This window comes from Trachypithecus francoisi, unplaced genomic scaffold (assembly GCF_009764315.1).
Source record: "Trachypithecus francoisi isolate TF-2019V2 unplaced genomic scaffold, Tfra_2.0 Lachesis_group1, whole genome shotgun sequence".
Taxonomy (NCBI): Eukaryota; Metazoa; Chordata; class Mammalia; order Primates; family Cercopithecidae; genus Trachypithecus; species Trachypithecus francoisi.
In genome coordinates this window covers 67,903,498-68,047,676 of record NW_022681454.1, presented here as the reverse complement: position 1 = coordinate 68,047,676, position 144,179 = coordinate 67,903,498, and the positions used below count along the sequence as shown (strand labels likewise).

At 34.5% G+C, this 144,179-nt stretch overlaps 1 long non-coding RNA gene across 1 annotated transcript; it reads right to left on the bottom strand.

Annotated features, from left to right (window-relative positions):
* Window positions 1-30,207: 30,207 nt before the first annotated feature.
* On the bottom strand, window positions 30,208-118,816 carry LOC117085560. Its single transcript, XR_004438001.1, has 7 exons — window positions 118,719-118,816; window positions 87,543-87,680; window positions 55,231-55,312; window positions 54,541-54,634; window positions 52,846-53,069; window positions 42,550-42,619; window positions 30,208-33,577 (listed from the first exon to the last, which is right to left on the bottom strand). It is a non-coding gene; the product is annotated as an uncharacterized LOC117085560 (long non-coding RNA).
* Window positions 118,817-144,179: the final 25,363 nt, after the last annotated feature.

Below are 144,179 nucleotides of genomic sequence, written 5' to 3'. Positions count from 1 at the left end.
AGGGATGGGGGAGGAGGTGTAGAGCAGGAAAAATTCAGTTGAAAAAACTTTTGGGAAAAGAAAAACGCTGACCTTTTTGTTTGCATTCTTTCATCATCCTTTTAACTGATTTCCAAGGTTTTAGCAAACTCTTCCTTCCATTTGGTCCATTGAAGCAATCTTTGAAGTATGCATATTTGATCAGGGTAGTCCTCAGCTAAACAAACAAACAAACGAATAAAGAGTATTTCAATGGTTTTCTATGGCCAGTTAATGTAGGCCATAATAAAAGCCTACCTTGAAGATACCACAGGTTTGGTTCAGACAACTGCAATAAAGCAAATATCAGAATAAGTGAGTCATGGAAATTTTTTTATTTCTCAGTGCATATAAAAGCTATGTTTACATTATACTGCAGTCAATTAAACGTGCACTAACATAATGCCTAAAAACAACATATATAACTTTATTTAAAAGCATTGCTAAAAATTGCTAATAATGATCTGAGCATCCAGCAAGTTGCAATCTTTTTGCTGGTGGTGGGCATTGATGTTGATGTTGATGGCTTCTGACTACTCAGGGTGGTGGTTAGTGAAGGTTGGGATAATTGTGGCAATTTCTTAAAATGAGAAAACAATGAGGTTTGCCACTTCAATGGACTCTTCCTTGTGTAAAAGATCTATCTGTAACATGGAAGGCTGTTAGATAGCATTTTACTTACAATAGAACATTTAAAATTGAAGTCAATCTTTCAAACCCTGTTGCTTTACCAATAAAACTTATGAGATATTCTAAATTCCTTGTAGTCATTTCAACATTATTTACTGCACACTCTCCAGGAGCGGATTCCATCTCAAGAAATCACTTTCTTTGCTCATCCATAAGAAGCAATTTTTCATTCATTCAAGTGCTATCATGATGTTGCAGCAATTCGGTCACATCTTCAGGCTCCGCTTCCAATTCTAGCTTTCTTGCTATTTCTGTCACATGTGGAGTTAACCCCTCTACTAATGTCTTGAACCCCTCAAAATCATCCATAAAGATTAAAATCAACTTCTTTCTAAATCCTGTTAATGTTGATATTTTAACCTCCTTCTATAAGTCACAAAAGTTCTGAATGACATCTAGAATGGTGAATTCTTTCTAGGAAGTTTCAATTCACCTTGCCCAGATCTATCATAGAAATTACTGTCTGTGGCAGACATAGCCGTCGGAAACATCTTTCTTAAATGATTGGACTTGAAACTTAAAATTATCAAACCATGTACTACAAGATAAATATTGTTTTAGCAAGCATGGAAACAACATTAATTTCCTTGATCCTCTCCATCAGAGCTTTTGGGTAACCAGGTACATTTTGAATGTGCAACAATATTTTAAAAGAAATATATATTTTTTCTGATCAGTAGATCCTAGTAGTAGACTTAAAATATTCAGTAAACCATGATGATATACTTTCATCCAGGCCTTGTTGTTTTATTTATGGAGCACAGGCAGAGTAGATTTAGCATAATTTTTAAAAGCCCTAGGTTTTCGAAAATTGTAAATGAGAATAAGTTTCAACTTCAAGTCACTAGCTACATTAGTCCCTAACAAAAGAGTCAGCCTTTGCTTTGATACTTTGAAGCTAGCCATTGACTTCTACTCTCTAGCTATGAAAATGTTAGATGGCATTCTCTTCTGATAGAAGGCTGTGCCATCCATGCTGAAAGTCTATTTTTTAGTGTAGCCAGCTTCATTAATCATCCTAGCTAGGTCTTCTGTATAGTTTGCTGTAATTCTACATCAGCATTTGCTGCTGTGCCCTGGCACTTTCATGCTATAGATATGCCGTTTTTCCTTAAACCTTATGTACCAACCTCTGCTAGCTTCAAAATTTTCTTCAGCAGATTCTTCATCTCTCACACCCTTCACAGAATTGAAGAAAGTCAGGGCATCGCTCTGAATTAGGCTTTGGCTTACATGGATGTTGTGGCTAGTTTGATCTTCCTTCCAGACAATGAAAACTTTCTTCATATCAACAATAAGGGCATTCTACTTTATTTCCATTTATGTGTTCACTGGAGGAGCATTTTTAATTTCCTTCAAGAACGCTTCCTTTGGATTTATAACTTAGCTAGCTGTTTGGTAAAAGAGGTATAGCTTCCAATCTATCTCAGCTTTAGATATACCTTCCTCAGTAAGCTTGATCATTTCTAGCTTTTGATGTAAATGAGAGACATGTGACTCTTCCTTTCACTTGAACACTTAACAGGTCATTTTAGGGTTATTACTTGGCCTAATTTTAATATCATTGTGGGAATAATGACTTCCTTCAGAGAATAGGGATGTCTGAAGAGGAAAGAGCAATGAGGGAGTGGCCGCTCAGTAGAGCAGTCAGAATACGCACGGAATTTGTCGAAAGTTTGCCATTTTACACAGGTGTGGCTTGTGGTACTCCAGAACAATTGTAATTTTAAAATCAAAAATTACTGATGACAGATCATCACAACAGATATAACAATTACAAAAAATGTTTGAAATAATGTGAATATTATTACCAAAATGCAACAAGGACACATAAAGTGTGTTGGGAAAATGGCGCAAATAGAATTGCTGAATGCAGGTTGCCACAAATCTTAAATTTGTAACAAACACACAAACAAACAAACAAAAAAGACAATAAATAAAATGAGGCAAACCTGTATTCAGAATCCTTGTTCGACACAGTGGAACCCGGGGCAACCCTGCACTTTTGCGCTTGAGTTTCATCATCTGTACGGTGGGGCTGGAGGCAGGAGGGTTGGGTAAGCTGACTTCTAAGGTCTCTTCTGGTTCTGTCTCCAGTGACCACGGCCTCCTTGAGCTTCCTACATGGGATGCCTGCTGCAGAACTGTCCCTTAGTGAGCAGTGGTGAAGAGGACCTGAAAAACGGGACAATCCTCCTTGAGCAGGGAGGTGAAAGAACCCAGCAACGACAGGGATGGATGTCCTTGGAAGAATGGAAGGCCCCAGTGTGGTAGGGTGAGGCTTACATGAAAGCACCCCCAAATGCCACTCACTTTCCTCTTCCTTCCTAAAATAATAGAAACGGTGGCTATTTGTAAGCATCTGGTATTTGCCCAGCATTGTAGCATGGACTATAGCAGGAGGCCAGACATCCAGCTCCCCAGGGAGTAAGGGGTCCCATGGACACAGCCTGATGGGACCAGTCGTGCAGGCAGGTAGAGTTGTGTCTGAAAAGGAGTCCAAACACCAAATTCCAGTATTGGGATCTTCACGGTGGTCATTTGCAAGGCCCCAACTCTGCCGTGGGCTGTTCTAGTATTCCTTGTTCTATTGTTCCTAGCATTTTCTTAACACTGTTTGCTAAATGCTCTTCTTTGGGCCATATAAAACTGTTATTCTTCAGACTACATGCTTAAAATTTGTGTGTTATTTTTCATTCTGTCCTAAAGTCTAGAAATGCCTTTTCATATATTCACTATCTATACACCCACACATATGGATTAGCAAACTGTGCTTCTCTCCTTGAACCACCCAGGAATAATAAATATGTGGGCTTTTTGAAGGTAGAGACTGTGCCTCGTCAATGACTGTAGAGCTAAAAAGCATAAGAATCATTTCTTTTGAATAAGTAGGAAAAATATCACCAGTCTATTATAAGTACAATCAGCTAAACTCTTTCTTTATCCCACAAACGTCAGACAAACTTCTGTGATCACAATTACTGACATAATAATAGTTTTCCTTTCACTGGGAAAAGTCTTCTGCAGCTCAATGTTCATTTTGCCTTTTTGCCTGTTTACTGCTAAAAAGTATGATAGTCAAATTGTCTTCTCATTCAAATTCTTAATGTTATGGTTTAAAATCAGAGACAAAAACACAGAGCTGCTTATTTACATTTCTCTAATTTTTATACCTGACAAAAAAGAGAATAAATTATTCATAGACATCTGAAGAAACGTTACATAATTAAAAAAAAAATATTACATGGAGAGCTACTAAGGGTATTGAGTGAGTTAAGTGTTGGAATTGATGGCTCTGATCAGTCTCATTTTACAGAATCACTGGGGAGTGATTTGCACGTCTTGAATTTTTAGAATTTGCTTGATAAAATAACATGCAAATGGGGAGAATGAAAACACGAACAAATTTTAAGTGGCTACCTAGAGATCCAAGCCTTAAATTCTGCAAACACTCATTATTCCTGAGCTTGAGTATAAATCAGTGAATCAAGATAAAGCATGAGTGAAAATGAATAATACTGGGATAGCCACCAAAGTTTATTTTAGAATAAAAAAAAACACATAGACTGAACAGTTGTGTATAGTAGCACTGACAACATTAGAATTCCCTTCTTTTGATACTTCTAGATATACTTATTGTAGTTGGGTTTGGCTCCAGCACTCCTCTTCTTGTTTTTACTTTGAATTAGGTCCAGACTTTTTAGCTCCAGGGAAGCTAGGAGTAGTACTAAAATTGCTCTTTCACTTAGACACTGCTAATTGCAGCTACAATCTAGTCCATAGACTGGAAATTAATGATGGGAAAGACCTGCTAGATCATCTCTTCCATCTGATTCTGGCAATACAGGATTATTTTTTACATTGTGTCTTGGAATATTCTGCCTGGTTAATTTTAAGTGACTAAAATAATGGTGCTTTCACTGTTTCCCTTGGGAGACAATGATGTAGCCTAATAAACTTCACTCAGGACATCAATCTGAAGATCAGCCTAGGTTTTCTTTTTACTTCGTTTTGTGCCATTACTTCTAGTTATATACCCTTGGATCACCCTGAACAATTCATTTCCCTTATCCATTCAATACAGTAAATTTCCTGTCTACCATCCTAAAAGAACTCCAAGGATGGTTTCATTTGCATTTCTGGAAAAGGCTATGGTCTTGCTTAGTGGTGAAGCAAAATACAGCTATTCATTATTCCATGAATCACACTTGTCCAAAAGGAGGCAAAGGAAGGCTTTAAAAAATAAATAAAAACCCACACAAGAATGTAGCATTTGCATTATATCTGCACCTTTAATTAATCAGATATAAATGTATATTAAAACTTTTTCTGTGACTTTTAAATATATTACTTCTATTAGATTTTCCACTCCCCAAAATTTTATCATTAAAATTTATTTTTGGATTCTATGTTTCTCCTTCATCACAATGTTCACTTGTTCTCTAAATGTAAACCTGTTATTTTTATTCATTCATTTTAAATATACTAAAATACTTTAAATAACTATGTACATTGATTTCTTGTATCATTCAAATGAGCATACATCCGGTTTTGTATTATAAAATGATAAAGTAGTCAATCATGTACGATATCATTTAGATTTTTGACTGAAGAGAAAAGATTAGGTCTCTATAAATGATAGATAATGAAAGGAAACCATTATTGGTATAAATGATATGCAATAAAAGAAAAATGTTGCTGCTGTTATTACAAATTTATTAGGAGACTTGATAGATTCCTGGGGATTGGAAACACGCATATTTTAAAATTCTTGTAACAAATTATCCTTATGTGTATTTTATAGGGAACTGATTCTAAATGGAAGAGTTATGACCTAGTTACACATTATGTACATTGCAATAAGCAATAAGAGTAATAATCATTGTTATTTTTGCAAGATCAACTTATTTAAGATAATATAATTCATGAGAATAAACTACTTACCCATATTTAGTAAAGTAAATGATCTTTCTAACCAAAATGAGGCAATAGAAGTGATGTATTATAATAAGACTTCTCACAGGAATTCAGCTTAGAGAGTTTCAATATATTTCTGACAGATAAATTTTAAGTAAATTTAAAAAAAAAAAACTCGTATGTAATTCCTATTCTCAATTTATGTACCCACGGGACAAATTCAAGAGTAATTAACTTAAAACATAGAAGTTGCTAAATCTTCTGCAGATAAACACTTTCCTCTTTTTATTTCAAAATTTCCATGGGATGTCATTCTGACTCTTTAAGACTAGATCCAGTCATTTAATTAATTTAGAGCTAAGACAATCTTTGTTCCTTTTTAATATCTCTCCATATAGCATTTTCTTATTCAGGAGTCTTCCACTTTATATGCATTTTTATAAATTTTAATGACTTTAGGTGGGGGTCAAATTATTAATAGAACATCTAGATTGAACTGCTAAAACACATTTTTAAATAGGCAACTGCATACAGAATGAAGAAGTACCATATTCTCTTAGTTCTACATTTTTGGGATAAAAAGTCTGTGTTTTTCACGATAGGTTTCAACACAATTTCAATTTTTCTTTTGTTACTTTGAACACAAACTATATTTATCTCACTTAAAATATTTTGTCAAGATTAAACTAACATAAACTAAAACCTGTAGTATATTTTTAAAATACATAAGTGTGTTTTATGTAGCTTATGCAAAAAAAAAAAAAAAAAAAGACTTCTACTCTTGTCAGTAAGAAAAGGAAATAAAAGCACTCCCCCATCGTATGCACTTTATTTTATACTGAGAGTCTTAAGTTTCTTTTTTTTTTTTAAATGTACTCAAGGAATTCAGTTAACATTTACACATTTGTTTTTATAATATTACTAATAAGTTTAAATAGGAATGTTAATTTGCCATTTTAATAGAAAGTGAAACAGAAGTTTTCTGGCAGTGAAAGTCAAAGAAAGAAGGGGAAAAAGTAAGCAATTGGATGGATCAAATGACAAAGGAAGGAGGAAGAGTGATTAGTGTTATCTTTTCAGCAAGCGAAAAAGAACCTATGAAATGCCAAGTTACTGGGCCAAAGTTAAAGTTCATATAAGTTCATATACAGTTTTTTATATTATATAAAGTAAACGAGTTGTTAAATGCAAATATAACATTATTTTAGTAATTTATTTTCTCAAAAATCTTACATTTTCTCTGTTCAAAATTGCGTTTGTATAAATTTACAGATTTGAACAAATTTTTCTGAGTGTGATCCCTTTTGGGATGGTCTATTCTAGTCTCAGGCCTGTGACAATGAATGACTGTTCTGGGATGCCTGGTTAGCCACCAGGTTGTCATATTGATAAGGTCAAGATTAATCCAGTGTAACTGTCTGCATTATCCCAAGACCCCCTTATTCCTAACATTTAAAAATATATAGAGGGCAATGTCCAGCTGGCAGCATTTTGAAAATAACTGTGCAGCTAAAGTATTTTTGTATAACTCAGAAATTGTAAAATTACCAAGAGTACTTTTAAGCATTACTCTTGTAGTGAACAAAGCTGTTTCTCAAAGAGTAGTTTGTATATTTGATATTTGGAGATCATGGTAGTGAACGTATTAAATATATAATCAGAGAACAGAATTCAAATAGATTTGAATGATTCTGTACATGACTAAGAAGTGCCATACCTTAAAGATCCAAAGGATTTGAGCCAGTCTTTCAGCATATATTACATATATTTTATATCAACTGTTATTGTTGCCTAAAGAGATTAAAGATAACTATAGAATACAAGCGTAAACTCTTCTACAGTCCATCCAGGAAAAAAAAATAAATAAATGTTTTAAAGTGGTTTGTTGAATGCTTTTGATTCTATTTTTCTAGTTCTATTGCTGCCAAATACTGACTTCTATTTTTAGGTACTGTAAGAAACAAGACAAGAAACAAGGTCTTCAGAGACTCATTAGGACCATTAGAAAAATGCTTCTAGCAGCTCCTATCAAAACAGCAGAAATAAATAACCTTTGTTCCTGGGACGTGGATTCACCCTGCTTCTGCAGCCCCATTTCCGGATGATGTATTACAGTCATTATAGTCACCTCTGTAGGACACTGTGTACACAAAGTGTGAGAGCCTTACCTTCCAGTTCAGGGTATTTCCTGATATATGAACCTTTTGTCCTTGTCAGATTCTCCAAGGTGAAAAGAATAAACTTTAATTATGAACCACTTCTAGGTAACACAAATACAGGGAAAGAAAACATTTCATCTTACGTTTTCTTGCCTCAAAGTAAAAAAAAATAAAAGTATTGTGAGATAAAATAGATTCAAAAATAAAACACCTTAAAAAGCAGTATTACTTGTTTCATTTTTTACAAATTGCTATTTAATGGAGACATCCCATGAAATCAAAATGCCAAAATCTGCTATTTGCAGGAAGTTGCATTTCACAACAAAGAAAAATGTTCTAGATATTTATATCAGAAAGGACCAAGAGATTCATACCAATGGCAGAAAAAGCTGAAAGTATTTTACATTTATTTCCTTATACAATATAATAGTACATATTTGACTTAAGTAAGCTTACGAATGTTTAGTAATGAATGGGTATTACTGAACATTTTTTGAGGAATTCTAACAAATTCTAACTGAACTAAAGATGTACTTTAGATTACATTTTACTACTTATTTATAAAATATGGAATATGATTACCTTAAAAAAAAACTAGTTACAAACTAATTTTTGTTTTTGTTTGTTTTTGAGACAGAGTCTTGCTCTGTTGCCCAGGCTGAAGTGCCGTGGTGTGATCCCGGCTCACTGCAACCTACTCCTCCCAGGTTCAAGCAATTCTCCTGCTTCAGTCTCCAAGTAGCTGGGACTACAGGTGTGTGCTACCATGCTCGACTAATTTTTTTTTTTTTTTTTAATTTTAGTAAAGATGGGATTTCACCATGTCGGTCAGGCTGCTCTCAAACTCCTGACCTCAAGTGATCCGCCCACATCAGCCTCCCAAAGTGCTCCGAATACAGGCATGAGCCACTGCACCTGGCCCAAACTAAATTTTTATTGTAATTTATTTCAAACTTCCTATTATCATTGAAAAAAACTGTGACTGTATCAGTTCAGGTATCTCTGTCTCAACAGTAACCCTAAAGTAATATCGAGGGGCATTGTTGACAGATTTTGACTATTCTTGTTTATCTCTTTTTAAAAATTTTGCATAACTTGTTGGAATATATAATATTAATGTGATGCATTTTTTCCTCCAGATTATCACTGACTTGTCCATTATCAACTAAAGGCAGCGTTTTAAGTCAGGTTCCAGCGGGAATCTAAAAGAATGTTACATAATTCAATAAAGAGAATTTAAGAAAAGGATTTAAGTACAAACGTGCCTAGAATGCTCAAACAGTGGGTAGTAAGGAAATTCCAAGATTAACAAAAGCAAGAATCAGTCACCATCCTGAGGGATGGAAAGACAAAGGAAGAAAACACGAGGACCAGAGCCCGTGATTTGGACACATTCAGTAGAAGAAACCCTAGTGAATCTGCTGGTGGAAGCAGGGACTACATATGAAGCAGAAGCACTGTACAAGATGTCGCTAAACAGAAAGAAAGAGACGTAACTGCTCAGCTTTCTCCCTCAACCCTGCACTGTCCAATCTCTTGCCAGTAACTCTCAAGGGCAGAAGCCTTGTTCATTGGCAAGTAGGATAGAAAAACAGTATGTTCAAAGGTCAGTCTCAAATAAAGCAGGGAAACGTTCCATGTCCAGACAACCCTCTAAACTAAATCAGGTAAATATGTATACCATTTGATTGAATTATCATTATAAAGCAAAACTTAAACTTACTACAGCGAAAAAAAAAGGGGGTGGTTCCGTCAAAAGATAGAAATTTGAAACCTGCCTTATCATCAAATTCATCAATGTTAATAAAACATACATAAAAACATTCATATGTGATCACATACATATGAACATAAAAATGCGTGCATGTACACAAACACATACACACACAGCCACTTATCACTTAAGTCAATCTACTGCTTTATAAAACTTTTAAGAACAATTATATTTGCAAAATATCACTTGAGTTTGTTGCATTGCAGAACTTACTTTTTTCCTAAAAAAAAACAACTATTTTTTTTCTGGAAGCTTTTAACTTGTCAGGGTTGGCAAATGGAATCTCTAAATTGGTAGATAATTTGGACAAAATATTTATAAGTTGTTTTATAAGTTTAGGATTTTTTAAGTCCAAGTATTTATAATATTGGTAACAGTTTTGTTAACAGAAATTTTATTTAGAGATTCTAAAGATGTGCCTGTGATGGGATTGGCAGCATGTGAACTTAGTAATATAAATGATCAGCCCTTGATAATTTGTAGCAATTTGGGGGTAAAACAACAATGTTGACTTTTTTTCTTTTTTACTAATAAAATATTATTTGAAGTAAATTTTCTTTTTCCTTTTATCTGAGCCTACCCAATGTTTAGTTCCTGTATTTTTTGACCAAAATATTAGTCATTGTCCTTATAAGCGACTATGAGATTTTTATTATAAAGAAATCATCATGGTCGGGCATGGTGGCTCACGCCTGTAATCCCAACACTTTGGGAGGCCAAGGCTGGTGGATTGCCTGAGGTCAGGAGTTCGAGACCAGCCTGGTTAACACGATGGAACCCTGTCTCTACTAAAAATACAAAAAATTAGCTGGGCGTGGTGACAGGCACCTGTAATCCGAGCTACTCAGGAGGCTGAAGCATGAGAATCGGTTGAACTCAGGAGTCGGAGGTTGCAGCGAGCCAAGATCATGCGACTGCACTTCAACCTGGGCAATAAGAGTGAAACCCTATCTTGGAAAAAAAAAAAAATATGTGATCACTTGATCACTTGCTGCCCTCAACATTTTCAGAACTAACATTGCAAATTCTGCTTCTATAGCTTATTTTTCTGGAACCAATTATTAACCCATTTCAGGGTAAAATAATTTAGATTACTCAATGAAAGACAAGGCAACTAAGAATAATCACTTACTTACCAGCACTTGAAATAACTTTGTAAAGAGCTAATCTTTCGAAGTTTGCCACATGTGCTGAGCAGTTATAGAAACTGGTCTTTAATAGGGATAGACTTGAAAAATAAGTCAGTGTGGCTTAACTTGACTTAATCAAGCTTTATCATTTAAAACATTCCACATACTTCATGTACCTATACAATCATAAGATAATTGATTCTCATTTTCTTCAAAATATTTTTAGACTATTATGTAGTTTATTTTTTAATGCACATTTTATTTCATTAGTACTAATGGAATAAACAGCAAATGAAGTAAAAATATAAAAATGGGATTGGAAATTAAAACTGAAACCTGAATATAAGCATAGAATAAGAATAAGTAAAATATATTAAAATTATGTATTGGTCTATATAGCATTAGATTCCAAGATATATTTTATTGCTTATGGAACAATGGTTACATGAAATAATAATTAATGTTCATGCCCATATGCTCTAAACAAAAGTTGATATAAGACCAGATTGCTTAATAATGCACATAACAATGTCTTCTTAGCTTTAGGTTTTGCAAATACTTGCCGTCTCTTATATATTAGCAAACAAAGATCATGTTGCTTATTTTAATCTCCAGTCTCTTCTGCATGACATATTTTTAAATTCTTGTTTTAACGTGTTTGAGCGTATGTTTTATTTTATGACATAATACAGAAACAAATGATGTTTACAGAAGGCACATAAGCAATGTCTCTTGGTTGATCAGGACTGGGCATTTCATAAGAAGTCCTCATATAATAATATTAATCAGGCTTTAGTAGCTTTCTCCTCAATACCTACTCACTTCATTCTGTGGCCTTCATTCATTATTGTAATCATTTGAACACCTTAACACAATAACAGTGATATAATTCAACATTCCTTCTATTTAAAAGAAGGAAGAAGACAGAAGATTTTTACTAATTTTCAAAGATATATAAATTAAAAACCGAAAGAACAGAAATATGCAGATATTCAGGTTAATAATAACAATAATAATATAACTAGTATAGTTCCTCTGTTAATAGAAATTGCAGTGCTCTCCTTCCCTTCACACTGAAGATTATAATGGCACAAATCAAATAAAAGGAGCCTTTAAACCTGTCAAAAACAAAGACACGTTTTAATTTGTTGCCATTGTTGTCAAATCAGATTTGAATCCTTGACTGAGAAACTTTCTTCTCCAAGGTGTATAACCTCAACCTAATTCATTACCCACTTTTCTCTCTGAAAGACTTTTAAACTAAGTTCTATGCAAGAGTTCTGTAAGTTGAGAAAGGTTGCCACTTGCATTTTACTTTGAGAGTAAATATAAGTATTTGGATGAAGAGAAACTTGACATAATCTGTCCTAATCAAGCTTGCTTTAGTTTCAATAGCACAACAGGAGGCTATTGGAAATGCCCCCTCCCCATCTCTGTACAGAATAATTAAACTGAGATTGGTTTGAATTCTTTTATAATTATCTCTCTCACCATGCTGTTGGATTTGAGAAGTTAATTACAACCATGTTCATGCCTATAATGCAGAAATGATCTCTCCGCTACGTAGAGATCTGACAAGTCTTTAGAAGGATGTTAGATGACGGTGCCTAGCTATATATATTCCCTCTCCTTGACAGTAGCTGAATGTCTGTGAGGCATTTTTTTTGAGTGCTTTAAAAAGAATTTCAATCGTTTCTACTTGAGCACAGAGGAGAAACAGGTGAAACTATTTAAAACTCAGTTTTACAACAAAAACCTTTAACATAAGGTTAGAAATCTATGCAAATTGCCATAGGTGCTATTACAGAATGTGTAGCTATATTTGCTCTTTTGAATTATGAATATTTGGTCTACTCCAAAATGAAGAAAAATTTATTTTAACAACCTTCTTTTCCCTGTAAAGTTACCTTAAGATTTGCTGTAAGAAAATTTGGTTTCAAAAATGCATACACATATTTAAAACTCCTCTGAAATTACTATTGCAAAAATATAAGTGAAACAGAAGAAAATGATTGAATAGCACTTATAATATAAAGCTGTGTCATTTCAGGGCATAAAAGTAATAATTTTAATGTATTTTTTATTAAAAGGGTCACTACATTTTAATGTGCCAAAGTGAGTTTAGGTTTAAACAATGTTTTTGGATTTTGACAATGATTCATTTGGCATACTGTATTTCTATGTAGGAGTTTGTATAATTTATGTAGATTAGATAACATGCAGAAAGGATTAAGTTTAAAATATATCTTTCCAATAGATATCATTTAAATTAAAATACTACTACAGTGAAATTACCCATTTTTGAAGGCTCTGTTCTCTGTCTCTAGAAATTATATTTCTAATAACATAGTCCCCAAGACTGAAAATTTTTAATGCAACTGATGTTTTTTCAGATTCCTTATTTTGTTCACTTTCTTTCCCTTGAACTGTGGAAAGTCTACCTAATTTATAGCTGTGTAACTACATCAGAATTTTTCCATACATAAAGATAGAAATGTTAACATTTGACTCCCACTGGCAAAAAAAAAAAAAAATCTCAACTATCTAGAAGTATCTGGGGAAGGTAATTTTACACTTTTGACTTTGATCAGAGATCTTATGGTTATTTTGAAGTGCTCAGGATGACAATTTAATTTCGTCATGAATGGATGCATATAGAAAAGTAGGTAATCGCCACTTAAAATGCAATTTTTTTTTTTTTTTTTTTTTTTTTGAGACGGAGTCTCGCTCTGTCTCTCAGGCTGGAGTGCGGAGGCGCAATCTAGGCTCACTGCAAGCTCTGCCTCCCGGGTTCACGCCATTCTCCTGCCTCAGCCTCCCCAGCAGCTGGGACTACAGGCGCTCGCAACCACGCCCGGCTATTTTTTTTTTTTTTTTTTTTTTTTTTGTATTTTTTTAGTAGAGACGGGGTTTCATCGTGTTAGCCAGGATGGTCTCTATCTCCTGACCTCGTGATGCGCCCGCCTCAGCCTCCCAAAGTGCTGAGATTACAGGCGTGAGTCACCGCGCCGGCCAGCTAAAATGCAATTTTGACAATTGTGTTTAGGCCGTACATTAACTCCACTTTACCCAAACAATGTAACCCGATTTCTTTCAAAACTGATTCACTAATTATTTTTATTAATATTTGAATGATATCTCAAGATCACAAAGACCTACCAAATGAGCCACATTTTCCAAACTGTGATAACTAGCTGTCTAGAATATTTGAGAAATAAACTGCTTTATTTTTGCATAGACCTTAAAAGAATTAGGGTTCTAAATCTTAAAAAAAAAAAAAAAAAAAAAAAAAAAAAACGACAAAAAATACCTTCAAGGTAAATAGTTGTTATATAGTAGTAGAAATAGTCACAGTTGTGCTGCTGTAGTATCATAGTAGTTCCAAAAGGGAAAAATGATAAACACATAGCAAGCATTGCGCTATAGCATTTCTGAGAGACTGCCAGGCATATATCACCAACTCCATCTATTCAGAAACATAAATTGTATGTAAGACAGATGAGTTTTGCTCCAAGGATTGGCATTCTTAGGTTCTCTGCTCTATTTTCTGATAGAACCCCACCTCTGAATCATGTTTTCTTATCCTTAAGAAGTGGCCTATGTTTGCAGGTGAGTAGCATTCTTAGAAGTTTTGGAACACTGAAGATTATTTCCATTTTAACATCTTTGATTTTTAATTCCAATCTTGTGGTGCCCTTGACGCCACAAAACTCTTCAAAACTCAGATAATTTTTCATGCATCTTACTGAGATTCGCTTAATTAGACAAAAGTCAAACACACAGCAGACCTCAAGTCATGCTGCTCTCTACCTTTCCTGGACTTCAGGTGAGTTGCTGGACATCAAAATCTGTACGACTTTTTTCAGAAGTTCTTTGGTTTAGAAAACAGGGTGTAAAAAGCACTGGAGTATATCTTTCTGCTATATTAACAGAGTCTTGTAGCTTTATCCTCAATTTCTTCTCTGCCTTGAGGCAATTGCTTACTTTGGGAACATTTTGCCGGCTAGAGAAGCTTGAAAGGAGAAAAAATTTTGTTTTCCAATCTGGCAAGTCCCAGGGTAGAAATAGTTTCTCTAAATTTCCCATGAAACTGGACAATTATTTCTTTGATACATTTCTCTCCTGAATTTTATAATGAACGGTGAAAAGAATGAGATTCTGTCATTTGTAACACATGGTTAGAACTGGAGGGCATTATGTTAAGTGGAATATCCTAGGCAGAAAAAGATAAACTTCATGTGTTCTCACTCATTTGTGGGAGCTGAAAATTAAAATAACTGAACTCATAGAGAGTGGAGTAATAGTTATCAGAGGCTGGGAATGGTAGTGAAGGCCTGGGCGCAGGAAAGTAGGGATGATTTAATGAGAACCAAAAAAAATTTTGAAAAAATGAATAAGATCCAATATGACAACACAACAGGGTGGCTATAGTCAATAATAATTTAAGTGTACATTTTTAAATAAGCAAAGAGTTTAATTGGATTGTTCGTAACACGAAAAACAAATGCTTGAGGTGATGGATGTCCCATTTACCCTTATGTGACTATTACACATTGTATGCCTGTAATAAAATATTTCCTTTATCCCATAATATGTTCACCTAATATGTACCCACAAAAATTAAAAATAAAGAAGAGTGGAAATTATCTGTACAGTACCAATGGATAACTAAAACACCACTACATCCTGTGAGTTTCATTCACATGCTGCTTTAGACCAAATGGCTGTTTCCTTAAAATTCATCTGTTGAAACTTAATGACCAATGTGATGTTATCTGGCATTGGGACATTTGGGAGCTGATTAGGTCATGTGATGGGAGCCCTCATAAAATGGAATTAGTACTCTTATGAAAGAAACTCCACGGAACTCCCATGCCTTGCAGCATTAGAAAATTGCAAGACTAAATATGAGATTGCAAACTTTTTTTGTATTTATGACATTTTTCATATAATAATTATACATGTAGAGTAGCCATTTAGAATGTATTTACACTCAGTGGTGAGACAAATCTCGTTTTACATATGATGAGAATTAGCCATACTTTTGACTGAAAAAATAGCTAACCTATTGTATATATAGCTTTTGCCATGTGAAGACACATGATTTGTCTTATTGGTTAAATTTGTCTTATTGGTTAAAATAGTCCTTTGATAAAGTGATGGTAAAATCTCATATTTTCATATGTGGTTTATTCTTTGATTTCTTAAGATAAACATCTCAGTCATTTATTTTCAGTCTTCATTTTTAATAATAAAGTTTATATGGTAAAAATTTTTGGGGGGAGAAAATTTAGAAGTGTTTCAGCATTTTACAGTGAAATAATTTTATTATTTTCTACATAATTGACCATTTGAATTTTATATTTTTTATTTCTAAAGTTTAAGTTGCTAGCTTGGAATTGTAAGCATTATCCATTCTGGATTCCCTCTTGTTGTGCCATGGCCAACATGGGCCACAAAAGTGAATATATTACACCCTGCTCCCAGGGCCAGCTGCATAGGCATGCAACTTGTGTAATTGCAGAGTCCATGCTCAGAAAGACCTCATGCTTTACTTAATGCTCAGTTGTTACTGTCTTTAAATTCCTAATAATTTTTTTAAAGAGTACAAATTTTCATTTGAGAGTCCTAATACTTTAGTTTTCATTAGAAATTCGCCAATCTGCTTGAATTCCTCTTGTTCTCTGAACTAAATGATCTTTGTAACATGTTTAAAGGGAGACATAGTACCAGCCACAACTCCTACTTCCTCATTGAGTTGTCTCCTTGCTAGCAAAGATCTATGCATCCCATAAACACGACATAAAATAGTAATTGACAATCAACTGGTATAGGATAACAAAGAAGCATTCCACATTTTTTCTCAGTTTTTGTAAAAACACGCAAATATTCAAACACATTTCAGTTGTTCTATAGTTGCACTCATATTAGCTTCATTGGTTCTAAAAATCTTATAATTTCTGTATGCAAATTAATGTTATGTAAATGTTGTTGAGTCTCTGATGTAACCTAATTGACTTGCCATTTGACCTTTAAGGTTTGCTATCAATCCCAATATAGTTATAAGTGCTTGTGCAAAATAAATATTTTCATTATATCAATGTACTGTATATTAACTTACGTAGTTAATTATTTTGGTTTAAAAGTCACTTTTATTAGAATCCTCTGGCTGTTTCCACAGAGCCATCTAGATTAAAGAAAATATCATGATAAAATGTATGATGAACAGAAATTAGATATCAAGATAAATGACTCATATACCTTCATTTATTTGCTCTTTGTGATATTTGCTTTTTCTAAAAAAATGTATGCAGAAAAGTGACCTAAAAATACATAGAAATGCATTCTGGATGTCCACTATTTAGAGTATCAGCAAACCCTTAATATAAGACAAGAAATATGTTTCAATGAGATCTCAAAATTGCAAGTTATGTAGTAACTAATCTTTGAATTACTTGGTAATATCAAGTATAATTATCAAGTAATTTGTGGGAACATGTAATTCTCCTGTAATTATAGAGCTATTACAGATGCCCTACAAAATAGGACGCTAGTACAGCCTTACCAATCTAGAATCATTTAGCCTTCTTTTAACATTCACTGACTGTGATATTCATGAATGAAACATCTGACTTCTAAGTGAAAAGCTCCAGATGCATTATGTACAATAGCTATTCTTTCAATCAAAAGTATGGCTTATTCTCATCATATGTAAAAAGAGATTCCTCCCACCATTGATTATAAAAACCTTCTAAATGGCTACTCTGCATGTATAATTATTATATGAAAAATGCCATAAATATACAAAAAGATTTGCTATCTCATATTTAGCCTTTCCTTTTTCAGACAAACTCTGCTTTGTGTACAGTCTTACAATTTTCCTTTATCAAATAATATTTGGGACTGAGTAACCTGGTATATTTTGACAGATATATGCAAATAAATGAATATATTTTCAGAAAGTGCTTTTCATGAAACAGGCACTAATGTAACACGATTTTAAAGTTACAGCATTTGAAGGCTTTTTTTAAGTAAATATAAAGTTTATTCTCTAGGATTTATTTTATTTTTTTCTGCTACCTTTTCACTGACAATATAGCCTATTATAGTCCTTGGCATTTTATGGAGGAAACAGTTATAACCTCTCACTTCATGGGATCCAAGTCTCATCCTTTATTTCTATGACTGGGCATTAAAATGAAAGGACTGTGGTTACTGAGACTGGGAGCCACCAGCATCACCTACGAAGACTATAATGTCAGCTTATGTTCTTATTGTTTTAATTCTCAATTCTTTCTTCTTTGCCTAATAGGAATTTTATTTATTTTCCTGGGAGCTCAAATACAGATTTCAAAGATGATTCAGGTTATAGGATCTGCTGCACTGCCAGAAATAGAAGCTTTTATGTTGATCCTCTACAGTTAAATGGAATACAAAAACAAGTACATGGTATATAGTTTTTAAAAACTCTCAAACCCAATTGGTTTCCTGATCTATAATTATTAATTAAGCAGAATCTTCTAAAACTTTCATAATTTTAACCTAATAAAGAGCATTTGGTTAAGAAACAACTTGTTTTTCACATTTCTTTCAAAAACTAAATTTTATTTCAGAAACTCTGCTAGAGTTTTGTAAAGCTGATTCTAAAAATACGCAAGGAAATGGTATTATTTACCATGAAAAAGTACCATGTATGAATTTTCCCCACTTTGCTGGTACTTAATTAAATATAGACTACAAATCAACTATTTAGTTTACTACAATTTAATTAAAGACTTTTGAAAGTACCATTTATAAATTGTTCACCTCTTGAGCTATTTGTGCACCTTTTCAAAAGGTAAACAATTCATAAATGGTACTTTCAATAGTCTTTAATTAAATTGTAGTGACCTAAATAGTTGATTTGTAGTCTATATTTATTTAAATACCAGCAATCTCCGTTTTAAGCACTTTTAATGGATACTGTTCTATTTTAACTAAAATTGTGATTATTTTTGAATTTCAGTTTATATGATGTTCAATCAGTGAAGTAAACTGTAAGACTTGCTATTTTTCATAGTCAAAAATCATAAATATGGTATTTAGGGAATGGATAAAATAGTTACAAAGATGTTATTTATCCCTTTTCTTTTACAGGATTGAGGAAACTGAAGACAAATCATTTATTCAATAAAACAGGTCATGGTGGTGTTAAATGTCATGCATGCTTTCTAACCTCCCATCCATTTTTCTTTCTGCTCTATCAAGCTGCTTCGAATCCTCAGCCTAACTGTAGATTATTTAAGCTATTAGTAAGAGAAACAGAAGATTAAGAAGAAGAACAGAAACACTTTGGATAATATCAGCCAGCCATAAATAAAATATTATTATGATCATGTTCTATGTTTTTTAAAAATATTTACCACATATTTAGATTTCAGTAAAATGTATTTTACATAGAAAAGTTCCAGGATTGAATTACTTACCTTTCCACATTTAGGAAGAGTAAGACTACACATATCCAATATAGAAAATTAAATCAGATATTATCTATCCAAATTAATTATCTTTAGAAAAATAAATACAAACTAGGGATATAAAAATGATGGAAAAGAAAAGAGCTTAAAAGTCTTGAAATGCAAAATGTTAAGTATCTAATTGTCGTTATTTTAAAATAGAGTTTATTTTCAACTATAGTAAAATGTAAAATAATAAATTCTATTTAATATAATTTCTAGTATCAGAAAAATTTGTTTAAAATACATGTACAGGTTATTTATATTCTATTTTTTACTAGAGTTCACACATTTTTACATAAAGTTGATATCATGTTGTCACATTTTTAAAATTATTAGCCTAATAAAGTGAAGAGTGTGTTACACTGAAAATAAAGATGCCTGGATTCTAGCTTTAGTTCAGAAACTAAGCATGCATATGACTTTTGAGAAGCTATTTAACCTACTCTTTCTTTCATTTCTGCAAAACAACTCTTATGCCTACCCTATACCATTTGAAAAATGATAAAATTGTACTAAATGACCTATAAGGTCTTAGGTCTAATATGCTATGATTTTAATGCATGTGCTTGTAATACATTTCTACACAGCTAAGATACATTGGTATTCAGTGTGTTACAAGGTTCCCAATTCTTATTTATAAGATATGGAATCAGGGTAATGTACTGTGGCATGAAATACATAATAAATACATGAATGAATAATGCAGAGTCCTTGATCCTTAACCCATGCCAACATCGCTCATTAATTGAATGGCTAATTTTGAAGTAAGCAACAACTACAGTATCTGCTTCATTCCATTTAACTTTTAAATGAAGAGGCTCCTACTGTGAACTTAAAATATAATAATTTATATCTGAAACAAAGCACTCTGTCCACAACCCTCAATTCTTACTTTTTAATTTTGTACTTATATGTTCAGTTAGGGGTAATTTCTATTCAGTTCTTACTACCTATTTCCACCTATTACACAAACCAGTAACATTAAAAAAAGGGAATGCTTATTAGTGAAACATACAAATGTTCTCCCAAAGTAAAGAAGAAATACAGTAGAATAAATTTACTTAAACAATATAGTCTCTCAGTTTGAGTAGTTAAGAAACATACACTTTGATTTAAGAAAAAGCTTAATCAATAAAAGACATTGACAAATGTCTTAATACTGGGTATTTACAGATTATGCAATTTACTTTCTCAGTGAAGGCAGACTATGCAATTTAAATTCTTAGCTGAGCCTTATGAGTTATGGCTTTACCCTCTTTCTCCCTCTATTTCACCCACACAAATATACAATCTATAAAGCAAAGCCACATCATTTCACAGAGCAATGATTCACTGTATATTCCAAGATGAAACCACTGTGAGACTCTCTGGTTAGAGTTGAGCTTCTTTCAATATATTAAAGTATCAATTAAAGAGTAGAGTGACTATTTTGAAATTCCCACCAAAATATTCAGCCAGAAAAAATATCAATTGGAATAATTCATTTAAAAGTAACTAATAAAAATAACCTATTTTTAGATTTGTGTCTTTTTATTGTTTAGTCCTAGTAATTTTTATATAAGCTAAATATAAGTATTCTATCAGATCAGTATTTTATAATTCATCACAATCTGTAGTTTGACTACTTATTTTCTCACTGTTGTCTTTTTAAAATATGCTTTTTATGTTGAAATAGTTTTAGATTCACAGAAAATATCCAAAATTAGCACAAAGAGTTCCCATGTAACTTGAACCAAGTTTCTCCCATTATTAACATCTCATATTATGGCATATTTATTATAATTTATGAATCAATATTAATACATTATTATTAGCTAAAAACTATACTTTACTCACATTTTCTTAATTTTGACCTAATATCCTTTTTCTTGTCAAGGATCCCATTTAGGATTTCATACTGTAGTTAGTTATTATTTCTCTAAAACAAGGCTCCTCTTGACTGTGACAGTTCCTCAGACTTTTCTAGTGTTTGATGACCCTGATAGTTTTGAAGAGTACTGCTCATGGATTGTGTAGCATGCCCCTCAGTTGGGATTCGTCTGATAGTTTTCTCATGATTCATTGTGTTATGGCTTTTTGAAAGAAAATCTACAAAGGTAAAGTGCCATTTTATCTCATCATACCAAGGATACACATTGTCAACATGACTTATTATTGATGTTGACCTTGATCACCTGGCTCAGGTAGTCTTTGTCAGGTTTCTCCACTGTGTTCTTGTACTCTTTGAAAGGAAATGACTATGTCCATCCCACACTTTAGGCCTGAACTCTTATGATGGCAGTATACATACTTTATCCGGAATTTTTATATACTGGAGATTTGTCTCATCTCCCCAATTTATTTAGTGTTCAATTATTCATATCAGTATTATTCACGGATATTCATTTTATAATTTAGGTTTCAATCAAATACTACTAAATTTTGTTTCCAAATTATTATAGCTTTAGCCATTGGGAGCTCTTTAAATTGGTTACCCTGTCTCTTTGATATACTGGCATCATTGTGGGCTGTGTAGTTATTTATCGATGTATTTATCAGCTCATCCTTAGTTTCTGGCACTAAAAGATGCCCTAGGCTCATCTAGCACATTTCGCGCCCCAATCCTAAAAACAGTCATTTCTCCAAGGACTCCTATTTCCTTTTATTTAATAATGGCCCTAAAAGCCAAGATCTATGTGTTAGTTGAGTTGTGCTCATTGCTACTGGGTGTCATTGCTTGTAGGCCTCTTTAGCTGACAGAACAGAAGGAAATAGATGGGTGTATATTAACCCATGTTTATATACAGATCTCTAAATATTTATATGTAAACAATTCATAACTATGTTAAGATAAACATGGTCTCTTGCTGACATCTCCAAAACTAATTCACTACTAAATGGTTTATTCTAGCCTCCTTACCTTGTGTATCTATAACTTGCGACTCCAATAGTCAGAAAACTGGCTTCTACCACCCACCATCAATTTACTTATTTGTTCAACTATAGCATACATGCATAGTGGTATGTATATATATATATATATATAATATATATATATATATATATTTTTTTTTTTTTTTTTTTTTTTTTTTTTTTTTTTTTTGAGGCGGAGTCTCGCTCTGTCGCCCGGACTGGAGTGCAGTGGCCGGATCTCAGCTCACTGCAAGCTCCGCCTCCCGGGTTGACGCCATTCTCCTGCCTCAGCCTCCCGAGTAGCTGGGACTACAGGCGCCCGCCGCCTCGCCCGGCTAGTTTTTGTATTTTTTTTTTAGTAGAGACGGGGTTTCACCGTGTTCGCCAGGATGGTCTCGATCTCCTGACCTCGTGATCCGCCCGTCTCAGCCTCCCAAAGTGCTGGGATTACAGGCTTGAGCCACCGCGCCCGGCTTGTATGTATATTTTTAACTAGTACCAATGTGAGCAACAACTTTATTAACTAGAGTACAGGGCTTTTGTAAAGTCATTTTTTGTTTTCTGTTTCATTTTTATTTTTTCTTTAGTCTAACAGATTCTGTTTATTTCCAAAATTAAGTAGGTGGACGCTTTTTCCCCACTCCCTTCAGTTAGGTCATTTCATACATTTGTAATACAGTTAGATTTGTTTTGTAACATTCTTCATTCCATCCTGGAAATTCTAACCTACTAATTTTTTTAAATTGCATACATCAAGTTTCACTCTCTGATGTAAAGTTAAAGGGATTTTGACAAATGCAGTGTCAAGTATTAAGTGTCTACCACAGCGGTATCATACAGAATCATTTCACTACCCTAAAAAGAAATACCTGGTACTTCAGCTATTCAGCCCTTCCTTCTCCTTAACCCCTAGCAACCACTGACATGTTTACTGTCACTACAGTTTTGCCTTTTAGTAATGTCATGTAACTGGAATAATGCTGGTACGCAGCTTTTTAGACTGGCTTCTTCCACTTAGAAATACACACTTAATATTCATTCATGTCATTTCTTGGCTTGATAGCTCATTTCTTATCACTAAACAGCATTCAATTTCATGCATATATCATGTTTTGTTTATTCATTCATATATTGAAGGGTATCTTTGTTACTTTCAGTTTTGCCACTATAAACAAAGTTGTTATACATACTTATGTGAACATTTTTTTATGTGTGTGGATGTAAGTTTTTAAATTAGTCAGCTAAAAACCTAGATGTATAATTGCTAGATTATATGGTAATACTATGTGGAATTTACTAAGAAAACTGCAAAGTACCTTTCAAATTAATAATGCCATTCTCATTGCAAAGAATGAGAGTTCTTGTTGCTATGCATTCTTTTCAGCAATTGGTATTGACAGTTTTTTTTTAGTTTTTTATCCATCCTAACTCACGTTTACTGATATCTTGTTCTTTTAGCTTCCAATTGCCTAATGCTATACTTGCTACTTAGTTACAGAAGATTTGCATGTGTGTGTGAGTGTGTGTGCATGTGTGTGTTTGTAGATTTGTTGGACTTTCTATATTGATAATCATGCTGAATAAAGGCAATTTTATTTCTTTCTTCCCAATCTGTATACCTTTTATTACATTTTCCTGTCATACTCAACTAGTAAGTACTTCCAGTACTATGTTAAATATGCATGGTGGGAGTGAACGTACTTGCCTTCTTCCTAATATTAAGGCTAGTTTCTCGCCATTAAATATGACTGTATTAGTCTGTTCTCATGCTGCTAATAAAGACATACCCAAGACTGAGTAATTTATAAAGGAAAAGAGGTTTAATTGACTCACAGTTTCAAATGGCTGGGGAAGCCTCACCATAATGGCAGAAGGCGAAGGAGGTGCAAAGGCACGTTTTACATGGTACCAGGCAAGAGGGCATGTGCAGAGGAACAGCCCTTTTTAAAACCGTCAGATCTTGTGAGACTTATTCACTATCATGAGAACAGCACATGAAAATCCTGACCCCATGATTCAATTACCTCCCACTGGATCCCTCCCAGGACATGTGGGGATTATTACAATTCAAAGTGAGATTTGGGTGAGGATACAGAGCCAAACAATATTAATGATGTTAGCTGATTTTGTTTATTTATTTGTTTTGTAGCTTTTCTTTATCATGTTGATTCTTATCTCCACTTTTCTGAGAGTTTTTATCATGAATGGTGTTGTATTTTTCTAATGCTTTTTCTTCCTGCATTACTTGTTACACTCACATAATTTTTCTTCTGTAGCCTGTAATGTGGTGGATTATCCTGATAGATTTTCAAATAATGAACCATCCCCTCATTCCTGGAATAAATCCCACATAGTCACAGTGTTTAATTTTTTTGTATGCATTGTTGGATTTAATTTGCTAATATTTTGTTGCAGATTTTTAGCTGTATGATCATGAAAGATATTTCTCTACAGTTTTTCTTTCTTGTGATGTATTGATATGGTTTTGGTATTAGGATAATTCTGGAATCACAGAATAAGTTAGGAAGTTTTCTTTCTGTTACTCTTTCTAGTTTCTTAAAAAAATTTTGGAGAATTTGCATCATTTATTCCATAATTATATCCCTGGAAGAATTCACAAGTGAAACCATTTGGGCCTGGTACTTTCTTTTTTGAAAGGAACAACTTTAATATTCTTTAAAAAAAAAAAAAGGTACATCATTTCAGATTCTTAATCATTTTTGTTTGATCTCTATTCTAATTCCCCTTCAAGCTGCATTTTTTACAAACATTTCACTTTGACTTCGAGACACCTTTTCAGGTACAATACTTTTAAATTGCAAAAAAAAAAAAAAAATGATAAATTGCTAATCTTAAAAAAAAAACAGTAAGTGCACAATATCCTGAGTTTCCACATTTACTAAAAGTGTTGCGTACTAAGAACTGAAACTGTTGCTTTACACTGAGAAGTGATTTTATCATGATATAAACGTTATGCACATGTACCCTAGAACTTAAAGTATAATAAAAAATTAAAAAAAAAAAAAGAAAAAAAAAAAGAAAAAAAAAAAAAAAAAAAAAAAAAATGTATCTGGAGATTGAAGAAATGCAAATTAGGGATATTATTATAAAATGGAGATAATATAATGTTTCAAAATAAATTTTTCCTATTTTATTTGCTTTTCAGATACCATGTGTACAACAATAACAAATATTTTGAAACTCATAGTTATATTTATAAAGAATGCTATTCAAGTTATTGATAGAAAACTGACTCTACTACTGCCATTGACTATGGGAGCTATCCAATTCTCTATTTTATTTTTTAATTATTTACAAACTCCAATAAGAGTTTGTATTATTATTATTATCTGACTACATATTTAAATTTTAGAACATTTCCCAAGAATTTTTATGTAAGAATTTGCCCTGTTTATTTTGGAAAATATAATTTATATAATCAAATAGTATATACATTGTGGCTGCAAATGTGTAGCTTTAACAAATATCAAGGTACTCTCCTAAATTCCCTGGTTCCTTCTTCTATTAGGTTTGGCCATTATGAGTATTATCAATAAATTTTGAAGCAAAGTGAATCACATAACTTTAAATGTGGTTAATGTCCAGTATGTCTTCTCTGTTTACTCTTCCCTTCTTAAAGGGACCTTGAAGTTCAGCTATTGCAGTCATTGCCACAAGTTGCAAGACTCTGTCTAGATGACTTATTCTAATATATCCTATTATAGCCTAACCCAAACAAATATATTCATGCATTTATTTAAGTATGATTTTGCATATACAGTTAATTTTTTATTCTTCATAACACTAATGTTTTACAAAGTCATCAACAAACTCTGAATTAGCAGACATTGAAACACTGCTTCTAGGAGAAACGTGTATGTGTACACATGTTTGTCACATAGATTATAATCTTAAATCACAAAAAAATAGATAATCCTAATAGCTTCTATTTTATTTATCTTACAAAAGAGAAAAGTAAATTGAGAAGTGTTAGGTGACTTACTGAGACTACCCAACCACCAGATGATAAATTTCTATCTGGCCTTTCAACTGACTCCAGAGTGAAGCTGCTTGGATTGGGATGCACTGCCTCCTACCATCCTCTTATCATCGCTGAGTGAGAGGTAAAACAAGAAGGCAGAGCATCCACCCTTATGGAAGCAACACATCTGGCCACTCACATGTTTCCATTATCTGAGAGAATGACTGCAAAAGGTCAGTGAGCATGACCTTGGGGGTTAAGAATAACAATGAGTAGGTGAATTCATACACATGGAATCCACAAATAATGAGAGTCAAACATGTGCATCTTGATTTGACCAAAAATAAATGGATGTTTATTTTTTTAAAAATGTGTATGACCATGACTACCACTCATTTTTAAGTAAATATTTACTGATTTATTATATGAGTCAGACTCTATGCTAAATTTTATAGATATGGGATGAAGGAATGGCTTTTCCTCTCAGGAGCCCTTGACTGAATAAAGAGAAAGTCATACAAGAAGTAACCATGCAATGTCATAAGTACATGCTTCAGTTAAGATAATATTAGTTATAAAAGACTTAAAACTCAACTCAAATTAATTTTAACCATACTGGAATGTATTGCTTTATATCGTTAAACATATCTTGAAAAAGTTTACTTTGAAAGCATGGTTTGATCATATTTTTGTTTATATTTCTTGTGATTTCTGTACTTCTCCCTTCTGTTGTATCTTCACTCAATCCTAAAGATAGCTTGCTTTTTGGTAGCAAAGTTTCTAGGGCATCTGAGGTCTCACATCTACACTCCAAGCTGTCGAAAGTTTGGTGTATAGACATGAGACCTCAGATGCCCTCGAACATTTTTTTTTCTCTCATCCCTTGAATTGAAAGTGTTTTGAGCTGCAGTTTTCTTGTTCTTTTCCACACTGTCTTGTGCACTATAAACAATATGGCCTCCTTGCTTCCTCACCTTCATGCCCTACATTCAGAAAAACACCAAATTTAACTTGATTATCACTATGCCTCATACTGTCCCTGAAATGTCTCTTCAAGCAGTAAGCTGTTACCATCACAGCAATTACAGTGACCAGAGTATTGAGATGGTGCTGAATGAATTATGCAAATTAGGGTCCATCCTGGGAGATAAGGATGGTGGTATTCACAGCCAACACCTTAGTGAAACATATTGCATAAAGTTAGAGTGACATCAGCCACATGCAATCACAAAATCCCTCTATTATTATATTAGAAAACTAAGTATAAACGAATAAAATAGAGGAGTACAAATAATTGTTTTGAAAACTTTACATTGGTTATTTTTTAAATGTTGAGGTGGCAATAAGGATGTTACCTATAGGATGAATTCTATCAAATGGAGAAAGAAGAAAGGAATTGAATGTAGGAAGGAATTTTGGAGGGTCTTGTAAAATATAACACGATGTTTTGGGAAGTCAGGGACCCCAAATGGAGGGACTGGCTGAAGCCGCGGCAGAAGAACACAAATTGTGAAGATTTCATAGACATTTATTAGTTCCCCAAATTAATACTTTTATAATTTCTTACACCTGTCTTTACTGTAATCTCTGAACATAAATTGTGAAGATTTCATGGACACGTATCACTTCCCCAATGAATATCCTTGTGATTTCCTATGCCTGTCTTTACTTTAATATCTTAATCCCGTCATCTTCTTTGTAAGCTGAGGAGGACGAATGTTGCCTCAGGACCCTGTGATTGTACCAATTCCACAACTTGTTTGTAGAGCATGTGTGTTTGAATATGAAAGCTGGACATCTTTAAAAAAAAGAACAGGATAACAGCGATGTTCAGGGAACAAGAGAGGTAACTTTGAACTGGCCGCTGGTGAGCAAGATGGAAACAGAGCTATATTCCACCTCTTTCATAAGCAAATAGGAGAAACATCGCTGAATTCTTTTTTTCAGCAAGGAACATCCCTGAGAAAGAGAATGCACCCTGAAGGTAGGTCTATAGAAGGCCCCTTTTTAAGGCATTCCGTTTTTTATGGTTGAAGCCGATGGGATGAAATAAGCGCCCGTCGCCTGCAGCGCTCCTAGGCTTATCAGGTGGACAAAAATTCCCACCTAATAAATTGTGGTCAGACAGGTTACCTGCTGTCAAACCCTGTTTCCTGATAAGATGTTATCAATGACAATGCCTGCCTTAAACTTCATTAGCAATTTTAATTTCACCTTATCCGGTGGTCCTGTGATCTCGACCTGCCTCAATTTGCTTTGTGATATTGTATTACCTTGTGAAGTATGAAGTATGTGATCTCTGTGACCCACACCCTATTCGTGCACTCCCTACCCTTTTGAAAATCACTGATAAAAACTTGCTGGTTTTACCTCTCCGGGAACATCAGGGATCTTGCCGACATGTGATGTCTCCCCCCACACCCAGCTTTAAATTTCTCTCTCTTGTGCACTTTCCGTTTATTTCTTAACCCAGCCGAGAGACACAGGAAATAGAAAAGAACCCACGTTAAACATTGGGAGCGGGTTCTCCCGATAATATTATGTGAAAAAAATAATAAAACTTCTTACTTTAGACAGTTATCTATAAAGGTAGAAAAACATTGAAAAGATTTAGTGAAGACTGTTTTATTCTGTTATGGTTTTGACTTGTTCCTTACTAAGTTTAGAAATGATATTAAGAACTAGGCATGGTATTTCTGCGAAGTGCAATGAGTGTGTTAGGATGATCTAAAAGATAAAGTATGAGAATATGCCTACAATGTTGTCAAATTGAGCTCATTTAGCCATTTATCTTATTGCTTGCATGAAATAGAGATAGATTAAAAGGTGATAAGAACTAATGCATTTTAAAGAGCTATTATAAAAATTTAAACAGAAGGAATAGGGACAATACGAGGGCATAATCATGAAATATCTCCGAATTCCAGTAGACTATTTCTGGACAGTGAGAACATTGTAGACTGTAATAAACCTAATATAATGTTTTATTTCATTCTTCCTAGTTCATTTTCTTTATTAAGCTTGCAATCATACAGGCAACTAGTCCTTTTTTTAACAGTAGTAATGGATACATCTGGTATGTTATACAATCATAATCTTCCCCAAGATTGAAAAATATACTGTTGCTTTAAGACCAGCAAATTTTAAATATTAAGCAAGCAGTAGTGATGTTATGCCCAGACCGTTTGTTCCCCGAAAAAGACCACCAGAGTCCAGAGTCAAAGCCAAGCGGCAAGGATCTTTAATGCAAGTTCGAACTTGGTCCCTCCGTTCCACAACATACAGGAGGGCCCTGAACAATGCGTGCACTTGCCTTTTATAGCCTAATGTAAACAGGACTTGTAAAGTTGCAGAGGAACGAGGGAATTCTCTAGGTTACAGCATTACAATTGGTTAACATTTTAAGTTTATACATTTAGCAGTTTTTTTATTAGTTCCCGCGCTTTCACAAACGGCTGTGTTCTTATCGGGGATTTTCCAGGTGGTGTCCCTCTAAAGTTGAGATATATGGTAGTCTTTGAATTGAAAGATATATGGTAGGGAGACATATGGTGGGATGAGCCCAGGAAGTTGAGGGATATATGGAGGGGAGACATATGGTGGGATATGTTTATACTGGGCTCAGGAAGTTGAGAGATATATGGCAAGCACTAGTAATTAGAACAGAAAAAGAACAAGACAGGGACTTTCACATTGCTTGTCTATACAACATCTGAAATCTATAGATAACATTATCGGTTAGGTCTGACGTCAACTTTTAACTAGGCTCAAGGAGCCGCCCGGGCTGTCTGCCTGTAGGGTCAACTTCTAACTAGGCTCAAGGCGCCGCCCGGGCTGCCTGCCTGTAGATTTCATTTGGTCTCTTTCAGTGACAATTCTAAAGCCAAAGTAATGAAAACAGTAGAAATTGTCCATTTGCTGTTATATATGTTTCCTGGCTTTTCTCCAGACATTTTGAAGATGACTAACAGATCAATGGGAATTTTCAAAAGTAAAATTGTCAAAAAACTTTCTACAGGAAATTATCTTGAGTTTCAAAATCACAGTAAAAATAGTATACTTCAGTATACTATCATCAGTAATAGTAACTTCAGTTCCAAAATCACAGTAAAAATAGTATACTTGCTGTGATATTCCAATGTGTAAGTTTTTCAAATATTTTATTATGATAATTTTCAACATAAAAGTTGAAAGAATTTAACATTCAACACTCCTACATTCATCACCTATAATTAAGCCTTAACATTTAGATAGGCTTGTTTGATTTATACATCTATCCATTTCTGTCTCCCTGTTTCCATCCACTATTCTATTTTCCTTTTGAAACATTTCAAAGTAAGTTGCAGACATCAAGACAGGTAACCCTGAAAATATCAGCCTATATGTCTTTAACTAGGTTTTACAATTTGTCTAAAAATATTTTAGGGTAAAATTTACACACAATGAAATGCATCAATATCAATTGCATCATTTAATATAAGTTTTGACAAATGAGTACAACTATGTAAACCAAACCCCTGTCAAGGTACATAACATTACCATTAACCCACAAAGCTCCCTCATGCTCCTTCCCTGTCCATCAGAGCTCCACTCCAATCACCAGAAGCAACATCTTTTCTATCATAATTTGTTTTTCCTTATTTTAGATCTTTCTATACATGGGATCATACATAATATACTACTTTGTGCAAAGCTTGTTTAACTCAGCAAAATATTTTTGAGATTCAGCCATGATATTAGTTACAACATTCATTTTTTTAAATATATTTGTTTTTTAAATATTATTGTATTTTATAGCTATACCATGTTTTGATTTTTCATCTTCCTATTAACGAACACCTGGTTTGTGTGAAACTGCTAAAATCATTCTTGTAGAAATCTTTTTGTATGCCTTTCTTCATTTTGAGTGCATGTCTAGCAGTTGAATGGTTGGGTCATATAATGGATGTATATGAAGTTTTGTAAAAAATTTTAACAATTTTTTCCAAAGTGGTTGTGATATTTTCATTTTTACCAGCAACGTATGAAAATTTTGGTTGACCCTAAGCTTGCCAAAATTCGATGTTGTCAGTCTTTTTAATTTTAGCCATTCCTAGAGGGTGTGTAATGATATCACAACGTTGCTTTAATATACCATTCCCTACTTACTTATTGATGCTGAACAGTTTTTATGTGTTTATTGTCCACTTATATATCTTAATGTATAAAATGTGTGTTCAAACATTTTTGCCCATTTTAAAAGGTTGTTTGTCTTTATAATGTTTTGTTGTAGGAGTTGTATTTTGTGAATATTTTGATTCACTGATGATTTATTCTTGGTAAAGTCAAATATATCATTTTTTCCATATGTCATCATTTGTCCTGTATCTTATCTACCTATAAGAAATCTTTGCCTAGCTTTATGTCAAATAGACATTCTTCTGTATTTTATTCTGAAAATCTTTTGTATAAGCTTTTATGTTTCAGTCAATAATTCATTTTGAATTTTTTTTTAGTTATATTGTGATTTATGGATGGAGATTCATTTTTTCCATATAAATATAGTTATTTCAGTATCATTCATTAAAAATACGTTTTATTTATGGGTAGAGACTCCTCATGACCACTTTCAGCCTTGAAGATTCTCTAGACTCAGAAAGAGCTACTATCTCCATGTTTAGTGTGTTTTAACAACAAAAAGACACATGTTAAAATTAGCAAACTGTAAAGGTACATAGGACAAAGTCTATAAGACATTGAGGCATAGGCTTCTAGGTGTCCTCCCACAGTGGAGTCCCGTGGATGTGCTTTATTTTCCCAGCAATGATGTGTGGCAATACATGTGATGTATTTCTAGTCAAGAAGCTCAACCATGCCTTCGTCTTCGGAGGTTTTATTAGGAGTCAGTCACACAGGCATGCAGCACCTGTATAAGTGTCCTCAGCTATTGAGATTTTAGTTCTTCAGACACTTATCATAAATCGCATTGTTAACAAAAACTACCCATGTAAACTTGTACTGTGCAATATAAAGTCTCAGGCTTACAAAAACAGTTGTTCACAATAAAACACATCATTAGTGTAAACAGTTTGATCAATTTTTTACTGCATGGATGGAGGCATCAGACGTACAGAAGAACTCTTCTCAGGCAGAATATTCCAGAGCCTCAGAGCTCATTTTTGAGGAGCCAGCCAAGAGCCCATCCTGAAGAAAGATGCTTATGGGAAATATATAGTGTTTGAGCAACCCAGGCATGTGAAATGCTACTTCCCTGCACATTCATTAGATTGCTTTAATATATTCATAAAAAATTAAATAGCCCCCTCACATGTGTAAATCTATTTCTGGATTTCAAATTCTATTATATGGCATTATTCATTAATCTTTATACCATTGCCATATTATTTTTATTCCTATAGCTTTATAATATTCTTGAAAACATTTATAGTGAGCAGTTAAACCATGCTGTTCTTTTTCAGAATTGCTTTAAACTATGTTTTTTTTTTCAGAATTGCTTTGAATATGCTAGAACTTTCTACTTCCATATAAATTGAAATGACACCTTGTTACTGTCTTTGTGTCGTTATTTTTTGTAATTTCTATCTCTCTGCTGTGATTTCTTAATTTTTCATTCATTCCAAACATATTTTCCTTTACATCACTCAGCATAATTCCTTTAAAATCCTTGTTATGCTAATTCCAACATCTGAGTCATTTTGCTGTCAGTCTCCGTTGATTTTCATTTATCTTGAAAATAAAAACATTCTTCTTTATTCATGTTTTGAAATAATTTAGGATGCATGTTGAAAATTCTGAATATTATGTTTTGGAGATCATGAGTTCTGTAATCTTCTTCTGAATCTTTTATTTCTATTTAGTCTATAATGTAATTTACTTGGTTGAAATCACACCTCTGCAAAATCTATCTTTGTGTGGCAGCTGAAGTCTTGGTTCAGTTATTTTATCCTTAGGTGACTTGAGTAGAGTCAGACCCACAAAGTCATTATTCTAGAAACGTGGACACAGTTTATAATTCCAAGTTGGCGAACTTCTCTTTCTCTGGCTCTTTCCTGTGCAGTGTGTATTCTCACTTACTAGCAGCTATTGTTGTCCCAAACTCTCTCTTCTAGTATGTCTTTAAAATCAGAAAGACAATGCCCTTTCTATTGCAGTGTTGGCCACTATCCATGGCATAGTTTAGAACTGCCTTTAGTCTAACAGCTAGAGTAAACGAGAGACTCAGTCAGTGTCATTTTCCCTTTTCTATTGTAGACTACCCTCCAGAATATGCTTTTTAGGGTCATTTCCAGTGCCTTTGGAGGTTCTTTTTTTTTTTTTTTTTTTTTTTTTTGCTTTTTACATTTGTTCAAAGTTTATATTTATCTGTAGAAAAATATTCATATAGATGCTTATTTGGCCATTACCAGAAACAAAAATTCCTTTGGAATTGAGGATCACAGATGGCGAATAATCTGCTTCAACGGCTGACTTGTTCAGTAGAAATTTGTATAGATGTCTGGGGAGTGACATTGCATAATCTGTATTACTGAGATTTGAAATATATTCCAGTAAATTTTGTTTTGAAAAAGATTTTCTACATGCATATGATGTCCGATTCCACTCAAAAGTCTACTGACATCGTAGTATATGATTAACTTGCACAGACATGCATAAACACAAAGGGAAAAGAGAAGCAACATAAAACAGTTTACAATACAATTTTGCCAAATATGAAGCAGATGGTCAGAGAGAAACTAAGAAAAAGATGTCTGGAGTTGAAGATGTTAAGAAGAAAAATGAACTAAAGTAACTTAAAACTTTCAGACATTGGAGACCCCAGTAACTTTTTAAGTGTGAGAAAATGATAAAGCTGAAATAGAGGAATTACTTAAAAGTATTTAGAAAGCTAAGTTAGATAATTATCCATCCCTCCCTCACTCATCCAAGTATCCAGGCACTTACCCTCTTCTAAGAAAAATAGATGAAGCTTACTTTCCGGAGGAAAAAAATTAAACATAAGAGATTTCAAATAACAGTATATCAGGCACAATATATGTAATAAAAATGAGTCATATTGAAAGAAAATGTTGAATTAAGCAGAAGCCAACAGAATAAAAAAGAAGAATTCTATCGTCTTACTATGCTTAACTCTCAGAATGCTGGAAATTAGTTAAGCTAACAGACAGACTGAGATTGTCAAACCTTATCTAATATCAATATTTACCAAATATTTGAATAATATAAGAAATTAAAAAGTTCAGATAAGACAATAATATACCTGGAACATCAAAAGTAGCACCCCAATTCCTTGTCAAATTGGTCTATGACACCAATTCCAGAATAGGTAAGGCCACTATGTGAGATTCACCCACATAGAGGGAACATTAAAATATTATTTATGTTTACATGTTGCATCAAATATATTGTTCTAAAGACTGAACATAAAGGAAACAATATTGGAACACATTACATAAAAACTGATGCAATATCAATAAGGTGTCCAGAAATTAAGAACACAGGAAAAAGAGAGAAGGTAGTAATAAAATAAATAACACAAGAATTTCACCTCCTCCTCCAATACACACAAAAAATAAGATTACTAAGAAGTCCAAGAAAATTAATTTTAAATTACTTATTAATCAGGACATATTTTCATGGACTTTTAGAATACTAAAATTAATGAATAGAACTTAAAAGCTCCCCAGAAGATAATGGTAGTGTGACCAAACTTTTCTTATAAAGATCACAGGACGGTTATTTTACTTATTTTGCTTTTATGTTGTCCTTTTCATCTTCCTTGAATGATTGCTTGAAAGTAGTCATTTTGGCAGAGGGTAGTCACTGGTAATTGATTAACTTTATTCATATCCGAACCTCCAGAACTCCCTGCAAGATTGATAAACTTGTTTTTCAAAAAACGATGCTTCTTACATCATGCAGACCTCGTAGGTAATGTCTATAACTCTGAAATTAACTGATGAGATCTAGAATCTGAAGAATGCAATCAGCTTTGATCATTGGGACATCCCACCTCCCATATTTCTATCTTGCTCATAAAAGCCCTCCGTTATGTTGAAAGGAAGTCAAATTTGAGTAACTATCTCTCCCACTCTCTAACTTTTGCCAAATTGAATAAACCTTTCTCTGCTCCTAGGTGCTGATGTGTCAGTGATTGGTTTACTGTGCATTGGGTACACAGACCTACATTTGGAGTTTGATAACAGTAGGACAAATATAAAGGATCAGTGATAGAAACTAGAACCTTTATGACAAGTTGAAGACCGTGGAATGACTACTTAAAATTCTGATAAAAAAACCTATACACAATTCCATATCAATCAAGTAACTGAATAGAATAGTACTTTCAGATACTAAAATAAAAATTAACTATTTTTTCTGAAGAAGCACCATAACTACAGAATGTGATCTATAAAAAGGAAGGAATCAACCGAAAATGTTTAAAAATATAAAATCAGGTATTCAGAAATTTTGTATCTAATCATGGCAGTGATAAAGGAATTCCAAGGATGATCATGAGGAAAGTAATTAATAGTAAAGACGAAAATAAATAGCAACCTATCGTGCCAGCTTACAGGGCAGTCTTGGGCACCCTGGAGTCTCACACCATAGTTTCCATGCAGGTATACCATGCCTGACCGGTGAAGAGTGCCAGAAAGATGGCCTCTGTGGCATACACCAGCCTTCATGTTTCTTCCCCAAACTGCAACTTCCCCCAAGCCCACTGCAATTCCCCACATCACTTTGCTTAGCTAAAGCTGCTCAGGGAGCAGGGTATCCTCCAACACCTGGAGCAATCACTGCTGCTTGTGGGTCACAGAGAAGGCACATGGTCCTGTGCTGGCCAATACCCTGCTGCAAACCCAAACCACTTCCACTGTAACAGCACACAGAATCTCCACAACTGCTTTGCCTCCACCACCGTGGTTACTGCCCACATGGAGACAGGCACCCCTGCATCTGCTAGCATTTATCTGCAGCTGCTGCCCATTGGTCTTCCAGCACAGTTAACTCTAAATCTCAAGGAGCCAGAGAACAAAGTTGGTGCCCAGTACAAGTCCCCTAGAGTTAGAGCACACAGTCTAGGAGTTGGAAGCTGAAAACAGGTCCTCTAAAATCTTCCAGATTCAAAGCTAGGTGGCTGAACCCACCTTATACCACAATCAAACCCTCCAAGTCAACAAATAGGAAAAATAAAAGAAAAAAAATTAGAAAGTCAGCAACTGCAAAGATTGAAGGCAGATAAGCCAACAAAGATGAGAAAAAAAAAAAAAAAATCAGCACAAGAATGCTGTAAACTCAAAAAGCCAGGGTATCTTCTTTTCTCCAAATGACCACATCATCTCTCCTGCAAGAATTCAGAACTGGGCTGAGGCTGAGACGGCTGAAATAACAGAAGTAGAATTCACAATATGGGTAGAAAAGAAGTTCACTGAGCTACAGTAGTATGTTGTAACCTAGTGCAAGAGGCTAAATGTCATGATGAAACATTGCAAGAGCTGACAGACAAAAGAGCTAGTATGGAGAAGAACATAATTAACCTGAAAGAGCTGAAAAACACTACAAGGATTTCATAATGCAAACACAAGTATTAACAACAGAACAGACCAAGTGCTTGAAGGCCATCTTTTAAAAATAAGACAGGCATATGAGAATAGAGAAAAAAGAATGAAAAAGGATAAATGAAACCTCCAAGAAATGTGAGATGTAAAGAGACCAAATCTATGCCTGATGGGTGTACCTAAAAGAGATGGGGAGCATGGAACCAACTTGTGAAACATATTTCAGAATGTCATCCATGAGAATTTTCTCAAGTCAGCTAAAGAGACCAACATTCAAATTCAGGAAATGCAGAGAACTCCACTAAGATACTCTACAAGAAAGTCATCCCCAAAACACATAATCAACAGATTCTCCAAAGACAAAATAATAGAAAAAACGTTGAACATAACTAGAGAGAAAGGGCAGGTCACCTACAAAGGGAAGCCCATCAGACTAACAATGATCCCCTCAGCTAAAACCCTACAAACCAGAAGAGATTGAGATCCAATATTTAATACTGTTAAAGAAAAGAAATTCTAACCCAGAATTTTATATCTGGCCAAACTAAGTTTCATAAGTAAAGGAGAAATGAGATCCTATTCAAACAAGCGAATGCTGACGGAATTTGTTTCCACCAGACTTGCCTTAAAGAGCTCTTGAAAGAAGGACTAATTATGGAAATGAAAGACCATTGCCAGTGACTACAAAAGCACACTGAAATATACTATAAAGCAACCACATAAACAAGTCTGCAAAATAACCAACTAACATGATGACAGGATAAAATCCACACATATCAATACTAATCCTGAATGTAAATAGACTACCTGCTACAATTAAAAGACACAGAGTGGCAGACTGGATAGAGAACCAAGACCCATTGTTATGGTGTCTTCAAGAGACCCATCTCACAGGCAATAAAACACATAGGTTCAAAATAAAGGAATGGAGACAAATCTACAACACAAATGAAAAACAGATAAAAGCAGGGATTGCAATCCTAGTTTCTGACAAAATAGACCTCAAACCAATAAAAATTTTAAAAAGACAAAGAAGGGTAATACATTTATATAATGGTGAAAGATTCAATTTGGTGGGGTTTTTTTGTTTCATTTTGTTTTGTTTTTTTTTTTTTTACCTTTACATAGTGGTAAAGGGTTCAATTTACCAAGAAAACTTAACTAACTTAAATATATATGCACCCAACACAGGAGAACCCAGATTCATAAAGTAAGTTCCTAGAGATCTTTAAAGGTACTTAGACTCCAACACAATAATAGTGGGAGATTTTAACACTCCACTGACAATATTAGACAGATCATTGAGAAAGAAAAATAGCAAAGATATTTAGGACCTGAACTCAGCACTGGATCAACTGGACCTGTTGTTCATCCACAGAACTCATCACCCAAATACAAGAGAATATATATTTTTCTCATCACCACATGGCACATACTCAAAACTTGATCAAATAATTGGAGGGTAAACATTCCTCACCAAATGCAAAAAAAAAAAAAAAAAAAAAAAAACTGAAATCATAATAAAGTATCTCAGACTACACCACAATCAAATTCAAAATTAAGACTAAGAAATTCACTCAAAATTATATAATTACATGGAAATTGAATAAACTGGTCTGAATGACTTTTGAGTAAATAACAAAATTAAGACAGAAATAAAAACGTATTTTGAAACTAATGAGAACAACAATACAACATACCAGAAACTCTGGGACACAGTGAAAGCAGTGTTGAGGAAAAGTTATAGCACTAAAAGCCCCCATCAAAAGTTAGAAAGATCTCAAGTTAATAACATGAGATCACAACTAAAAGAACTAAAGAACCAAGAGCATACAAAGCCCAAAGTTAATTAGCAGAAGACAAGTAACAAGCAAAATTGGAACTAGACTGAAGGAGATAGACACACACAAAAAAATTCAAAAAATCAATGAATTCAGAGGCTGTGTTTTTTGTTTGTTTGATTGTTTTTTAATTAACAAAACAGAGCAACAGCTAGACTAATAAAGAAGAGAGAAGATTCAAATAAACACAGTCAGGAGTGACAAAGGGGATATATTACCACTGACCCTGTGGAGATACAAACATCCATCAGAGGATATTATGAATACCTCTATGCACATAAAATATAAAACCTAAAGGAATGTATCAATTCTTAGACTCGTACACCCTCCCAAGACTGAACTAGGAAGAAATTGAATCCCTGAACAGAGAAATAACAAGCTTTGAAATTGAGGCTGTAATAAATAGCCTACTTACCAAAAAAAAAAAAAAAAAAAACCCAGATTCACAGATGAACTCTACCAAAGAAGAGCTGATACTATTCCTACTGAAAGTATTCCAAAAAGTTGAGGAGAAAGGACTCCTCCCTAACTGATTCTATGGCCAACATCATCCTGATACCAAAACCTGGCAGAGATACAACAAAAAAGAAAACTTCATGCCATTATCCTTGATGAACACTGATGCAAAAATACTCAGCAAAATACTGACAAACCAAATCCATCAGCACATCTAAAAGCTTATCCACCATTATCAATTAGGCTTTATCCCTGGGATACAAGGCTAGTTCAACATACAAAATCAACAAATATGGTTTATCACATAAATAAAACTAAAGACAAAGCCACACAATTATCTCAATAGATGCAGAATAGCCTTTTGATAAAATTAAGCATGACTTCATGTTAAAAACTCTTAATAAAGAAGGTATTGAAGGAACATACCTCAAAATAAGAAGAGCTGTATGTGACAAACCCACAGCCAACATCATCCTGAATGGGGAAAAGCTAAAACATTCATTTTGAAAACCAGCACAAGACAAGGCTATTCACTCTCAATACTCCTATTCAAGAGAGTATTGGAAGTTTTGGTCAGGGCAATCAAGCAAGAGAAAGAAATAAAGGGTATTCTTATAGGAAGAGAGAAATTCAAACTATCCTTTGCAGATGACATGATTCTATATATGGAAAACCCTATAGTCTCAGCCCCAAAACTTCTTAAGCTGATCAACAGCTTAAGCAAAGTCTCAGGATACAAAATCAATGTGTAAAAATCACTAGCGTTTCTATACACAAACAACAGTGAAGCTGAGAACCAAATCAGAAATAAACTCTCATTCATAATTTCCACAAAAGGAATAAATACCTGGGAATACAGGTAACTAGAAAGGCAAAATATTTACACAAGAACTACAAACCACTGCTCAAAGAAATCAGAGATGACACAAACAAATGAAAAAATATCTTATGCTCATGGAAAGGATTAATCAATATAATTAAAACAGCCATACTGCCCAAAGTAATTCATAAATTCAATTCTGTACTTCTTAAACTACCATTGACATTCTTCACAGACTAGAAAAAACTATTTAAAAATTCATATGGAACCCAAAAGTAGCCTGAATAGCCAAGACAATCCTAAGCAAAAAGAACAAAGCCAGATGTGTCACGTTACCCAACTTCAAACTATACTGCAAGGCTGCAGTAACCAAAATAGCATGGTACTCATACAAAAAGACACATAGACCAATGGAACAGAATAGAGAACCCAGAATAAGACCACACACCTACAAATATCCGATCTTTGACAAACCTGACAAAAACAATCAATGGGGAACGGACTCCCTATTCAATAAATGGTGCTGGGATAACTGGCTAGCCATATGCAGAAGATGAAAACTAAACCCCTTTCTTACACCATACACAAAAATTAACTCAAGGTGGTTTAAGACTTAATGTAAAACCCAAAACTATTAGAACCCTGGAGGACAATCTAGTCAATGCCATTCAGGACAAAGTCATGGGCAAATATTTCACAATGAAGATGCCAGAAGCAATTGCAACAACAAAAGCAACAATTGGCAAATGGTGGGATCAAATTAAACTAAAGAGCTTCTGCACAGTAAAAGCAATTATCATCCATGTGAACAGATGACCTGCAGAATGGGAGAAAATTTTTGTCAACTATGCATCTGACAAAGGTCTAATATCCAGCATCTATAAGGAACATAAACAAATATACAAGAAAAGACAAATAACCCTATAAAAAGGTTGGTAAAGGACATGAACAGACACTTTTCAAAAGAAGACATACATTCAGCCAACAATCATATGAAAAAAAGCTCAACATCACTGATCATTTGAGAAATATAAATCAAAACCACAATGTGATACCATCTAACACCAGGCAGAATGGCTGTTGCTCAAAAGTCATAAAATAACAGATGCTGGCAAGGTTTAAAAGGAATTATACCCTGTTGATGGAAGGTATAAATCAAGTCAACCATTGTGGAAGACAGTGTGGCAATTCCTCAAAGACCTAAAGACAGAAATACCATTTGACACAGCAATCTCATTACTGAATATATACCCAAAGGAATATAAATTATTCTGCTATAAAGACACAGGTAGGCATATGTTCATTGCAACATTCTTCACAAAAGCAAAGACATGGAACTAATATAAATGCCCATCAATAATAGACTGGATAAGGAAAATGTGATACACATACACCATGGAATACTATACAGCCAAAAAATAAGAACAAGATCATGTCCTGTGCCTTTTCAGGAGCTTGGATGGAGCTGGAGGCCGTTATCCTTAGCAAACGAAGATGAGAGCAGAAAACCAAGTGCCACATGCTATCACTTATAAGTAGAAGCAAAATGATGACAACACAGGGACACATAGAGGAGAACAACATGCACTAGTGCCTATCGGAAGATGGAGGATGCAAGGAGGGAGATGATCAGAAAAAATAACTAATGATACTAGGTTTAATATCTAGGTGATAAAATAATCTGTACCACAAACCCACATGACACAAGTTTACCTGTGTAACAAAACTGCACGTGTCCCTGAACTTAAAGGTTAAATTTTTTTTTTTTTTTTTTTTTAATAGTAAGCATAGCAGTGCAGACTGGAATAAGATGATAAAACTCTTAAAGGGAGAAGAGGAACAACTCAGGAAATAACTTAAGAAAAGCAATTGAGTAAGGATAGTAATTTAGCAGGTGAAAATAGTAAGAAAGCAAAAAGCAAAATATCACATAATTTCAGGAGCAGCAAAACGTGGCAAAAGAATAAAGTGAAAGCATATTATACTATGTAGCTGTGTCTTGTCTAAATTAGTATTTACATACATATACATTTTATTAAAATTTCCTCATTGGTCAAAATATTGACTAAATCAAAATGCGGACATAGACAATCATGGTATTAGAATTTGGGAGGGGTGGTGTGTCTGTGTGTATATATGTGTGTGTGTATTGTGTGTGTTCCCTAATCCACTCATATCAAAGTTCACTTTTGTGGATTTATTTGAGTACACATGACTTTCTTCACAATTTCTTTATCAGCAAAGATTACAACAAATTCTAGTTACGTATTGATATGTGTATCACCCTCAGTAGATGTCAACCCTTTGAATAACAGAATTTGTCAATTATCCTTGTATATTCCATGTAAAGCAGATACTCTTTATTATAATCATTCTAAAGAATACTAAAGATGTGTGAATGAATGAACACATTAATTTTTTTATTATTTTTGCACTAACTAGTTTGTTCAAAACAAAATTGGAATCATATTATGAAACTTTATATCTGCACTAGATGTACGTAATTAATATTCACTCATAAATAGATTAGTGAATTTGTACATTCTTCAAAATAACAATGACTTGAGCAATTACAAAATTCTGGATTAAACTGACTTTGAAATTTTAAAAAAGTTGAAATATTTCTTCAATATTTTTATTTGAAAGAAGATTCTAATATAGTATTTCCCCTTCCTCCTTCACACAGAAATCTAGATTGGACAGAGAGATAATAGATAGATGATAGATAGATAGATAGATAGATAGATAGATGATATGCAGATGATATAAAAAAATTTCAAAGCAAATTTGAAAAAAACTTGAAAGCATATTACTTCTTACTTTTGTTCCAGGGCTCTACCTTTTGCAATGCATCCATATTCTGATCTCATTCTCTCATTTTTACTGAGAAAATGAATTGTTACATTGGAGACAGTCAATGAACTGTTCAGGAAGACATATGATTAATTTTTAAAATAAAGCTGCTAAAGCTAATACGACCAATCATTTCAATCATTGTCTATAAAGTAACTTTATACTTCCCTAAGTCATTAAAATTTTATCAAGGAAGAAAAATGGAATAGGCTCAATTAATAAAACTAATACCATTTAGAAGAAAATGCTATAAAATGAATTCTATCTGGTTTACTTATGGGATATTGTCACTAATTAGGTTCTCCAAAAATGGATGCTAAGGAGAGTGACGTGCAACATTTTTGATTGGACTGATATCCTTTGGGAGGAAGTAGAGCAAATAACTGAAAAATAAATAATAAAAACTAAAAAAACATAAACAAATTTGTATTATGAAAGAATTAATTTTAATTTATTTTTAAAATTTCAAAACATTTATGAAAATCTAATTTATGTTAGTGTTAAGGGTACATACATTAATCAATTAAAAATAAAGAAATTTTAAAAATCTGCTGAATAATGTACTGTTATTCTGCTCACATCAAGTATCAACATAATTGTGCTTATTATAATTAACACAACACTTAATTTATGTAGTATTAATAAATTATAAATCTATTTCAAATAGACTTTCCTGAATATATGTATCAAAAGTGAAACAAATAGTTTTACTTCATGTATGAAGATATTAATCACGTAAGTTCAACAGATATATACAATTATAACAATAAATATATGAAGAGCATCATTTTTTAAATAGCATAATTAAACCTCATGTAAAACAAGATCTTCAACCTTTCTTTTACTCTCATGGATAATTTCTTGTTAATAGTTAAGTAGCATACCAGAGACACCTTTAAACTCTTCTTTGTGTAAGTTACGTTTCAGTTGGCTTTATTCCTTCTATTCTGTTTTCTCTTCCTGAAATAATGTCTTCCTTTGCTCCTGGGTTATTTCCAACTGTGTTCTGCAGCTGTTGGTTCAATTCATGATAAACAATTGATTACACAGATCATAGAACAAGTTAATCAGTCTGGGACTTTGGTAATGAAAAACAAAGCTCCAGCAAGTTAATATATCACTTTTAAGCAGAGAAGGTATCTAAAACTAATTAAACACTGGTCTCAGTGACAGTGATTTAAGCTGTAGTCCTAAAACCTTTATACTCCTTAGAACCACAGTTTTCATCATGGTATTGTCAAATTACAATTTCATCTTTTGAATCGTTATAATTGAGTACTATGAAACAAACACTATGCTATAGAAGTGACCTTGAAATTAAAGTTTATAAGAAGTTAAAAACTGTCATGTAAGGATCCACATTACTTGACACCATATTTCCCTTTGCCCTAGAGTAACTGATTATTAACAAGTGATTTCCCATGGAAAGATAATTTATAAGAAATAGTCAACATAGTTGTAGAGGGAACAACTATTATACTAGTGACACTTTTATCATTGCTTTATTGAGTAGAGGTTTTTAAAATATTGGGTGACACAGATGAACATTAAACTCATAGTTTTCAATATGTATCTAATGTAATGGTCCAATAAGGATTTTGGGTTAATTCTGATATTAATTCAGCATCTCTAAGATGTCTGGTATAAAGGTGCTTCATATTAGAAGAAGGTAACATATAGTATAATAAATGTTGGTATTACATATGTAGTGAAATGATTGCTGTGGCAATAACAATAGTCTATAATCTGTACTGAAAACTGGAACCAACTTACAAAATAATGGTTATTGATGCATACTGAAGTAGAAAATGCCATGTGGTGCATGGAAGATCAATATAGATACCATGCAAATGTTGCAAATTCTTTGTTCATTTATGTTTGTGGTCAAAAATAAAGAACACCCAAGAATTGTAGTCAAGTATGAGTGCTTGTGCTTCACTAACTTTTCATTCGAAACTGTGTTAACATTTTATTTGCTAGAACCATTCTCATTAGCATTTAGAAAATAGCATGCTAAGACATATAATATAGTAGTGGCATCTCACATCTTAAGGACTCACGGCATATCATTAAAAAAATTATTGAATATCATCATCTTCAGGCATATATGCCTAAAATCAGTTAAATAATAAGAAATCTGTAAATCAACACCCAAACTTTTTTCAAATATTATGTGTGTTCTCATTGGGGTAAGAATTTCAGAGTTTTACCTGCCTACATTTGCAAAGTCTTTACATGATGTCATGCTGACTTCCACCTTTGGATATATTCTTGAAAGAAACATATTTCAAATTCCCCCAAAGTACATTTTATTTGCCATTTTCCTCATTTTCAAAAGTGAATAATTGCTTCGATACTCCTTAGGCAGATAACATCACAAACCTTATGAACCAAACCCTAGTTAATTAATCATACTTTTTTTTTTTTTTTTCCAGAAGGCAGCCGAGGGTACAGGTGCATTTTGGGGTACAGATTACTTACTCAGAAAAACAAGGCATGTTTTTATGTTAACTGGGTAAAAAGTAGCTTCACACCATATATTCCCTTCAAGAATTCATTGCAAGTTGTTTGTTTTATACATGGTCCACAGCTATTGTTTGCTTGTCCAGTAATGCACAAGAGGACTACTATTTGGCTTCTAGAAAAATGTATAATAAAACATATTCCAGAAAAAGCTACCTTAACTTTTAATTATGTCAGATTTTGCACATATTTATGGCTTTCTATTTTGTGTACTCTCTCACCAGTCATGATTGCAAATAAATGTATAAAATTTATTAGAAAATAATAATGAATTAGCTATTCTATCACTTGAAATTCTTTGTTCAAAAGTGTATTATAATGTTTGACTATGCATTGATATTGTAAGAGGACATTATCAGACAATTGGTGATATTTTAATATTGACATACATTAATATTTTATAAGTTTAAAATTTTCTGAATTTAGTAATTTGTGATTAAGTTAAAATAAGATATTTTTTTCTTTGAAACACATTTTTCTTGTTTTCTTTGAAAACACATTTATAGGTGTTTTGGAGTGACTTATGATATATGCTATTGCCATCCAATTTTCTAGCCAATATATAAATACAGCATAGTATACACAATAAACTATGTACATACCCTGTATCTGTATACTATATACTATGTACTATGTTCTCTCTCTATTTCTCTCTCTGTCTCTCTCAATACTGTGATATAATGCTGCCATTCACTATAGTATATATATATATGTATGTGTGTGTGTGTGTGTGTGTGTGTGTATGAAGGGGGGATTTGCAAATATAAGACAAATATTGCAAATTATGACCAATGGTGAATGAACATCTTTTACCAGATATAGATCATTTTGTTGGGATAAAGTACTTTAAAAAGACATATTTGTAATATTTTTAGGAATATTATGGATTCTTCTTATATGGTGCTGATTTTTGTATTTCTGTATGGACCAGTTTTATTTAATCAACGTATTTACTTGGCTCCTTATTTGAATGTTTTGTTGACATTAGACACGATATTACTGAAATCCCTGATCCTGAAGGGATTTGATGTTCTTTAGTAGTGATTGTATCTTTAACCTCTGCTAAGTAGAAGCCTACTAATTATAAAGTGGAGTCACGAACAATTTTATCAGATATTAATTGGCTTCAAAGACCAAAGCTGCTGCTGAGACTCTCCTTCATACTGGTGCCAGAGACTCCAGGCAGAACATGTTTCTGTAGCTTACACATGTGACACCATAAAAGTAATAATATCACAAGGACTGATGATGACACGAGATACATTTTTTTTTTAGTTTCAGCCAGGGGCAAACTGCCTGTTCCTTTCCATTCAAAAGAGCTTCGCTCCCTTATCTCCTCCCTCATAACCATCCTCAATGATAGTTATAGGAAGGTCAATTATTGCAGAGGTTTTTCTTTCAGCTCACTGCAAGTACTTTACCTTGGTTTCCATGTCAAAGACTGCAGCATCAGAAATAGAAAAAGTGTTAAGTCTGAAGCTCATATCCACCTTCACATCAGTCAATCCAGATCATTATTCAAAATTTAGTAGGCACCAAGAACACTTTAATTAACATAAAAAGTCAATGTCAGCTTATTGCTTAGAGAGTCTGAACTGATTCAGATCTACCACAGTTCTTGGCTTTGGAAAATATAGAGCTCCTTAATACTGTAAAATATGCATTCCCAATCCTACTCTCTGGGAGATATGTCAGGGTATTCCATTTACTCACAATATGCATAATTTATTGAGATATTTGAGTAATAATCACATTCTTCACAAGTGAATTTATGTTAGAAATTTAGTATTGGCCATCAGCTTCTTCCCATCATCACTGAAACCTCATGTGCTACCCTTCATTCTAAACACACACAAACACACACACAAAGTTACTCATTATAGGTCCTTTATCACATTATCTTGGAAATGCTGTGCAGTAAGCTCCAGAATCTGTAACTTTTACCTGGCTATGTCCTTCCTTGGTTCAATGTTATTTCACTGAGAAGATAACAATAGTATGAATATAGCAAATTTTTATGTGTTTCTGTTTCTATAATACAGCTTCTATTTTAATATCTTTGAGAATTATAGTCTCCTGCTAAGATTGTATATTCTAAGACTTTTGACGTGTTAGATTATGAATGGTTAGCACACGATACGAATTTTAAAATATCTTTTCTGGCTTTTGTTCTATAGTACCTTGCAACCTTTTCCAAATCTATTTGATCATAATGGGTTCGGCTGTATCGTCTAGATCTTACTACTGCTATCAATTTGTATTTCCACCTTGTTGAAAAATGTTAATACCCGTTTCAGATTGATGTGATGGCCAGACACAGATAAAAATATATGTAAAGCAAATAAGGCTTACTTATCTAAAATATGTAAATGGAAACCAGTATTGGAAGGTTACACAGCATAGAGCGTAACAAAATTAGCCAATAACGGGATTAAAGTTTTCCAACTGCTTTGCTGCAGACATGTAGATGATAAATATGCGTGGAAGTCACATTGGAACTTTTGAAATCTTACTTGCCTCACTTTACTCACAGATTTTTATTCATTAGGCTGACAGCACAATTCTCAGCTTCAATTCTATTAATATTTTGGATCAGACAATTGTTATTGTGTGGAGTTTTTTTTTTTTTGTATATTATAAGATGTATAGCAGTATATCTGGCCTCCAAACACTACATGCTAATAATCCACTTTACTCTCAGTTGTGACAATTAAAAATGTCTCCAGAATTCACCAAATGTACCTTTGGGTAAAACTCACCACCTTTGTAAGAACCACTGTGCTAAGGTAATTTGGACGGCAGTCTTTCCTTGATATATGTCAAGGAACAAGCACCTGCATGTCATGCTTCTCGCTAATTTTAGAGCTAAGGAATGCACAATATGGGAAGACAGCATAGTGCTTTTTGGCTTAATCACACTTTTCATGTTTCTGCCCTTAATATTTCTAGCAATTCAGATAGAAAACACTTCTGAATTCAACACTATTAGTAACAGAATAGAGAACAGAAGTCAGTTATTAAGAGATTATGCTTATAACCTACAAGGCCTATGCTTTTTTTAATAAATAATGGAAAGTCTAAAAAGGGCAGCTGCTTGGAGTGATTAAACAGCTCAATACGATTAAGGCTGGCATGGCTGAATTTCTCTAAAACTAATCATAATTCAATTTCCCTAAAACTGTACAGTTGCTACAGCCTTATACACCCCATATTTGTTCAAGGCAATAAGAATGTAGAAATGTTTAGTATAAGCTCTCTCAGTTATTAGCATGATAAAAAATTCTTTGATAGAGAAGTGACATCAGCAAGAAGGCAGAATATCTATCCTTCTTTTTCCCCATGAATACAACTTTTTCAGCGTTACTATATGGACCAATTCCATTTGTGAGAGATCCAGAAAGAAATACAGAGGCACTTGCATCTCAGTCAAGTGTGAATCCAGCTGCAATTAAGGTGGTAGAAAAAAGTGGACATTCCTCTCATTATAATATTTCAATAGCACAGCAACACAACAGTGGTTAACTCAATAAATCTTTGCAAAAACTAATGTCCTGGAGAGTTTTTCTAATTTTTTTTTGTTTTGTTTTTTAGTGGTTTCATAGTTTGGGGTCCTAGATTTAAGTCTTTAATCCATTTGGATTTGATTAATGCATATGATATATGGTAATATATGGGGATCTAATTTCATTCTTCTGCATATAGATGTTCGGTTTTCCAAGCAATATTTATTGAAGAGACTATCTTTATCCCAGTGTATGCTATTGGCACCTTTGTCAAAAATTAGTTCACTATAGATGTATAAATTTATTTCTGGATCTCTATTTTGTTTTATTTTGTCTATGCATCTATTTTTATGCCAGACTGCTTTGGTTACTATACTTTAATACCAATTCTTTTTTTTTTTTTTTTTTTTGAGGCGGAGTCTCGCTCTGTCGCCCAGGCTGGAGTGCAGTGGCCGGATCTCAGCTTACTGCAAGCTCCGCCTCCCGGGTTTACACCATTCTCCTGCCTCAGCCTCCCAAGTAGCTGGGACTACAGGCGCCCGCCACCTCGCCCGGCTAGTTTTTGTATTTTTAGTAGAGACAGGGTTTCACCGTGTTAGCCAGGATGGTCTCGATCTCCTGACCTCGTGATCCGCCCGTCTCGGCCTCCCAAAGTGCTGGGATTACAGGCTTGAGCCACCGCGCCCGGCCCTTTAATACCAATTCTGTAGTATAATTTGAAGTCAGGTAATGTGATTTCTCCAGTTCTGTTCTTTTGCTCAGAGTAGATTTGGGTATTCTGGGTCTTTTTTGGTCCCATATACATTTTTAGTGGTTTTTCTACTTCTGTGAAGAACGCCATTGGTATTTTGATTGAGATTGCATTGGATCTTTAGATTGATTTGTGTAGTGTGGACATTTTAAAAATATTGACTTTAAAAGGTTAATAAAATATAAACGTTTAGTTAGACTAAGATAAAAGAGAGAAGATTCAAATAAATAAAATCAGAAATGAAAGAGAAAACATTAGAGCTGATATCACAGAAATAAAAAGGATCATAAGAGACTGTTATAATCAAATATACAGCAACTAACTGGATAAGCTGGAAGAAATGGATAAACTCCTAGAAACATACAATTTACCAAGACAGAATCATGAAGAAATACAGCATATGCACATACTTATAACTAGAAAAGTTATTTAATCAGTAATTAAAAACTTTCTAACAAGAAAATCCCCAAACCATATAGTTTCACTGGTGAATTCTATAAAATATATGAAGAATTAAAGCCAGTTCTTCTCAAGGTCTTCCAAATAAGTTGAAGAGAAGTGAATGATTCTAACTTTATTTTAATGAGGCCGATATTATGCTAATATCAAAGACAAAGACACTTCAAGAAAATAAAACTACAGGTCAATATTCCTAATGAACGTAGACATACAAATTCTTAACAAAATGCCAAAAAAACAGAATTCAATAGAAAATTTTTAGAAAACATACACCATTACCCAACAGGATTCACCCCTATGATGCAGAATCAGTTAATGTGATATACTACTTTAAAAAAATAATGGAGAAAAATTACATGATCATCTCTATAAATGCAGAAAAGCATTTGACAAAATTCAATGTTCTTTCATGATAAAAATTCTCAACAAATTAGATATGGAAGGAACTTACCTCAACACAGTAAAGGCCATATATGAAAGGTCCACAGGTTAACACAATATTCATAGGTGAAAAGCAGAAGGCATTTTCCCTAAGATCAGGAACAAGAAAAGGATGTCCATTCTTGTCACTTCTATTCAACGTAATACTGGAAGCTATTGCCAGAACTATTATTCAAAAAAAAGAACTAAAAGAGATTTCAACTGTAAAATAAGTATTCTTTGCAGAAAACACACTCTTATATGTAGAAAACCTTAAATATGCTACAAAAAACCTTTAGTACAAATAAATAAATTTTGTAAAGCTGCAGAATAAAAATATCAGTTATGTTCACATATACTAATGAATTATCCAAATATGAAATTAAAAAATAAAACAATTGTATTCACAGTAGTTTGGAAAAAAATAAAATACTTCAGAGTAAACTCAAGCAAGGAGATGAAAGACTTTTCACTGAAAAGTGCAAAACACTGATGACAGAAATATAAAGAGCCAGAAATAGAGACATCTGTTCATGGATTAAAATAATTAATACTGTCAAATGTTCATACTAGCCAAAATAATCTACAGATTTGATGCAATGCCTATCAAAATTTCAATGATTTTTTTTTTTTTTTTTTTTTTTTTTTAGTTATAAGATGTATGTAGAACCACAAAGACACCAAAAGGCCAAATCAATCTTGGGAAATAAAAATATCTTAGTCGAATTTGGCTGCCATCACGAAATCTTATGTTTTACTATCAGCAGTCAGGAGAAAACCAAAATGCACCTTCAACATTTTGCTTAGAAATAGTGTTACCTCAATATCCAGTTTTATGGTTCACAAGTTGGACCTTCAACAAAAAACTAGCAAACAAAATTCAGCCAAATTCCTTGCCACTTTATAATAATGATGCCTTTCCTCTACCATTCAATAACATACTTCTTATATTCATCCAAGACCTCATTAGAATGGCCTTTACTGTCCATAGTTCTATCAACAACCTAATAATCTCCCAAAGGACCCACCTCTACCCACCATTTCATTGGGTACCAGGCTTCAACATATAAATTTTTAGGAGAAACAAACATTGTCTGTAGCAAAGAAAAAAGTTGGAGGCATTACACATCCAGATGTCAAGATTTATTACATAGCTGAATTAGTTAAAATTACAGATTTTCAGCTGGGCATAGTGGCTCACGCTTGTAATCTCAGCGTTTTTGGAGGCTGAGGCGAGTGGATCACAAGGTCAGGAGTTCCAGACCACCCTGGCCAACATAGTGAAACCCCACCTCTACTAAAAATACAAAAATTAGCTGGGTATGGGGGAACGTACCTATAGTACTAGCTACTCGGGAGACTGAGGGAGGAGAACCGGTTGAATGCGGGAGGCAGAGGTTGCAATAAGCCAAGATCACACCACTGCACTCCAGTCTGGGTGACAGAATGAGACTCGTCTCAAAAAAAAAAAAAAAAAAAAAAGAATTACAAGTTTCTGAGAAAAAGACAGACTTACAGACCAATAGAATAGAGTAGATAGCTGAAAAAATCATATATATATATATAGAGAGAGAGAGAGAGAGTATATATATTAAACTGACATTCAACATTTCTTTCTTTCTTTTTTTTTTTTTTTTGAGGCAGAGTCTCGCTCTGCCACCCAGGCTGGAGTGCAGTGGCCGGATCTCGGCTCACTGAAAACTCCGCCTCCCGGGTTCACGCCATTCTTCTGCCTCAGCCTCCTGAGTAGCTGGGACTACAGGCGCCCGCCACCTCGTCTGGCTAGTTTTTTGGATTTTTTAGTAGAGACGGGGTTTCACTGTGTTAGCCAGGATGGTCTCGATCTCCAGACCTCGTGATCCGCCCGTCTCGGCCTCCCAAAGTGCTGGGATTACAGGCTTGAGCCACCACGCCTGGCCTCAACAACATTTCTAATGATACACAGTGGAAAAAGAATAGTCTCTTCAACAAATAATGTTAGAAAAACTGAGTATTAACATGTCAAAAATAAAGTTACACACATCCTATACCATGCATAAAATCAACTCAAAATTAAATACTTAAGCGTAAGACCTGAAACTGTAAAACTCTTAGAAGAAAAACATAAGAAAAACACTTTAAGCCATTGGTTTTATCAATTATTTCTTGTATATAACACCAAAAGTGTTGCCGGTAGAAGGTATCTAAATTACCGGTGGTGAATCTGTATGGGTCTGCAGCAACCTCAATTTTTTCCTCCTCAGAAGAAATAATTTGACTGAGGGGCATAAGGCAGAAAAAGAGACCAAGACAAGTTTTATAGCAGGAGTGTGTAAGTTTATTTAAAAAGCCTTTAGAATAGAAAAGAAAGGAAAGAAAAATACACATAGAAGAGACCCAAGTGGGCAACTTGAAGGTCTAGTGTGGTGCTCAATCTGGATCCCAGAACTTTATAGACTGGCCCCTTTCCCGGGATGCTTCCCTTAGGGTGGGCTGCCTGCATATGCAGTGCCCTCCTTACCCTTGGAAGGAGAGCATGAGCAGTGTGTTTAGGAAGTTGTATATGTGCCCATCTGAAGTTTTCTTCCCTTTTCTGGTGGAGTGTACCCAGAAGGTCATACCTGCCTTTTTGTCTCTTAATGTACATGCCCAGGAAGTTGCTTCTGCCTGAAATCTGCATTCAGTTAACATCTTAGGGCAACAGGCATAGATCATCAGGAAATGACCGCTCCGTGGTGCCAGCTCACTTTCAGAGAGGCAATGTGATGATCACTGAAACATCATCTGATATTCCTAGTGAGTGGAGGACAGTCCTCTCCTGCCCCACTCATGCTCGTCTCACTACCTGTAAACAAACAAACAAACAAAACAAAACAAAACAAACCAAACAAAAAAGAAGAAGAAGGAGGAGGAGGAGGAGGAGGAGGAGGAAAGACAAGTGGGAGTACGTCAAACTAAAAAGCTGCTGCTCTGCAAAGAAAACAATCAATAGAGTCAAAAGAGTGTCTACTGAATGGAAGAAAGTATTTATAAACCATATATCTGATAAGGCTTAAATCTAAAATATATAAAATAATTTACAGAACTTAGCAAAAAAACAAATAATGAGCAAAGTACATGAATGGACATTTATCCAAAGGAGACATACGATTGGCCAACATTTGTATAAAAAGATGTTCAACTTCATTGAGATAGTTTGGATATTTGCCTCCTCTAAATGCCTTGTTGAAATTCGATCTCCAATATTGAAGGTGCAGCCTAGTGGGAGGTGGGGACATACCCCTCATAGATGGCTTAGTGTGCTCTCAGCAGTAAATAGTTGTCACTCTAGTAGTTCACATGAGATCTGATTGTTAACAAGAGTTTAGGACGTCCCTCCTTACTCTATCTCTGGGTTTCCTCTCTTGCCATGTGATACATTGGCCCTCTTTTCTTTCCATCATGAGTTAAAGCTTCCTGAGGTCCTAATCAGGAGCAAATGTTGGTGCCATAATTTGTGTACAGCCTACAGGACTGTGAACCAAGTAAGCCTTTTTTCTTTATAAATTATCCAGTCTCCGGTATTCCTTTACAGTAACGTAAAAGGGAATAATCCAGTCACTAATCAAAAGAAAAATGCAAATCAAAACTATAATAAGACATTATCTCATGTTTGTTACAATGATAATTATTTAAGAAAATGACAGCATGATAATATCCATATGTGTATGTGAAGAAGTTGGAACCATTGTACCCTGTCTGTGAGAATGTAAAATGGTGCAGCCACTATGAAAAACAATATAGAGATTTCTCAAAGCAATTAACATCAGACTTAACTTATAATCCATCAATCTCGATTATTTGTAATTTTCCAAAAGGTTTAAAATTATAATTTTGAAGAGATATCTGCATTCCCATATTCATTGTAGCATTTTTTATAATAGCCAAGACATAGAAACAATCTAAATGTCCACAGGCAGGTGAGTGGATAATGAATATGTGACATATTTATAAAGAAATATTATGCAACTATGAAAAGAAGTAAATCGTCCTGTATTAGTCATGGTTTTCTAGAGGGGCAGAACTAACAGAATGTGTGTGTGTGTGGTGTGTGTGTGTGTGTGTGTGTGTGTGTATGTGAGTTTATATATATAATATATTATTATATATTTATTTTATTTATATAAATATTTATATAATATGTATTTATTATATTTTATATATCTATTTATATTTTATTATATATATAGGAGAGTTTATACACACACACACACACACACACACACACATATATATATATATATATATAAAAGGGAATTTATTAAGTATTAACTCACATAATCACAAGGTCCCACAATAGGCCATCTGCAGACTGAGGAGCAAGCAGAGCCAGTCCAAGTTCCAAATCTGAAGAGCTTGGAGTTTGATATCCTAGGGCAGGAAGCATTCAGCACAGGAGAAAGATGTAGGCCCTAAAACTAGGCCAGTCTCTCTTTTCACATTTTTCTGCCTGCTTATATTCTAGCTGTGCTGGCAGCTGAATAGATTGTGCCCATCCAGATTAAGGGTGGGTCTGCCTTTCCCAGCCTACTGACTCAAATGTTAATCTCCTTTGGCATTCCCCTCACAGACACACACATTATCAATACTTTGTATCCTTCAATCCAATCAAGTTGACAATATTAAGCATCACACCTCCCATATGCACCAACATGGATGAAACTGGAGAAAATTTTTGCTGAATAAAATGAGCTAGTCACAGAAGGACAAATACTGCATTATTCTACTTATAGGAGGTAACAAGAATGGTCAAACACAAAGACACAGAAAGCAGAGTGGTGATTGTTAGGAGACAAGGAGGAAGGGAAATTGAATGTTGCTATTAAATAGACATAAAATTTCAGCTATGTAAGCTGAATAATTTCTAGATAGCTCCTGTACAACATTGTGCTTATTTATAGTTATCATACTGGATAATACATTTAAATTTTTGGTAAGAACGTAGATCTCATGCTGTTTGTTCTTACCATAATTTAAAAAATAGTTATAGAAGTCCCAAGTATATTTTGACTTCTGGCTTCCAGGAAAGCTGTAATTGAATTATTAATTCTACAGTGAAGGAAAACAAGAAGGGAAGAAATAAGGTCTTATTGAAAATTTGGGTTAACAAGAACACAAGCATCTGCTATGAGCAGAATTATTAATTCTCTCTCTCTCTCTCTTTCTCTCTCTCTTTCTCTCTCTCTTTCTCTTTCAGCAGTGTTGTCACTCTGTTGCCCAGGCTGAAGTACAGTGGTACCATCACATCTCACTTGGACTCAACCTTCTGGGCTCAAATGATCTTCCCACCTCAGTCTCCTGAGTAGTTGGGCTAATATGCCTGGTTAATTTTCGTATATTTTTTTTAGAAACAGGTGTATTCTTCTATCAGGGTTTACTACTAACTATTTCCCACACTTCATATATCACCTGTAAGCAGAATTAATTGATAATTAAACTTGTAGAGTAAAAGATAAAGGTATCAAAATATTCTTATTAATACCAACTAAAACATTAGAAATTGTGGATTAGATACAGGTCACAGTTAAATATTTTTGTAATATTCATTAATAATTAAAGGATTGAACCTAGGAAATCCAAGCAAAAGAGATTTTGCATCTACAGAGAAGATATACTCAACCTAGAATTATTTTTGCCCTTTTTTTTATTCCTATTACCAGGGACAGAGAGAAAAAAAAACTGAGCTTCTTGACTCACCCCCAGAAAGATTTAGAATTTGAACCACCAATCTTATGAAAACAGTAGGATAATATAAATGATCATGAAGTGTAAAGTTACCAGTACAAATGTTGGGCCAGATGAGACCAACTTTACAAGAAAAATAAAAATAAAAATAAAAGTTGTTTCCTCTACACCAGAGAAGACAGAATCATATAAAGCCAAGATTAGCCTGGCCAAGGGCAGTGAACCTAACTGTCAAAGGTCTGTGTGAGTCATAAGATGAGAAGTTATACAAAAAATAATAAGTCAGCTTTAATAATGTTAGTGGAGGAAAATCTGCTCTCTTTACAAACTCATAGTGACTAGTATCTCAGTAAAGGTGTTCAACACATTTTTTCACTCTTAGTGGCAAGGTCACAAATCATTCTCCTGTTGAAAGAAAAGCTTCATACCACTATGGAAACAAGAACATTCTTGGAAGATGATTAAAATGATACATGTCAGAAGTTAGGATGCCATTGACAAGAATGTTAACAGTAAATCCAGAAACATGAATGTAGCTTTAAGAGAGTTTAAAAAATAAATAAATAAATAAATAAATAAACCAAACACAAACCATATTAATCTTTCAAATTTTAAAAACATTTTCATATCCACCAAGAACATTCTTCAGACAGTATCTTCAAAATGGCATTCCCTACGATTAATCACTTTTAATTGCTTATTTCCTAAGAAGTTTTTCCAGATAATTAAGTTGCCAAATTTCTCAAGATTTTTAGGTTTCTAGAAATTGTACTTAGTATAATAAAAAAGGAAATTTCAGGAAATTGAACTTTAGGACAGTGGAGATAATTTAAAAATCGAAGGAAGGGGAGAATGAGTGTTTTTCAGAAAATTGTTTGGACATAAATGAATAATTATTAGACCAAGAACAAGGATCAATTATGTCACATTCATCTAGTGACTGTCAATCTGCATTAAGAAGGTCTCCAGTATAATTTGTTGTCTTGAATGTTGATTCAGCATTTATATGTAATCCTGATCCCTAATCAATTCTGTTAAAGCAGAATTGATTTTGGATTTGCCCTTATATAAAAAAAAATGAGATTAGTTTCTGTGAAAAATCCTGCTTTTCTGCATGTCATCCTGAGCTTGAAGCAGATCTCTTTTCAAAACTATGCCAAATCTTAGCACAGTGGATTTTTAACTTTCAAGGTCTTATTTTAATTAAAGTTGAAAAAGAGCTTTCTTTTTTTAGATTTTCTTGTCTGATTGATTCTTCATTGTCAAACTACCACATAGAATTGTTTATGAAAATTTTCAGGCAATGATTGGATTCACTTCACCCTTTCTTACCTTCTAACTCTAATGTATACATTATTTATCGAAGATTAAGACTGTGGAAATGGGCCGGGCGCGGTGGCTCAAGCCTGTAATCCCAGCACTTTGGGAGGCCGAGACGGGCGGATCACGAGGTCAGGAGATCGAGAGCATCCTGGCTAACACGTTGAAACCCCGTCTCTACTAAAAAAATACAAAAAACTAGCCGGGTGTGGTGGCGGGCGCCTGTAGTCCCAGCTACTCGGGAGGCTAAGGCAGGAGAATGCCGTAAACCCGGGAGGTGGAGCTTGCAGTGAGCTGAGATCCGGCCACTGCACTCCAGCCTGGGTGACAGAGCGAGACACGGTCTCAAAAAAAAAAAAAAAAAAAAAAAGACTGTGGAAATGCACATTTATCTAGTAGCTAAATAAAGTGTGCATTCAGTTCTACCACCTCCTAAGTACTCATCACCTTGGTGAACTCAACTTATCTCATGTTATCAGCCATCTGTTTACCCTCATCACTAAAGGAAACCTCAAAATATTTCGTAATCACATCTTTGGAAATAGCTTGAATATATATCCTTTTAAAACTCCTGTTATTATTTCAGACTTACCACAATCAAGTTTAAGAATGCAAAATCATGAAAACTATATGCTCCTGTAGGAGTCATATGTTAACAAACCAAGAGAATAAATATAACAAAAATAAAGATTTATGTTCATAAAATTAATACATAATAATATATCTAAAAGTGTATGCTAAAGGTCAACATTTATCTATGGTAAAACATTTAATGGATACTTGTTAAAAAAAAAGTAAAATTCATGCCTCATACACTATACCAAAATTCTGGATAAACTACTTCTTACCTTAGAAAAGAAGGATAAGTAAGCTATTACATATAAAAATATCAGCAAAGTATTTTGTTATTTAGGAGGAATAACAATTCCTTCATTTTGAAAATATAAGTTGAAAACAAAAAATTGTATAACGTGAATGTACACCAAACAAATTTAAAACTTAAAAATAAATCTATAAATTCTATTTAAAAATTAAAAATCAATGCCTGGTAACAAATAAAATTTATAATGTTAAAAGGAAATGCTAAATTTTTAAAAATGACATTTATTGACAATGGTGAATGACCTCAGTGTAAATGCCGAATTCAAAAGCTTATAAAAAAGAATAAATTCACTAATTATAAATTGGATAAAGAACCTAAACAGAAGATTCATTTGAGAAATAACAGCTGCAGGAAAATGTGTTGAGCTTTAATTATAGGACAAAGACTATGCTAATAGCTTAACCTGAATTGTTTTATACTGTCCTCACAAAAAGTCTATCATTGCTACTAACGTATCACTATTAGCATTAATGCCATCACTAATTCTCATAATTATATAGTTCATAAAAATTCAAGTAGGCAATATATTTTGTTCCCAACAAAGTAATTAAAAAGTTACAAATATTTCAAAATAAGTTTTTTTTTTTCACGTATCTGATTGACAAAACACAAAAATTATCCAAAGTTCATTTTGAGGTAAATTTACACATGAGGAAAGCATTCCTTCATATTCATTGTTTCTGATTGTATACAAACTTTCTAGAGTCTCATTTGAGTGAGTAGAAAAAGATGGGCTGGGAATTTGCATATTACAACTATAAAATACTTATCAAAAGAAGAGAATCTTTGCAAAGAGTACTCATTTAAAAAAGAGTTGAAATATTTACATATTATAACATGAAAAATTTGAGACTTGAGATAACCTCCTCTTAGTAGCATTTTCTCTGAGCTTACCAAGCATATCAGTGTCTATACAGAGAATATTTATCGATTAAAAGATTATCATCTACAAAAAGACAATTAGTCTAAAATAAAAGCTTAAATAATATTGTCACCAATTTTATTTTTTCAAAAAGAGACCATATAATAGACTAATTACATATATATATATATAAAACAATGATAATTAGAACCTTTTTAAAATTATTTTCAGGAAAAGACTCAAGATATAGTATTAGAGACATTAAGTGTAAGAAAATGATTAAAATATATGACTATATGCTAAGAATAGTCAAAGCGCTTTTATTTTTTGATGATCATAAACATGAAGATTATAAATTTTGCTTTCATGTGAATTTATAATTTTTTAAAAAATATTTTTTGAAAATTATTTTTGAATAAAATATTTTATGAGTATGTCAAAATAATAAAATAATCACTGATAATATAATATATATATTTTAAATAGAAGGTTATTTTTACTTTTTCTTTTTACCATCAAACCTATTCTGTTTAGGGTGATTAACTATGCGGTATATCATTTCACCCACTAAAAGTGATATGCTTCAGTCCATCTGGGATGAAGTTCAAGGTTGATGTATGCAACATGACATAAAAGGTACACAATCAATGTTTATAAAATTATATAAATAACTGTGATAGTTCTTTTACCATTGTGTTTAACAACATGTTTGTATGTATACTAATTTTTGGATTGTTTTATTCTTCTTGAGTCACCCTGTTCTAAGAAAGCAGCAAAAGTCAGTTGGCCAAAAGAAAACATTTATTATACAGACATAGATAATTACAATATATCATCCCATAATTATATTTATGTCAGCTATGTTATATAACAACAGTAATTTGCATCTGTAGGACATTTAAGTGGTTTAAACATTTTATCTACACACTCCTTGATTTCACCTTCCAACTCTGCAGAAGAGAGAGCACATTTGACTCATCTTTAGAGAAAAGTAAATTGAGATGGAGTTTAAACTAATTGCTCAATGTCAGCCTTGAGCTGAATGTAGCTTAGGTCTTCTTTTTCCAACCTAAGAAAAAGGTTGGCTCTATCTTTACAACACATACTTTCTCACTGTTTCCATACAGTTAAATAGAGGAAGTTTTCAAAATTTCTAACACCAAAGTTACAGTTTTTGTACTTGTGATTGAAGGTTTTATCATGCAGGCCATAATTCTTCATTAAAACATGGATGAGTAAAAACTACAATTAAGATGTATTTTTCTGATCTCCTGAGATTCTCTAGGTATTTTCTTTTATTGGTATATATACAGCTACTTAAGACACTCACAACAATGCAGTCTTTTGAGAATTCTATGCCATCGAGATTGACATAAGAAAAAATGTTTTCAAGTTTGACATTTATAACTTATTTGATGATACTGCCATTCTACGTAAAAATAAATTAATTAATGGCATAACTATTCTTACTGAGACTAGCTGTTATTTCCTTCATTCATCCTCTGTCCACCTTTGGAGTACTTTGACTTCTGCCTATAGGATCAGCCCAGTCATGGTCTATGTGACCAAAGTGATCACAGGCAGAAGGGATTTAGCAACACCCAACATTCAGGAACTCGATTTTAAAATTTTTTGAACATAATATATCCCTGCTTATACTTTGTCTTGAACTTTGTGACTTAGGACTGGTTATTTGGTTTTTACTTCACTTGTCTGTTTTGAAGCTAGCCGTTTTAGTATTTGATACTTTTTCCCTTTGTAACTTGTCCAATTTTTCAAGATTCCTTGATTTTTAAATTTAGCTGGGGGTTTCATTTTAGTACTGATATTAATATCTTCTGATTAAGAAAAAAGTAATTGTGTTCCAGTGTGAAGTATGTATAATATAAAACATCCGAATAATAAGTACAGTGGCATAAGTTTCCATTTCAATGATGACAGAAGCAGAAATTGTTCATTATTTAACTTGTTCTCTTTCTTTAATTTTAATAGTAACATTCCAGGTACTGTTCTATGTGCCTCATACAAAATAGTTATTTTAGTATTTGTAATAACCCTACAAGGTAAGTGCTAATATTCTGAATTTACAGAAAAGGGTGGCATAAAAGGCTAAGTAAATCAACAATGTTACATTTCTAATAAATTGCAGAGTTGGGATTCAGAGCCAAGCAGTCTGACTCTGGAATCAATGAATCTCTTAATACCTATTCTATATATGTGCTACCTGACAGCAACTACTTCTCTTCTCTGTGAAGTGTTTCCTATCAATAAGTATCAAAATCAGTACTCATTACCATGGAATCAAGTTGTGCCTGCAAATTTTCTATTGGTCACCCTACTTCTCAATCAGAAGATTGTTAAATAAATTATTAATATATTGACTTGTATCTTTCTCAAACTGGAGCCCATGATTGATCAGATCTATCTTCTTTTTTGACACTGCTGAATTTGTATTTATCATATAATTTTTCTTTGTAAAGTGTCACACTGCTTTCAATGGGACCTAAATTAGATATAGCAAACCATTTGACAAATAAATTAAAACTAATCTATTCATGTATTCTTATTCAGGCTTAAGTATAAAATATGACTGTCTCTTTTATTGCTGTGTCTTGATAACTCTGTTTTATACATGTATGGGTGCATTCTGTCCTACTTTATATTGAGTAAGTCTTGTAACTTTGTAAATTAAGTTTATAAGTAAACTTTATAAGTAAAATAAGTTATAAGTTTATAACTACCTTGAATGATGAGTTATAAACACTGGTGAAATCTATACCATGCACACAGAAGCAAGCAACAGTCTTTCTATAGCATATGTATAATTTCTATAGCATATATAATATCTCTATAGTGATCTATAATTACTCATTATGACCTCTTCATTAACCCACAAGATTTCAGTGGAGAGTATTATGTTCTTTGACATTCCCAGTCAATTTGAAGAGTCAATCTCCTTTTTTTCCCTTTGATAGAACACTCTATAAAATGTATTAGAAAGTTAATTGAACATAATTTTATCTTTCTTTGAATAACTAAGAGTCAACAATAGTAATTTCTAGCATTATCCCTTGATGCTATGCTGCAATGTCTTTAGAAGATATTAAGTGATTCTGGGCTTAGATTTTCATTTCATTCAAAATTTTAGGGCATCTGAGGCTCTGTAACACAGGCTTCTTTTCTGGATTCATTTAGATCTCTTGTCTTCACTGATGTCTCTCCTCATTGCAGCTTACCTTAGTCTGTTGATCAAGAACCTCTACTGTTGTAATCTGTAATTACCTCTACTTTCTATTTTTTCTTGTTTTACTTTTCACTCGATTTTCTATTCCTTTGATTACCAACTTTGAATTTTATGGAAGAAAATGAGTTTGTACTTCTAACTTGGCAAGGAATGAAGTAGAAAGGATGAGTAGATTGTGAAGTCTCAGTTTCGTATGCTCTATAAAATCACGAAGTCCATGATTTTATAACTCCTTGCCACTTACAACTTCTCATCTCTCTTGCTTTTCTCACCTTACTAGAGACAACATTTAACCCATGTGACTACTGCCTTAATTTGGAAACTTTATTGTTCATGCATCCATGACTCCAAACCCTTAGTTTTGCCAAGTATTGAGAGAGCATAGTGTAATGGCTTGATCCATAAGCTCTGAAGCAATGCTCCTAGCATTTGAAACTAAAGTTTTCCATTCATTGCGTGATTTCAGAAAATTTTTTTCCTTCTCTGTTTCCAAATCTGTAAACTGAAGATAATGATGAGGATGATATTAGCTAACTTACATTGTTGCTTGATTAAATAAGTTAAACATGATAATGACTTAGAACAATGACTAGCACAGTAAGGACTATGTAAACACTATTATTGACAGTTCCATACTCATTCCTCATCTTGTCTGTTTGCTATTTAAATTTTTATAGTGTTACGGAGCTATGTTGAATGACACTTTTCTGTAATTGTACACTTTCCGTAGGGGACATCATTAATCCATGATTTTAAATACCATTTATGTGCTTGCAGTTCGCAATTTTTTTTTTCTTTTTTAGGATTTTATGCCACAGTTCATGGGAGATTATCATCTTTGGTCTGTTCAAGGATTCTCCTCTTTGTTCACCTCATTCTCATTCCCAAAAATAGGCAGTAATTCAATTATATTTAATGTGCAATTTGTGTATTTTACAAAATGCTTTAAGTACATGTACCTCTAACTACATTTTATTGTGATATACATTTCATATCTCATTGTTTCTTACTTATTTTCTTTTTTTCCATGCTAAATAGTACTTTTAAGACCTATACTTATTTCTATGAATACATCTAGCTTGTGGCTTCTAATGGCTTCAATGTATCTATCTACCACTTGCATCCACCACATGACCTATTTTCTCTTTCAGTGATGAACAACAATGTCATCTACAACTCATGAACCGCCTGGATAAAGCTACAATGAATATATGTATATATGTCTGTTTGTGGATGACTGAAGTAATTTATTTGGGATGTTTAAGAAAGGAATTGCTAAGACTTGCTCCCAAATATGACTCTACCTTTTGCATTCTCAACAGCAAAACACATTATAGATAGCATCTGGCAATCTCCAACTTTTCAGGTTTTGCCAGTCTAATAGATATAAAGTTTACTCTTAATTCACGTCTTCTGGTTGCTAAAGATCTTGAGAATATCTACGTGTGCTTCTGTCTTCGTTTAAGATGTAATAAATGTGTCAAAAATATAGAACCATTCCAGAAAAGGAAAGCTCTTCAACATAATGAATGATTTGAAATTCAGCACAAAGCATTTAATGTACTTTAGATATATCAATGGAATATTATTTATAAACAATCATGAAAGTCGCTAGAATTACTCACACCAATACCCCATAGACACAAGTCCCAGTTGTGAGAAAACATGACTAATTTCAAAGAAGATGGATACATGTGTACATACCATCTGCAACTTAATTTTTATTATTCTTCCTTCTGTATAATTCAATAGTCCAGGTCTAGAAGCATATATTCTTTATAACCCAACAGTTAGACATTTCTAACTTCTACTATAAAACACCATTCATTTCCCAGTAACTTTTTATACTCCTGTCAGCAGCAAAAATAGAGAACATCCTAAACACTATTCATCTTCACACAGAAACATTTCATGAAATAGTGGGAAAAGAAAAATAATTTTAAAACTGTGAAACAAAAGAAACTACATATTTAAAGTAGTCATGTAAATGCAAATGAACAGAAAAATAAAATATAATGCTAGTTTCATAAATTCATTTTTCTTCCCTTACCACCCACTCTGCACTAATTCTTATTTTCTCCCGAATTTTAGCTTTCAGATCTTTGAAATAGCTCCCATGCTGGGCCATGAATATTGTCTTTTAGCAATAAAAGAGAAACATGAAATAAAAATTGTCTTAGCTTTCAATTCAGACTCAAGTGTAAAAATAAATCAATTTTTTCCTAAAATGTATTATCTTTATAAATTTATAACACATTCAGTGCTATCTCAATTCCAAGAATAACCAAAAATTATTCTTCTTACTGTCAATTTTAACTCCCCAGGTAATTTTATTAAAGTCTCATGACTTTATATATTATCTATATGCTGAATAATCTCAAATGTATTTCTCTAGTCCCAGCCGGTTTCTAGGTCTTCAGACTCATATATCCAACCGCTAATTCCACATATTCACTCTCATCCATAACTTGCTTCCAAACTGCAAGATGTGAAACAGAAATCTTGGTTTTCCTGCCTGAAACTCTGAACATCCTTTCTCTTTACACTTCAAGAATCAGCACTATCATCACTAATTTACTCGGGAAAAAATCCTGGGAGTCATCTTTGGCTTTTTTCTTTTCCTCACTCATTTCATTTTGTTCTTAAGGGAGTTTACCTTCCAATGATGAATGAAGTGAGGGAGTGAGTCACACAAAGATTTGGGAAAGACATTCCAGGGAAAGACAACAGAAAATGCACAGGCAAAGATATTTTTAAAATATTTTGCTTACCAACATTTAGTTCAGTGTCTGTCACATAGTATGCAAACAATTGTTGAATGAAGGGCTAATAAATTTTTTTAGACAAAATGATAAAATGTAGTTTTCTTAGCTTACTTAAATGAATTTGGTGACTAATTTAGTTCTGGTTTAGTACCAAACCAGGGTTCTTTAGTTGTATATATTACATAAATATATACAAACTTCCTCATGATAAGAGCTATTTATCACTCATTTTACTCTACTCAGGAGAGACTATCTGCCTTTAACATACTGAGTGCTCAATAGATTCTTACTGAATAAATTAATTGGTCAATGAATTACACTTATGTTTACTTAATCCTTTTGTATACAATCATACTTTTGTTTTAAATAGAGAAATAATTATAATCAATACAAAGAATCCTGAAATTGCAGAACCAAAAATAATTTTGTGATTGTATAATTCAACATCTTCACTTTAGGGATGAGAAAACAGTTTCACAGATCTTCTTTTTTTTCTCAAGTTTTCATAGCTATTGTCAGACTAAGAAGAAAATTCAGTCTGCCTAATTTCTAGACAAAAGTTCATGTCAATATTTTGCCAAATATTAATTTTTTGCCACAGTTCAAACAAAGATGTATGAATATTCAGGAATCTTTTCTAAATGTTGGAAAATAAAAATCAGTTGTAAGAGGGAAGCTTCAGTGAGGGTGATTTGTTTGAAGCTGCTATGAGATGCTAATTGTCTGAAACTATTATTGCCTGTATTCATTATATTGAAAATGAATACAGGAGATAAAAATAAATAAAATTGAGCATCTGGGAGCATAACAATGAATGTTAGGCAGTTGAAAATAAGTGAGTGCTTCATTGACCAAACAGATTCATTTTGATAGTGTGTACTAAAAAATATGACAGTAATAATTAAAGAGTATGATGTAACCTATATATAATAAAAGAATTAAATATGGGCAAGCAGTTAGATAGTAGTATGTAGCTATAGGAATTAATTATTGTATTTCACATTCATACTTCTAACAATGTGAACAGAAAGATGCCCTATGAGGGAACCATAATAGGGTAATCTTCCTGTCAGCCTTCTACCTTGAAGTCTTTCCTTCTAAAACTGAATCTATTTCTTTGCAAAACAATGTTGTCAACACATATAGTATCCCTCCTAGTACTGAGAAAAAACAAGACAATTTTTTGGAATGCAAGAGTTGAAACAGACAGAAATCTATGACTCTCAAAATGGTGAAATTTAGTCAGCATATAGTGGGATCATTAGCCACGGTGGTTCTGAATTTAAACCTAGAAAAACTAAGATGTAATAAATAATTATTTGCAAGTGGGAGTAGCATTAAAGATACATTGACTTTCTTTTCTATTTGTGATTTTTCTGAAGGTGACATTTTTCCTGGTCAAACCAAAACTTGTGTTTGAGATTGGGATTATGGAGGATTTAGATTATAACTATAAAAGTATAAAATAAAACATTAATAATAGGTATGTTCTAATATTCTGTGCAATATTTTACTGCACAGTGATATGGTTGAAAGACAAGTTATGTTAAAAACAGTAGAGAGCAAGGGTTTTCTAAGTTCCTTTAAAGAAGAGCCAGGACAGAAAAAGTCAAATAAAATAGATATAGCATTTATGATAATAAAGATAGATAGGAGATAGAGAGATAATATATGATATGCTTTTGACATATGAAGGTGACCAAAAGTTGAAACATAAAGCCTGACTCTTCTGTCTACAGTGCATTGCCAGGAAAAGTTAGGGATGGAGGCAGAGGGGGATCACTTGATTAGGCTCTGTCTAGTCCATTTAGTGTTGCAGTAAAGGAATACCCAAGGCTTGGTTATTTATAAAGAAAAGAGGCTTATTTGGCTTATCATGCTGCAGGCTGTACAAGAAACATAGCATCAGCAACAGCTTTTGGTGAGGGCTTTGGGCTGCTTCCACTCATGGTAGAAGACAAAAGGGCAGCTGGTGTATATGGAGATCATACAGCCAGAGAGAAGAAAGGAGTGAAACTGGAGAAGCATCAGGCTCTTTTTAGCAACAACTTTCCCAGGAACTAATAGAGTGAGAAATCACTCAACTCCCTCCCCCTCAGGGCATTAATCTATTCATGAGGGGTCTGTTCCCATCACTCAAACATCTTCCATTAGGCCTCACCTCCAACACTGAGAATCAAATTTCAAGATAAGATTTGAGGCGACAAATATCCAAAGAATAGCAGGTTCTGATCTTGTGACCATCAACTTTACAAGAGAAAGTTGTGTTAGATAGCTTAAAGGTAACCTGGAAAACAGGAGAGTGCTTGCTTATATTTGCATGTGGATTTTAGAAGGAAATTAATTACCCCATACAGCCTATTACTACCTTAATCTTGGGCTGTTGCTATGTCAAGGTCAACAAAGAAGTACAGCATAATAGGACAGAGAAAGAGCTGGAATTTCACTTTCCTAGGTCCCAGGTTGGGGGTTGTAGAGTACCTGAGTTTAATTTGTAAGCTTGCCATGGGACCCATGCAGTAGGGAATAAGTAAATCTGCAGCAGAGGCTTGGAAAATCAGCTAGACCAGGCACTCAGTATAGAGTATAGCAAAGTCTCAAATGACCTAAAATGCTGTGAACACCTAAGATGAGGGAAACTGACAAGGATACGTACAATACCCAAATATGGGGGGGCAATTCTCCAGGGCATTCCTACATGTCTTGTGAAAACTTTGGGATTTTTTTTTCAAGAATGTTTGACAGAAAATTGCCTGGGAGGTTAGAGATAGTGTCTCTTTCTGGAACAGAGAGTGGGTTTATTTCCTAACCAGTATCATTAAATATAGAGAATGCCTCCTTTCCACCCTTGATTATATTCCCAGGTTATAAAAATGTGTATCTTTGGAGGAGAGGATGAGCATGTTTGATAGAAGACCACTTATTAAATTGGAGAGTTTCTAACCTCAGAGATTGTCAACTATAAAGCAGATCCTCATGTGTATAAATAAAACTAAGATTGCCTCAGTATTGGCCCCATGAGGCCTGGGAGAGGTATGGAACACATGCAGACATAAAGCTTGCACTAACTACTTTGCATTGAGTAACAAACTGTTTAAATCCATTGGAGCTCATTGTTTTCTTACCAATTGAAACTCTGGGAGTGTGGTGAGTGCCTTAGAGCTTGATGCTAACCAAGTCAAAAGATAAAACCTGAAAACATACAAGTTGCAAAATTTATCTACAAATGCCAGTATGACAAGTAGCAATCATACAGATATGAGATATTATCATGGAGACAAAAATGTCTTCAGATGTTTACAGATTTAAGGACAACTCATTCTGCTACCATGAGCTCTGTTACTGTGAAGTCTTCCTCAAATAATGTTGTTACTGTGTAGTTGAGCAAAAAGTTGTTGAATTAATATGAGTTGCTATATCTGAGATCCCTGCATTCAAAGGTAAGTTCTAGACACTTATTAGTTGATTACTCTTAACACGTTGCTTGGAGATTCACTGTTCTTCTCTGTAAGATGGGGTTAAAGAATACATAGCCCATAGAGTCCTTGTAAAGGGCAGATTTTTAAAGATAGCTATGGCATCTGTCACCCTAGAGATTTTTAAAACAATAAATTTGAATTAGAACTGATAAAAAACATTATAAACTTTCAAGGTATAGTTAATTCAGCAACATGTACAATGATAATTATGTTCCTATAATAATTAACTGTGAAAAATATTACAGAGTTAGCCTCCAGAAAGTGGATGCAAGCTTCACTATTTGAAGAACACAGGCTATTCTCAGAGACCAGTTGGCTATTGTCTCCTCAGTCCTTAGTGCAGTCCCTAGCACACAAGCCAGCCTCAACTGTATAAGGGAAAGTAATTTTGAAAGTAGAAATGGACAGATTAATGGTTAAATGATCAAGTGAAGGTTTTATGATATTTTCTCTTTATTTAAAATAGTATAGCTTGAATACAACTCACTTTAGAGTAGAAAGTTACAAACTTGCAGCATTGTGTACCATCACTCAGCACTTAAAAACATTTAAATCGTTTAACCATATGGTACTTTTCCTATGAGGTAGTCCTAAAAATTACTTATTCAACAGATATTTAATGCATACATTCTGCATTCTAGGCACTTTAATAGGTATTTATACATGAACAAGATGGGTAAAATATTGAGTCATATGTTTTATGAAAAATTTACTTTTTTAAGAAAAAAGTTTTAAAAAGACTGATAAAATGGTTTCCAACAATAAACAGATAAACAGATTATAACATACATCAGTGGGCAAAAGTCCTATAGAAAAAAATAAGTCCAGGAAGGGGTAAAGTGCTACTTTTATTTTATACAATACAATCAAGGGAAGAAAAGATAAAGAGAAAATATTTGATCAGAGACCTGTAAAAAGCATGAGAAAAATAGTGTGGAAACTTGGAGGAAGCATCTTTTAGGCAAAAGAGGCCCTAAGACTGGTGGCCAAATGTTAGGAATGAGGAAAGAGAGTTGTGGGAGGTGATGGTGTTCACATTATGTTGATATTGTAGGACATATAAGGATTTGGATTTTGCTTTGAATGGAGTAGGCTTTAGCAAAAGGATGATATGTACAGACTTACATTTTGGAAGGATCATTTTAGTTGTCTAGTAGAACTGCCTATAAAGAGTAAGGCTAGCCAAGGTGGGTGGATCACGAGGTCAGGAGTTTGAGAACAGCCTGGACAACATAGTGAAACCCCGTCTGTACTAAAAATACAAAAAAATTAGTTGGGCATGGTGGCAGCCACCTGTAATCCCAGCTCCTTGGGAGGCTGAGGCAGGAGAATTGCTTGAACCTGGGAGGCAAAGGTTGCAGTAAGCCGAGATCACACTCCAGCCCGGGCGACAGTGTGAGACTCCATCTCAAAAACAAAAACAAAAACAAAAACAAAAGGAGTAGAGTTAGAGTCTGGGAAACCAATCGAAAGGCTGTTAGGCTGTTACAGCAATTTCACTAGGATATTGCAGCAATCCCATTACAGCTTGAATCAAGAAAATACTAGCTTATATGTTGAAGTCAATACAATTAATGGTTGAGTTCCTGTGAGGCATTGTGATTAGAGACAATAATGTAAAGAATTTTCCATAAAGGTGAGCGTAATACATGGAACAATAATTGAGGTTAAGGAAGGTTTTTTTTTTTTTTTCTTTCTTAGAACAGGACATATCAGAGACTATTTGTATGCTCTTGGAAAATGATCCAGTAAAAAATTAAAAAATTAAAAATATGATTCAGGAATATTCAGTGACAATTGATAGTGAAATATCCTTGTTAAAGGATAATGAAACAGAACCTAGGGCAGAAAGGAAGGATGAACCTCAGATTAAAACAAGGATAGCACATCTATTGTAGTAAGAGTGAAGCTATGGATTCAGAGAATATTAGTTTTAGTATTCCTTTTTGGATACCTTTTTTCTGAAAGTTTCTATTTTCTGAAAGAAATAGAATCAATATCATTGGCTGAGATTGATGGATGTGATGGTAGAAGTGTGATGAGAGGAAAACTGTGAAATAGTTATGCGGAGAGAAGAAAACCAAACAGCTAGGGAAATGAAGTCACATTGTTAAACAACACTAACATTTCACTAATGATTACTGATTAGGAGTAAACTAAGGTGGCTTGACATAATTATGAGTTTTCTTCCGGCCACATTTACCTTTTAAGTTCAGAAGAAAAGCACGTGGAGAGATGGTTATGACCATCGTCAGAGAATTGCCTCGTAAGATAAGACAAGAGGAAATATGGATAAAATTATCTGCAAGGAAGCAATTACATTAACAGGCTATGTATGGAATCTAAGACAGGTAAAAATAAAAGTGACAAGGCGAGGGCATGAGGGACATTAAAATGTTGTTGAATTAAAGTAGGGAAGGTTCCGGTAGAGAGAGAGGAAATTGGAGCCGAGGTTCAAGAAGAAAGGTAAAAAAGTAGCAGAGGTATTTTAAAAACAAAATACTTGAAAATAAGATGACAGAAAGAGTGTAATTATTTCTAATGACAAGGTTATAGTCTATGTAAATCAAAATGATTAATCATTATGATAAGAACAGTATCAGAGAAAGTGAGAGTACACTGAGTTTTGAAATAGCCAGACAGAGATAGTGCCTTTGGGAGTCCATAGTTGTTGCTATAGGAGCAACAGTGGATAATATCCGATGGCCTGTGCTTCAAGGATGGAATTTTTGTGTGTGAGAGGCAGAAAACTCTTCCTTTTAGGGAGAAGCAAGCATGACGCATATTGGAGGCTTTCATGTCATCTCTAAGCCTAGTGATATGAGGACTGTGGGAGAATAGCCGTACTTAACAGGAGCAAAGAGAAAGTCATGTCTCCAAGAGAGAAGCAAATTTCAGTTAGAACAGGAAGGAGAAGTGCAAGGAAATGTTTGAAAAAGAAGTTGGAGATACAGGAAGTTCTGTTTATGTCAGAACATGGGTTCTATAAAATATCATAGAAGATTTTATGGACTTATTTATGGGTGACAAATAGACTTAGATGGGGCCAAACAGAGTCAGGTAAAGCAGGGACTCAGTTAGTGAGGGATGACTGAGTGGGTGGTTCAAGTCTCATTGTGAGAAGTGATGCAAAGAAGAATGTAGGGTTTGATAGGATTTGCCCTGAAGGTCTCTGGGGGAAGATTATGCTGTTGAAGGTATGAGTGTGGAGGACAAGAAGCAAGTGGAAAGCTTCTCAACAGCCTCATGTGCTCTGAGGTCTCTTTCTTTACTCCTGTTTAATAGAATTATTTATATTTCTTGTTGGAACAACCGTTGTGTTTTAGGTATTGATCTGTTCTGACAACCTACATAACACCTTGAAGAGAAAAATACAGTCTTTTTTTTAACACGTCCTCACAGCATTAACTATGTAAAGTGCTCATTACATTATGACTTGCTTGATTCTAGATTATTTTAGTGGCAATGTATTTTCCTTATCTTAAAGTAAAAATAATTTGGACTTATATTTATATTTTATCAAGCAGGAAACTGTTTAAATATATAAGCTACATATATTGAAAACCAAATCTTCCATGGAATCATTAACAGAAGATCCACATTATTTGAACATACTATGCTGGTATAAAAAACAGTTTCCCCAAAGTGAAAAAAATAAGCCTAAGGCATTTTACCTGACACTAATACTAGCATCCTCTTCCAAGAATGACCCAGTTTCTTGATTATAGAGAAAGTAAGTAAAAACACATTCTTTACCCATTTTGGGGACAACCCTCACATTCCAAAGTAAAAGAATTTCAGCCCCTTCATTTATACCTTGTAGCACTGCACATCTTCCACAGCCTTTCCCTGAACAAAGATGAGAAACATACCAAAAGGCCACAATGTAGAAACCTAACTCATGATTGTTTGGAAGATGAAAAGAAGGGTTCATCTTCCAAAAATGGAAAGGTTCAAATGCTGTCCTTAGAAGGACTAGGAAAATGGAGGGGTAATAAGGGAAATGCTCATCTATATATAATTAAAGCAAGAGTGACAGCTATCAATTGATGTTCAGCTCTATTAACATTCATGTCCATAAAGAGTAGAGCAATTTCTCATAACTCAGCAGTGCCCGTAACCCACCTGGCCACAAAGCTTCATTTTTACTTAATAAGGTTGGAAACATGAGGCACAAAAATAGCAAAGAAGAGCGTCCTTCTATATAAATCTAATATTTATCTTTTTTTATTTGTATTAAATGCAACTGCTTCTTTAATTTGAATATGAACATATGGCAAGAAAACCCAAAGGTAAATAAAATGTAAATCACTACCTACACAACCATTATTTGATTATTGCTCATTTTCTCCGTCTCCTTTAAATTATCAGAATGCTAAACAATGTCTCCAACTGAGACACCAGCTAACAGCCTTCTGGCATCGCTAACCTATCTTCATCATATAGTTCTCTTTGTAATTGATTCTCTGCCCATAAGACCTTATCAATAATGAAGTTACTGATTTGTAGAATATACAAATGTTTGTGTTTCTCATTTTTTCTCCAGAGTAAACACATGCATATCTGTGCATTATTCTAAATCAATAAAACTTTCCACTTGCCTGTGAAAGTAGAAAGGTCAAACTCCTTTAAATAAGGCGTAAAAACAGGTGCTCAATGGTTGAAATTAATTTTCCTAAACAGGGGGATGAGTAACTATAAACAATATAAACAGTATCAATAGTGTTGCTCAGGAAATTACAATGACATTTCAATAAATACCTATCTCTTATAAGTGGGGGTGGGGCTGTGGGAAGGAGACAGCCATAGCATTTTTGTGGAGCTAATACACAGGCATTTGAAAACTATGTAAACAAAACAATCAGAAATGGGAAAAGCCTTTTGTAACATTTATTTCTTTATATATATTATATACTATATATTATATATGTGTGTGTGTATATATATTTATATATATATTAGACAGAGTCTCACCCTGTCGCCCCATCTAGAGCTCAGTGACTCAATCTCAGCTCACTGCAACTTCCGCCTCCCAGATTCAAGCTATTCTCCTGTCTCAGCCTCCCATTGCTGGGATTACAGGCACACACCACCGCATCCAGCTAATTTTTGTATTTTTAGTAGAAATGGTGTTTTACCATGTTGATTAGGTTGGTCTAGAACTACTGACCTCAAGTGATCCACCTGCCTTGGCCTCTCAAAGTGCTGGGATTACAGGTGTGAGTCACCGCCCCGGCCAACATGTATTTCAAATATAGGAAAACCATAGCCACAGTAGGTATTGACCTTGTGAAGATAAATTTCAAGTGGCAATATCTGATATACACAAGTTATGTAAAAAGAAGTCATGTTAAAATTAGGTTCTATGAATAGAAAACGGAAAACTTTGATCTAATTGGCAAAATTGGTGATTTGAATTAGTTATGAGTCTTAATCAAAGGAATGCAAAACTGTATTTTTCAAGTGATTAGTAATCTAACCTAATTAATTATTATCTAATAAATGTTTTAATCAGTAGATAGGAAAAGTTCTGATGGGTTGCAATTGCCTTTGTAAATAGGTGATTTTAAAATGTTTGAAACACTTCAACTGTTTTTAACCCCAGCCCACTCTTATAATGTTTAAAATACACAATTTGCAGTCAAATTTGTTAGTTGAGATTTTCATTAAAAATATATTCTTAAGATATGCAAATAAGCTAGGCTAGCTTTTCTTGTTTCCTTACTCTCAGGATCCCTATACTGTTGCTAATGTAAAGTAAAGGTGTTCAAAAATATGCCCTTTTACATTCTTTCTCTACTCCCCTCTCTCACATTTTATTTCATTTTTTTTGTAGATTGTCTTTCTTTTACCTCTTGTGTTTCTGCACAGTGAAATATTGATTCTGTAGATCCTCCTCAAAGCAGAATCTTGTTGCAGAAGAAAGCCTATGTAATTGTTGAGAGTTCAGAGGACCTAAACTGCATCCACCATTACTGCAGTTTTCTTGCACTCATGCAATTGTAGCCTGAGGATATTTGCGTCTCATTTTCAAATTTTCCTGAAGCTTTTTTGCCAATTGAAAAATTCTTCGGCCGGGCGCGGTGGCTCAAGCCTGTAATCCCAGCACTTTGGGAGGCCGAGACGGGCGGATCACGAGGTCAGGAGATCGAGACCATCCTGGCTAACATGGTGAAACCCCGTCTCTACTAAAAAATACAAAAAAACTAGCCGGGCGACATGGCGGGCGCCTGTAGTCCCAGCTGCTTGGGAGGCTGAGGCAGGAGAATGGCGTAAACCCAGGAGGCGGAGCTTGCAGTGAGCTGAGACCCGGCCACTGCACTCCAGCCTGGGCGGCAGAGCGAGACTCCGTCTCAAAAAAAAAAAAAAAGAAAGAAAAAAGAAAAATTCCTCATTTTATGAGTTAGTATCTTTGGAAATCTGATTTGTTTTTTGCTTTTTATTTATTATTTTATTTTTAACTTTTATTTTAATTTCATGGATACAAATGCCAGTTTGTTACACAGTTAAATTTGTGTTATGAGGGTTTGCTGTACAGATTCTTTCATCACCCAGGTATGAAGTGTAGTATCCACTAGTTATTTTTCCTGATTATGTCTTTTCTCTCACTCTCTACCCTCCAAAAGGCCCCAGCTATATTGTTTCTCTCTGTGTGTCAATGCGTTCTCATCATTTAGCTCCTATCAATAAGTGAGAACATGCGGCATTTGGTTTTCTGTTTCTATGATAGTGTGCTAAGGATAATGGCTTCCAGCTACATCAGTGTCGCTGCAACAGAAATAATCTCATTCTTTTTGATGGTGGCATAGTATTCCATGTTGTATATGTACCACATTTTCTTTATCCAGTCTACCATTGATGGGCATTTAGATTGATTCCCCGTCTTTCTATTGTGAATAGTGCTGCAATGAATATATGTGTGCATGTGTCTTCATGAAAAAATGATTTATATTCCTTTGGTATATATGCAGTAATGGGGTTGCTGAATTGAATGGTATTTATGTCTTTAGGTCTTTGATTTCCTGATTGTCCAGTTCTCAGTCTCATCAGAGTAACTGGTCTACCCTCTGTTTCCTCTCACACTGTTGAGGATACAACTTTTTTTTAACGTTAATAAACACACAAGCTCATATTTGGAATCCATGGAGACATAAAATTTAATTTTGCTGTGGGTTCATTTCTTTTCTTCTTACTCTCTGTTTCCTCCCTCCCCCCCCTCCCCTGCCCGCCGTTTTGGTTGCTATGTACAGCAGATCCTATTTTTCAAAAATAGTCACAACATCTACCATCCCAGAAAACTTGTCATTTACCAAAAAAAGGTGGAGTGTATATGTGTGTATATGCCTGTGTGCAATCAAACATGTTTCACTTGGTAAAATAATAATATTGAACCAATAATACATATTATATATAACTATATATTGATTATATATTATAGATAAGTATGGTGTTTCCATCAACAGATGCTTTTTTCTTCTTCTAAAAATTGTATGTGTAAGTGTATGTGTGTATTATGTACATGTGTAGTCAAACATATTTCACTTGGCAAAATAATAATGTTGAATCAATATTAAGTGTGTTCTACTAAAACACTTAATACTGTTCCTGCATTTGTAGTGCCAAGCCACTACAGATTCAAAAGTCCTGCATCGTGGCAACAACTGAGAAATATATATATAGATATCAATATAGATATACATACACACATATTATAGCATTATATATAACATACATAATGGCAAATATATATATATATATACATGTTATTTTGAGCCAGTAAGTTTTTGGGAAGTTTATTTCACAGAATTAAATAACTGAAATACTTTTTTATTGTTTTAGGTGATGAATTTGGGGAAATTAAAAATTACTTCAATAATCTCAGAAGTACTTAATGTTAACATAGTCCAATTTGTAGATATTATTTAATGGTTAGCACTTTTGTATTTCATTTAACTTTCATGCTATTTGGCTCATAATCTAATGCTAGAAAGGCTATTAGATATGGTTATAAAATTACTGAATAATTTAGTACTTTAAACAGAAGCACAGAATACAAAATATCAAATATGCAGGTAACTATTTTAAACATAAAAAATAGACACAGTAATATAAGTTATAGAATTATGTAATAGTGACATTTTCTTGGAGACGCATAGATATATTGCTAGTAAATATCTAATTTTTTTTACATTTAACTTTTAAAGTTAGATCCAAGTGATTTAGAAATTCAGATTTGTAATATGGTATAAATTGTTATTAAATTGATTTCTTTGCAAGATTCCACTACAAATTGCACCAGCTCAGTCTGAGAATATTGAAGGAATAAAATAATTTTATATCTATATATTCATTTTGACAATAATATAACTAAAATATATATATTTAACTGTTATAACTAAAAAAGAAAAAATTATGTAAAATGCATGGTTTAAGAGTTTTATGTTTTAGATCTAATAAAAGTGTTATGTGGAAAATATGTGAGGAAAATATAAGCATTAAAAATAAAAAAGTTAAATCCTAGATCTGGCTAATAAATCCTTCAGGAAAAAGACTGACAATGTTGCTTATAAAGCCATCATTTGGTCTTAACTGTGGGTAAACCAATGAAAGTGAATTTAAAGACTTTTATCTGCATATTGCTTGTTTTATATACATATATACATATAACTATATACACATATGTATTATATAGCACATATCTATATATATAATACTAGGTAATAGTATTTTTACTACTTGGTATTAGGAGGAGAAGTTTTAAATATTGTTTTTAGGTCCATGTGAACCTTACTTATATTTGAAGAAATAAAAACCCAAGTTTGAACTTGTTGTGGTTTATGTTACAGCAACATTCAAAAAAGTGCTTTTCAAGTGTCTAACACCAGAAAGCAAAATCCATTGAAAAGCTTGAGTTGAAATTTTAAATATATTTTAACCTTTGCCATTTCTGTTAGCCACAGATCCGTAGAGAACAGAGGCTGATTCAAAGGCTTGCATGTGGATACTTCCTTACAGTGCAATGCCAATAAAGCAGAAAGAAGGTAAAAAGGATGCAGACAGAGAATGAGGGGAAAAAATCAAAGACAGTACTTTAATGAACTCATCAAAGATTATTGTGAAATGTGATTGTTTGTTCCATCTCTGTCTTCTGAGAAACCATAGGCCATAGGATTTATTGCTGGAGGAAGGGAGAAGAAATGATCAATTCGCTGCCTTTCACCCTCTGCTCTTACTGCTCAAAGTCCCCACTATGGGACACAGTTGCCAATACTCTGGGTTATGTTTTTATGATAATATATAAACATAGTTGACAATCTCTTCTTTTTCAGTTGGTGCCATGATGCAAGACTTTTTAATGTGTAGTGACTTGGCACTATAAACGCAGGAATAGTATTAACCGTTTTAGGAGAACACAAGTATTATTGATTCAACATTATTATTTTACCAAGTGAAACATGTTTGATTACACATGTACATACACACACACACACGCACACACACACACACACTTTTTCAAAAGAAGAAGTAAGCATCTGTTTTTGAAAACACAATATTTATATATTTTCTTCATTTAAAGGAGTGCATTTCAAATCTAAATATTTTTAACTTTCTCATAATTCTTACTTTCTTTATCCTCAAAAAAGTTCATCATGAATAATATGTTTCAAGAAATCCCCCTTTGGTTACAAAAGAATTCATGGTCAAAAGATAAAATTTAGAATTATGAGATTCCATGGCCACTCCAAATTAAAAGTTTTGGAATGGGACAGCTATTAAACTTTGCCTCCTAGTAATTTCAAGCTTCTTTTTATTAAAAATAATAGGCAGGCATATTAACACTTCATGATTAGTAAAATGGATTTTCAAAGTGCTACTTGCAGGTGTCATGTTATTATTCCATTGATAATGCATGCATTTCTCTATAAATATCAAAATACTTTAAAAGTGCAAACAGATTTATGCCCTTTGACTCTAAAATATTAGACAAAAAAAATTAATCCAAAAAGAAAAATTATAGATAATTGTAATTTGAAATTTAAATCTTGTGGTTTTCAAAAGACAATGTTAAAGAAATGAAAATCAATTCGAACACTGGAAAAAATATTTGCCAAATAGGCATGTGATAAACATTGTATGTAAAAATAAATAAAGATTTCTTATAATTATATAAGATGACAAGTGTATTAGTTCATTCTCACACTGCTATATAGAAATACCCGAGACTGGGTCATTTATGAAGAAAAGAGGTTTAATTGACTCACAGTTTTACATGGCTGGGAAGGACTCAGGAAACTTACAACCATGGAGAAAGGAAGCAGGCACATTTAACAGGGCGGCAGGGAAGAGAGAGTGCATGAGTGCAAGAGAGAGCAGGAAAAACTGACTTAAACCACCCGATCTTAAGAGAACTAACTCACTCTCACAAGAACAGCATGGGAGAAACTGCCCCCATGATCCAAGCACCTCCCACCAGTTCTCTCCCTCAACACCTAGTGATTATAATTCAAGATGAGATTTGGGTGGAGACAAATCATTCTTCCCCGGTCCCTCCCAAAGCTCATACCCTCACATTTCAAAATTAATCATCCCTTCTCAACAGTCCCCCAAAGGCTTAACCCATTCCAGCATTAACCCAAAAGTCCAAGTCCAAAGTCTCATCTGAGATAAGGCAATTTCTTTCTACCTAGGAGCCTGTAACATCAAAAGCAAGTTAGTTACTTCCAAGATACAATGGGGTTACAGGCATTGGGTAAATACACACATTCCAAATGGGAGAAATTGACCAAAACAAAGGGACTATAGGCCCCCATGCAAGTCCAAAATCCAGTGGGGCCGTTATTAAACCTTTAAGCTCCAGCATAAAATCCCTTGAATTTATGTCTCACATCTAAGACATGCTTCTGCAAAGGGTGGGTTTCCACAGCCTTGGGCAACTTTGCCCCTGTGGCTTTGTAGGGTAGAGAGTACAGTTCCCCAACCCCCCATCTGCTTTCATGGCTAATGTGGAGTGTCTGCAGCTTTTCCGGGTGCATGGTTCAAGCTGTTAGTGGATCTACAATTCTGGGGTCTGGAGGATGGTGGCCCTCTTTTCACAGCTCCACTAGGCAGTGTCCCAGTGGGGGATCTGTGCTGTGTCTCCAACCCCATATTTCCCCTTTGCACAGCCCTGGTAGAGGTTCTCCATGAGGGCTCCTGCCCTGCTGCACATCTCTGCCTGGACATCCAGGTGTTTCCATATATCCTCTGAAGTCTACACAGAGGTTTCCAAACCTTAATTCTTGTCTTCTATGCATTTACAGAACCACACCATGTGGAGGCTGCCAAGGGTGGGGGCTTACACCCTCTGAAGCAATGGTGTGAGCTGTACCTTGGCTTCTTGTAGCCATGACTATAGTTGCTGGGACGTAGAGTACCAAGTCCTGAGGCTGCACATAGTAGGGCTCACTAAATCATTATTCCCTCCCAGACCTGTAGGTCTGTGATGGGAAGGGCTACCACAAAGGTCTCTGACATGCCCTGGAGACATATTTCACATTGTCTTGGCAATTTACATTTTGCTCCTCATTACTTATGCAAATTTCTGCAGCTGGCTTGAATTTCTCTCCAGAAAATGGATTTTTCTTTTCCATCACATCATCAGGTGGTAAATTTTCCATTCTTTTATGCTTTGCTTCTCTTTTAAACATAAGTTCAAATTTCATATCATCTCTCTAAAGTTCATAGTTACACAGATCTCTAGGGCTGGGGCAAAATGGTGCCAGCCTCTTTACTAAAGCATAGCAAGAGCGACCTTTGCTCCAATTCTCAACAAGGTCCTCATCTTCATCTGAGACCACCTCAGCCTGGAGTTCATTGTTTATATTACTATCCATATCATATTTTGTTCAAAACTATTCAACACATCTCTAGGAAGTTTCAAACTTCCACACATCGTATCTTCTTCTGCTCTCTCCAAACTGTTCCAACATCTGCCTGTTGCCCAGTTCCAAAATTGCTTCCAATTTTTTGTGTATCTTTATAGTAGTATCCCACTCCTGGTACCAATTTCCTGTATTAGTTCATTCTCACACCACTATACAGAAATACCTGAGACTGGCTAATTTATATAGAAAAGAGGTTTAATTGACTCACAATTCCACTGTTTGGGGAGGTCTCAGGAAACTCACAGTCATCTGGGAAGGAAGCAGACACATCTTACATGGCAGCAGGCAAGAAAGAGTGCAAGAGAGAGAGGTAAAACCACCTTAGAAAACCATCAGATCTCATGAGAACTCACGCACTATCACGAGAACAGTATGGGGGTCACCACGCCCATGATCTAATCACCTCCCACCCTGTCTCTCCCTCAATACCTGGGATTACAATTCAAGATGAGATTTTGGTGGTGACACAAAGCCTAACCATATCAACAAGCAAACTAACCAAAAATGGACCAAAGTACTAAGCAGTCACGTTGCCAAAAAAGATATGAGAATGTTCAATAAGTTCATGAAAATTTACACCTTATTATCCATTAGAGATACGTAAATTAAAACTATAATGCAGTACCACTGCATAGTCATTGTAATGGCTAAAATTAAACAGACTGACAATAACATATGTTAATGAAGATACTAAGGAAACCAAACTGCTGTTTTGCATTTGTGGGAATGCAAAATGCACAGCCACTTTGAAACAGTTTAGATATTCCTTATTGATAAGGTAAATATGTACTTACTTCATCACATAGCAACCCCATTATTAGGTAGCTACCTTAGACAAATGAAAACATTGATTCACATAAATAATATGAATGTTCTTAGTGACTTTATTCATCATAGCTCCTGAAAACAGCTCAAATCCGTATCAACTGATGAATGGATACATGTATTGTGTTATATCTACATATATCTACACATCTATATAATTAAGAATTACTCAGAAATAAAACATAATTACTGATGGTCACAACAACATGAGTGAAACTCAAAAATTTTGTACTAAATTAAAGAAACTAGATACAACAGACTATGTTATTTGAGCCCACATGGAAAATTCTAGGAAATGCAAAAATCATAGTGGTAAGAAGCAACATGTAGTTGCTAGAGTACAGAATTGGAAAGGACTTCGATTAAAAAGTATATGTGGGAACATTGTTAGGTAAGGGAAAGGTTTTATTTCATGATTTTGATGATAGTTAACACAGCTACACATATTTGTTATAAGACGTCAAATTAGTGGTTTTGTTGGATTAAAATTATACCTCAAAAAAGCTGATTTTAAAAATCAACAAAAGTAGTCAATTCTGGAGGAGAATACAAATTTGGCCAGGGATTTACTAAATTAGACATACTGAAATTAATTTATTTACTAGATTAATTATTTTAATCACATCTTAATGTATATTTTTAATTATATCTAAACTAATCAATTCTCTAAAAGACATAAAATACGGTTTCATATTTCAGTTGGTATAGAGATAATTTTACATGGAGGATGGATTCTTACCATTTTTCATTTATGAAAATGTTGCTGAATTTCCCTTTTGTGACGTAAAACCAGAAGAGGCAGGTTTCAGGCAAGATCCTCCATACTATCTCACAGGCCAGACCACAGGCCTTTACAAAACTTGGTCTGGCAGGCCTCACTGAAGAAAGCTGCCTTCACCACACCAGATATACGGTGCACAGTGAGTGCATCGCAGTCTCTGAAGAGAGGTTCAGTCAAAGACCCGAACTATCATCCCTGCTAGCTCTTCTCTTAGGCATGCATGCCTGCGTATGCGGCCTAGGCACCTCCATTCCAAGTTCTACTGTATGGGGCCCCTACAGTTTAGGCCTTTCTCAGGTGCCTCTGCTAAGAACTCTTTGTCTGATATTCATGAATACAGTTTTTCACTTCTCAGTATTTGTTTGCTTTTGGCTTTTTCCCCTGACTTTATTCTTAGCCTTTGGGCAGAGAAAACATGAGGAGGCTTTTGTTTGGGGTGAGATGACTCTTCCAACTTCACTGTCTGTGTTGAAGTAAAACCTTTACCTGGTATCATTTCATGGGGAAAACAGAACATTAAGGGAGCTGGTGCCTTCTTTCTGGCTTCTTGGATACATGACATAAATAAGTAAATAGTGCCTTAAACTGTTATTTTTAGTTTGGCTTATGGACCTAATTGACTGCCTCAACACTTTGCAGCTCTCAGTTCTTGATAAAACATAATTTAACATAAATAAAAGAAAAAGAAATACTATCAAAAAATGTATGCAGACAGACAAACATTAAGGATCTGTAAACCAAATGTTTGAATTCGGTAACAATTCTATAGCTATTTTTTTCTTCATACAAATTTCCATTGTACCTCTAATGGTGTCATGGTAATTGGATGGAGGTAATAGCCATTTGCACACTTTCTTAAATGTGTTCTTCAATGACTGGAATTGTCTATAATCTAAAGAAATTATACAATAGAACATATGTTTTTTAAGTAAATAGAAAAAATACTATTATAAAAAGTTAATGTGCATAAATGAGACAGCCCCTCCTCAAACCCATGATTCCTTAATGTTTGTAAGAAAATACATATATATTTGTATTATTATTTTTACTAATTCTGATCCAAAGTTTTTGAAATTTCATCGCAAATGAATTCAAAGTTTATTATAGCCCTTGTTTAATAATATAAAATTAAAAGCAATTGGCAGATAGGCATGTTAACTACCTGTTTTAATAGACAACTTAGGCAATTTAAAAGGAAAACATTATTATTAATTTTAAAAACACTTTAACTCTATCAGAAATATATGAATAAGTATCAAAAGAAAGCTATTAGAATGATTCCTTTCCACTGAAAGGCTACAAAATTCCTACTGATGCTGAAACAGCTACTGAATGGTCAGCAATTTTCTCAAATTGCCAAATATTATTACAAGTGATCCATACTGTGACAACTCCTTTATATTGAGAAGATCTTTACAGAAAACAAAAAAAATTGAGTGCAGATTCATGCAGATTTTTTCTTCTCCAATCATGTAATTGCTCAGAAAAAAAAAAAAAAAAACTGTAATATCACATTCAGTAGTTAAATATCCAATAAAATTAGTCAATGGAGCTACATTGCAAGTTATGATATTATATGTTTTCATATAGGCCACCTCTCAAGTGTTCAGGATTATTTTACTTTCTCTCAGAATCATTATAAAAAAATACAAGAAAATAGTTGAAAATTTGAGATGAAAACTATGCAAGTCTCTTCAATATGACAGTTCCATGTTACTTTTAATGGATTTGTTGTTCCCTAGCTATTTTACTTCTAGCAATAATTTGGATATTTATTTTTTAATTAAATTTAGACTTTAGAAATGACTTACACACATTTAATGCAATAATAAAGCTCTTCATAGTTTTGAAAATATTCAAAACTTTTCCCTTTATTGGACAGTTTTTCAATTAACACCTAGAGCAAAATTTTAAAATTTATATAATTGGAAACATTCTGATTACTTCATGAAATAATGATGTCAAATTGTTAAAGTCGCTACAAGTTATATTTATTAAAGTACATGGATAAAAATGTTGTTTTGAATTCAGATTTCTTAATATGATCTGTAGAATTTGATGTACGGGTGTATTACATAAATTTCTGCTTGAAATGATTTTTCTAAGTGTGAATCTTGCCTGACAGCTCCAAGGAGGCTGAAGAAACTAAGAAGCAAGATGTTATTACTTAATAAATAAATCCATAAGACAACACCAAACAACCAGAATGATAAAGGATGTAGATAAGAGCAAAGACATGGGGGTCAGGCATGGGTGGCAGCTGGGAAGGTTAACATGGGCTTGTCTTCTGTTTTGATTTAGATACTTTGAGAGTAGTCTTGGTTCCCCATTTCTTAAGTATGAATAGTTATGCTTAGGTAATAAAGGTCTAATTGTAATTAACCTTACAGTTTAAGTCTTAGAATGTGGTGAATTAAGGCAGACTCTTCATTTACAGTTTGCATGCTTTAAAAAATCATGTATATATATATTTTGTAAAATTTGTTTATGTCAGACTGTCTTAAATACAAATTATTTCATGGTCTTTATAACAACACTACATAAAGGAAAAGATTTTGACTCAATAGCAACAGCAAAATATAAATAAGAAAACCTGAAGACTTGTGCCCAGCAGTTCTATCAGTTTCTTATGCATCCAACTCAATAGCAAAAGACATAGAGATCCTGTGTTTTTTTGCTTATATAATTACATATATACTATGTAACTATTGTATATATAAATATGTAAAACCCCACACAAACCCTTTCACATCCTGCAAACGTGTGATAAACCTCTGACAGGTTTATCACTGGACATTCCTTAAGAATCCAGTAATTTTAATAAGATATTCTTGAAAGAACCCTTGCCAAGTACCGGCCTCTCCAACAATGAACTAAACCAATGAACTCCGTTTCTAAGCAGGTTATGTGAACCATTTCCTTTTCACAAATAACAGCTTCTCTTTACCCTTCCCTCACCAAATGCACTGGTAGCTTGCTGTTCTGTGCATTTTGGATTATAATTTTCATTTCTCATTCGCTAGTAAACACAACATATTTTGGGAAAATCTTATTTAGTGGCTTTTTAGGTTGAGATTGGTTACTCTATTTAGAACCTCAAACAAATTTCTAGGCACCAAACAAATGAAATGAGGAAAAACAAAAAGGATCTTTACCTGTCAAGTCTGTTAATCCCATTACTTAATTCCCATAACAAGAACATTAATAATAATCATCATTATTGAGTATCTTCAAATTCAGTAAGCACATCAATACGATTACTTTCATTGTAGAATATTTTTTATCTATGTACTTTTTCTCTAATTCTGGTTCTAAATTTGTCATGTAGGGCATCTGTGATTGAATTTCTTTATTTATTAAATGAGAGTCTTTATCTTCTTTTAAATTTACTCTAGATAAAATTTAAAGTATAAAATTACTGTTTATAACTTTATAACTTCTATAGAAACTGGTAAGATTCTACAATGACCCTAAAAAATTTGTGTAAAATGTGGTTAAAATATTTTTTTTATCTCAAGTCAATTCTTTGTATTCACATGGACAAGAAAGATGCTTCCTTCTGTATTAATAAACCTATGTAATATATATTAAATAGTATTTTCCTAAGTAGATGTTAAGCCTAAATCTCAACGTCATTATATAAAGTCTCAAAGGCTCTTAAATACAATACTATCAACGCTCTTTGACTGCTTCGTTGTTAAGAAGACAATACTTCACCTCAAACACTTTTCTAAAGTTTTATTTACATATTTTATAAGAGAGAAAGAAGGACACTGCTAGCTGAATCTCAAAGGAGATTTCCAATGTGTCCTTGGTTTTCCTGACAGCCTCAAGTGAGGTTCAAATCTATTTGGTGTGCTAAACTAATGCAAAAATATGAACAGCACTAACATTCTAGCTCTGGGTTAGAAGCTCATAGGAAAGCAGAGATTTATCAAAAGCGATAGACATATGTCTCTGCCAAACTGGATAGTAAAATTGGATAAAAACTCAGTTAGTGAAACAATATTTAACATGATATGCTTAGTAGTTTCTTGAGTATAAAATACCAAAGGATTTTCAGAAATTAGACTTTCGTTTTGACAAGAGTGTATTGCCTCAGCACCTACTGTCTTGCTAGTCATCAAGATAAGGAATTTAGTAGCAGTGTTTAAATCTATATCTAGTATTCAAAACTTACTAAGAATTCACCTAGACAATACGTGGAAAATGACCTTTAATATTCCCAATTGTTTGATAGCTTTAGCCATAAATTAAAATGAAATTTGATTTAAATAAGTATTAATTAAACAACTTGAAATGCTCTATGTTTTCACTCTGATATGACTTGCCCATCACTTTTCCAAAGGTCTCTTTCCAAATTTTATACACCTGAAAGTATAGTCTTATAGTTAAGGTGATGAAAATTTCCAGTAAAGATTGTTTCAACATTAAAGCTGTCAGGGAAACATAACGGCAATCAGGGACCTTGATTAATTAATGCTTGCAACTGGGATCAAATTGCATAGGTCAGCTTCTCCAAATATTTCAGGGTTGATAAGAACTTAGGTCTATTAATAAAGGAAGAGTGAGTGACATCAAATTAATGATGACTTTAAAGCTGCTGGGGTATTGAACTCATCAGTTGAGTTTATCCCTAATAAGAAAAACAGCAAAGAGGAATCTATGCAATTAGAAGCGGTATGCTTGCAATAAAACCAACTATTGACACTAACAGGCATAGGATATTTTACTGGAACTTAGGCACGTTGTTAAATGAATTATAAGAACCGCTATTTAAAAAAGAGAGAAAATCAGTATGGCAAAAATACAAAAATCGTATTTTAAATATTTTAGTAATTCTCATAGTAGTTCTAAGTATTAGAAAAGCATCAGATATCATTTGGAGACAAAATAGACATGAAGCACAAGGAAATATTTAATACCAACTTGATTTAAGAGAACATTGTATTAAATTAAAGTTGTTAGAGATAAGAATTAAGTTTGAATCTGAACGCTATGACATTGTTCACAAGTTATTTCAAGATCTGAAGAAATCTTCCCAAACCAGTCACATCTGTCTTACCATCATCCCCCCCTTTAATAGCCCCATATACATTGTGCTCCAGAAAGTCTAATCATTCGGTTCCCCAAACTGGCTTATATTGCCTGATCATTTCCCCCCTCTATTTTTCTTTCATTTAATTAAATCATACGAATCTTTGGTTCTTAGTTTAGATGACAGACTAAGGAAATTTCTCTGAATTTCTTTTCAGGCTAAGAATATTTCTGTGTGCTTCCTAACCATTATGTATGTTTCATTGTTGTCCTTATCATTTTGCCTGAGCTGTCTATCTCACTAGATACTTAGAGGAATAAAACCTGTCTCTTTTGTGTACCATTTCATTTCGTCATCCAGCAGAGTTCTTAGTAAACATTTACTGAGTATATGAATGGACTCAAGAGATTATTAAGCTTCTTTGTTTGGAATGTTAACAAATTACATTCAGGAAGTCATACTGGAAGCCTTACCTGAACTATTTCTTAATATCTGTTGCAGAGCAGTTTGATAGGTCAACACCCATGGACCACCGATATAAAAATCACCAGAGACATTGTTAAAATATCTAAGTCCTTGGATTCCTCCAAATAACTTCAGAGATATAATTTCTGGAAATAGAATTAGGAGATTTTTAAGCACAAAGAAACAAGGCGCTCTGCTGAGGAGAAAGCATGGCAAAAATGAGTTTTTATCGACTGATACATAACAGAATTTTCTCTACACCATCATTACACAAAACTGTAGGATTAAAAATTCTTAAATCATAGACCCATAGCAGAATTTTCTACACAGAAAAATATGTAAATGTAAATATTTTAGATATAATAAGCATTATGTAACAATATTTAATACATTTACCAGCAAATTTCATTAAGCTGCATAAAGTAATATTTCAAAGAGTAACAGACACAAAGTATGGAGCAAGCAGATAGATACATTAATCCTTATGGATACTCACTGCGTTGCCAGACATGATTTATCTACTTCTATATCAATCTGAAAGTTAGTAGAATGAAATATTCTACTAGTGTGCTGGTAACAAAAAGGTGAGCTTATATTAGCTTCAGATCAATTGTTGAAAGACACTATGATGAGATGTTACTGGATGTGAAACAAGATCAAGATCAAGTCTAAGGTCCAGGCTTGACACCTGTAAGAGAGCTTTTGTTATTGGTGAGGGAGGAAGACTTACCCAGCCTCATCCCTGTCCTCACTTAAAAACACGTAAAAATAAAAATTTTCATCTCCTTAACTTATAAGACTATTTTTTCAGGTGGATAAAATTTGCAAATAAACCTTTCGAAAAGTGATGTGTGACCCATATCAGAATGTAAACTGAGCCTTTCAAGTTGCTTAATTAATACTTATTTAAATCAAATTTTATTTTAATGTATGCCTAAAACTATCAAACAATTGAGAATAGTAGAGGTCATTCCTGTATATCATCTGGATGAATTCTTAGGGAGTTTTGAATACTAGATATAGATTTAAATACTGCTACTAAATTCCTTATTTTGATGACTAGCAAGACAGTAGTTGCTGAGGCAATATGCTCTTGTCAAAATGAAAGTCTAATTTCTTTTTTTTATTATTATTATACTTTAAGTTCTAGGGTACATGTGCATAACGTTTATATCATGTATAACTCCCCAATGTAATCCCTCCCTCCTCCCCTCCGCATGATAGGCCCCAGTGTGTGATGTTCCCCTTCCCGAGTCCAAGTGATCTCATTGTTCAGTTCCCACCTATGAGTGAGAACATGCGGTGTTTCGTTTTCTCTTCTTGTGATAGTTTGGTAAGAATGATGGTTTCCAGCTGCATCCATGTCCCTACAAAGGATGCAAACTCATCCTTTTTTATGGCTGCATAGTATTCCATGGTGTATATGTGCCATTTGGGTTGATTCCAAGTCTTTGCTATTGTGAATGGTGCTGCAATAAACATATGTGTGCATGTGTCTTTGTAGTAGAGTAATTTATAATCCTTTGGGTATATACCCAGTAGTGGGATGGCTGGGTCATATGGTACATCTAGTTCTAGATCCTTGAGGAATTCCCATACCGTTTTCCATAATGGTTGAACTAGTTTACAATCCCACCAACAGTGTAAAAGTGTTCCTATTTCTCCACATCCTCTCCAACACCTGTTGTTTCCTGACTTCTTAATGATTGCCATTCTAACTGGTGTGAGATGGTATCTCATTGTGGTTTTGATTTGCATTTCTCTGATGGCGAGTGATGATGAGCATTTTTTCATGTGTCTGTTGGCTGTATGGATGTCTTCTTTTGAGAAATGTCTGTTCATATCCTTTGCCCACTTTTTGATGGGGTTGTTTGTTTTTTTCTTGTGTATTTGTTAGAGTTCTCTGTAGATTCTGGATATTAGCCCTTTGCCAGATGAGTAGGTTGCAAAAATTTTCTCTCATTCTGTAGGTTGCCTGTTCACTCTGATGGTAGTTTCTTTTGCTGTGCAAAAGCTCTTTAGTTTAATGAGATCCCATTTGTCAATTTTTGCTTTTGCTGCCGTTGCTTTTGGTGTTTTAGACATGAAGTCCTTGCCCATGCCTATGTCCTGAATGGTACTACCTAGATTTTCTTCTAGGGTTTTTATGGTATTAGGTCTAACATTTAAGTCTCTAATCCATCTTGAAATAATTTTCGTATAAGGGGTAAGGAAAGGATCCAGTTTCAGCTTTCTACTTATGGCTAGCCAATTTTCCCAGCACCATTGATTAAATAGGGAATCCTTTCCCCATTTCTTGTTTCTCTCAGGTTTGTCAAAGATCAGATGGCTGTAGATGTGTGGTATTATTTCTGAGGACTCTGTTCTGTTCCATTGGTCTGTATCTCTGTTTTGATACCAGTACCATGCTGTTTTGGTTACTGTAGCCTTGTAGTATAGTTTGAAGTCAGGTAGCGTGACGCCTCCAGCTATGTCCTTTTGACTTAGGATTGTCTTGGCAATGCGGGCTCTTTTTTGGTTCCATATGAACTTTGAAGCCGTTTTTTCCAATTCTGTGAAGAAAGTCATTGGTAGCTTGATGGGGATGGCATTGAATCTATAAATAACCTTGGGCAGTATGGCCATTTTCACGATATTGATTCTTCCTATCCATGAGCATGGTATGTTCTTCCATTTGTTTGTGTCCTCTTTGATTTCACTGAGCAGTGGTTTGTAGTTCTCCTTGAAGAGGTCCTTTACATCCCTTGTAAGCTGGATTCCTAGGTATTTTATTCTCTTTGAAGCAATTGTGAATGGAAGTTCATTCCTGATTGGCTCTCTGCTTGTCTGTTACTGGTGTATAAGAATGCTTGTGATTTTTGCACATTAATTTTGTATCCTGAGACTTTGCTGAAGTTGCTTATCAGCTTAAGGAGATTTTGGGCTGAGATGATGGGGTTTTCTAAATATACCATCATGTCATCTGCAAACAGGGACAATTTGACTTCTTCTTTTCCTAACTGGATACCCTTGATTTCTTTCTCTTGCCTGATTGCCCTAGCCAGAACTTCCAACACTATGTTGAATAGGAGCGGTGAGAGAGGGCATCCCTGTCTTGTGCCAGTTTTCAAAGGGAATTTTTCCAGTTTTTGCCCATTCAGTATGATATTAGCTGTGGTTTGTCATAAATAGCTCTTATGATTTTGAGGTACGTTCCATCAATACCGAATTTATTGAGCGTTTTTAGCATAAGGGCTGTTGAATTTTGTCAAAAGCCTTTTCTGCATCTATTGAGATAATCATGTGGTTCTTGTCTTGGTTCTGTTTATATGCTGGATTACGTTTATTGATTTGTGAATGTTGAACCAGCCTTGCATCCCAGGGATGAAGCCCACTTGATCATGGTGGATAAGCTTTTTGATGTGCTGCTGAATCCGGTTTGCCAGTATTTTATTGAGAATTTTTGCATCGATGTTCATCAGGGATATTGGTCTAAAATTCTCTTTTTTTGTTGTGTCTCTGCCAGGCTTTGGTATCAGGATGATGTTGGCCTCATAAAATGAGTTAGGGAGGATTCCCTCGTTTTCTATTGATTGGAATAGTTTCAGAAGGAATGGTACCAGCTCCTCCTTGTACCTCTGGTAGAATTCAGCTGTGAATCCATCTGGTCCTGGACTTTTTTTGGTGGGTAGGCTATTAATTGTTGCCTCGATTTCAGAGCCTGCTATTGGTCTATTCAGGGATTCAACTTCTTCCTGGTTTAGTCTTGGAAGAGTGTAAGTGTCCAGGAAATTATCCATTTCTTCTAGATTTTCTAGTTGACTTGCGTAGAGACATTTATAGTATTCTCTGATGGTTGTTTGTATTTCTGTGGGGTCGGTGGTGATATCCCCTTTATCATTTTTTATTGCATCTATTTGATTCCTCTCTCTTTTCTTCTTTATTAGTCTAGCTAGCGGTCTGTCAATTTTGTTGATCTTTTCAAAAAACCAACTCCTGGATTCATTGATTTTTTGGAGGGTTTTTTGTGTCTCTATCTCCTTCAGTTCTGCTCTGATCTTAGTTATTTCTTGCCTTCTGCTAGCTTTTGAATGTGTTTGCTCTTGCCTCTCTAGTTCTTTTAATTGTGATGTTAGAGTGTCCATTTTAGATCTTTCCTGCTTTCTCTTGTGGGCATTTAGTGCTATAAATTTCCCTCTACACACTGTTTTAAATGTGTCCCAGAGATTCTGGTATGTTGTATCTTTGTTCTCATTGGTTTCAAAGAACATCTTTATTTCTGCTTTCATTTCGTTATGTACCCAGTAGTCATTCAGGAGCAGGTTGTTCAGTTTCCATGTAGTTGAGCGGTTTTGATTGAGTTTCTTAGTCCTGAGTTCTAGTTTGATTGCACTGTGGTCTGAGAGACAGTTTGTTATAATTTCTGTTCTTGTACATTTGCTGAGGAGTGCTTTACTTCCAATTATGTGGTCAATTTTGGAATAAGTGCGATGTGGTGCTGAGAAGAATGTATATTCTGTTGATTTGGGGTGGAGAGTTCTATAGATGTCTATTAGGTCCGCTTGGTGCAGAGATGATTTCAATTCCTGGATATCCTTGTAACTTTCTGTCTCGTTGATCTGTCTAATGTTGACAGTGGAGTGTTGAAGTCTCCCATTATTATTGTATGGGAGTCTAAGTCTCTTTGTAGGTCTCTAAGGACTTGCTTTATGAATCTGGGTGCTCCTGTATTGGGTGCATATATATTTAGGATAGTTAGTTCGTCTTGTTGAATTGATCCCTTTACCATTATGTAATGGCCTTCTTTGTCTCTTTTGATCTTTGATGGTTTAAAGTCTGTTTTATCAGAGACTAGGATTGCAACCCCTGCTTTTTTTTGTTCTCCATTTGCTTGGTAGATCTTCCTCCATCCCTTTATTTGGAGCCTATGTATGTCTCTGCATGTGAGATGGGTCTCCTGAATACAGCAGACTGATGGGTCTTGACTCTTTATCCAGTTTGCCAGTCTGTGTCTTTTAATTGGAGCATTTAGTCCATTTACATTTAAGGTTAATATTGTTATGTGTGAACTTGATCCTGTCATTATGATATTAACTGGTTATTTTGCTCGTTAGTTGATGCAGTTTCTTCCTATCCTTGATGGTCTTTACATTTTGGCATGTTTTTGCAATGGCTGGTACCAGTTGTTCCTTTCCATGTTTAGGGCTTCCTTCAGGGTCTCTTGTAAGGCAGGCCTGGTGGTGACAAAATCTCTAAGCATTTGCTTATCTGTAAAGGATTTTATTTCTCCTTCACTGATGAAACTTAGTTTGGCTGGATATGAAATTCTGGGTTGAAAATTCTTTTCTTTAAGAACGTTGAATATTGGCCCCCACTCTCTTCTGGCTTGTAGAGTTTCTGCCGAGAGATCTGCTGTTAGTCTGATGGGCTTCCCTTTGTGGGTACCCGACCTTTCTCTCTGGCTGCCCTTAAGATTTTTTCTTTCATTTCAACTTTGGTGAATCTGGCAATTATGTGTCTTGGAGTTGCTCTTCTGGAGGAGTATCTTTGTGGCGTTCTCTCTATTTCCTGAATTTGAATGTTGGCCTGCCCTACTAGGTTGGGGAAGTTCTCCTGGATGATATCCTGAAGAGTGTTTTCCAACTTGGTTCCATTTTCTCCCTCACTTTCAGGCAGCCCAATCAGACGTAGATTTGGTCTTTTTACATAATTCCATACTTCTTGCAGGCTTTGTCCATTTCTTTTCCTTCTTTTTTCTTTTGGTTTCTCTTCTCGCTTCATTTCATTCATTTGATCCTCAATCGCTGATACTCTTTCTTCCAGTTGATCGAGTCGGTTACTGAAGCTTGTGCATTTGTCACATATTTCTCGTGTCATGGTTTTCATCTCTGTCATTTCGTTTATGATCTTCTCTGCATTAATTAGTCTAGCTGTCAATTCTGCCACTCTTTTTTCAAGATTTTTAGTTTCTTTGCGCTGGGTACGTAATTCCTCCTTTAGCTCTGAGAGGTTTGATGGACTGAAGCCTTCTTCTCTCATCTCGTCAAAGTCATTCTCTGACCAGCTTTGATCCGTTGCTGGCGATGGGCTGCGCTCCTTTGCAGGGGGAGATGCGCTCTTATTTTTTGAATTTCCAGCTTTTCTGCCCTGCTTCTTCCCCATCTTTGTGGTTTTATCTGTCTCTGGTCTTTGATGATGGTGACGTACTGATGGGGTTTTGGTATAGGTGTCCTTCCTGTTTGATAGTTTTCCATCTGACAGTCAGAAGGACTGTCTGTTGGTCTGTTGGAGATTGCTTGAGGTCCACTCCAGACCCTGTTTGCCTGGGTATCAGCAGCAGAGGTTGCCGAAGATAGAATATTGCTGAACAGCGAGTGTACCTGTCTGATTCTTCCTTTGGAAGTTTCCTCTCAGGGGTGACTCCACCCTGTGAGGTGTGGGGTGTCAGACTGCCCCTAGTGGGGGATGTCTCCCAGCTAGGCTAATCAGGGGTCAGGGACCCACCTGAGCAGGCAGTCTGTCCGTTCTCAGATCTCAACCTCCGCCTTAGGAGATCCACGGCTCTCCCCAAAGCTGTCAGACAGAGTCGTTCGCATCTGCACCGGCCCCCGCTGCTTCCCCTATTGGACTGCAGCTGTGCGCTGTCCGCAGAGGTAGAGTCTACAGAGACAGGCAGGCTTCCTTGAGCTGCTGTGAGCTCCACCCAGTTCGAGCTTTCCAGCGGCTTTGTTTACCTACTTAAGCCTCAGCAATGGCGGGCGCCCCTCCCCCAGCCTCGCTGCTGCCTTGCGGATAGATCGCCGCACAGATGCTGTGTTAGCAGTGAGGGAGGCTCCGTGGGCGTGGGACCCTCCCGCCAGGTGTGGGATATATTCTCCTGGTGTGCCTGTTTCCTTAAAGCGCAGTATTGGGGTGGGAGTTACCCGATTTTCCAGGTGTTGTGTGTCTCAGTTCCCCTGGCTAGGAAAAGGGATTTCCTTCCCCCTTGCGCTTCCAGGTGAGGCGATGCCTCGCCCTGCTTCAGCTCACGCTGGTCAGGCTGCAGCAGCTGACCAGCACCGATTGTCCGGCACTCCCTAGAGAGATGACCCCAGTACCTCAGTTGAAAATGCAGAAATCACCGGTCTTCTGTGTCGCTCGTGCTGGGAGATGGAGACTGGAGCTGTTCCTATTCAGCCATCTTGCTCCGCCCTCGAAAGTCTAATTTCTAAAGACCCTTTGGTATTTTATACTCAAGAAACTACTAAGCATACCATGTTAAATAAACTGCTTCATATAAAAGCAATTCTTAGGGATTATTTTATAACTCTTAATTGCTAACCTCAGCAAGTTACGTGAGAAAGAAAATAGCTAGTAAATATTGTTATAATTGTGACACCAGTGCACACTAGTTTGCCTGTAAGTCTGATTTATTCCTAATTCCTAATATAATTATGAATAGCACCTCTTTTTATTCTTAACAGTGCCCCAGTTTGAATAACAAACCATATGACAAACAAATTTTAAATAGCATTGGTAAGTGGTCTGAGTCCTCTAAGAGTTTTTAGAAAGAAAATACTACCTTTCATTAGTGAAGTTTTTGGATTGTATTAAATTGTTGGAAAAAGACATTATACTACTAAGATACTAATAGAAATTATTTTTAAACAAATATGATCTGTGAGTAGATCAAGATATCTGGAAAAACTCACAAAAAACAAGTAACAAAAAATGTGTACTATCCTATGTCTGAAAACTCTTCACATTATCCCATTCAAAACCATTCAACATGCCCTTTCTCAACTCCCTTTCTCACCTTCTGCAGTTGTGCAAATAGTATCTGGAGCAGTGTATAGACTATTAGATTAGGTAGCAAATTTCAAACTTGTGCCAGTGTTGAAATGAGATTACATTTCACCTCAGGTTTTAATACTAAGAACAATTTAATACTGGGAAACAGAAAACAAAGAAAAAATAATTCCAAGTAATGAGAGAAATTTCCAGGTAACATTCAGTCTAGTTACTTTTTTTCCAGCTGAAACCAGGGAGAAATAAAGTCTCTCTCGTGGTAATCTAAGAGGATAGTTTAGGGAAACCATTTGCTGAAATTTTGAAGATTACACTTCCAGCTTCTGGTAACATTTAAATACGGTCACTCCTCAAGCATTTGTACAGATTTTTTGCTTGGGAGGCAACTGCAATAATCCTCCCTAAAGTTAGAATCTAGTCTCCGCCAAGAAAGTTTGCGATTTAAAAGCTTCATTTGAGATACATTTATATTTGCTAAATAACACAAGAAACTTATTTTAAACGTAACTGTACATAAATATTGAAAATTACTCATCTATCAATTCTGTAGCAATATGCTTTGGCTTAATAACAGTGAAATGCCCATTATCTGGTTTATCCAATTTGAAAAGTGTACTACTTTAAATTTTTCTGTTTTAATACTTTTGCTAAGCAAGGCTCATAGTAAAACAGAACGCTGAGTAACACTTATCCATTAGCAACTTTCTTACATGTATACAGTCCTGCACAGCATAGTGACATTTCATTCAATGACAGATGGAATATATGACGGTGGTTACATAAGATTATGATGAATTTGAAATGTTCCTTTCACCTAATGATGCCTTAGCTCTCCTAACAACATAACCCAACATGTTGCCCAGCTGTTTCTGGTGATGCTGGTGTAAAAAAAACCTACTGTGACTGTGAGTCATATAAAAGTACAGCACATCCAATTATGTAGAGTTAATAATACTTGATAAAAAAGACTCTCTTGCTAGTTTATGTACTTACTATTCTATGCTTTTATCATCATTTTATAGTGTACTCCTTCTACTTATTTAATTTTTAAAAAGTTAAATGTAGGACAGCCTTAGGAAGGTCATTCACAGAATATTTCAGAAGGAGGCATTTTTATCATAGAAGATGACAGCTCTATGCTGTTACTGCCCTTGAAGACCTTCCAGTGGTATAAGATATGGAAGTGGATGACAGTAATATTGGTGATACTGACCCTGTTTAGGCCTAGGCTAATGGGTGTGTTTATATCCTAGTTTTTTACAAAAAAGTTTGCTAAGTAAAGAAATAAACATTAAAAAAATTAAAAAGCCTACAGAAAAGGATATACAAAATGAAAATAGTTTTGTATAGCTGTATAATGTGTTTGTAGTGTTTGTTTGTTTGTTTATTTAGAGACAGCGTATTCCTCTGTCACCCAGGCAGCTGGGTTGTAGTGATGTGATCATAGTTCACTGTACCTGGAACTTCTGGAATCAAGAGATTCTCCTACCTCAGCCTCCCAAGTACTAGAACCACAGGTATGCACTACCACATTCAGCTAATTTTTAATTTTTTATAGAGATGAAGTCTTGCTGTGTTGCCCAAGCTGTGTGTTTGTGATTTAAGCTAAGTATTATTACAAGAGTCAAAAAGTTTAAAAAATTTTAAAGTATAGAAAGTAAAAAAGGTACAGTAAGCCAAGCTTAATTTATTATTGAAGAAAAAATATTTTCAATAAATTTAGTGTAACCTAAGTTAATATTGTTTATAAAGTCTACATTAGCATACAACAATACACAAGGCCTTCACATTCACTTACCACTCATTCACTGATTCATCCAGAGTAACTTCTAGTCCTGCAAGTTCCATTTATGGTAAGTGCCCTAAACAGATATAACATTTTTTAATTTTTATACAGTATTTTCACTGTTCATTTTCTATGTTTAGGTATGTTTTGACACACAAATACTTACCAGTGTTTACAGTGTAACAGTGTTACAGTTATCTACGGTATCCAGTACTTTAACATGCTGTCTAAGTTCATATTCTTAAAGCATTCTTCTATACCATATTGCCTAGGTGTATAGTAGGCTATAACATCTAGCTTTGAGTGAATATGCTTTCTGATATTCACACAATGATGAAATTGCTTGACACATTTCTCAGAACAAACTGCCACGATTAAGTGATGTATGACTATTTGTGTAGCTAATACAGGCATATCTCGTTTGATCACACTTCGCTTAATGATACTTCACAGATACAACTTTTTTTACAAATTGAAGATTTGTGGCAACCCTGCATTGGGAAAGTCTATCAACACCATTTTCCAACAGTGTGTGCTCCCTTTGAATCTCTGCATCACATTTTGGTAATTTTCAAAGTATTTTAAACTTTCATTATTCTTATTATACGTTATGGTAATATCTGATCAATAGTCTTTGCAATTATTATTGTAATTGTTTTTGGGTGTCTTGAACCATACCCATTTAGGATGGCAAGCCTACTCAATAAATACATGCGTTCTGATTCCTCCACTCACTGGCCATTTCCCCATTTCTCTCACTCACCTCATTCAATCCTCTCTACTTTCTGAGACACAACAATATTGAAATTAGGCCAATTAATAATCCTACAGTGGCCTCTCACCTCTAAGTGGTCAAGTAATAGAAGAGTCGTATGTCTCTCATTTTAAATCAAAAGTCAGAAATGGTGAAGCTTGGTAAGAAAAGTATGTCTAAAGCTGAGATAGTCCAAAAGCTAGGACTCTCATGTCAACAGTTAGCTAAATTGTGAGTGCAAAGGGAAAGTTCTTGAAGGAAATTGAAAGTATGACACAGGAACTAAAAGAAAGTGAAGCAACTGTATTGCTGATACGGAGAACATTTTAATGGTCTGGATATATCAAACCAGCTACAACAGTCCCTTAAGCCAAAGCCTAATCTGGTGAAAGATTTTAACTCTTTTCCATTCTGTGAAAGCTGAGAGAAGTGAGGAGGCTGCAGAGGAAAAGTTGGACGCTAGCAGATGTTGGTTCATGAGGTTTAAGGAAAGAAGTCATCTGACAACTTAAAAGTTCTGCGTGAAATAATAATGCTAATGTAGAAGTTACAGCAAGTTATACAGAAAATCTAGCTAAGTAAATGAAGGTAGCCACAGCAGATTTTCAATGTAGACAAAACAGCCCTATATTGCAAGAAGGTATCCTCTAGGACTTTCATATCTCAAGAGAAGTCAATGCTTGGCTCCAAAGCTTCAAAGGACAGGCTAACTCTCTTGTTGGGGGCTAATGCAGCTGGTGACTTTAACGTGAAGCCAATGCTTATTTTCCCTTCCAAAAATTCTAGGACCCTTATAATTATTCTAAATTTATTCTGCCTGTGCTCTATAAATAGAGCAACAAAGCCTGGATGACAGCACATTTGTTTACAGCACGGTTTACTGAATATTTTAAGCCCATTGTTGAGGCTTACTACTCAGAGTAAAATATTCCTTTCAAAATATTACCAACATTGCCAATGTACCAGGTCACCCAAGAGCTCTGATGAATATGTATAAAGAGATTAATGTTTTCATGCCTGTTAACACCAGACCTATTCTACAGCCCATGGATCAATGAGTATTTTTGACTTTCAAATCTTATTATTTAAAAAATACATTTAATAAGACTATAGCTGGCATTGACGGTGATTTTTCTTATGGGTCTAGGCAAAATAAATTGAAAACTTCCTGGAAAGAATTTATCAGCCTAGATGTCATTCGGAACATTCATGATGCATGAGATGAAATCAAAATATGAACATTAACAGGAGTTTGGAAGAAGCTGATTCTCACTTTCATAGAAGACTTTGACTTCAAGACTTCAATGGAGAAAATAGCTGCAGGTATGGTAGAAATAGCAAGAAAAATGGAATTAGAAGTGGAGCCTAAAGATGTGATTAACTTGCTGCAATCTCAGGATAAAACTTGAAAGAAAGTTTTTCTCATTGATGTGCAAAGAAGGTCATTTTTTGAGATGGAAACTACTCCTGGTGAAGATACTGTGAACAATGTTGAAATGACAACAAAATATTCAAAATACGTCGTAAACATAGTTAATAAAGCAGCAGCAGCATTTAGAGAGGATTGATCCCAATTCTACAGTGTGTAAAATGCTATCAAACAGCATCACCTGCTACAGAAAAATCTATTATAAAAGGAAGAGTTAATTTGTGTGTCAAACTTCACTGTTGTTTTACTTTGAAAAGCTGCCACAGCTACCTCAACCTTCAGCAACCACCAATCTGATCAGTCAGCAGTCAAGATCAAGGTAACACTCTCCACCAGCAAAAAGGTTATCACTCATTGAAGTCTCAGATGATGGTTAACCTTTGTCCAGCAATAAAATATTTTTAATTCAAGAATGTACATTGTTATTTTATACATACTGCTATGGCACACTTATGAGGCCACAGTATGGTGCAAGTAAAACTTTTATGTGCACTGGGAAACAAAAAAAAATTGTAATTGATTTTATTGAAATTTGCTTTATTGTGTCTGGAACTGAACCTACAATATCTTTGATGTATTCCTGTGTCTATTAAGTCATTTGATGCGTCTGACATTTTTCTAACTTTTTTATAGGTCCTATCTTATTTAATCCTGATATACACTAAGAAGTTAGCATTATTATATTTCCAATTTTAATGACAAATAAACTGAAGCATAAAGAGATTGAATTGTCTCAGAGCAGTCAAGCTATATTAAAGCTACAATTTTGACACTGTAGACTATACACCAACCGCTATATTATGTTGCTATTTTTTGATGTTTCTTTAACAAATGGTCATTCTGTTTGCACTTTCCATTGATTATTCCACTCCTTGAATAGATTCATTTTTGCATTTGATAGTCCAAGGATTATAAATTAGTTAATGGTGCTTATGTTAGGAATTGGACATAGATGATTTCTTATGTTTTATTAGCACTCTAGTTAAAAAAAGAAGAGCTTCATCTTTACAAATACAAGATATTGTTAATGAATCATTATCTGCTGTACCCTGCTTTCACTGCATCAGTATAAACTTCCTGAGTTTTTCTTTCAAAGAGCACAAATCCTGAGTATAAAGAAGACATATGGGATATGTCTACTTATTATATTACAGAGATGAGAACCAGATATTATCTTAAGAAAAACTACCTCTAACAGGGACTCCAAACCCAACTGATGAATAGAACTCAGAATAAAATGGCCATTGTGTTCCTGATTGTAGGCTAATAAATCTCAACTGATGTTTTAGCTTCAGTGACCAGGAAATATTAGGGAATGGTGGAAAGTGTGGCAAATCAGAGAATATATGTCTTGTCTAAAGGGTCAAGCATTATGAAACACAAGAACAATGGTTTGATTGTTTCTAAAGGGAAATCCAACATCCAGGTTATTATGTACAATATGATTTTTAATTTTTAGTAATAGGTACAGTTTAAAAATATTTGCAAGCCTAAAATAAAACAAATAAACCAAAACCAGTCTGTGGTCCATATTCAGTATATACTGGCAGTTTAACCTCTGGTCTGTAACATTTGCTGTACACGGAAAAGGGCCAAAACCATTGCAGTTGATATTATACATGGCTCTTTTTCTTCCCCTTGTCATATACCCTTGAAGAAACGTATAAGGTGAAAGGCTAATGTTCACTAAACAAACATATCATGAATACTTACTTGAGTGTTTCTGAGATTAGGCAAATTACTGGGGATTAAAACTATTATAAGTATTTTATATCATCTAAGTAGAGAAACACTAATGCAATCAAATAATTACAATTCAGCATGCATAGCTTATATAGTACTTTTTAGAGTACTAAGGGAACAGAAATGAAGAAGTGACTATCTATGTCTGACTGATTACCAGCAGGTGATGCTTTGGTTCTTGATTAAATCAGTAGGAGCTTGTAAGACAGATGAAATTATTGGCTAAGTAAATTAACATACAGTGATATGGTTTAAAGTGCCTGAAATCTTCAAACCAAGCCATTTGGTTTTCAATGAGATTGTGGAGCAATCAGAGAGAAATGCCCATAGATAACACTAACTAATATTAGCACCAAACCTACCTTTGAGAATCTTAATTACTTTTTCTTTTCTTTTCTTTTCTTTTTTTTGAGACAGGGCCTTGCCCATCACCCAGGCTAGAATGCAGTGGCCAGATCTTGGCTCATGGCCACCTCCCTTCCAGGTTCAAGCAATTCCGCCACCTCAGCCTCCCAAGAAGATGGGATTACAAGAGTGTGCCATCACACCCAACTAATTTCTGTATTTTTAGTAGAGACGGGTTTTTGCCATCTCCTGGCCTCAAGTGACCCATGCAGCCCAGCCTCCCAAAATGCTGGAATTATAAGCGTGAGCCACCATGGACCACTGTAGGCACTCATTTTTCTGAAACCATGTTGACGTAAACACTAATTTATCTTGCCATTTAACTTGGATAATTACCATAAATTCTTAGAGAGCTTATCACGATAACATTTAGGAAATGATTAGTAAAATCTGATGTCCAGAAAGAATCTTATTCTTATATTATAGTTCAAAAACTATTCAGTACAGAAATTTCTTTAGTTGCTAAAGAGCTGCAACATCTACTTACATAATTCTAACGAAAGAAATCTGTCTGCTTATCTAGAATTCAGTTTGATTAGACAACTCTAATTTCCAGAAAGCTTCTTATTGCATTTAGTTTAAGTCTGCCCTCATGAAAGCACTGTTTATCTATCTTAATGATCTTTTTTCTAGAATAGTACAAAAGAGTTTTTAAATTATTCACATGGCAATTCCTAAAATATTTGAAAATAGCTATCATTTCTTTTTGTATTTCTATCCCAGGCTAAAGATAGCTTCTTCAAATATTACTTATTTAATGTGATTTCCAGAACTCCATGGATCAGTTATCTTTATTCAATTTGATCATTCTAAATAAAACCCCTATCTCCTACTGACCACCTTATTAATGTTCATGTTATGATCATAAGTGGAAAAGGATAAGGGAAGGCGAATGCACAATTGTCCCTGAGGCTAGAAAAATAACACAAACCATATGCTGTCCACAATATAAGTCAGGAGTGGTAAACATATGGTTCTACATATTTGGTTTATATTAGAAATGGACATCTGAAAAAAACTGGTGAGGAATTCAATATTGTTGCCCAGTGTGCCACAATGTGTGTTTATTAAGGCTGCCCCCCTGCCTTTTTTGCATGTGTTTTGTTTTTATGTTTTATTTGTATCATTGTATTTCAAGCTGTTCTCCTCAATGAAAACAAAAAGATACTCATTATTGTGTTTCTTATAGTCTTATAGGTTATTCTGAGGAAAGCAGTGTGTTAGACATTACACTAATGTGGAACCTGATAGATTACCCCTAGATAAAGTTACAAAAACTTTGTTAAATCTTTCACATTGCACTAGTGGGTTTAAAACATAAAAACTATGTAAATAATAAAAAAATTATAAATATTGGGTAAAAAAAATGTTTCCTTATTGAGATGGAACTTTCGCATAGTGTGGAAAAGATAACGACCATGAAAGTAAAAATAAACAATTATGCACAATTTGCATATAATTTGCTAAAAACAGGGAAGGAGACTAAATGCTGAAGCAAATCAGATGTGTTGAAATCAGGAGCAGACATAGAAGAAATGCAGAGAATAAAAGTTCAAATAATTTATAAAATTGGCACCAAATATTGCTAAGAAATATAAAAGATTTAAAAGAAGAAAAACAGCATCACTGAAAGAAAGAAACTTGGAAAGAATGCTTTTATTTCATGACTCTAATTTATAGTAACCTTATTCCTCATCCAACTTCAGAATCAATTGAGAGATAAACAAAGGGGCCAAGTAGATTATGGTAGACCGTTTCACTGTAGTCCCCAATAAACAATAGGTCAAGTAACTTGCTTTGGACTTGCTTTAAATACAATTTATGTGAGTGGTCTTAGCTAAACCACATGTAGTATAAGAACAACCAAAGTGAGCCCAGTCAACCCACAAAATTATAAGAAAAAGTAAATTGGTTTTGTGTCAGCCACTGCATATTGGACTGGTTTGTTGCTTAACAATAAGTAACTGAAACATTGATGTAGGTCACATGACAGAGTTATTGGAAAATATGGCTAAGGTATACGGCCTATTGGTTTCCTAAAACTATGCCCCAGAATTAGATTGTCTTACATACACATTCTTGGAAAATGCCTAGCAACAGGAAGTCCCATCTCACAGATGTTGTATTTGCCCCATGTAAATTTTACAGCATGAAGATCAAAGCAAATACATCCTATGCAGGTAGGAACATTCTAAAGAAAAAAATAAGATGGACTTGGCCATGCAACTTCAATTTTAGCTCTCAGACTTAATCAAAGAACTCACTCCTCTTTTCCAGAGGATTCAGGGAACAGAGTAGCTCAGGAAATAGAGACAAAAGGGTCATCTTTATTGTAATCTCTCCGCATGAAAACAGAGTAGGTGAAAAAGATGTTCTCAATTTCCATGCCCACTGTTACCACAGAGATTACATTTTATCCTGAATTCAGATCTCCAGTCAGGGGACCTCATTTTACAATCTGAATTTATGATGAAGTTTTATCATCCTTAAGGTTCAGGATATGCCTTATATAAGTTGTTTCTCCCTCAGTATTCAATTCAGTGCCTAACATAGGGTAGGCATGTTGGATTAAATGAATGAATAAAAGCTTAAACACAACATAAACGTACTCACTGAATTCACTCAGAATTATTTTTAGTATAGAAAATATTCTCTATTGTGAACTTTTAGTGTATTTTAACTAGTATAATCAATTAAAAATAAAACAATGCATATCAAGTATTTATGATTTCTGCTTGAGTCCTACTACGTGTACTTTTAAAATCACCTTCAACCTCTGAGCTCTATGACGGGCTGCATGGAATTTAATTACTATTAATTACTGCTATTATTTCCTGATGTTACTTATCAGAATATTTTATTTTTATGCCAATTAGAGTATAATTATTAGGATAATGGACTCTACAAAAACTAATTATGCCATGAGACTAGATGGGATTTATCTCTAGCAATTGAGTTTCACAATTTAAGATCAAAATAAGTGAATCTAAATGAAAATGTAGAATCATTAATCCCTCAGGCATCAACAATAAGGTTGATTTGGTTTTCTACCCCAAATTAAGCTGATATTTTACAGTGTCACATCACTTGATTAATAGACCCGGTTCACCATGAGTAAAACAATGTTTAACCACATGCAATTCAGCCTCACACCACATATTCTTCACAATTTTTTTTTTTAACTAGAACTTTAAATTTGATCCAGAGTACTGCAAATTTGTGGGAAGTTATTGGTTATCCTATTTACTTGGAAGCAACTGAATGTTAACCCCAAGCATCAAGTTACTATGTGACTTGAGGTGTTCATCGTGAACTGAGTATTGTTTGACCCCACAAGACACAAAATTAGGTATGCGTGGCTGCACTCCAACATTAAATGGAAGTTATATATGTGAGACTGGACTGATGGAAGTCTTGAAGAACAAGAAAGTAACGTGAGGAAGCAGCTCAAATGCCCATGGTTCCTACTCCTGCCATGTTCCCTTCTCTCTCCAGTCCACATCTACTGCCTCATTAGAGAGTTCTCTACAATCAATTGACTGCAGTAAAAGGGCCTAGTTTACATAGGGTTCTGTACAGTATGTAGGCATGGCCTAGAAGTAAATAGATACAACATTATAGCCCTGTTTTGAGATATCCTTGAAGAACGCTAGTGAACAGAAATTCTCCCAATGGGCAGAACTTGGAGTAGTGCATCTGGATGTTCGTTTGCTTGAAATGAGAAATAGCCAGAGTTTCTATAGTAAACCAATTCACGGGATGTGGCCAGTGGTTTGGCTGTATAATTACGTCTGTGTCCTGAAGACTAGAGCAGCTCCATTTAATGAAGGAGAAAATTATTACTGGCTTGTTCTTTAGATTTTTTTTTTTTTTCTTAGATGATGGTTAACTTCTGTCAATCAGCTTTTCATAGAATTTTATTTAGCTTATGACTACCTAACAACAAAAATATTTTAAAAAATAGGAATTAGCTATACAATCTAACCTACCTTACTGAAGTTCTACATTAATGTTATAATCAACATTATAAGAAACAGGACAGAGGAAACGGGGAAAAAAACTGTTTAATGTGTAAGGATTTTATTTTGGAATGATGGAAATGTTTTGGATCATGTCATCACATTCTTCTCCAACTTTTGCTTAGGTGTGCTCTTTTTGATGGAGTATGGAACTATAACACAATCATTTGGATTTTCTACCATGTGAACATTGGTAATATGTGATTTGGTTGTGGAATGATGGGAAAGAAGCATAAAACATTTTGACACGTAAACAAGTTTCACCCATCTGTGAAGAAAACAGAAGATTTATTAGAACTGTCCCTGGTCTGATTTTGGAACTATTGGCAGTGATTGCACAACATTGTGAATGAACTAAATACCACTGAATTGTTTACTTTAAAATGGTTGATTTTATGTTATGTCAATTTCACCTCAAAAAGTTAATTTTTAAAAATTATGACAAATATCAATATTTGTGTATCAGTTTATTAGGGCTGCCATAACAAAATACTACAGACTGGATGGCTTAAACAACAGAGATTTATTTGCTTATAGTTCTGGAGGCTAGACCTCCAAGATCAAGGTACCAATATGTTCACTTTCTTCTGAGGGCTCTCTCCTTGGCTTCCAGATGGGCATTCTCTCTCTCTATCCTCACATAGTCTTTCATCTATGCATGTGTATTCTTGCTCTGTTCAAATTTCCTCTTGTTATAAAGACATCACCTTAATGGCCTCATCTTAACTTAATCATCTCTTAAAAGGCGGTATTTTCAAATGCAGTCACATTCTTAGGTTCTGCAGGTTAAGCTAAGGATGGCCAGGCCAAGTTATCTTTGCATTCCTTTGTCAAAATAAAAAAATAAATAAATAAGTATTCTTCCCCAAAACATCAACTTTTTAATAGTGAGTTTAGACTCCAGGTCTATCTGACTCTAAAGTCTTTGTTCTTTCCAATATATTTGCTATTAGTCAACTATACATTGCATATATTGTATAGTTGGCTAATAAATACCACATATATAAGCCAACTATACCACAAACCATAGAGAGATGGCACAGGCAGTATTAAGACAACAACAATAACAACAGTAAAATCTTATAGTTGATAAATAAAAAAGTAGGAGTAGTAGACTGAGAGCAAATGTCGAATGAGAAAACATTGAGATAAAAACATGCCTTGATAAAACATCTGTAATTTTAACTATACACATGTTACATAATTAATATATGCTAGACACCTTGCTAATTTATTTACTTTCCTTAACTCAATGAGTCCTCATAGTCCTATGAGGTAGCCAATCATTGTGTCTTCTGAAGCAGCAGAAGATTTGTATGTTGTTTTTATCTACAGATAGACAGGTCTAATAAATCTTCTGTTTTCTTCACAGATGGGTGAAACTTGTTTACGTGTCAAAATGTTTTATTCTTCTTTCCCATCATTCCACCACCAAATCACATATTACAAATGTTCACATGGTAGAAAATCCAAATGATTGTGTTAGAGCTCCATATTCCATCAAAAAGAGCACACCTAAGCAAAAGTTGGAGAATGTAATGATATGATATCAACAATGATTCTGCTTCTTTCTTTTATTTCCCCAAATAAAGGGCCATAATTGCAGTTTATCCTTGATTACCTGTGATTACCAATAACCCATTCACTTCCACACTCAGTGTAGCTACTTGTTAGAAGAGAGTTTGGAACACAGAGAGACAGACAGAGTGAGAGAGAGAGAGAGAGAGAGAGAGAGAGAGAGAGAAGAGAGAGAGAGAGAGGAGAGAGAGAGAGAGACTGATAAGGAAAATGTAGTCAAAATTTACAAAATGGGTTTTTTTTTTTTTTTTTTTTTTTTTTGCAGAAGTTGTAATGCACTCAATAATAGCAGTCCTCCCTCTGAGATACTACTACTTCCTAGAATTGACTTTAGGATTTTTTTTATTGTAATAATGAAATTTCTCTAAAATAAATATGTAGCCTAGATCTTCTTAGTGGTAGATTTATGGTCGTGTTTACAAGGGACAATTGTGTAGATTTAACTTTGTAAATTTAATTTTAGGAAGGGAAAAAGGAATAAATATTTCTATAACTAATACACTCTTCCATGAAATTGTATCATGAAGAAATTCCTGAATATACATATAGCTCTTCTATCTACTAAACATCTTCCCAAAGGAACACACATTTAAATTACATGATATTTATAAATATTTAAGTTAGAAAGTGAGTTTTTGCCATTTCCCATAGGAAAGCAAACAATGTACTTTATGCTAGTCATATTGCAAATAATCATATCTCAGAATTTCATTTGTAATTGCCTTCAAAGATTACCATACAAACTATTAAGAATTTACTGCAGTTTGTTAACTATATTATCCATATCCAAGACATTATTGCCACATCCAGTGTCTTAAAGCATTTGCCTTATGTTTTCTTCTAAGAATTGTATAGTTTTATGTCTTCCATTTAGGCTTGTAATCCATTTTTAGTTAATTTTTATATATGGTGTTGGATTAGGCTCCAACTTGGTTCTTTTACATGTGGAAATTCACTTTTCTCAACACCATTATTTTCCTTCTATTATAGATCCAGGGGTAGGTGTACAGGTTTGTTATATGGTTGTATTGTCTAATACTGGGGCTCGGGCTTCTGGTAAATCCATCACCAAATAGTAAATATAGTATCCAATAGGTAGCTTTTTCAACCCTTGACCGTCTCCCTCTTTCCTTTTTTTTGGAGTCCTCAGTCTGTTATTTCATCTTTATGTCCATGACAGCACCAATTTTTAAAGAGATTTTGCTTTTCCCATTGAAGTCTTCTGGGAATATAACCCTCCAAATTTGAAGGCAAGGGCTCAAAGAGATATTTGTACACCTATGTTTATAACTGCATTACACAATAGCTAAAATATAGAAGAAACTTGTGTCCATCAACTGTTGAATAGACAGCAAAATGTTGTATATACATACAATGGAATATTATTCAACCCTACAAAAGAATGAAAGTCAGACATGCTGCAACATAGATGAACCTTGAGGACATTATGCTAGGTGAAACAAGTCAGTTACAAGAAGATCAAAACTGTACAATTCTATTTATACGAGGTCCTTAGAGCACACACAAAACAGAAAGCAGAATAGTGGTTTCCTGGGGCGGGGGAGGTGGAAATGGGAAATTATTGTTTAAGTGGTATAAAGTTTCAATTGTACTTGGTGAAGGGTGATGTGGCTGGATAGTGGTGATGATAGTGCAACATTGTGAATGTATTTCATTCCAGCAAAATGTACACTTAAAAATAGTTTGCATGACAAATTTTACATTATGAGTATTTTAACCACAATAACAAATTAGAAAAACACATACTTACAGGGAGAGTAAAAGTAAGATGTTTTGCTGTAAATGTTCATACAGTTTTGGAAAAGAGCCCTCAGGGGATATTTTGCCCTGACATTATGAAACCCGATGTTTTTCTCAAAATGACTATAATATGTGTTTCCTAATCTGTAAAAATTTGTATGGAATCTATTACATTTTACCTGCAACATTTATTTTTTTAAAGTGTTTGATGATAGAAAGATCAATGATAAGGTCACGTGATCTATATATTCTAACCAACAAATAACAATAACTAATGGATACTAGGTTTAATACCTGAATGACAAAGTAATATGTACAACAATCCCCAATGACACAAGTTTACCCATGTAACAAACCTGCACTCATACCCTTGAACTTAAAATAAAAAGTTAAAAATAATAATGATAAGCAGAGAAAATAACTCAATGTGAAAAACTGGAGAAAGATGTGTGCAATTAATGGGAAGTTCAATAAGAATTGGCAAGATTTATTATTAAAAGAAAAAAAACAAGCCACTACAAAATTCAGTGAAAGATATTTAAAAAGAACTTTGTAAGCAGGATCAGGAAAAAATAAAGCTCCTATAATCCAGTATTAAAGAATCATATCTAATTTAGTATTATAATGCTTTATCTGGTTCTTCCCATTAGACTGCTTTTTTCTAAGACTGTCAAAGAAATCTTCAACAGCATCAAAAAATGGAAATCTTATTTCAGGGACAACTCAATTATTTTATAAAGTTAGATCTTGACTTTCATGAAAGGTAAGAAATCTGATTTTAGTGACTAAATAATACACAAATAAGGACAATAAAGGTAAATACCATTAAAAACGAAGTAGCTGAAGAGTGAAGATGTAGCTAAAACTAAGCTCATTGCCTTGATGCGTGTCTATGTATTTGTGAGAAAGTAAATGCTTACAAGTTCCACTCCGTATCCTCAAAGGTCTCTCTGTCCTCAAAGGCAAAAGCCAAAGTAAAATAACTCAAAAGAGAGGTTTTTAGCTACATATAAAAATAACACAATAAAATATTATTTTTATTCTGATGATAATAAGACGTTGTCTCTGCAAGTCTTTGAGATGGCAACATGCAGCCTCATATATATTTACAATAGCTGAGTCACCAACGAGCTTCAGAGATGCAGATTAGCTCATAAGCTCTCCAAAGTTTCCACTGATTCTATTGTTGTATCTTCCCTCGATTAATAGCACATAGCCAATCACTCCAGTGTTTTCACAATTTATTTAGTCTCACACAAACACACACAATCACTTGTGCATGAAACTGTGTGAACCTACGTGTACACATACATATTAACCTGCTACATAGGACTATGTTTTATTTAGGCCTTTATACACACATGTCCTAATATTTCTGTCTTCCCAATTAATTCATTATACATATATTGTTTTTATGATAAAAATAAAATGCCATTATAGAAATCAAATTTGGGAATTAAATATTTTTCTTTCTAACATTTATGGGTAGTATAAATTCTTATTTACATAGAACTAGTTTTTTACAGAGACAAAATAACTGATGTCATTTTTAAAGTTTTTCATAATTCCTCCACCAAAAAAAAATTATTCTATTTAACCTCATGAGGTCTCAACAATTCTCATTCTTCAAAAGCATGGTGTACCAAGAGAATTAGATATTCTCTAATATCTGCTTTTCAGTATGATTGGCATTGTTATGCTAAACTCCTCTATTTTGAAACTATGTCTTCTAGGCATAACAGCACTTTATTTCAAATGAATGACATTCTAAATGTCTAAATACCAAGTGACATCTTGTTTATCTAGAATATCTGAGGTCTCAAATTGTTTTTAATGAAATTTAAGTTAGATGTTCTCAATTTAGCATAACAATTTTGCAAAACAAAACAAGTGCTTATAAGTTGTATTCCCCAGTCAAATAAAATATTACAAGTGTGAACACCCAAACACTCTCATAGACATAAAAATCATCTATAGTTTTCTTTCCTCACGTGAAACAAATCAGGATGCATCTCTGAAAGTCAAAAGATAATGTCACTCCTATATTTCGTTTTCTTCTATTTCTGCCTCCCAATTCTCCACTTACTAGTAGCAATACTGGCAAAAATAAAACTATTAAGAAGATACTTCTGTCACAACAGTTTCAAAAAGCCTCTAAAGAACAATGCAGCAATATTTCAAATTTATCCACTTCTTTCATTCTGTCATTCTCCAAAAGATCTACCAACAGTTGTACTTTAGTAAATACATCACAAGACAAACAATGAACCTATTAGGATATGTGGCATATAATGTAGACTTTTTCTTTCTGAATTAATGTTTGAATTTCTAATTTTGCTTCAAAAATTACAAAAATCATAAAGAGAAACATGGAATATTTAAAAATCTCACAATATACACGTGGCCAACAAGCATATGAAAATAAGTTTAATGTGACCGATCATTAGAGAAATGCAAATCAAAATCACAATGAGATACCATCTCACAACAATCAGAATGGTTATTATCAGAAAAGTCAAAAATAACAGATCCTGACAAAGTGGCGGAGGAAAATGAATGCATATACACTGTTGGGAGTGTAAATTGGTTCAACCATTGTGAAAAGCAGTATGGAAATTCCTCAAAGATATAAAAACGGAAGCATCATTTGACCCAGCAATCCCATTACTGGGTATATATCCAAAGGAATATAAATCATTCTATCATAAAATGCATACGTATTGTCATTGCAGCACTATTCACAACAGCAAAGACATGGAATCAACCTAAGTTCACATTAGCGACAGACTGGATAAAGAAAATGTGGTACATGTACACATATACACCATGGAATACCATGCAGCTATAAAAAATAATGAGATCATGTCATTTTCAGGAACATGGATGAAGCTGGAGGCCATCATTCTTGGCAAACTAACGCAGGAACAGAAAAGCAAATATCATATGTTCTCACTTATAGGTGGAAGCTAAATAATAAGAACACCTGTACGTCGAAGGGGAGGAACAGACACTGGAACCTACCAGCAGGTTGAAGGTGGGAGGAGGGAGAGGATCAGGAGAAATAACTAATGGTTACTAGGCTTAATACCTGGGTGATGAAATAATCTGCACCACAAACCCCCGTGACATGAGTTTACCTGTACAACAAACCTGCAGATGTACCCCTGAACTGGAAATAAAAGTTAAAAACATAATTATTTGATATATTATATTTAAGTATTCATTTATTTATGATAAACAAAGTTCACTGTTTTTCCTCCAAGCTACAATATAGTATTTGTTCTGATTTATTATTATCCACCTGATCACAAAAAATGACTTTGTAAAGTGTTTACATTTTATTAGTATATTCTGCTTTACTAATAGTTGTTCTTTTTTTCTGCCATACTGCCATATTCTACATCTCCAGGAAGCACTTTTCACATTGTATTGTATGCCATGTAGTGCATATTCTGCTTGAAATGATAGATGATTAATTTTGATAGATAATTGATTTTATTCTAAACAGTACGCTATTGTTGTACTGACAGCACCATATGTTCTCATTAGTCAAAATTCTCAGCTGCCAACGATGTAAATGCATTAGACTCTGAAAAGCAATGCTTGGAGAACTTTTAGCAACATGACAAACTAAGGTGATGCATGCAGTGCTCTTATATATTAAAACAAAAAAAGTTTGATAAATTAGAGCAATTAAATAAAAAGTCTAACTCAAAAGAAAGGGATAGCCTCATGTACCAAAATAAGAGAACGAAGAAAGCCATGATTTTAAGATGAAAGTGAACTTACAAGTAAATAATTTCTCATACTCATTGTAAGATATGAAACCTATTATTAAATACATACGAGGTTCACATGGACACATGGCAAGGAACAATACACACTGGAGCCTGGTTAAAAATGGGGGTTGTGGGGAGGGAGAGCATTAGGAAGAAGAGCTAATGGATGCTGGGCTTAATACCTGGGTGATGGGTTGATTGGCGCAGGAAACTACCATGGCACACGTTTACCTATGTAACAAATCTGCACATCCTGCACGTGTACTCAGGAACTTAAAGGTTAAAGAAAAAAAAAATAAGAAAAATAAAAATAAGAAAAGAAAAGCATCCAAACAAAAAAAAAAAAAAAAAAAGACCCACCACCAACAATAAATAACCAAGCAACCAAGCAAGCAATGTAGTGTTCCCCTAACTCAGCATCAAATGCAAAGAACACTTCTTCCCATTAACATGAATAGTTGGGCAGTCTTCGGTGTGACTAGGACTTCCGGTGAAAAGTGATTTTTACAAAATCAAAGCCTCAATTATGGGCCACACATAGATTAGGGTCCAAACTTGCGTAGTGTGAATTGTGATGATGTTTTTTAATAAGAGGAGTTGGAGAGGAATTAGAAGTTAGTCACTTGGAAAATACCTAAATAACATTTGGTAGATGCCCACTACAGCATACTTACTTAGAAAAAAAAAAAGACTAGTATACACAGAGCTACATAAGTAGATATTAAAATATACTTTTAAGTGAAAAAGTCAAGAACTCAAATGATATTTATAGCATGATACAACTAACAAACCTACACCAGTCATGCATTCAAATGCCACAAGATATATTTTATAAAGATAAGTTCATAGTCAAATGCATTTATCAAATCTATTAAGCAGGATATTTATGATAAGGAAGAAGTATACATTTGCTTCTGGAATGTAACAACAAATTAAAATAATATAAATGATCCCAAAATAAGTGAGAGGTTGTGCATAAACCAATTATGACACCGTGCTATGAAGGAAGATAGCAAATAACTCAACTCTGTATATCTAATTCCCATTAAATAATATAATAAAACAAAGGCATGTACATAATTTATAGAACAAGAAATAAATAATACAGCAATTATAAAATATACACTTACGTAATTAAATAATAACTGTTTGTCTGCTCAGGCTGCCACAACAAAATACCACAGACTGAGTGGCTTTAACCACATAAATTAATTTCTCACAGTCCTGGAGGTTGGGAAGTCCAAGACGAAAGTGGTGGCTGATTAAATTCCTGGTAAACGTGCTCTCTCTCTGTAGCCTGCAGATGGCTGCCTTCTTATTGTGCCCTGACATAGTAGAGAGAGACAGCTTTGTTGTCTCTTTCTCTTTCTCCCAAGGCACCATCCATTTCAGATTTGGGCCCCTTCTTTATGGTTTCATTTAACCTTAATTAACTCCCTGCACATCCTCTCTCCAAAGATCGTCACACTGAAGGTTAAAGGCCTCAAAATAAAATTGGAGGGACACAATCCAGTTCATAGCTACAATTAAAACACTATGTATGAAACTTGCGGGATTCCACCTAAGAGTTACCTAGGGCAGCAGTTCCAATTCTGACATGATACCAGGTGGAGCTCTGCAAACCTACTTCCTCACAAAGTGAACCATATTTATTTTTAAATACACACACACGAAGACCTCGACATTTAAAATCTTTGAAAATGGTCTTAAATGTACACAGCAAATGAATACATATTTAAAAAATATTAATAAAATTAATGATATTCAATAAATATCTAACAAAAGTGATCAGCAAAAGTTAAAGTCTGTCATTTACCTGTTGCTAATCCACGTTCTAAGCAGACCAATTAAGAGATAGGTGTTCCCTTTTCCAATGCAGACTCCACTCACAGGATGGAGGCTTTGCTTGGGATGTGATGCTGTTAAAAATACTGGGTTCCCCAATCCTCTTTGCACCAGCGTTTGGGGTGGAGATTTTATACTAGAAAAGGCAAGTAAAGAAGACTTGGAGCTGTGGCTCCCTTCTACCATGTACTCAGCTCCTAAATGAAGAGTGTCATTCAAGAGAAGGTCACCATGGTCCTTGCCCCCAACACAAAGCCATGGCTTAGAGATTTTGCACTGGACAAAAACAGGCCACAAAACAGAGAGCTGCAAATTTCTGTCTTCTTAGGAAACAACATCATTTGTAACTGAATCCGGAGAAGTTCAACACTAAGGGCATTCTCAAAATCACTGGAGCTTGCGGTGAAAGGCACTTGGGAGGAGAATGGTAGTTCCTTGAAGACATAACCTAAGCTACAGGTCAACTAGTTTGCCTGGGAGAACGGGGGAAAAAGAAAGTCAGGAGGCCACTTTTTGGGACCAGAACAAATCTCAAATATTGACCTGGGAAAATATTCTCTCAAAGGAGCTCAAGTTTCATTGGATCAGTCTACAAAACAATTTATTTCCCAGGACACTGTTGAAAGCAATAGCAATTAGCAGAGTTCAACAGCTTGGTGTGGCCAGGGAAAGAGACAAAAGAGAGTCCTACCAAATCCATTGTGATTCCGGGTTGACTGTGGGCATAGCCAAGGCTTTGCATCCTGAGAAGAAAGCTCAGAGGTTTTATACTGCCCAGAAGTAAAGAAAGGGATAAGCAAATGCTAACATTTTAAGAAAGGGGAATAATATTTGACAATTAAAATAAATAAACTGAGTTTAAATGTATCAACACAGATCAATCTCAAGTATAATGCCGAGTGAAAAAAGACAGATATGCACAAAATTCAGAAAAATGATTGTTACCTTAGTGAAGAGAGTGAAATGGAATTAAAGAAAAACATAACAATGTTTCAACTTTATAAATAACTTTTTCTTTCCATAAAAGTGACACGAAGAAAATATGAAAATAGTTTATTTTTTGTATAATTATTTTTTTATTTCTAATTATATTTTGGTGTATATTAATTTAAATGAAGGTTAAGTAGTCTTTTATAATATTCTGTAGTTCTCTTTAGGTTTGAAATGTAACACAATTAAAATAAAGACAAACTATATTAGTAATATGCAATAGTAAGTAAACTATAAGAATAGCCATAGAAAAACATGCTGCTATGGTTTGAAATTGTCCCCCAAAATTCATTTATTGGAACTTAATCTCCAATGCAACTATATTGAGAGATGGGGCTGTTGAAAGGTAATTAGATCATGAAGGCTCTGCTTTCAGATTAATGCTGATATTGCAAGAGTGAGTAAGTTATCAAGGGAGTCAGTTCCTGTTTAAAAAAGTGAGGCTGGTGGGGTGGCGCATGCCTGTAATCCCAGCACTTTGGGAGGTGGAAGTAGGCAGATCACCTGAAGTCAGGAGTTTGAGACCAGCCTGGCCAACATGGTGGAACCCTGTCTCTACTAAAGTTATAAAAATTAGCCGGGCGTGGTGGCGGGCGCCTGTGGTCCCAGCTACTCAGGAGGCTGAGGCAGGAGAAAGACGTGAACCTGGGAGACGGAGCTTGCAGTGAGCCGAGATAGCGCCACTGCAGTCGGCCTGGGCGAAAGAGCGAGACTTCATCTCAAATAAAACAAAAAAATAAATAAATAATAAAAAATAAAGAAAAAATAAAAAAATAAAATAGCTGGCTGTGGTGGCGGGCGCCTGTAATCCCAACTACTCGGGAGGCTGAGGCCGGAGAATCGCTTGAACCTGGGAGGCAGAGGTTGCAGTGAACCGAGATTGCACCGTTCCGCTCTAGCCTGGGCAATAAAAGCAAAACTCCATTGCAAAAATAAAAAAATAAAATAAAGATGAGTTGGCTCCCTCTCCCCTTGCTCTTGACAGCATTCTCTAGCTCTTTCATTAACTTTCTGCTATAGAAAGTAGCGAAAAGGCCCTCATCAGAAATTGACACCTTGATGTGGAACTTCCTGGCCTCCAGCACTGTGAGAAATAAATTTGTATTCTTTTGAAATTATCCAGTCCCATGTTTACTGTTTTAGTAACAGAAAGCCGACTAAGACACAAATAAGAATCAGGACATAATACATTTATGACAGATATTAAAACAAATGAAATTGTTTTCGAAAGAAGTGAAATACGTTTTTCTGAAAATTATGAATTAGTGAAATGGACTTAAAAAGAAGAAAAGACATCTGAGATTCTGAGGCATCCAAATACAATTAGATAAATTAACTCATTCATTTTCCACAACCTTGTCAATATACGATAAAGTTTAATATGCATATTTTAACTCGTTAGCAATTTCACGCGTAGGTATAAAACTCCAAGAATCTCACCTACATGTGAAAATGAGGCATGTAAATGACCTTTCAATGCAACAGTTCTTATCAGAGCTATGTAAGAAAAACCTCCCACATGTCAGCCAAAAGTAGAGTGGTTAACCTGCAGTATAATCATACAGTGAAATTTTATAAGCTTTCAAAGTGAACCAGAGTTAAACATGTTAATGTAAATAAATGTTAAATAAAACCGGCCTGGTGCAGTGGTTCACACCTGTAATCCGAGCACTTTGGGAGGCAGAGGCAGGAGGGTGACCTGAGGTCAGGAGTTCCAGACCAGACTGACTAACGTGGTGAAGCCCCATCTCCACTGAAAATACAAAAATTAGTCAGGTGTAGTGGCAGACACTTGTATTCCCAGCTACTCTCCAGGCTGAGGCAGGAGAATTGCTTGAACCCGGGAGGTGGAGGCTTAAGTGAGCTGAGATAGCAACATTGCATTCTAGCCCGGGACAAGAGCAAAACTCCAGCTCCAAATAAATAAAAGAATAAATAAATAGGCCGGGCGCGGTGGCTCAAGCCTGTAATCCCAGCACTTTGGGAGGCCAAGACGGGCGGATCACGAGGTCAGGAGATCGAGACCATCCTGGCTAACACTGTGAAACCTCGTCTCTACTAAAAAAATACAAAAAAACTAGCCGGGCGTGGCGGCGGGCGCCTATAGTCCCAGCTACTCGGTGAGGTGGGAGAATGGCGTAAACCCGGGAGGCGGAGCTTGCAGTGAGCTGAGATCCGACCACTGCACTCCAGCCTGGGCGACAGAGCCAGACTCCATATCAAAAAAAGAAAAAAAAAAAAAAGAATAAATAAATAAATAAATAAAATCCATAATCTCAAACAATGATATAAATTTGAAGCTGGATATATGCAATATAAATAACTATAAATTTTGAAAATGAAAATGAAAACAATATAATTTATGTATTTATATATTTGTAACGAAAATATAAAAACATGTTTAAGAAACAAAAAAATTCGGATAATGATTTCCCTGGTGTAAAATGATGTAAAAATATTATTGAGAAAGATCCAGGTATCTCCCTCCAGCTATCTCTTAAAGATTTATTTCTTTAAGAAAAATTGAGAAAAAAATTATTATAAAACCTAGCAAAAATCTAAAAGAATACAATTCAAAAAGTTGGCCTCAGATGTAACTTAATAAACATTGCTTTTCTTTTATTCCATTATTTCTAACTTTCACAGTGAAGTGTTAAGCAAATATTGAGGTGATAGGTGGAATGAGAAAGTGGTATACTTTCTCCATGACGCCCATTGTTTAGAGTAATATACTTATTAAACAGACGCGGAAGTATGTATCTGTAATAGTCACTAATTAAAATGCATGAATAAAAAGCAAGAAATTATGACACTTTAATACTGTTCATTTTCCCAATTTCTATCACTCAAACATGCCTCTGGAAAAAAAAAAAAAAGTTTTTCTTTGATAAAACGATTTGCCTTAAACTTCCAGAAATACTACAACTTCCATTTATGACACTCTTCAAAAATAAAATCTTTTACTTTCAGACTAATCAATTTAAAAATTGTTTAAGATTTTATATTAAACTTCTTCAAGCTAATGTTATTGCTACTGGATGTAGTTGACTGTGTCTATTGACTTTGACATTGTCATTCTGAGTTATAAATATTAATGGTAGCAAAACTTCTGTGGATCAATAAATCTTTACGGTGATTTTAAAAATGCCAATTTTGTCTGAAGATTAAAAGTATATTTTGTATATTAACTAAAAACTTCTTCATCAGTTATTACATTCTCTCTTCTCAGACTTTCCTCTCTGGTATACAGCCTTGGTAACAGACCAGAAAATCTGTCGTTCACCAAAAGTTTCAAGAATTAAGAGCCAGTGGAATTCACAGTAGTTACAGAGTTGGATGCCAGGGGATACAATGATAATGAGTGTAGCTCTCACTTCACAAAGCAAAGTGGACAAAACAGAAATGGGCAGTTTTTCCCATGATTTCTCTGTAGAGAGAAAGAGAAAGCACAGATACATTTTGCTTTTCAAACTTCCAACCTGATACATTTGTTGGTTGGCCATATCAAAATCTCAACACATCCAAAACTGAACTAGTTCATATTCTTCTCTAGGCCCTTCTAACTCCACAAACTTCCTCCTCTCACAGCAGTCTCTGACTCTGATAATTGCACCATGACCTGTCCACACAGGGAACCCCCGTCTTTTCTCTGTCTCCACCATCATCATATGAGTTTAGGTGACTATAGCTTCTTGCTTAGACCTTTTCCCATCATCTGCCTGTTTTGCCTCCCTCCAGATTTCAACTATCCGATATAGTCTACAACAATGATGGTGAATGGCTCCTCTAAAATGAAAAGTGAATCATGTCAGGGCTTTCAAGTTGTATTTGGTATAATGTTCAAACGTTTCATTACATTTTCAGGACTCCTTTTCACTATCTCCTGCCCATTCACATTCACCTCTTGTCACTTGACACCTCCACTTTAATCTCCAGCAATACTCACTCACCTTTTAATTTCTTGAATCCCACTAATTCTTCTTGGCCTCCAAGACTGTATATGCTAATACCTCTTCTTGAAATATTTCCCATTTCTATTTTTAGTCTAGATAATTCTCATGTATCTTTCTGGCATAACTTAATGGCTACTTCTTTCAGGATGCCTTCTTTGACCTTCTAGGTTAGGATATGTCCTGTTGTATTTGCTTGTATTATCTATCCCATCACAGCATATATGCGCTTTAGTTTATTTGCTTCTTGACTGACTGTAATCTCCATAAAAGCAGGGGCTATTGTTGCTCACCATTAAACAGCTTGTACCTAAAACCTGTGTGGCCTGTAGCTGATGCCTAGAAACATTTTTTTGTGAAGGAGGCAGGAAGCAAATACATGATTAACTAAAGGAACATTGTAAAGGTTCTTAGGTATGGTCTAGTGAGAAAGAACACTCTTCATAAGTCAGGCGAAGTAAACATATTACTCGTACATAAGCAGTAAGGATACACAGAAGCCTCTGGTCTACAGTCTGTTAGTCTTCTAAGGCTCAGTACAACTGCCCAGGGCAGATGGAGTCTCATCACCATGTGCTCCATGTATCTCTGCTGCTGAGGGACTCCAAAAGCACTTTGTTCTGGGTGTTATACCAGAGTCCCCAGCTGAGTCACTGCGCTGAAGCACTGTAGAACATCCTATTCTGGGAGAAACAAGGATACAAACTGAGCTGTATCACATATTTCCTCTTTATCTCAGAATGTTCCTCTTGGAACATTCTGTCTGATAATTGTCACCAACAGGGAGAAGAACTGGGTCAGCAAAGGCCATCTGGAGACCTGTCCTTCTGCAAATCATTAAGGACCATGCAATACGTGATCATTACTCTATGACATTGTAGTGTTAGAGTAGTAACTCTATTAAGATTTAATCTAAAAAATTTAGTAATTCTTCCAAATCTGATATAAGTGGGCTAAAAATGTAATCATAATGTATTTTAGAATGTTTCACTTCTAGGCACAAACAGAACTAGCCTAATGAATTTCTATACAAATATAATATTAGTTATATTTAAATAGTTAAGAATGCAGAAAGAGTATAAATTTAGTGAAACATTTTCCATTCCCAGGAAAATCTACTGGCATATTTACATTGCAGTAAAATTTTGCTTTTTAAAATTTACGTTTTACAGCCGGGCACGGTGACTCACTCCTGTAATCCCAGTACTTTGGGAGGCAGAGGCGAGTGGATCACGAGGTCAAGAGATTGAGACCATCCTAGCAAACTTGGTGAAACCCCGTCTCTACTAAAAATATAAAAATTAGCCAGGCGTGGTGGCAGGTGCCTGTAATCCCAGCTACTCAGGAGACTGAGGCAGGAGAATAGCTGGAATCCAGGAGGCAGAGGTTGTAGTGAACCGAGATTGCGCCACTGCACTCCAGCCTGGTGACAGTGCGAGACTCCATCTTAAAAAAACAAAACAAGCAAAGAAAAATAAAATTTACATTTTACAGAGCCCATTTTGTTTCCAATGGTTATATAACTTCAATTGTTTTCGAAATATATTATCTTTTGAAAAAGAAATTAAAATAATCTGCTGATACTCTACATAATTGTCTCCTGGTTTACAATTGTAAGTAATAAAATCAGACCTTGAACTAAATATATAATCCTTATTATTAACTGGGGGATTAAACCTTTTCTAAATATCAAAATTTTACTGTAATTAAATTTAACTGACATTTTACTAAGACTTTTCTCTAAGCATCATAAACAGATAATACCATATCATGCTTGTTTTTATTTCTTCATCAATTTCCAAGCATCAAATATATTGCCTAGAAAATAGTTGGCATATGAAAATCTTTTTTTCAAAGGATGTCTCACAGAATGACAAATGGAGAATTATACACACAAGAAATGATGTTTTAAAACACAATGTAAGCATACTCTCTCTGAAAAAATAAAAATTGGGGCTATAAAATCTTAATATAAAAAACTAGCAATGGCAGAGGCAGGACTTGAATTCAATATTTTCTGTTTTCCAAGTAAAATATACTTCATAGCATATAATCATTTAAAAATAAATAAATATATCTATAAAGAAATTAGTTATAATTTGCTATTTGCTTATAACAAGTTTATTCCTAAGCAATGTAGTGTGCTACTATAATGTATCCATTTATGTGGTTATTTTTAAATTACTTACATAACAACTCCTACCTGAATCCTCAAGAGACATGTTTGAGCCTCTAGGGGTGAAAACCAGGCAGTGACATTTATTCACTGGTTTTCGGTCAGTCACTCCACAAGGTGGCAGTGTAGTATTATTACAAATAATACCCCGCCTGCAATTTTTTTCTTCTTTTTTTTTTTTTTTTAAGAATTTTTTTTCTTCACATACCTTGGGGAATTATTTTACCTTTTTTTCCATGTGATATATCCTAAGGTTAAACAAATTATGAGTAAATTTTAGATTTCATACATGGTACAAACAAGACAAAATGAGCTTGTTTTAGGTGCCTGAATGATACAATCTATCCAAGATTTGTTGAATATCCTGTCAACATTTTGAAGAGAAATACCGTTACTGAAAAGGGAAGGAAACCTCTTGTATATATTATCATTTCTTATTGTCTTACAAAAGCACATTATGTTGAAAGGGAAGGTTCATCACAATCTATATTGAGTCTAACGAAGGTAGTGCTCTGAATTTAAAATTATAATTCTGGATATTTTCATGGACATTTTTAATTATAAAGAGGAATAATCACTTGTATGATTGTGTATATAAATTGATATCACCCATGTATACTTCCTTTTTGAATTGTAATCTTTTTAGTAAAATTCATCAAAATCTACAAATCTATGAAAGTACCCAAAGTGTATCTCAACTCCTTTGTGTTCTGTAGTAGTTTTCACAAATTCTTGTGCTGAAGAATTCATGATATTCAAAAGTTTCACCATTAAGTAGAAATAGAGATACAGAAAGAGGCATGCTTTGAAGTTTTTAATACAGAAAGTCATGGTTTTGGCAATGAATTTATGATGCTTTATTTTGTCATCCTTCTCATCTTAGATAAGTTGAAGTGGGAATGTGTTTACAGTCATATATGCTGTAGGCTAGAAGATGTTTATGGAGAAGCAACTATTTATTCCTATTTTCAGAGAGCAGTCTCCAGCCTAATGAATACATAGGATAATAAGAACAATTCTATTGCCCATTTTCATTATTTGCTTTCTTTTTTTTTTTTCTAAATCTTATTTTTTACTGTAAACACTTAGGGTCTACTGAAAAAAGACACTTTATAAAATCCAAAATACTAGGGTCTTCTTTATTGGGTTCTATCTTCCCAGCACTATTTCACTTTTTTATGGTAACAGATACTTCTCCATCCTTTAAAAAACATATTTTCTTCCCCACTTAAACCATATTATGAAGGAGTTCCAGTCACAATGTTTTGATAATTTATGCAGCTGGACCTGTAGCCTAGACCTAGTCAATCATATTTCCCTATACCTCTAAGCAGAATAATTAAGAGTAGACTTATGATTCAGTCCAGGCCAATCATAATCCTTCCTTAGTATATCATCTATTAGAACTTGGAGAGAGAGAGAAAAAACTGCAGTAGGAAAGGATTTAGCCACGTAGAGGAAAAAAGAGAAAAACTGATGAGGGGGGCAGAATGCTGATGGTATTTTATCTGCAGTTTCAGTCACTGAAGTCCCTGTAGATGATACCTGCTTATCTTCTGTTAATTCTGTGAGTCATAGGATCTTTCCAATAAACACCATTATCTGCTTCAGTTAGTTTATTTGGGTTTCTGTCATCTGCAACCAGAAAAATTCTGACTAGACAACAGTTTTGCAAGATCTGCAAGTTATATTTTTAAAAATAATTTTATTGGCCGGGCGCAGTGGCTCAGGCCTGTAATCCCAGCACTTTGGGAGGCCAAGACGGGTGGATCACGAGGTCAGGAGATCGAGACCATCCTGGCTAACCTGGTGAAACTCCATCTCTACTAAAAAATAGAAAAAACTAGCCAGGCGAGGTGGCGGGCTCCTGTAGTCCCAGCTACTCAGGAGGCTGAGGCAGGAGAATGGCGGGAACCTGGGAGGCAGAGTTTGCAGTGAGCTGAGATAGGGCCACTGCACTCCAGCCTGGGCAACAGAGCCAGACTCTCTCTCAAAATAATAATAATAATAATAATAATAATAATAATTTTATTGATCATGTGGCAAAATATAGGCAAGTAAATCACAAGAAGTAGGACATATTCTAAAATATATGACAATCATGTTTTAAGCCCTTTATAAACATCAGATTTGGAAGAAGAATTACAACTCAAAGAAAAGTCTATTACAAAATAAATAAATATGTTGAGCTGTAATTGAGCTATAAGTTTAATTCAATCAATGGTTTTGTTTCCTTAATAAAAATTTTAATAACACACCCACCTCTCTCAAATTTCATATTCCTCACCACCACAGCTAAGCACTGGAAAAAAAAATTAGACCAGACACGGTGGCTCATGCCTGTAATCCTAGCACTTTGGGAGGCCGAGGTGGGCGGATCACTTGAAGTCAGGTGTTCGAGACCAGCCTGGCCAACATGGTGAAACCCTGTCTCTACCAAAACTACAAAAATTAGCCAGGCATGGAGGCGTGCACCTGTAATCCCAACTGTTTGGGAGGCTGAGGCAGGAAAATCGTCTGAACACAGGAAGAGGAGGTTGCAGTGAGCTGAGATTGAGCCACTGCACTCCAGCCTGGGCAACAGAGTAAGACTCCATCTCAAAATAATAATAATAATAATAATATCATCAATGAGGCAGAAAAGGAGTCAAGGGAAGAACATTCAAAGGTGAGGGTTGGAAAATAAAAATCAGAAGCCTGGAGGAAATGATCATTAGAGAAACAGGGAAATGTCAGGTTGTGTTCGTGGAGTTGAGAATAGTGAAGTCAATGTCTGTATGTCAGAACAAGATGCATTAAGAATCCAATGAAGAGCATAAGAAATGGCACTGTGGAAGGAATTCAAAGTTGAGAACCAGTCAGAATAAAATAATTATGGAAATAAAGGAGTTTAATAAAGAAATCTGGGTATTATGACTTTATTATGGATGATGTCTGTTTTGGCTAAGGTACATTTTAATTCGTCATTCTTCATTTTTGCTTTTATTTTGTTGCATTATTTGTTTTGTTCTAACTTATTTTTAAGAATTACAGTGCATCTACCTGATTACATTTGAGGATTATCTTGAAGTGTCACCACCTAAATGAGCAAGTGAATTAAAAAAGAGAAGAGAAACAAGATTTAGATCTAGATAATTTTGTGGAACGAGGTAATTATATGGCATGTCTTACATTTAAACTTTTGATAATTGTATGTAAAGTTAGTTTAAAGTAAACTATATTAAAGAACATGGCAAAAGTAATTAAATGAACATTTTGTATAATGCAGAGCAATAAAGAGTACTTGTATATTTTGAATTAGAGAGCTGGTACTATTGATGAGAAAAAATCAATGAATATGCTATGATTATTGATTTTTCAAGAGAAACTGGTTCAGAAAAAATAATGTCAGAGAAAAAGGATAAAATTTGCATCAAAAAGCAGTGTTTTATAATTAATTGTTCAGTTCTACATTATCTGTGCTTACTGCCAATTAAGAAAAAGCAATGAGATAAAAATTCCATCAAATTATGAAAGATTAATTTTGCCACCTGTGTGAAAGATAAACATTTTTAAGCCATATTGACGGACATTTATAATGAGGTAAAAACAATTCTTGAACTTTACCCCCCAATTTATTCTCCATATTTTCATTAAACAAACTTAAGTCAGAAAACCTAGTTGATTTATGCCTGATATACATCCTACATAATGAATTTCAATTATAATTATTCAGAAGACTTCAATTCTGAATTAGCGTGCTTTTTTTTTTTACTTTCAATGCAAACCATTAACATCATGTTTCCCATTCTTTATATTCTCTTTAATGATTATGAATGACAATGATGTTTCTCGATTCTATAGCATATACTTTGTCAATGTATATTCTGGAAAAGTTCAAAGCCAAACAAATACAAGTGTTTGCTTTGTTTTGTTTTACTAATGTAATAATTTACCTACATCAATAAAAAGACAAAGGATAGTTAGCCTGAACTATTCTCCTGATGACTTCCAGTTGAGAATTTATATAATATCTTAAATACCACAGTGATCACATAAGTATACAATATTACACATGTGTATTTCTGAAGTTATTTTTCTAACATAATACTATGATATGGCATATTGTATATTAAATAGAATAATTATTGTGTAAGAAAATACATGTAGTTAATTATTTATTTTCTCTAAACTATATTTTTCTCAACAAATTATGTTACAGGCTAATACATGATTAAATTGTCACAGATTAGAAAATATTGAAGTTGGTACTAATAAGGTTAATTATATGTACCCTATCGAAGAATCTATAAAAACTGATACAATTTAATTTTCCAAACTCTCCCCTTCTCTGTTAAAAATTAACATATTCATATATTCAAAACACATCCATGTGAGTTTCCTTTATATGAACTCAAACACTATTAGAGACCTCAATAGTTTGATGCAGACACATCTGTTGAAACCATATGTAATGAAACTCGTGGCAATCCCAATGGAGCCATAAACAGATACGCTATTCAATAACCATTTCCAAGTTCATATATTTAAAAAGTCATAGAATTTTATTTTAACTTTGTGATTTCAGTGAGAGCCATAGAATTCAATGGCTATATGCTGTCCGAAGGCTTTGACTACTAAATGTTGTGTTGCAGTTTCTGAAGGGTATTTCTAAGAGTAACCAGAAGACAGCATCCATATCTCAGAGACACCTGGAGCTAATTTAGTAAGGCACAGAAGTTCTACCACACCGCTTAAGCCAACTCTTTTTGAGGAAATGATGATAAATTTCTTTTGATCATGCTCAAATGGCTTAGGAAATGACTGGGAGGTAGTTGATATTCCAAGATTCAAGCATCCAGTATTCTAAAAAAAAAAAAAACAACAACAACATAACTGTGTCCTAGTTCTGCAATTTTGTTATCAAAACAATTTAGGCCAAACATTATAGTCATATACTTATTCCAGGGCACATCAGGCCACTAATGTAATTACTGAAAGGGTTCTAAGAAGAAGGAAATTAAATTAAGAAAAACTGTTTTGCATGGCAGTGATTTATAGCCTACTTTACTCCCCAACTAGTGAGAAATGTGAAATCCAAGTTTTGCAAAATACAGTTTTAATAGTAAAATATTTGAAAAAGAATTCGTAGGAGGAAAAGGAGACTCATCAAATCAAAGGAGAAGTTATGATCACATGTGAGCCTTTACAATTGTATTTGAATAATAATGGTTCTAAACCTAGTAAATGAAAATCCATTATTTTTCAAGTGTTGCAAACTATTTCAGATTCTGCTCTGCAGTAGGGTGTAATTTGAACTCTGTGTATGTGCACATTATTTGTATATGAATTATGTGGTTTTTTCTATGTCTTCATTTCTAAGTCCTGATTATTTAAACTCTACTAAGCTTTCTGCCCCATAAAATTAGTCTTTGGTACTTGAGTCAGAACAGAAAGTTTTCTCATACATCTCATGTCAATTAGGTCAGGTTAACTCATCATAACATTGTATGCTAAACTATAATAAATACATAAATCAAAAAATGATTAACTGTAAGTTGCAACATTTTCAGGCTTAAAGCATATTAGAAACATTGCTGGAATGAAATAATTTTGCATACATTTTACTGAAGAAATTTGGAATAGAAAAAGGCTTATAAAAATGTTGGATCAATAAGAGATTTCATAATGAAGTACTTTAAATTATTCCAAAAATTATTTTCCTCATTCTTTTACAGTGTTAAATCTAAATCTTTCCCTTTGGTCTCTCTTTCCTTTCTTCCCTTTTTCTTCATTTTTTCCCCCTATCTTTTCCTTTCTCTCTCTCTCATTTCTTTTCTTCCCTCCTTCTTTTCTTTGCAAGTCTAATATCCTGAGATCTCAATTCCCTGTAATGTGATAATTTTAACTCAACCAAGGTCAAAACTACTTCTTACTTATATTTTTGATCAATAATATCTCTGACAATCTGATAACAAGTATGGAGAGTCATCACAAAAAATAAATGTATATGAACATAAAACTTTAATTAGATTTAGAGAATTAAAAAATTGTTCTCCTAAGCCTAAACAGAGACATTGTAGTGACTGATTCATGAACTTCATGTTAGAAAAGAAAGCAAAAACAACTTGAGGTTGAGTACATTATTTTGAATACCTTATGGTGAATGTAACATTTCAAAGAAAAACTAAGTGCTGTTACTATAAGTGAAACAGGAAACCTTCCCTTGTCACGCTTGCAGGACATGCGATGGGGATGTGGCTCGCTTCTTTGGTGCCCCACTGTTCAAATCTCTAGGGGAGCATGCAGATGGGCAGGCTGTGCAGCTCTGACCCCACAGCAGCATCTAGGGGTGAATGTTTATAGCTGAAACCCCCAGTAGGCATGTGTTACAGTGTGCTCTTTCAGTTTAGCCGTCCCTAGGTGGCTTGTGTAAGCTCAATTACTCAAGGACAGAGGGCTTTCTGTATCCTGGGGTTTCTTGCCTTGTTGCACCAAACGAATTCTATCACACATGGGTTTGGAGAATGAGTGCAAGGTTTTATTGAGTGGAAGTAGCTCTGAGCAGATCGCGGAGCCAAAAAGGAGATAGAGTGGGAAGGTGGTTTTCCGCTGGTGTTAGGGCACTCAGCAGCCAGGATCTCCTGCGGCTGCCCCAGCCACACTCCACATTGTTCTGCCGGTCGATGACCTCCTTGACTGCTGGGGCCTGCCAGTGCCTGTCAGTATGCTCTTCTGCTGATGAGTTCCTTGTGATGCCCAACCCCTTGTGCCTCTGCCAGCTAGGGTCACAGGATGGGGGTGTGGCAGGCCAGGGTGGTCTTGGGAAATGCAACATTTGGGCACAAAAACAATAATGCCTGTCCTCACCTAGATCCCTGGGCACAGGCCTGCGGGTGGAGCCCTTACCAGGGACTCTCCCTTTACTACCAAGTGCTTCCCTGCCCTGCTCCCATGTCATAAGCACTAAAGAGAGAGGCTCCAAGATATTTTAACTAGAAATATTATATGACTTCCAACTTACTGAATTATATGCATAGTATGTAAAATCTTGACATAAGAAGCCCATCTGTTAATTAATAATTCATCTAAAAGATTGTTAATGAACAACTAGAATGGGCCAGCCATTGCTTTATAAAAGGAATGTAAGGCAACTATTTGCAAACAGTCCACTTACAGACAAGTGTATTATCTCTTTTCCATGCAATTTGAACATGCAGTCATTTGAGTATTAACAACTATGCCATAAGATATCCTAATAAAGGTAGTATCCATAATAGATAATAGTTTCTGATGACTATAAACCAAAAAACGTCTGAGACAAGTCTCAATCAATTTGGAAGTTTATTTTGCCAAGGTTAAGGACATGGCTGTGACACAGCCTTAGGGGGTCATGACAACATGTATCTGAGGTGTTTGGGCTATACCTTGGTTTTATATTTTAGGGAGACATAAGACATCAATCCATACTTTTAAGATGTACGTTAGTTCAGTCCAGAAAGGTAGGACAACTCAAAGTGGGGGGAGGGTCTTCCAGGTCATAGGTGGATTTGAAGATTTTTTGATTGGCAATTGGTAGAAAGAATTTATCTAAAGATGTAGAATCAATAGAAGAAAGTGGTATCTGGGTTAAGATAAAGGGCTTTGGAGACTAAGGTTCTTATTATGAAGATGAAGCTTCCACGTAGTAAGCTCAGAGAGAATAGATTGTAAATATTTCCTATCAGACATAAAGAGTCCATTCTGTCAATCATAAGATCCCATTTTAATATTAATATTGGTCAGTTGTGTCTGATTTCCAAAGGGAGGAAGGTATAATTAGGGATGTCTAACCTCCACTTCCCATCATGACCAACTAGTGTTTCAGGTTGACTTAGAATGCCCTTGGCCAGGAGGAAGAGTTCATTCAGTTGTTTGGGAGGCTTAGAATTTTACTTTTTGGTTTGCAGCACTCTGTAGCAATCATGCTCAGCTATTTGCAAATATTTGATCATTTAATTATGAGTATTAAATAAAATGAAGTACACAGAAATATATTATAGTGTATAAATACATTTGCAAGTTTTCCACAAGTAGTGGGGAATAGAACTATTACCTAAGAAACAATAAGCTTAATCCCTAGATGGTTTGAAGATATAAAGTAGCCTATTGTGAGTGAAATGTTTTTAACATTTTATCATGTAAATAAATTATAGACCTATTGTATTGCATTTAGTAATACATTTCACTATGAAAACAATGTATTTGGCAAGTAAATTAACAACTTTTTTAAGCTCAAATACTTGCCCTCGCTGTGCACACGTGTAACTGTGCACACTCACACATGTACCACACACAGACAAGAGTTCTGAGAGACCTAATGTGGCAAATGGCCAGAGGCAAAAGGAAGTGAAGAACAGGAAGGGTCAGGTAAAGTCCCAAAGCTAAAACTCTCCATCCCTTCACCACTTGTTTATCCTTGGTTCTTAGCCACAAACCTTATCCTATAGGCACTATACCCGGGAACTATTTCATGTCTTTATTTCTAGATCTTGAGAAGTAAATTGTTTCTGATATCTCATTGAAGAAATTATAGAAGAGTCTAAGAGCAAAAGATTTAGAGATAGGAGATCCATATTTGAATCCTAGTCAAGTACTTGATAGCTGTATGAAACTGGACCCAGACCCTTCTATAGAGATGATCATAGCAATATACATAAATGTATAAAAATAAATATATAATATATATGCTTATATATATACATATAAACATGCAGTCATGTGAGTTTTAATATCTATGTTACAGGATATCCTAATAAATGCAGTGTCAATGATAGATATTAGTTTATTCTATCTAATCCTAATTTATATTATATTATTCTGTAGCTCTCACCCATACCCCATATATGAAAATTTTAATTTAAGTGCATTTTAACGTATTTCCCTGATCCTCCATTTAAAAAGACACTTTATTTCCTTCATTTGGAGGATGTGAGAAAACAAAGTAGTCTTAGAAAAGCTCTATATGTATTACAGATGAATACGTGTATGTGGCAATAATCCAATATGTCATATACACATAGTAACTGTTACTGTATATGAAGTTTTTTTAAAAATGCCTACTTCTTAACCTTCGTCCTCTAGATTTTGTGCTGGAAAACAAGGGATCATGTAGATGAGAATGAAGAATTAAATATGTGATTTTTATGGGTTTCCTGGTATTTATATAAACAACACAAACATTTCTTATTTACAATTGATATCACTCTGAGATGGTAAACATAAAATCACTTTTTATTTTATAAATTTATATATAGATATTAATTGTAAATAAGAAATGTTTCTATTGTTTATACAAATATCCCAAATCTAAATATATTTGTACATTCTTTCTAAAAGTTACTTTTCAAGAAATCTAAAATAAAGACATTAACTTTAATCAATGGAGGTATTGTATCTCATGACACTCAGTTGGTTATTTGATACTTTTTAGCAATTCGTGCATATGCTTTGATGGCTCATCAGAAATTCATAACAAACCAGATGATAGATGATCCGTCCTGATACAATGGCCACATGCAGATACAATTTATTCTAAAGCAGCAGTTATCAGGACTTGGTTGTAAAGTAAGATAGATTCTTTGCAAAGTATCCAGGCATTGGGAAGAAAGTGAGAAGCAGAAAAGGCTTATGGATACCCACTTCTGCTCCTATTGGTTCTCTTATTACCCAAGTGCTCTTGCAGATATTGTCCCTAATTTCAATAGTTGAATTAAGAGGCAGACCTATGTGCACATGGAGATAGTCCATCTGGAGGAAAACCTGAATGTGGAACCAAACCTGTGCCAAAGTAAATGTTGCATCTAAATGATTCTCCTCACATGACTGCCACTGCTGAGACAAGCCCAGCTACATGCTGAGCTAGATTGACAGAGAATGCAAATTATTTTCCCCTATTTTTTAAGGAGGAATTGAGTGCTCACATATAGCTTACTTGCAATGACATTTCCTACTTCGCTTTCCCTAGAGGATATATACGCTCATGTGTATCTAAAATTGAAAGCAATTCTATTTTCCAGTTGTAATGTGTGATTGGTTCATTTTTTTAAGGATTTAAATGCTAGTGATATCATTGAATAGATATGAGACTTATTTTAGGAGCAAATGCTGAATTTTGCTTCTTCTCTTTGCTTTTCACGTGTATTCCCTCCCTCTGGACACCTATACTATTTTGCAACATATGAACTTAAATTTTCATTGTCAAGCTGCAGGTTAGTAACCATTTGGTTAATAAAAAGTATAAGATTCTAAATTCTTATTCATATAATCATATCTTAATTGCCACTGAATCTATAGGTGTGATATTGCTAAACAGATGAAGAACAATAAAATTAGATTCATCCTGGGGGGCTAATTCTTTAGGGAAACAACATAAGTGTATCCTAGACAAAATAAAGCTGTAGATATGGACACCTTGCTTATTTTACCTATATAAAAATAAACCACAATCTTTTGACAACTGTCTTCTGTTATAGTTTTTATTTTGTTAAATAAGGGAGAAGATGCAATAGAAAGACACAAAAATACTGACTTTTCTTCAATTTGGCAGTCAACATGAATAGCATTCAACTTCTTTTGAGAATTTATATCTGTTTGTGCATATGCATTTAATTATTTTGATAAATGCAACACTTTTTTGCTGTGGTAGAGTTACAGCATGCTTTTACTGCGACCTGACTGATTAGCAGAAAGAGTTTATTCAACATGAGGCTCAGAATTATGGCAAATGAAGCCGGGTGCGGTGGCTCAAGCCTGTAATCCCAGCACTTTGGGAGGCCGAGACGGGCGGATCACGAGGTCAGGAGATTGAGACCATCCTGGCTAACACGGTGAAAACCCATTTCTACTAAAAAATACAAAAAACTAGCCGGGCGAGGTGGCGGGCGCCTGTAGTCCCAGCTACTCGGGAGGCTGAGGCAGGAGAATGGCGTGAACCCGGGAGGCGGAGCTTGCAGTGAGCTGAGATCCAGTCACTGCACTCCAGCCCGTGCGACAGAGCGAGACTCCATCTCAAAAAAAAAAAAAAAAAATTATGGCAAATGGTTACCATTGCCTATGTTTTAACGTTATATTTATCTGTCCTTAATTATGGTATTATGCATGGTTTTATATACATATAAAGAATAAATAAATATCTGTGATTTTTGTAAGTACTAGTAATTCAGCTTTTCATTTTACCTTTGAGTTATTATTTTTTGTGTGGATGCTCTCTTGTATCAGTGGTAGCAGAGTACCCAGTCCTAAGGGAGAAGGTACTGAGGCAAAACTTAACAAATCAAACATCCAACTTCTGTCATGCATCATGAAGTGTGAACTTTAACTCCAATTCTTGAAGGGTGCTGACTATCCAAGGCAGAGTTCTTGGGACGTGTGTACATTGTGTTACTTTAACTGAACTTAAAAATAGGTGGGTACCATATGATTTTCCTGTTGCCACTATAAGAAATTACCACAAACTTGATGACTGAAAACAGTAAAACTTTATTCTGTTATAGTTTTCTGGGAGTCAGAAGTCCAAAATCAGTTTCACTTAAGCTAAAGTCAAGTTGTTGGCAGGCCTGTTTCCTTGTGGAGGCTCTGAGGAGATAATCCACTTCCTTTTATTTTTCAGCTGCTTGTGGTTGTGCATATTCCTTGGCTTGTGGTCCCTTCTTCTTTAAAGTGTATCACTTCAATCTCTGCTTCTTTGATCACCTCCCTTCTCAGGTTCTAAAGTGAAAACTTCCTTGGTTTTTTTCTTAGAAAGACACGTGTGATTATATTTACAGGTCACAGGGATAATACAAGATAATCTCAACACCCTTATTTTATCCCTATTTTATCCTTCTCACTAACTTAATCACATTTGCAAATCTCTATTGTCATAAAAGGGAACAACTGTACCTTCTGGGATTTAGAATTTAGATATCCTTGGGACTCCTTTTTTTTTTTTTTTTTTCAGTCTTACACTGGTACTATTATTTTCCCCGTTCTAAAGATTTAAAAAAAAGAGGAAACACTTAATCAACATAGTCCGGGTCTCAAGGTCTCATGTGTAAAAAGGTACAGAATCAAGATTCTCTTTCCATCTGATTCTAAACCTATATTTTTATCCATAAAACCCTTAATAGAATAGTTGTGAGATCCTTTTTATGTCAAAATTTCAAATGGAAGATGTATGAAAAACTGCAAGTATATTGTAGACATATTTTATATTCAGAAGATTCTCTGCATTACGGTTTACAGACTTCTCGCTTTCATTATGATTAGTAAGAGGTAAGGATCAGTGTTCACATAAGGAAAATCTATTTTTGATACCATTATCATAATTTTATAAAGACTGTTATTTCAATACTAATCGGGAATAAAGAATGTGTGCCAGACTGATTCTGAAAGTGTTTTACCTTTTGACTTTTGGCTTTCATAATCATGTAAATATAAACATACATTAAATAGGCCCACTTTCTCCAGAATTCTTTGTTCTGAGGAAAGATTAAAACAATGTCAAAACACAAAGTAAGTGTATAATACAGTGGGGGTTAGTAACAATCAATCCAGGGAAAACAAACAAGCCTGTTTTGTATATAGACCCAACCTAACTGTTTTAAGATTCACTAATTCTTCTGAAGAAAAAAATAGTACATGCATTCAGAATTAGATTTGTGAAAAAACTTTATTTTTTATTTTCATAATAGTCACTAATTTCATTGTTTCAGATTGGAATCACTAAGGGTAAGGCCTGAAACATTAATTTCTTACACATGGTTCATTGAGGGAGTACTCTCAAGAAAACAGAAGTGAAGATAGAAGAGAGTTGTATTAGTCCCTTCTTGCACTGCTATAAAGAAATACCTGAGACTGGGTAATTTACAAAGAAAAGATGTTTAATTGGCTCACAGTTCAGTGGACTATACAGGAAGCACACCAGCTTCTGCTTCTGCGGAGGCCTCAGGGAGTTTTTAATCATGGTGAAAGGCAAAGGAGAAATGAGGCATCTACGTGGCAGGAGCAGAAGGAAGAGATAGAGAGGGGAGGTGCCACACACTTTTAAAACAACCAGATCTTGTAATAAGTCACTCATTATCACGAGAACAGCACCAAGGGGATGGTGCTAAACCATTCATGAGAACTCTGCCGCTATGATTCAATCACATTCCATTAGCCCCCACCTCCAACACTGGGTATTACAATTTGACATGATATTTGGGTGGGGGCAAAGATCCAAACCATATCAAGAGGAAAGAAAGGAACAAAATAAAGATGTGTCTCAGGAAGTCTATAGCTATGGCCCGATCTCACAGGGAGCTATGGAGCACAGAATTGGTCACTTGGAACAGGGTCTGGCCTACTGTAACCCTTGTGAGTCAGTAATTGACTTCAGGCTGTGTCTGAAGTTGAGTCTGATAACCTAACTCCCATTTAACATGCTGACAAGAGCCAGTCTCTCAAAATGAGCTAGCTGGAAACTGTTAGGATCTAAGGCTCACACTAACTTGGCTGGGCACCAACCATGCCCCCTAAATCCCTAACTCCACCATTCTGAAATATCTTTTTACTCAAATAACATGTCTTTGGGAAATCATTTAATTTTTGTATATCCTGTCTCTCCCCTCACCCTGAATGTTTGTAAATATCTCCGGTTTTCAAAATGACTAATGGCTATAAGTACATAATTAAATCAACTTGAGTAAAAATGGTAAAGTTAATTAATTAGCTAATTAATTCAATATACTAAATTGCTTGGTTTCATATTATTGACAAATATCCTCTGATAAATTGTTCTATTTTAAATGGTTAGCGGGCAATATGTAAACATAACTGAAATACCAGTACTATATATTTAAGTATTATCCTACTTTGCTTCACATGAATGAACTATCGGATATATAAAAAATGTTAAACATTTTGTGTTTTGAAAACACAAATTATTGCATATTGAGTGTGTAATAGTGCTTTTACTTCCAACATTAATCATGCAAAATTTTGATCTGTCAAAAACCTGTGGCCATTGCCTGACCCATTTCATTAAAAAAAAAAGTTTTTCATGCTTATTGTAAGAGGAAACAATGTCTTAAGCAAACAGTTGTTGCATCAGACCATGAAACTTTAAATAACTTTTACCTAAGTAAGTTTGTTGAAAAAATGGCAATTTTCCTATTTAGTTAATTTCTCAGTGATCCATGACCTCAAAGAATACAGAAGTAGCACACCGACTGCTTGCGATGTATCTGAAGAAAAACTATGGCAACAAGTTCACCATATTTGTAATTAGAAGTCTGAAAAAGACTTCAACTGATCTCTCATAAATAGAAACCTCTGACATTTTCAGACTCCAGGCCATGAAGGGCACAGGCATTATTTGATATATTGTTAAGAAAGAGGCCCTGTACTTACAGGTACAATATATTTGGCTGATAAGCTACCATAAGTCTATCCAGTGTAGTAAATGAAGAAATGAAAGTGGTAAGTTTCTTTATGAGATCACAAAAATATTGCATTTCTAATTTTGCTAGCTTCATCAGCGAAGTAAACATGACTAAATAAAGCACCCAGAGAAAACGTACAGGCTTTGCAATCTAAATATATTTATTTATAGTGTTTTGCAAATATATAATGGAAAACCAAACATAATTCCTCATGCTTTTTTTCTTGTCCTGATCTGATTAAGTTAATTTAAAGGGGATTCCATTTTCCTTTTGAATGTTTCATTTGTTACCATAAACACATTGGTACATTTGCCAACTCCAGTTCTCAAAACAAACCACCAAATTCTTTTTTTGTTGTTGTTTCATTTGGAGACTAGATTTTCTAAGTAGGAGGTGGAAGCAGAAAGTTCAAACATCATCATCCTCAAAGCCACCACTAAATCAGAAAATACAAAGTGCTTCAAATTTAATTCTAGTCTTAAATCAATCCTTCCCAACATTTTAGCAAAGAAAATGTGACATTTTTCTTCTGGCTCTTCAAAGCTCTGGCTGTATATATAAATAAAGAAAATACAAATGCACATAAATTAGAGAAGCCACATATAGAAATTCACATAAATCAATTAAGAAAATTACATGTTGCTCTGATTTATTTAACCTTAAAATACTAGGTAGCTCCTTGGATTCTCATCCAAATAACAATATCCATTTACAGTCCCTGTCTTACTTAGTAAATCATTCTAACACTCCCAATCTCTCAGGCAGCCAAGAACATAGCTGCTGGGAGTATATATATTTTGACCATCTAATTGTAATACTACAGTATGTTAAGTATTGTCTTTGTTTACATTGCTCTAAAGGAATACCTGAGGCTGGACAAATTATACAGAAAAGAAATTTATTTGACTCATGGCTCTGCAGGCTGAATAGCAAACATGGTACCAGCCTCTGCTTCTGGTGAGAAACTTAGGCTGTTTCCATTCTTAGTGCAAGCAGACGGGAACAGGCATGCATAGATCACATGGTGAGAGAGAGAAAGAGAGAGAAGAGAGAGGTGCCAGGCCCTTTTTGTCAATCAGTTTCAGTGGGAACTCAGTCACCCCTGTAACATGCTCCCTGCCCCCACCACCAGGAAAGGCATTAATTTATTCATGATGGATCCACACCCATGACCCAGACACCACCCACTAGGCCCCACCTCTAGAACTGGTATCAAATTTCAACATCAGATTTAGAAGGAACAAATATCCAAACTATTCGAGTGATGATTACACTTATTTTTCTTTTTTTTTTTCCAAGTCAAACAACAGCTCTGATACCTTGATAAGTTACCTAATAGCCTCTATTATCAATATCTCCCACCAGGGTGGTACATTTTTTGCAATTGATGAACCCACATTGACACATCATCATCACCCAAAGATCATAGTTTACCTTAAGGTTCACTCTTGATGTATATTCTTGGGTTTTGTCAAATATATAATGGCATGTATCCACCCTGTATGCACTATTATATCCACCACTGGGAACGACTGATATTTTTTACTGTTGCCATACTTTCGCCTGTTCCAGAGTATCGCATACTTGAAATCAAACAGTTTATAGCCTTTCAATTGGCTTCTTTCACATAGCAATATGCACTTAACTTTCTCTGATGTCTTTGCGTGGTTTGATAGCTCATTCGTTTTTAGTGGTGAATAACATTCTACTGTCTGGATACACTGTAGTTTATTTATCCATTTATCTACTGAAAGATATCTTGGTTGCTTCCGTGTTTCGGCAGTTATGAATAAAACTGCTACAGACATCTATGTGCAGGTTTTTGTGTGGACATATATTTTCAACTCCTTTGGGTAAATACCAAGAAACAGGATTAAAGGATCGTGTGGTATGTTTTGTTTTACAAGAAACAACAAAATTATCTTCCACAGTGACTGTGCCATTTTGCATTCCAACCAGCAATCAATGAGAATTTCTGTTATTCCACATCCTAATCAGCATTTGGTGTTGCCAGTGTTCTGAATCTTGATCATTCTAAAAAGTGTGTAGTGGTAGCTCGTTGTTGTTTTAGTTTGCATTTCCCTGATTGCGTATGGTATGAAACATATTTTCATATGCTTATTTGTTATCTGTATATCTTCTTTGGTAAGGTATCTATTAATGTCTTTGACCCATTTATTAATTGGGTTTTTTTTTTCTTATTATTGAGTTTTGAGTCTTTTGTGTATTTTGGATAGCAGCATGGTTTGTCTTTTTATTCTCTTGAGATAGTGTTTTTTTTTTTCTTTTTTCAAAGCATGTAGCCATACAAAACATAATAAAAATTTTAATACTTAAATTCGAGACAGGTAGGAGGACATTCTTATATCTCTTGCCTAAACCGTATGCTCCCATAATTCTTTACCTAAGTTTTGAAATTGGGTTTATCAGACATTTTAGCTCAGTGATGAGTTAATGGCCTTCTGTGAGTCATGTATATCTCCCTGAGGATTTAGCATAGGAAGGCTGGGGTGAAGGAGAGGATGCCTAAGAGAGGTAAAAGTAATCAAAAAAGGAGAATTTGGATAAAATATCATCAAAATACAATTCCATATCTGTTCTTACTTCTAACTTATGTGTATGGTTTATAAGCCCTTATCTTGTAACAGTTATGGAGTACACCACTTCCTTCTCTGCAATATCAAACATTATGATGCCATCTATTCATTGCACTACCATAATGTTTCTGATATGATGAGATCATCAAAGCTTTTCCAGACTAAATTACGACACTGAGTGAGAGATAAATGTTGTAGCTCTAAGGCAAAGTGATGAATGTATTCTTTGACTGTGGTAATTTTTTCAACCCTTTATATTTGTGTATACATGTAATAGGCATTGGCACATATGTTATTTAAGAAGATTTAGAGCAATTTTAGGCTCACAGCAAAATTAAGAGAGAGTTACAGAGATACCTCATTGATCCCTTCCCCCACACATGCACAGCCTCCCCTGTTATCAATATCTCCCGCCATAGTGGCACATCTGTTGCAAATGTTAAAAAGGCTGTAGAACTCATTGGGAAGGGCTAGAAGGAAGATGTATGCCTTTGAGACTATTGAAAGTTTTTTCTCATGGCTTACCCAGACTCTTCATTCAAGATCTCAGATCTGTGAACTAATATCTTGGAATCTGGAGAGGAGCTGTGAATCTCAAATGCAGATTTTCATCAAGACTCTCTTCATTAGAGCTAGTTTTTTCTTTCTCTAATATATCTGATTTTTAATCTCACAGGCTGACAACTTATTTTAGTGGCAAAGACCCTGATCAATTAGCCGGTCCTGAAGAGCCATGTAAGTCAAACTATTATGATACTTACCCATTTCTAATGATATTACATGAACATGTCTGCCTTGCCATGTTCTAGTGCTGCTGCTAAGTCAATTCTGGATCCTGACTTACAAATTCTGACTTACAATATTCTGTCTACTTAGAATATTGAATTGCTCTCTTAGAAAATGGTGAGATATTATCACTATTTTGAAGTTATATATATATATGTATTTTGTTATAAATATATATTTATATGACTGATTCTGATAGTGAGATTATATAAACAATGAGTGCATTTCATACCATAGAAGAAATACCCAAGAAACTGTGAGGCGTGCATGCTTCACCAAGAAAGCGAATATCCAAAGGACCCTAACAAAATAATTTACATGAAAGGTGTACACGTGAACATCAAAAACATTCCAATTATAGAGTCAAATGAGATAAAACTTTAGTAACTAATAAAGCAAACCTGCACCACACTCACGAGAGACATCTTTCAGATTAATGCTGATGCTGCAGAAAAGACGCAAAGGTCTGTAGCTTAGTTCTATAGTAATTAGTTCTTACACAATGGTAAACAGGGTGTTGATGTTTTATAAATTGGAGTAATGAAAAGGACTGTAGGATTAATGCAAGTTACAAACTTCTGGAAATTAGTCTAGTGACCTCTAGTGACAGGCAGGGGAATATGTTCTCTACATGAGGGTGGGGAACATGACACACCAGGGCCTGTTATGGGATTGGGGGTGTGGGGAGGGATAGCATTAGGAGATATACCTGATGTAAATGATGAGTTAATGGGTGCAGCACACCAACATGGCACATGTATACATATGTAACAAACCTGCACTTTGTGCACGTGTACCCTAGAACTTAAAGTATAATAATAATAATAAAAGAAAACTTATGCCCTTGTCCCATAATGCACTCTCTCTCTCTCTCTCTCTATATATATATATGTGTATATATATATATATATGTATATATATATATGTGTATATATATATATATGTATATATATATATATGTGTGTATATATATATATATATGTATATATATATATATATGTGTGTATATATATATATGTGTATATATATATATATATATTTTTTTTTTTTTTTTTTGAGGCGGAGTCTCGCTCTGTCGCCCAGGGTGGAGTGCAGTGGCACGATCTCCGCTCACTGCAGGCTCTGCCTCCGGGGTTCACGCCATTCTCCTGCCTCAGCCTCCCGAGTAGCTGGGACTACAGGGGCCCACCACCACGCCTGGCTAATTTTTTTGTATTTTTTAGTAAAGATGAGGTTTCACCGTGTTAGCCAGGATGATCTCGATCTCCTGACCTCGTGATCCACCCACCTCGGCCTCCCAAAGTGCTGGGATTACAGGCTTGAGCCACCGCGCCTGGCCGCACTGTATTTTTAAAGACCTTCATTTTTAGAAACTTTAGGGCACGCTGTTCAATGTTCACAGGAGCTCATAATTATGTTACCTTATCACTGTTACCTTGCTGGATCCTGACTTACAAACCTGTTAAATAGTATCTTGTTACAACAGAAGTATTTCATATTCCTGAAGACAAACGGGAGCTATTGGAGAAAATCTAGTGAAGGATAAAACAATAAATTTTAGACAAATTGTGTGTCAATAAAGATGGTTGTGCAGTGTGGCAGGATGGAATCCAGGAGGACACAAAAGAACTGAACACATGAAATCAATTAAAAGTTAATGAGGGTAATCTAAGTAAATAATTAAAACCTGAAAAATGTAGCGGCATAAATTGAAAGGAGGAATAGACTTGAAAAAATTATATAGTAGACAGATTGAGTACATTGAATGAATAATTAATACAAGGGCATTTTGAAAAGAGAATTAACTATGACAATTACCCATCTACGACCTTGAGTAACTGAAATGATGGTGGTGACATTTAGGAAGACTAGTAATACGACAAGCATAAAGAGAAACACTGCTCTTTAATTTATTCCTTTCCTCTTCTACAGCTTTCACTGGGTGTTTATTACCATCTATATACATAGATATTAATTTAGCGAGTGGAAAAATTGGAATGTACTTCATCAAAGAAGAGGCTAAGTGACAAGGAATCAGAATTCAGAGGTGGACAAAATGATTTTTGCTCAGAACACTCTCACTTGAAGTCATTTTGAGCCTCTTAGAGAAAGGATATGGAAAAAGAGCCTAAGGGAACCTCTAGGCCTCCAGCACAGTAAGAGATATTTTAGGGACGCTGGTAGCTCTGTGAGGCATAATGTGGAAGATCCCTCTCACCACAACTCAACAGTATCTTATAATATTTATGTTATGAGGATCAAAACATTTGGTAGATTCAGAGAGAACATCGTAAGAATATGATGCTCATTTCAGGGTGGTCAGGAACAACTGTGATTCTCTAAGTAGGCATAGCATGCGAAAAGAATGATCACAGATGCCTCATGATAGTGCAAGACACAGGATAATTTATAGACACATAAAGAATCTCTCGGTCGGCTTTCAGGAATTGAAATGTGACTGATATTAATCGTGTGAAAATTTGGAAAAAAGTAGGTCTAAGGGAAAAGAGGCATTTTTGATATGTGACATTAAGCTATCATTAGAGTATCTAACTGGAAACCTTTAGTAGGTCTGATGATATTACAGTCTGAATTTTAGAATACTGGTTTGAGCTGAAAGCATAGAAACAGATACCTTGGGGGAATGGTCATTGTTAAAGTTACCTGTGGCTGTTATTTGATAGGGAGAATACGCAGAAAAATGATTCAAGATGGAACTCTGGGAAACATTGACATTATCACAATTTTTTAAAGTAGGTTTTTCTTTCTTTTTTTCATAAGTTAATGTGATTGAGAGTTGCTTAAATTATTTGAAGCATTGTGTCTTCATAAACATCAATTAAGTTTTTACCTACACCAGTTTTTTTTGTTGTTGTTTTTTTATACCAGCAATCCCCAAACATTTTTGGCACCAGGGTTCAGTTTCATGGGAGGGAAGATGATTTCAGGATGATTCAAGGGCATTACATTTATTGTGTATTTTATTTATATTATTATTGCATTATAATATATAATGAAATAATTATGCAACTCAGCACAATGTGGAATCAGCTGGAGCCTTGAGCTTGTAATTAGATGAGCTGCAACTAGATAATCCCATCCAGGAGTGATGAGAGACAGTGACAAATCATCAGGCATTAAATTCTCAGGAGGATCACACACTTAGATCCCTTGCATGCACAGTTCACAATAGGGTTTGAAATTCTAAGAGAATCTAATGCCACCATTGATCTGACAAAAGGCGGAGCTCAGGTCATAATGCAAGCAATGGAGGGTGGCTGTAAATATAGATTAAGCTTTACTGGCTCACCCAGTGCTCATCTCCTGCTGTGCAGTACCAGTCTGTGGCCTGAGACTTGGAGACCCCTGTTTTATTCTGTATGAGGTTAGTTTGAATCAACCCTCCCAAATGTTTCTTAGAGGGAATTTTAGAGGCCCAGAAATCAGAGATTTAGTGCCTTCTTGGAATTTACTATGGTTTGAATGTCCCCGCCAAAACTTCCGCTGAAATTTAATTGTCATTTTAATGATTTTAAGAGGTGTGACCTTTAAGAGGTGACTGGATCATTAGGGTTCTACCCTCATGAATGGATTAATGTCATTATCTTGGGAGTAGGTTACTTGTCCTGGGAGTTTGTCTCCCTCTCTCTGTCTCACATGCTCACTTCCACCTTTCCTCTTCTACCATGGGATGGGCCTTGAAGGATGCTGTGCCAGGTTCTTGGACTTCCCAGACTCCAGAAATAGGAACAGAATGAACTTCTTTTATTCTTTTATTTTTCTTGTTCTTTTCAGTTAAAGTACAAAGAATAGTACACAAAGTGAATGTTCACACCCCATCACCTAGATTCAACAATTATCAGTATTTTGTCACATCTGCTTCATTTATCCCCATTTTTGGCTGATTTTCTTTAATAAAAAAATATATAAGTACAATTTCACTCCTAAATATTTTACTATGAATCTCTAAGAATAAGGGCATATCCTGAACCACAATGCAATCACATCTAACGGTTAACAGTTCTCTGATATCACCTAACACCCTGTCATACTCACATTTCTCTTACTGAGACAGAAACGTCTTTTCAGCCTAGGTATGGTGGCTCACGCCTGTAATCCCAGCACTTTGGGAGGCTGAGGCAGGTGGATCATGAGGTCAGGAGTTCAAGATCATCCTGGCTAACATGGTGAAATCCTGTCTCTGTTAAAAATAATAATAAAGAAAAAGCAAAGGTTAGTTGGCTGTAGTGGTGCATGCCTGCAGTCCCAACCACTGAGAAGGTTGAGGTGGAAGAATCCCTTGAGCTCAGGAGTTGGAGGCCACAGTGAGCTATGACTGTACTGCTGCACTTCAGCCAAGGCAATAGAGTGAGACCTCCATCTCTGAAAAAAAATGTAAAAAGTAAAATAAAATAAAGTAAGAAAAGATATGTATTTAACTTTGGTACATACACACACATACACATACAATTTCATCTTTATAGCTTTCTTGCAAAATAAGTACTACCTCCATTTTGCAGATGAGTTTAAACCCACTATCAGAAATTAGCAGAACCTAGATACAAATCCAGATCATCTGGTTAAGTTAGTGTTTAATCCTAAGAGTTTGAAAACATACCTGTTGACATCTCTTTTTTATATAATCAAAGGGAAAAATAATACCTCATTACTTCTTCTTTATCAATAAAGCATTCCATTGACACATCATTTAAGAGTCCTGGTTTATCAGTGATTGAAGGCATCCTTAGACATCTCCTTACAACTGGCTAAGACATCTCAACAAAGGTACTTTGCCTAAGACTGTTTTCTCTATTTTAAGCTCATTTTCTTAACAGCCTATTTCCTACATCTCATAGT